The 106615-nt window shown below is 43.7% G+C and overlaps 1 protein-coding gene across 5 annotated transcripts; it reads left to right on the top strand.

Moving 5' to 3' along the window:
- Window positions 1–342: 342 nt before the first annotated feature.
- On the top strand, window positions 343–93872 carry TPPP (tubulin polymerization promoting protein). 5 transcript variants are annotated; one of them, XM_061591105.1, is made up of 6 exons: window positions 343–639; window positions 16719–16797; window positions 17579–17633; window positions 25235–25549; window positions 76869–77019; window positions 83479–93872. In XM_061591105.1, the coding sequence occupies exons 4-6, from the start codon at window positions 25239–25241 to the stop codon at window positions 83671–83673; spliced, it is 657 nt and encodes a 218-aa protein (XP_061447089.1). In that variant the 5' UTR covers window positions 343–639; window positions 16719–16797; window positions 17579–17633; window positions 25235–25238; the 3' UTR covers window positions 83674–93872. The 5 variants fall into 5 exon arrangements, with proteins under 5 accessions (XP_061447089.1, XP_061447088.1, XP_061447091.1 ...); XM_061591104.1 differs by lacking the exons at window positions 16719–16797; window positions 17579–17633 and adding an exon at window positions 3885–4307; XM_061591107.1 differs by lacking the exon at window positions 17579–17633.
- Window positions 93873–106615: the final 12743 nt, after the last annotated feature.

Raw genomic sequence — 106615 nt, forward strand, 5'->3', positions numbered from 1 at the left:
TGGGAGTGTTCTACAGCGCTATTGTGCTACTTATATAACGTGTTTCATGCAGTTTTGCCTTTTTTTAAAATAATTGCTGGAAATGTAAGATAGCAAACGTTTCAAAACGAGTGTTTTAAAGTTCGGAGAGGGCGCTGTCTTACAAAGCGGGCTCTCCCTCTTGAGACAGCTGAGACGCCCCGTGCCTTACCTGCCTGCGCACCTGCTCTCTCCCTCGGGAGGATTCCCCGCCCCGGCAGCAACGCGGGAAATGAAGGGCGCGCTGGCGGCCATGTAAGGCAGCAGCGCCGAGCTCACCCTGACAGCGCGCGGCGGCGGCGGCGGCCTCGCGGGGGAGGAGTCCTTGTGACCGGCCCCGGCGCCTTGGGGGGTGGGCAGTGCAGGATGGGCGGGCCCCACCGGCGGCCCTTCACCAATGCCAAGCGGGCAGGGCGGGGCCGGCTTGCTTCCTTCGAGCTGGGCTAGCTGTCCGCGTTAGCAGTAGCCCGCCGCCGCCGCCGCCGCCGCCGCTGACGTCTCTTCTGCTGGGCTCGATCGCCCCAGCCGGGTGTGAGAGTGGGCAGAGCGGACTGGGAGGAGAGGACAGGACCTGAGCCAATCCAGTCTGCGACCCTTTCCTTCCACCTTGAGAGCTTGGAGGTAAGCGAGGGGGGAGTGTGCTGAATAAGTCTGCGCGTTTAGGTTTCCGTGCGCCAAAGGCGCTTCTAGCAGTCGGGATCTGCGGCAGAACTGGGTTTGGAGTTCCAGATCCTCCCTGATCTTTGCTGGGAGTCGGCTAGTCTAGCAGAGCCGATATTTTATTTTCTCTCCCTGAGCCCGCCAGATGAAGTTAATTAATTGGTGCAAGCCAAAGCTGTGGCGGGAGAGCGAGCCGTGCAGGAGAGCTGTCAGTGGCACGCGTGTTTCTGTTTGCTTCTGCCCTGGCATCCTGACGCCGACGGCAACATGCGAAGAATGGCGATGCTAGCTCCAGGAGCGACTGGATGTATGCTGTCCTTTGCAGAAAGCGCGCACGGTGCAATGGGGAGGAGAGAGAGAGAGAGGCGGTGTTTCTGCTTTGCTGGAGTTGGGTCTCCCATATCGAAATCCAACAATATAAATATTACAGATTTTGCTGTTCACTCGTCTGGAATCTCACTCGTCTAAGAGAGGTCACAGCTGCCTGTTTCATGTTGTTACTGTATTGTTATGCCATTTGGTCCTTTACATAAGGCCCTCAAGCAGCTTACAGTCAGAATAAAAATTTGAAATACATACAAAACTGCAGAAAACTGCAGTGTTGGGAACACATAAGGAGCAAGCCAACTAAAAACAGAGAAATGGTATACTTTGGAACTGCAGGTATTAGATGGCACTAAAATTGCATGTGGTTTGTCTTTCCTAATTAATGACATGAAACCCTTTGACCCCATTTTTCTGAGATATGCTCTCTTCTGCTCTAATATATTACAGTAGGGCCCTGCTTTACGGCGCTTCGCTTTACGGCGTTTCGCTAATGCAGCGGTCTGAATTAGACACAATTAGACTAAAGCCCCACTCATACGGCGCTTGTTCCACTTTTACGGTGGTTTTCAGGCGTCGCGTGCCATTCTATTCAATGAGTTCCACTTTTCAGTGGTTTTTGCTTTTTGGCGGGGGTCCGGAATGTAACCCACCATATGAGTGGGGCTCTACTGTGTTTGTACTGACTTTATCTCTAGATCCCACCCCACCCCCAGGAAACCTGGCATATCTTGTTGCATTTGGGGCCATACCTGATTTTTGTGTACATGTTGTGGCATTAGAAGAGGCTGGATGCATACAGGAGTGGGATTACCTTTGTGGAATTTTGGGGATATGTATGTATGTGGCAGGGGAATCTTTAGGGTCTTTGCAGTTTTGGCTTCAAGATTTTTCCGGTGCGTCTCTAGGTGTTTCAGTATCATGTGATATACCTGGAAACTGGAAGCAGTGCTTCATCTGTGCCAAACTTACGTAGGATTTCCTTCTCTTTCCCATTTGATTGTGAAGTTATGTCTTTATCGCTTTTTCTCATGTCTGGGAAGAAGGTGCTTGGCTTCTCCAGAGCAATGGTTGGGCGGCAGCAGCTGAGAATCCTTATGCTTCTGTTTTTCGCCTGACCTAGCAAGATGGAACCCATGAGGGAGCAACTGGCAGCTGGATCCTTCAGTGGGATTCCTTCCTTCCCCCTGCCATTCCTCTGCTGAGAATAAATGGAACAGCATCTGCCCCCCTGGAGGGAGGGAGTGCATTGGAGGTTATTCACACTGGATCCTTCTGTGGATGACTTCAGTTTCACTTGCTGGTTTCATTTCAGCCAGAATGAGAGCAGTGTTTACTCATTTCCTCAGTGTGTTGCTGTCTGTGCACAGCACGTGATCTGGGTTGCAATCTTCAACCTATTCATTCCAAAGCAAGCCTGTTGCTTCCGTGAAGGAGCTTGTAGAGAGGCTGCTGTGATGGAGCGTGAGGACTGGGGCAAATATGGAACGTCAGTGTTGAACTGAAGCAATGCTTAATTTCTAAGATGAAAAGCAGGGGGCTGAAATGTTCCTGGACTTTGTATGCTCCATGGGGAGGGGGGTGGGCTGGCATACAAGCCCTTCAGGGATCATTGAGGCCCCCCATTCCTAAATGTTCAGCTTTTATTCTTTTCTTTTTTTCCCATTTGCAGCCTTTTTATTTACTCAGGTAGATATAAGGGAAAGCATGCAGACAGCAGCATTCTGCCCAATTGCACAGTAAGACATACATCTGATTTTGCTTACAGTATTCTGACTAGTGAGTACGAAGACACTGGGATGAATGGGACAAATGCTTAGGCATTTGGTACTCAAGTTTTATTCCTTATTTCAGTTACCTAACAAATTAAATAATAAATAGCTACCTGTATTTTGGTTGTTGCTGTATCATACCCTATTTAGGGGTTCAAAACCACATGATAATAATTGGGGGCCTGTGCATGTCTCTTCTGTGGCCACTCCATGCTCTGCCGCAGCTCTTCCCCAATGCAGTCCGTGTCTGCAGTGAGCAGCCTGCTGAATATACAACATTTCTGATGCTTGGTCTGACCTCTGGCCTCATTATTATCATTTATGACTTGCCCTTCACTCAAAGGTCCCAGGATGGGTTACAACAATTTTAAAAAAACAACATTAAAAACAATTTTAAAACAGCCTAAAATCCCAAAGTAGGGTGAGTCCTACAAATACGAGTCTCAGATGTTAAAGGGTACAGAGGTGCATCTACATCTAAAACTGTACAGCGAAGTTGCCAGATGCACCTCAGTGAGGAGGGAGTTCCACAACTTAAGGGCCACCACAGAGAAGGCCCCCTCTTGGGCCACTATCCCCTGAACTTCCAAAAGAGCCCCCTCGGCTGATCTCCTGAGAGGGTCTGTAGGGAAGGAGGCAGTCTTTCGATATTTGGGACCTAAGTCATTTAGGGCTTTAACCACTAGCATGAGCACCTTGAATTAGACCCAGAAATGAATGGGCAACCAATGCAGCTGTTTTAAAACAGGAGTTATATGAGATCTAGAGGGAACCCCAGCCAGTAATCTGGCTGCTGTATTTTGGACCAATTAAAGTTTCCAAGTTGTCTTCAAGGGCAGCCCCACATAGAGTTAATTGCAATAATCCAATCTGGAAGTTACTAGAGCATGGAATACTGTGGCCAAGTCATCTCTCTGTCCAGCTAGAGCTGGAAAAAGGCACTCCTAGCTACTGAGACCACCTGAGCCTCCAGTGACAATACTGGATCCAGGAGTACCCCCAAGCTGCGAAACAGCTCCTCCCAGGGGAGTGCAGTCCAGTCCAAAACAAGCCATCTCCCCACCTCCCAGACACGAGAACTCTGGCTATATAATGCCTCTGTCTTTTCAGGATCCAGCCCATCACCGCCTCTGAGCACTGATCCAGCACCTCAACTGCCTCTCCCAATTCAAATGGAAGAGAGATAGAGTTGGGTGTCATCTGTATATTAATGACATCTCACTTCAAATCTCCTGATGACAGCTCCCAGTGGCTTCATGTAGATGTTCAATAGCATGGGAGACGATGGAACCCTGCAGAACACCACATTATAATTTCCATGGTGCTGAACAGTAGCTTTCCATAAATGCTTTTTGGAAATGGCCCTGGAGGTATGAGCAGAACCACTGAAACACAGTGCCCCCAACCCCCATCTCCCTAAGATGCTCCAGAAGGATGCCGTGGTCAACAATATCAAGAGCCGCCAAGTTATCAAGGAGAATGAGCAGGGTCGCATTCCCTCTCTCTCTCTCCCGATGGATGTCATCAAGCAGGGTGAGTAAGGCAGTTTCACTGCCATAGCCAGGCCTGAAGCCAGACTGGAATGGATCCAAGTAATTAGTTTTCTCCAAGCATTCTTGAAGTCAGATTGCCAACACCTTCATGAGCACCTTGCCCAGAAAGGGGATATTTGCCACTGGGCTATACTTAACACTTCTGGGTCCAGGAAGGTCTTCTTAAGGAAGAGATGCATCACTGCCTCCAAGGCAGATGGTATCTCCCTCTCCTCTAGAGAAGCATTAATCACTCCCTGGACCCACCCAGACAATCCCCTATGGCTAGTTCATTGAAGCCAAGATGGGCAAGGGGGTAGGTGGTTGACTGCGCTTCTTCAAGCAGCTTGTCAACATTATCAGGCTGCAATAATTGAAACTGATCCAGTACAGATGAAATAGATAGTGCTCTGGACACCTCCATTGGACTTGCTGTAAATGTGGCATCAATCTCTGTCCAAATCTACATGATTTTATTCCTAAAGTGCCTCCCAAAGTTGTTACAGCAGGCCTCCAAGGGTAGCACAGCAATGCTGTCTTGGCCAGATTACAAAAGCCCATTCACTACTCAGAAAAGGTCTGCCAGATGGTTACTTGTGGAGGCTATGGTGGCAGAGAAGTAAGATTTCTTTGGTGCCGCCACTGACACATGGTGCAACTTTATCTATGTTTTGTCAGGTTCAGACCGAGATTTATGCCACCTGCACACCAGTTGCTGACCCTCCTGTTTTATTGCATGTAGGTCACTGGAAAACCAAGGTGACCTCTGTGCTCCTCAGTGATGGTGATGGCACTCAGGAGCAATCGTGTTGATGGGGCTGCACATCTCACCATTCCACAGTGAGACAAGAGCCTCAACAGGAGCACCAGCCATGGCAGCCAGAAAAATCCCCCAGAGCATTCAGTACATTTAAAAACAACACCTCCTTAAACTGCTACGCTGCTTGTTACAGGTCTGGCCTGGCTCTCACTGAGATGGGAGAAACCTGTTTCTGGGTGGTATTATTTCAAGCTGCCAGTGCGGGCTCATGAGATGGAATGTTCCTCCATACCTTGACCTTATCTACACTTAGAACAGTAGCATGTCAGGAAGAAGAGAAGACTAGCCTAAAGCCTTTCTCTCTCCATGTTAGTTTTCCATGTGCTGAGAATGTCCGTCCATTCATTCATTCATTCACATAAGCCATCACCTTCAGTCTGAAGTGTTTGAGCCCAAACACAGGTTTATCACTGCAGTGAACCATAAGTCTCTGTTGGCTATCTGCTTGCTTTCATAGGTAAAGAGTAATTTCTTAGTACTTTGTAAAATTAAAACTTTGTAATACATAAATCTATTATGGGGGAAATCTAATAATCAACATTATGTTCTCTAAAGTCATTTTCATATTATCTATGTCTACATAGACAAAGTGATTTCCCCACTCTTCAAAAGGACACTTAAGTGCGGTAATTCTAACTTGTATTGTCTATTGTGGCTGGAGACAATAGTTCTTTCAGAGAGCTGGTGAATGATATAAGATAGGCAGCATTGCCAATGATGCGCATGCTCATCATACTATAATTCACAGGTTTTTAGCTGGGATTTTTTAGCTGAGATTTGCTAGTTTATGACGCATGGGTAAATGACTGAATATGTAATTAAGATTGATGTCTTGAATTGCAAAATTGTTGTTGTATATTCTACATCCCATTAGAGTTGTTGTTGTTATTGTCGTCGTCGTCATCATCATCCACCCTTCACCCAGAGGTCCAAGGGTGGGTTACAACAATTTTAAAACACATAACTAAAACAGTTAAAAACAACCTAAACAACATCACAGAAAATAAGGTGGGTCCTAAAAATATACATCTCAGGTGTTGAAGGCCAGGGTAAAGAGGTGCATCTTCAGCATTCACCAAAAGTTGTACCATGAAGTTGTCAGACGCACCTCGGTGGGGAGGGAGTTCCACAGCTTAGGGGCTGCCACAGAGAAGGCCCTTTCCTGGGCCACCCCCCCCCGAGCTTCTGAGAGTGGTGGAACTACCAAAAGGGACCCCTCTGCTGAACTCAACACCCGAGAGGGTCTGAAAGAAGGAGGCGGTCTTTCAGATATTTGCGACCTAAGTCATTTAGGGCTTTAAACAATAACATGACCACCTTGAACTTGGTCTGGAAATGAACTGGCAACCAATGCAGCTGTTTTAAAAAGGGGGTTATATGAGTTCTAAAAGGAACCTCCGCCAGTAATCTGGCTGCTGCATTTTGGACCAGTGGAAATTTCCAAGTCATCTTCAAGGGCAGCCCCAGTTCTTATTTTCTGCTTAATATCATCCTGTATTAGAACACTAAAAACCACAGTTTGTAGATTGAGACTGAGGCCAAATTTACTCCTGTGATATTGGTATCTATCACAGGGCAGGCATGCCATCTGTACAATACCATTGCTGCTTCTCAATTGCCTTTTCATGTCAGGCCTGTAAGTAACTACTTGCCCAGTTGCCTGCCAAAGAGTACGAATCTTTTCCAGCCGACTAGGTTGGAAAGCTTTTGTAAATGGGAGGATGGTTGGTTTTTCTTTTCTTTCAGGCTATCAAAAAGGCCTAACATAGGTATGTGTGAGCTGGCAAGTAAACATTTTAGAGGTCTAATTGCTCATTTGTAAAGCTGCCTTCTGTTATTGAATTTACCCCTGAGAACAGATGCAGGCCTTTGCTCTGTTTTCCACTACCCTGCTCTGACCACTAATGTTATATAACAGCTGTATCAGTTGCCCCATTTCTGTTCCTCCAAGCAGTTGAGAATATATGGCCAGGATAGCTGATTTACTTTGAGCTTCTCTTCTCCATCGCTTAAGAAGAATTTCTGTGTAATCTTAAAAGAGACCAGAAATGCCCATATTGCAGGTTGCCATGACATTACAATTTTTATTTTTATTTGTAGTGAACTTTTTAATCTACTTGGGGCTTTATATATTTTTAGCTTGTTCAATTATACCTGGATTTCTGAAAGAGAGAGAGTTCCTCCATGTCCCTCCTGATCTCTTGCCTGTGGCTGTGGCCCTGTAATATAAGGCATCCCTTCACCATCCTTTCTTGGCCCCTATGGTGTGTGCATCTCCCTTTCCTTTCAGTGAAGTGTGCACAGGACATCTATGGGTGGATTGTACCCTTAATGTGCAATAAAGGTACATGTGACTTCCAAGAGCCCCACATCACTGGGGCCAACTAAGCTGTCAATTTATAAATGTTACGGCTTCCCCCAAGAATCTAGGGAACTGTAATTTGGTGAATGTGCCGAACGTTCTTGTTAGTTCTTTGAGGAGCAGCTAAGAAAGCTCTGTCACTCCACTGAACATTGTAAGAAACTAAATATTATTGTCATGCTATGCCTAAACTGAAGCATGTAACACATTTAAATTTTCCCCAGTGTATCCTTTCTTAGCACTGATCTCTCTCTCTCTCTCATACATACACACACACACACCCCTTGCTAGCATTCAGCGTTATCCCTTCCTTGCCAACTTCTTCCCCTCTTTTTCTGAATTTGCTTCTAGCACAATTTTTTGGGGTGTGTGTGGAATGAAAATGTGGTTACAAATGTCAAGTCAGGAGCGATTGGGTTATGCAGAATCAGATAGTTCCTAATTTCTGAATTGTGCACATTATAATCCATAGAGTCAAAGTGGTACATTCAAGGTCATGGTTCACACATGCATTTATATCACTTGATTATTGGAAGATGGGTGTGTGAACTAATTCCACTGAAACACGTTACATATGAAGTGATGTGAAGCAATATGGCAGTTCTACCTGTGATGTTTATAAAGAGCCCACAAATGGGCTTGGTAGCCATCCATTAGTTTCTACTAGTCTCATTATGAAGTGCAATGATATTATATGAATTTATCAGCATAGATATTGTCTGAGGAAGTTTATATAGGTTGATGTTTTAAAAACATTTAATCTGAGATTCATTCTACAGCTTTCGTGATTATATATCTAAATAAGTTTCAAATAGTAAACATTTGAATTTCTGGGGAATGTGGGGAAAGTATGGAATTTGACTGGTAAGATATTTATTTTAATTTTCTAAGAATTTTTATTTAAAAAATGAAAGAAGAGTAGCCAGTTTTTCAAGGAGTCCTGTAGCACCTTAAAGCAGGCGTGGGGAACCTTTGACCCTCCAGATGCTGCAGAACTACAATTCCCATCAGCCCTCATGCATGGCCAGTGAACAGGGATGATGGGAATTGTCGTTCAGCAGCATCTGGAGGGCCACATGTTCTCCATACCTGCCTTAAAGTGTAAACCTTTTTTTGTGGCATGAGTTTTTGTAGAGTCGAGTCTATTTCTTAGCTGCAGTTTTTTCCAAGTTAGACCACTGAAACGGTCTGCCCAGGGGAGTTGGAGGTGCAACACTGAGGTTTATTTTTTAATCAGGATTCATGATGAAACCAGATTTTTGGCAGGTAAGCTCCTTTGTTTAGGGTCCTTAGGTGATTTGTTTCCTCATTCTTTCAACAGCCTCCATGACAAATGATCTGACCCAATAATGCTAAAACATGAAATGCCACTTTACTCTTAATACCTAATGAAAAAGACCAGCATCTGGCAAGATATAAAACTTATTTACATGGATTGTCAGAGTTTGTTTACGCTTTTGTAGGCCCCCAAAGTTTTTTTAAGTGAATAAAGGTCTCTGTTCAAAAGGGGAGGTGGGTATTAATCCCAACTACATACTTTGATTCTTTGATTTGGCAATTCTATGAATGCTAGTTGGGAGAGGTAAGTGCTACTGAACTCAGTGGTGCTTACTTCCAAGCAAGCATTCATAGATTCAGCTTGTAAAGCAAACTGAGTATTTGTTTAAGAAAACCTTTTCTAGCCAACTGAAATTCAACATTTGCTTTTAATTAGAAATTCAGACATTTTTACAAATAATTTTTACCATTTAAACTGCTAGCCTAGAGTAGGAACCCTAGCAAAGATAAAGAGTAAAGGGTCTTTTGGATTCTTTTTCTGATTCTCTTTATTCTTTATTTACATTTTGTCCATTACAGTTTAGCTTTCTGTTCTGAGATTTCTCAGCGACTGCAAAGGTTGCAGATTGAAAGAGAGAGTCAAGCTCCCCCCCTCCGTTTCTCTGGCCTTGTTTTAAGTTGAATTTCTACTGGCTCTGATACATGTGATGGCCCATTTTGTTGTCTTAAAGTTGTGAAAATGCTTGTGTAAATAATCGGTGAATCACCTGATAAGTACACAGACAGCTAAGGTAGCAAGCTGAGCTAGGTCAAAATCCTCATTCCACTTTATGGATGGGTGAGAGAATTCTGCTGAATTTGGTTTTAGCACTGGATTTTTCAGTGGTCCACAAATTCTCCATCTTTGCAGAGTGATCCTGTTTACTCTGAACGCTGAGCTGCTTTCTGCAAGACCAGATTTTTCCCTCTCAAATATTCCCTCAATTGTATTGTTCTTTTATTGATTTTGGACCTCTTAATGCCACACACCCTCCGCAGGGGACAAGGACCTATTAGGATGGTCCGTCCCAGATGCCTGATGGATCCTAAAGGATTCCTGAATGCGCTGGGAGATTTGGAGCTGGCTGAAGGACGCCCAGTCGAAACCCTGGTGATGGAGTGGAATAAGGAGATCACTAGGGCAGTAGACCAGGTGGCTCTGAAACGTCCTCTCCCCCTGAATAGAACTCAGATAGCACCCTGGTATACACCACGGCTGCGGGGTCTGAGACAGGAGGTGAGACGACTAGAGCGCTGGTGGCGGAAATCTTGCTCTGAAGACGATCGGACACTGGTTAGAGCAGCAATAGCTGCCTACCAGGTGGCAACAAAGGCAACAAAGAGGGAATTCTTTGCTGCCTCTATTGCATCCGCAGAGTGCTGCCCCAGGAGGTTGTTCCAAGTGGTCCGAAGCCTGGTTGGTCCAGTTGCTCAGGAACCCATGGAGCATTCTAAAGCCTCCTGTGACACATTTGCTAAACACTTTGCCGATAAAATCGAGCGCCTGAAGAGCATGACTCCGTACGCCGTGGATACAGGAAGTGAGCCAGAGTCGGCCAGTTGCATTCCGGTTAAACGGTGGGATCGGTTTCAGCCTCTTCCCTCTGAGGAAGTGGACAAGGTGCTCTCTTCTGTGAAGCCAACCACCTGTCTGTTTGACCCTTGCCCTTCGTGGCTCATTATGAGCTGCAAAGAGAAGCTGAGCGAAGGGATCAAGGCAGTGGTAAATGCATCCTTGGAAGAGGGTGCAATGCCATCAGCCCTCAAGGTGGCAGTAATAAAGCCTATCTTGAAAAAGTCCTCCTTGGATCCCCAAGAGTTGAATAACTTCCGCCCAGTCTCTAACTTACCATTCTTGGGCAAGGTGATTGAGTGAGTGGTGGCCAAACAGTTACAGACACACTTGGATGAAGCAGATTATCTCGATCCATTCCAATTGGGCTTCAGGACTGGACATGGAACTGAAACAGCCTTGGTCGCTCTGGTGGATGATGTGAGGAGGGCGTTGGATAGGGGAGAATATACCTTCCTCGTCCTCCTGGACCTCTTAGCGGCTTTCGATACCGTTGACCACGGTATCCTTTTAGATCGCCTGGAGGGATTAGGAATAGGGGGCACTGTTTTACGGTGGCTCCATTCCTTTCTCTCAGACAGACACCAACGGGTGGCATTGGGGGATGAGGTTTCAGACCCTTGGCCTCTTAATTGTGGAGTCCCACAGGGTTCTATCCTCTCCCCCATGCTATTCAACATCTATGTAAAGCCGCTGGGGGCCATCATCAGGAGATTTGGGCTGCAGTGTCACCAAGATGCGGATGACACCCAGCTCTATCTCTTGTTTAAATCCTCACCAGAGTTGGCTGTGAACACCGTGTCCAAGTCCCTGGAAGCCGTAAGTGGATGGATGGGAGAGAATAGGCTGAAACTAAACCCTGATAAGACCGAGGTGTTACTCGTGGGAGATAAGAGAAGGTTAGGAGATATAGACCTGGTGTTCAATGGTGTAAGACTACCCCTGAAAGACCAGGTCCGCAGCCTTGGGGTCATTCTTGACTCCCAGCTGTCCATGGAGGCTCAGATTTCGGCAGTGAGCTGGGCAGCTTGGTATCAATTACATCTAATACGGAGGCTGCAACCCTACCTTCCTATCCATCTGATCCCACGGGTGATACATGCCCTGGTCTCCTCCCGCCTAGACTACTGTAATGCGCTCTATGTGGGGTTACCCTTGAAAACGGTCCGGAAATTACAGCTGATACAGAATGCGGCGGCATGTTTGATTAAGAACAGCCGTCGCCGTGATCATATTACTCCGGTGTTAGTAGATCTACACTGGCTGCCAGTTGTTTACCGGGCCCAATTCAAGGTGTTGGTGTTGACCTTTAAAGCCCTATACGGTTTCGGCCCAGTTTATCTGAAGGAGCGCCTCCAGCATCACCAATTATGCTGCCCGACAAGATCAGCCATACAAGACCTCCTCTCGGTCCCACCAGTTAAAATAGCGAGGCTGGTGCGGACCAGAGAGAGGGCATTTTCAATTGTGGCCCCCACCCTCTGGAATTCCCTTCCTTTCAATCTTCGCCATGCCCCCTCCCTGATAGGTTTCCGCCGGGCCTTGAAGACCTGGCTGTTCAGGCAGGCCTACGGGATCTCCGGGGTAGATTAGCTTTTAATGCTGTTATTAACTGGAAGGGTGGTGTTTAGATTAATTATTGATTGTGGTCCTCATTGTTTTTATATTGTATTTTACTGTGTTATGTACGTCGCCTAGAGTGGCCATTTATTCGGCCAGATAGGCGACTCATAAATAAAATTATTATTATTATTATTATTATTATTATTATTATTATTATTATTATTATTTTATGCAGAGCACAGCAATGCAGCTTCCCTCTCTCTCTCTGCCACCCCCTCCACTCAAATAATCCAAGCTCCAAGCATGGAGGAAGCAAGCTAAGCCTTTAATAGTCTATAATAATGGAGGAGGAGGATGTGAAGTCGCTTTCCTTTCAAAATATTTCTTTAATATTGGTATTTTTGGCAGGAAAAAAAATTGGACCTAAAGAATGAACTTGAATAAATACTGCCTGTTAGATACCAACCCTATTCCACTTGCAAATAGAAGACATGAGCTGCAGGCTACCTTATCAGGGGTATAGGAGAGCACTAGCATCTACAGAGGGCCACTTCACACATGGTGGTTTTTCAGATGTATACCTAAGATGTTCAAAATGTACATCCAAAGCATAATGTGTGAATATATCTGCAAACACATGAAAGTACAGTTGTGAGATTGCAGCTCTCTTCTGAGTATATACTCAGTGGCAAATCTGGCTTTGTTGCTGTGTAACACGTGAAATAGGCTTGAATATTCTTACTGGACTTTCAGACACACAGGTACCAAATAAATGCACCATCTGCTGAAACTGTGAACATCAGCTGTTCAGCAGGATGAATTCTGATAACCCCTGCAGTATTCCCATCAGGTGGCGACTGGTCACAGTCCTGATGCAGTAGAATCCATTATGAGTCTTTCCTTCGATAAGAGAATGGGTTCCTTCACTCCTGTTTGGCACAGCAGTGTTCAGCAGAGAGTGAGGGAAATGTCCCAGACAGAGGCAGCTGTTTCTTAAGACCATAAGAATTCCTTTGCTGGATCAAATCAAGGTCCAGCTTTGAACGAAGTTCTGCCTTCAACAATGCCCAGATGCCACCCATTGTTGTTTGCCTTCCGTATCGTCCCTGTGTAATACTGTGTTTTTAGTCTGTGTACCACCTTGTGGTATTTTATATGAAAGTCCAGTTTATTTAAAAAAAACAAAATCAAATAAATAAATAAATCCCCAAGGTAAGCCGGGCACGTTCACTCTCAACCTGTGTCAGACCACAAGAGCAAAGCTGGGATAACATAGACTGACAGCACTACTTGTGCTTGGACTGCAGGGATCAGAAGTGAGAGTCATCTATTTCTGCAGCCCTGGGCTCCTACTTGGACGAAGGGTGGGATATAAATTTAATAATAAATAAACAAACAAACAGCCTTAGATCATCTGAACAGGTCAAACACTCCATCAGCTGATAGGCCACTAAACCATGTGAACATTTTTAACAAACTGGCATTGTCCCACAATATCATGGCTTTACAAAAGTGACTTTTCCCTTGGAAAGCAGTAGGATTGATTTGATTTAAATCACAGTTTAAATCGCTAATGAGGAAGATTCTATTTAATCATTATTTTTAGTAGAAGTACATTATTGTTTAATGTAACCTTAATACATATTCAGAGATGTAGGTTTCATTAGAAGGTAGGCACACACTAAGTAATTATTCTGGATTGTTTTCAGATTAATTTTAATGAAAACATGAGATAATAAATTGGTCATTTTAGTACTAAAGCAGAGAGAGAACTGCAATTCATGTACACCACCTGCAGAATAGGATCAGGTTATCTCCCATCTCCATAAACTGCCATTAACATATTGATAGAATATAATTAGAAGTTGTATAATTTGTATTCATGATTATGTCTTTGACCTAGACTCTTTTTTTACTAATTGTTTTAAGAAAAGTTTGAAATCTGATTTAAATAAAAAAATTGATTTAAATTTAAAAAATTGTTTTTAATTTTTTTTTAAAAAAAAACATTTATTTTTTATCAAGCCTGGAAAAAGAGTCCTTTGAATTCACCCCAAAGTACCCTTCATGCAATCTTATCAAAGTTCACCACAATATGGATATCAGCATTTTATGATTTCTAGCCCTCATCCCATAATTAGAATAGGCTTGTTAACAGATACTTGCCTGGTCACCTGTGATGAGTAAGAATCTCCTGTATGTGACCAGGCAGGGAAGCTCTGCAAATATTGATTCTTTTTCTTCTCCTAGGCTAATAAAAGAGTAACATATATGGGCAGGCAAGCTAGATACTGGGTTTTTTGTGGGCCAGTATTCAACATTAATTGGGCAGACTAAAGGGACACCTCAACATTGTTCTCATTTCCTCCTAAGTGTTGAAATGGGAGACAGTGCAACTGTTTAATTAACATGTAACAATATCCCATAGAACTGAATCTCACAAAGTGAGGAGGGGGATGGGGATTAAGTGGTCAGACTGCAGAAATTTAAGAGCTAGGAAAATGAAATTGACACTCTGAAATCTCTTTCTGTCTTCAAGCAGTCACAACCTCTTCAATTTGCTTCTGACACACACAGAGAAGGCAGCAGCTGTGCAGCACTCTAGAGCTGTACCAGGCAGCTGTTCAGCACTCACTAAAACAAACAGTGATCCTTTTCTTTATCAGTGGTAATGTTTTCTGTAAGACCCAGGATGCATTTTAAGTCATCCATGCAAATGCTGATTATTTGTGATACCATTTGGCTGCAACCATGGATGGAATGGCTGCTGTGCACTAGTACAAGACACGTGCTCACACAAGCTAGTTGCATGCAGAAATCAAGCAAATCCTTTTGCGTTGAGCTTTTTCTCATTTGTTGTCTAACTTAAAAACCAAAAACAGATGATGTCCTATCTTCGCAAGTGTGGAATGACTTTGTCTGGAAGGTCTTCAGGAGTCTGGGTTTATACAGTACTAATGGCACTTGGTGCTGAGTTCAATCTTCCTTCTTCGAATTGTGCAGGGTTTACTTTGTGCTCCATTTCTCCCCTGCCATTCCCCCAAGGAGCATGGATCCCCCCTCATTTTATTCTCATGACAACCCTGTGAGGTAGGCTAGACATAGTGACAAATTCAAGGGTACTAGTCAGCTTCATGACTAAGCAAGTATTTAAATTCTGCACCACAGGACACCTCACTGGACTACAGCGGCTCTCAGGATCTTTTGTTTAGACCAGCCAGCTTGTTTTCTGTAGGCTTCCTTGCACAAATAAAGTTCAGGTTCTTTGCTTTATAGACCCTTTCCTTGAAATACCTGGTCTTTGTTACGTTTTATTTGGTGCTGTTTGCTAAAGCCCACAAAGGAATAGAGCAGCTCAGATGGACAGCCATTTTCTTTGCGCAGATCCAAGGACCCCTTTCCATTGCATGTGGCACCTCTGGCATTTCTCCTGTGTAGCTCTCAGGGTGTTTTTGGACATTTCTCCAGAGCAGTGGGGGAGTTGAATCACACTTGCAAGGTTCATGCTTCTCTCCGATGCTGTTTACTATCTATATGAAGCCACTGTGGGGGAGTAATGTGTGAGCTGGAAGAATGGTGTCACCAATATGCAGGTGACACACAGCTCTGTTTCACCATTCCATTGGAATCAGGAGTGGTTGTTGAAGTGCTGGACCAGTGTCTGCTGTTGGTTATGGGCTGGATGAAGGCCAACAAAGGACCCCAATACCTCAAGGATTCCCTCTCCCCACATGAACCAACCTAAACCCTGCATGCGCCATCTGCGGCCCTTCTCTGGATGCCCCCTCTGAGGGAGGTGCAGAGGGTGGCAACATGAGGGCCTTCTCAGTGGTGGCTCTCCATTTGTGGAATGCTCTCCCCAGGGAGGCATGTCTAGCACTATCAGTGTCTGTCTTTAGGCACCAGGTAAAAGCATTTTTGTTCACCCAGGTCTTTGGAGTGTAATTTTCTGTTTGTTTTTGATCAGGTGGGGAGGAGTTGGGTTTTGTTTTTATGTAGTCTGAGTATTGTAAGATTTTTTTATTCTTGCTTTTATACCTGTTTTTAATGTTGTAAGTCTCTTTGAGTTTTCAATTTGGAAAAAAAGTGACTAATAAATATAATTAATAATAGTAAATAAGAAGTAAGAAACTGAATCCTGGCAAGGTTTGGGAATTAGGGAGATGGCCTGTTTTGGATGAGATAGTGTTCCCCCTAAAGGACCAGGTGTGCAGTTTCGGGGTGCACCTTGATTCTAAATTATTGCTGAAGGCTCAAGTGTCTTCAGAGGCAAGGAATGCACAGGATGACAACTTTTTTGTTTATCCAAGGTTTTGGAATGTATCATCCTTCTTGCCAACACGGCTGCTCGGGACCTAGGAAGCCACCTTATCCTGAGTCAGACCAGTGGTCCATCTAGCTCACTATTGTCCACAGTGGCTGGCAGTAAGCTCTCTAGGATTTTGCAGTGTGTTCTCTTCCAGTCCTGTCTGGAGATGCCAAGGACCGAACCTGGGACCTTCTGCATGTAAAGGAGATGCTCTGCCACGGAGCCGTGGCTCTCCTCTTTGTATGCAGTAAGGTTATGATGTTAGTGTTATTTTTCATTGCTCTGCTATATTGTCAGCTGCTCTGTGCTCCCATTGGGAGAAAGGGTGGGCTAGAAGTATGAGGAAATAAAATAAATCTCTTGCATAGCAGTTGTAGCTTCATAACCTTTTTTTTTTTTTGCAATGTAGGAGAAATATATTATGTAGCATTTTCTTATTTTTGATGACTTTCTGTGAATGTCTTACAGCGAAAACACCGAAGAGTGAGCTTACGGCAGCTGCAGAGCTGGACCGGCTTTGCCCTGTCCACAGTGCTAATAGGCACAGGTAATGTTGGAAAGATCTAGTGCTTTTAACTGCAAAATCTCTATTCAGGCTAACATATGTGGTAGCTGCTCCCCTAATGTGGCCTCAGAAAAACCAGTAAATACTCTTTAGGGTGTCCTTTACTAAAGGGAGCTCTAGATCATCTGTGTTTTCAAAAGTGCAGCAGTTGATAATAAAACTGACTGTCTGCGTAATGTAAAAACACATCTCTTAATTCAGCCCTGAGCAGAACTGAGAAACAGGCAGCATTAATGCTGATTCCTACTGATGCGTATAAAAAATGGGCCAGAGATGAATTCACAGTAATGGCCTAAAGCTAATCTTCCTCTGAATTAAGAGAAAATAGCCATTCTCCCACTGCTTCTGCCCATCCCATCCAATCTTTCATCAAAAGGTGGAATAAAGACATCCATATATTATAGGGAATGTTCTATCAGGCTTCAATGTAAGCCCCACACGAAATGAACAGGACCTGCACAAGGGCACACAAACCTTTGCCAACTGAATTTAACATCCACATCTGTCATTGGTGGGAATGTACTGCTGAAACATATACCACAGTGCGACTCTCCAGTTCTTAAGCATATACCTGAAACGATCCATTAATCTCTCTCCTCCCCACCCCCTGTATTTTCTCATCAGTCAAAACAATGATGGGAGCTTTCACTAGAATCCGTACTCTAGACTTCCTGTGTGTTGAATTACAATTTTGAAGCAAAAATGGCCAGCTCTGAGCGAACTGTACATTTGTCAGAATTCCCCTTCTCTCTTGCCTTTGCAGATTGCAGAACTGGCACAAATCAGGATGTAGGTCTTATCTTGATAGCAGATGTTTGGTAAGACATTTTCCATTATGCTGCATTTCCTGGTAATTCCTTGACTTGGCTATTGCCATGTGGGACTGACATCGATGACAATTCAGACACTTCAGCTAGTCCAAAATGCAGGTGCATGGCCTTGTCAGGAACTAGCTATGAGGAGCTTGTTAGTGAGTTGGGATAAGGGAGTAAGGTTATAGTTTGGGTGCCACCATCTGAGGCACAGTTGACCTGTTCCAGAAACAAACAACCAGTTGATTCAATTACTGGTTTTAGAGCAGTGGTTCTTAACCTTTTCCACTGCCAGCACCCCTTGGATTTCCAAAATATGCTCTCACCCCCCCTGAAAAAATACAGTTCATTTTTTTTATGTGTGTTTTAGCCTAACTTAGCTAAGATTAAATGAGTTTTTAAAATCTCTTGAACAACGTCTCACACCCCTAGAAAGAGTGTCTCGCACCCCCGGGGGTGCATGCACCCCAGGTTAAGAACCACTGTTTTAGAGGGATATTAAAGACATTTCTTTTCTATCAGGCCTTTAAGTACAATGGGGCTCGTTCCCATTGAAGGTACCTGCTGGCCAGTCAGCCCTGCTGTGTCCCAGGATATTTGGTTCCTTTGGTTCTCAAACAGCCGCTCACTTTTTTGTGACATGGAGCATGCTCAGTCCTCATTGGGCTGGTTGGGTTTTTTCCCCCTTGCCCTCTTAGGGTCTCCCCACAAAACATTTGCATTTCTTCAAACCTTGGAGTTTCCCTGAGCCGACTGAAATCTCCTTCTTGGCTCCATAAGGATCCACACTTGGAAAATTAGCTAGCTATTAGTATATATAGGATCCTGCCACCTAGTCTGATGACACATATTGTTCTTACATTTGCACTCTTTGCTGCTTTTTGATGGTTTCTATTTGTTTTTATTGTGTTTCTTTTTATGTAATGTTATAAGGTACTTTGAGGGCCTTGAGGCAGAAAGTGGAAATGAAAACCTTTTTATTACTCGTTAAATAACCTTTTTACTTGCAAGGGTTTGGTGCTTCGCCAGCTGGTGAATTGTTTGACAGTAAATTGCTACACTCGCAGCCTGCTACATTGTGCTTGATGATCCCTGGCTGTGACAAGTATCTGTTGTACTGTTAATAGAATAAATAGATTGTACAACCACCATCATCACCCCGCCTTTATCCACTTCCACCCTTATCTGTCCTGATATGATCTCTGCACTTGAGCTATTGATGGAGTGATTGTCCTCTGTGCCAAAACAAGACGTCCATTGTAATCCTGACTGTTATGCCTGCTGTGTGTAAAATGGAAGTCATCTGAATGACTTCTGATGTCATTCAGGTGTCATCTGAATGTCTGAGGCTTTGGCAGAATGCTTCCGAAGGTGAGATCCATATCCTTGAGCATTAGGATGACTTCCAATTTGCCTGAGGTGTGTATTATTTGTTTTCTGTTAAGAACTGACATTCAACACATGCTTTACTTTAGACTTTGGAAACTTGGGCTTGTTCTTTGGGTATTGAAGGACTCTGCTAGTGGCTGGCTTCTAGAGACATTTACAGGACACACCAAACTGAAACCCCTTTTCAGTGCTAGAACTCAGTTCTGAAAATACTGAAGGAGTAATAAAGAAGAGATTTAAACATGTTGGAAGTGGGGCAAGAGCAACTCCTCTTTTGTTCTTTTGTCTATGTTCCAGAAGGGAGACAGAATTAGGGTCCTCCAGATGGATAGGCTTGATTACCTTTATCTGTGATGATCTGACTGACTTCCTTCCAGCTGTTAGACTGATAGGGAAGCTTACCTGCCCCTCCTCCTTTTTCTCTTCTCTGACTGTCCGGGAGAGAGGAGACACCTTTGTCTCTGCTCTCTCTCTCCTAGCCATGAGGTCAGCTCCCAAGCCTGGGCGTTGTGCCTCCAACAGTTAATTAGTTAGAACTTGGTATGCCTTTCTATCTACTATGTATTTCTATAAATAAAGTAGCTTTTCTTATTTTACTAAGTTTTAAGTCTCAGTGATCCTAATGCAGGGTAAAAGCCTGCTTTCTTAGGTAAACGCACACATACACTGGCACACTCGCATTTCAGACCGCTGTTACTCTCTGCTTAACAAATGTACTAATTTACACCACAACAAAACATGCATAGAGAGACTTTCCCTTGCCACTAAGCAGCCATAATCATATTCATCCATCTGGATTTGGGGCGCATGTCTGTGTGTGAAGACTTCCATTTTTTCCCCTATTACCAGATAGGAGCGATTCATACATTGCTTTTTTAGGTGTAAGATGTTATAGGTGTACACATGAAAATGTATAGGCTAACCTGAAAAACATTTAAACATCAGCAATTAAAATGTACATTAAAATAGCACTATCTACCATCTAAAGAGGAGTAATGAAGTAATGTGAAGGGTGATTGCCAGACAGGGGAATAAAGCAGAACAGAGCTGTGAAAGGAAAGGTTTAAGAAACTGTACACTGTTAACTTTGGGGGAAGGAACTGGCTTTTGACAAGAGTGGGCAAAGAACTCTGAGATTTCCACACCCTCCCAGCCAGTCAATGGGAAGGAGCATGCTGATGCAGTGAGGCAAGGGCAGTACTAGGGTGCTGCAAAGGCTTCTGGGATATTGGGTGGGGAGAACTAAGTAGGTGGCTCATGATGAAACAGGTTTGTTTGATCATCTGTGGGTTGATTTAAGTGTGGTTTGTTTATTAAACTAGGGTTTAACTTTGGCTCAATGTGACATGCAAACCAGACCATTAGCAAGTCATGACTAGGTGTGCCTTCCTGACCAGAATACTTTCAGTGACAAACCTGGGTTTCCTTCTATGTAATGTGTGTAAAAGCCCTCAGAGTAGTTGTTTTCTGTACCCAGAGGCAATAATCTTTTAACAGGCATCCAGCTAAAAACATCCAAGAAGCTTTGTTGCCTGGGTCAGTGTTTGCCAACAATCCTGTTCCTGCTCACCTTGATGTCAGGGTCACACCAGGGCTCCAGAGAGGACACCCAAATCCAGACATGGAAGGTATACTTTTCAGTTCATAGGAACACAGGAAGCCGCTTCATACCAAGGCAGACCATTGGACCACCTAGCTCAGTATTTCTGACTGGCAGGGTTTCAGACAGGGAACATTCCCAGCCCTACCTGGAGGTGCTGGGGTTTGAACTTGGGACTTTCTGTAGGCAAAGTAGATGCTCTACCACTGAGCCCTTCCCCTCAGAGTTACTGAGGTGCAGCTAGCAAAGTCTACTGGTCTTTTGACCAGGCAAGAACAGAAGGCCTGCCTCCTTGAATTGATATAGGCGTGATCAGTCCAGAGACTTTATGCTTTTGCTCTTATTTAACAAAATTTACAGATCAGTGAATCAAAAGAGAGAGAAAATATCTAAACAGTTTACATAAGTGTAAAATATTCAACAGAATTTAGAAAAACAAGTGTCACAGGAGTAAATGTTGCATACCTCTGGGGTTTAAGCACCCCAAGGACCAGATAGTTAGCTAGGCTAGGTTCCAGCCTTAGACCCTGAGGTTCCCATCTGGCTCTCTGGATACTGGATAACGTCTATGGAAATACTCCTAACAGAAATAACAGCTATGGTGAATGTGCTGTCTGTTATTAATGCAGAGAGATGGGTCAGACTCACTTCTAGGAGTTTGGGGGGAAGAAAAGAGATAATTAATTAATTGTGGTTGGGAACAAAGTACATTGTTTGGATACAAATACTAGAAACCTACATATAATGTATAATTTTAAGTCTTAATAATTAAACACCCACAAGGTATATTTGCAGTGGGTACTCATATGTTTTGTTGCTTGGCAGATATACAGCAGGGAAGATTAGCACAGATGAGGACCTGTTTTCAAAGAGGCGGGGGATTGTTCACATTGCCCTGCTTAGCAGGGGATGTGTGTGTCAATGGTTTCCCTGAAAACCATGATTGTTCTATAATTCTACCATAGCTCAGTGTGCACATGATGGATATTTGGAACAGTAGGATGGATTTCAGGATACTCACAGAGGAATCCTAAGCATGTTTACTCAGAAGCAAGTCCCATCATGTTTAACAAGGTATACTCCCTAGTATGTGTGCATAGAATTGTAGCTGATGTGGTTTTTGGTGGGTTTTTTGTTTTTGAAAGTTGCTGGGGGCCTTGGTGGACCACTTAACAAGCCTTTTTGTTGTTTAGCAAATAAAAGCACATACATAACTCATTTTTCCCCCTTCAGCACCGGCATAATTGTCAAAACCCATTGTTGTATGAAAACATGGGCTCTAGGCCAGGGTGCTGAGAAGTGTCCCCGAGCTGGGAAATGTAGAGGTTTTAGAAAGCTACTGTCCAGTCTCTAATATTCCCTTCCTGGGCAAGGTGATTGAGAGGGTGGTGGCCAACCAGCTGCAGGCATGTCTGGAGGAAGCAGATTATTGAGATGCAGTCTGCCTTCTGATGACTGACTGATGACTTTATTAGGAGAGAGTCAGGGGCAATGTGACCCTGTTAGTTCTGCTTGATGTCTCAGCAGCTTTTGACACCACTGCCCATGGTTTCCTTCTGGAGTGACTGAAGGAAGTGGGAGTTAGAAGTACTGTGTTGCAGTCGTTCCTACCTGGAAGGCCGCTATCAGAAACTAGTACAAGGTGCTGCTCGGCTCCATGGCTTTTGGGCTGTGGGGTCCCACCAGGGTCCATTCTGTCTCCTACATTGTTTAACATCTCTATGAAACTGTTGGGAACCGTCATCCACAGATTTGAAGCACTGTGCCATCAGGATACTGATGACACACAGCTCTATCTCTCCATTCCATCCAAATCAGGAGAGGCTGTGAAGTGTCAGACAAGTGTCTGGAGGCAGTGATAGGCTAGATCATAGTACTTTATCTTGTACGCCGCCTAGAGTGGCCGCTTGTGCAGCCAGATAGGCAGCCTAGAAATAAAATTTATTTATTATTATTTATTATTTATTATTAGATGGGGACCAATGAGGGTGAATTCTGATAAAGCAGAAGTGCTGTGGGTGGTTCCCATGTCGGGAAATTAAATGTACAGCCTATTCTTGGTGAGGTTGTACTCCCTCTGAAGGAACAGGTGCATAGTCTGGGAGTACTCCTGGATTCCAACTTGTCACTAGGGTCCTAAATGGCTTCTGTGGTTGAGTGCTTATGCCCAGCTGAGTCTGACTTACCAGCTATAGCTGTTCCTGAGCCAGAATAGCTTGGTCTCAGTTGTCCATGCTCTGGTGATGTCCTGTCTGGTCTACTGTAATGCGCTGTATGTGGGGCTGAAGATGGTTTGGAGGCTGCAGCTAGCGTAGAATGTGGCTACTAGGCTGGTAAGTTGGACAGCCTGATGGAACCATATGTCACTGGTTCTGAAAGTGCTGCACTGGCTGTCGGTGAGCTACTGGGCCCATTTCAAGGTATTAGTACTAGCATATGAAGCCCTAAATGGAGTGGAACCAAGTATCTAAAAGAGCACCTTCCCCATTATCAACCATCCCAGACCCTACGATCGACAGGCAAGGCCTTGTTCATTATGCAGCCACCAGGGGGCTACCTGGTTGGCACTGACCTGTGACAGGGCCTTTTCAGTGGTGGCTCCCCTTTTGTGGAATGTCCTCCTCAGTGTGATGCTTCTGTTTCCATGAGTATTGATTTTTAGGAGAAATTTGAAAACTTTCCAGTTTACCCAGGCATTTGATGGCTAAAGGGGGCTGTTCCTGGCAATCGGGAGATCATTGGATGAAATAATGTTTTTAACTGTAACCATGTTTTAGAATGTTATTAACTGTTTTTAGAATGCTTTTCTTTTTGCTGTTAAATAGGTTTGTTGATATATTTGTTAGGAAGGGTGGGATATAAATTCGCCCTGAAATATAAATTCAATAAATAAATTTTAGGGGAAAATTAGTAGACTGAACTTATGATAGGGCCGTGTTAGCCTGTTATCCAGCCTTAGTCAGAACAGCTGATCTCCATTGTCAGAGAAATGAATTAATACAGCGATTCCTGACTGTTCTGCAGCCTTTCCAGGTTCCCGAATGGAATTTTTGGAGTAGAGCTTGTTTGAGAACCTCTGCTTGTGTAAATGTACTACTTATAACATAACTAGTCTGAGACTGCAGCCAGATTGCTGAATCATCTTTGTCTCCCTTGTGATTAGGTGAGCTATTAAACATTTTTATGGGCTAATAATGTTTGTTGATTTATTTGCCGGCTATCTTAAAAATGAATCACATCAAACTCACACATGGAGATCTTACCATTGCTCAGATACTCATCTGAATAATATGATCTAAAAAAATCTTTGTTTTTATTATGTACATTATTTGTAAACAGATATTGTGGTTTGGAAAGCCACCATGGCTGCCTTGACAGAAGCAACCAGTGTACGAGTAGCTCTCATTGCCTCTCTTTCACTCTGTTGCTGCTGATGCTTTGCTTTGCGGTTTGTTAATGTAGTTTATTGGATGTTGTAACTGCTGCTTTTTGTAAATTGTATTATTTTTATTGCTGTATTTTTATATTTGTGTTTATTTTTTTTGTAAGCCGCCTTGAGGGCCTTTTGGCCAAAAGACGGAGTAGAAACAAACAACAACAATAATAATAATGCTGTTGCCTGCTAGTCTGGGTAGCTGCATCGCTCATAGGTTTCCTTGCATTTGGAGAGTGCAGAATGAGACCCCTTGGAGCAAATGGGGAGATGAAGCAGGTGTTCCACGCTTTGTATGCGCTTCAGCTGGCTCTGCACAGGCATCGATCCTGTGCTTTCCCATATGCTGCGCTGCCTTTCCTGGGCACGTACCTACTTAAGACAGTTTGCTTGCATTTACAGAAATAGAATAACAGTTCCCTTTAAGGAAACTATTGTTTGAAATCAAAGAAAAATGTTATCTGCTTTTCTGAACTACTATTGAGGTTCAAAATTAACCCCGAATGCCATTCTTAAGCATGTCTCTCACATACACATACATTGCCCAATCTCTTGCTGGAATGCTCAGCCCTTCATGACTGGCACTTGAATGAACAAATGGACTCCTCCAAAGGCAGATGAGGCGATATGAAAATGCTGCCCTTGGTATTACATCTGGGAAGGCTGAGACCTAGCATACTCATGCCGCTCAGTCAGGATCGTAGGTGGGCTGGGTCTGCCTGTTTTGATTGCTACTCTGTATTGGAGGAGGGGGACTCTGGAAGTAGAAAACTATCATAGCAGGGAGCAGTTTAGTTTAGAACATTTTATCCTTGAAATGCTAGTTTTGGGGTGTTTTTTTAAGTTTTCTTCAGGAGGTTTTTTTTTTACACACAGGGAAGTGTTCAGTAGTGCCATTCACCTATAGGCTGAAATGGTACAGTCCACTCTGCTAGCTTATTCTACAGCATGTGTAAAGTAGGCTTCATTTACTCATTCCAAGTAATCACATGTTTAACATTTATGTGGGAATGAACACTTTTCAGTTCTAAGATCGGCTTCACCAAAACAAAAAATGTTGTACATTGGTTTATTTCCCGAAAAGGCCAAAACATGGCAATTATACTTAGATAGAGCTTGATTTTTGTGTTAATGCACGCAGTAGCCTACAGAGAATCAGCTACTTCTTCTCAATCTTCTTTTTAGCACAATGGCTGACAACACAAGTAAGCTCACCAAGCATGTGAACAAAACTCCTCCAAAGTCTCCTGCAGATCCTGCAAAAGAAAAAGCAGCCAAAAGGTTATCCTGTGAATCAAACAGCTCCCATGATGGGGCTTCTGGGCCAGAGTTAAGTGCTCTCGAAGAGGCTTTCAGAAAATTTGCCATCCATGGAGATACAAGAGCTACAGGGAAAGAGATGCATGGGAAAAACTGGTCCAAGTTGTGCAAGGACTGCCATGTGATTGACAGCAAGAATGTGACCCTCACCGATGTTGACATCGTCTTCAGCAAAATCAAGTAATTTCTTCCTCTGCTCCTTCAGCCTTATTCTACATTCCTTTCTCTCTGATGTTTACATTGTTGAGTCTTTGTGAGTAATAGTAAGTGGAATATGTGATCTACATCCACACCAATTACATCTTTTCATGTTTCCATCATAACAATTGTCTTTAAAGATACATTGGATAATCAATGTGGTGCCTTCCAGATGTTGGATTCCAGCTTCAACTAGCCTGGGCAATGGTCAGGGATGATCAGAATTATAGTCCTGCACTGTCTGGAAGGCACCGGATTACCTCCCCCTGCTTCAAAGATTTAGATTGCACATCTGTTTCATTTCTATACTAAGTTAACATTCACAGGTGACATGTTCCAGGCTAAAATGCATTGATAGCCAGTGTTGGTCATACTCAGAGTACATGCATTGAAATCAATGGACTTATAAAAATAAAGTATTTATTTATTTGAAAGTACTTGCTTAATCAACGAAAAGCTCTAATCCAGTTACATAAAACAATATTAAATTATTCATTAAAATACTGATAAAATTGAATATTTAAAACAAGTTAACATAAAAAATCAAAATATAAATAAAATCAGCAGTTTAAAAACAATTATGTGTGTTAAGATTACATATCTGGAAGGCTTAACTAAACAAAAAAGTTTTTAGGAAGGACTGAAAATGATGCAGTGAAGGTGCCTGCCTAATGTTAATGAGCAAGGAATTCCAGAGTATGGGTGCTCTCTCAGGTCTTTGCAAGTGAGGAACAAACATGATATGGCACTTGTAAAAGCTGTTAAAGGCTTTAAATTCAAATAGTAATACCTTAATTTGGTTTAGAATATTAATTTCTAAATTAATAGTGTGACATGGTCTGACATGGTGTAAAGCACTTTCCTGTGAAGAATGTGAAGAATGAGGGAACAGAATAGACTGTACCACTTCAGAATCCATATATGGGGAACACATTTCTTAATGCTCCCCTTTAAAAAAAAAAAGAACTCCCTGCTAGCTCTGTCACCCAATGTAAAAACTCTTAGTTGATTAAAGGGAAATAAGACAAAACAGAATGAGTTTTTGTTAATACATAAAATGCTCAGTATTTTTTCACCACAGCAACATGCAATGAATATCCAGGCAGAAATTATACAGATATAGCTTCCCCAAGCACTTGGTTGAAATGTATCTGATGAATTTTTTACTGGAAACATATCTGCCCTCACCTATGTACACGCTAAGCCCAATGCTTAACTGAAAGACCAAGACACAGTGCAAGTGACATTTTGCCAAATTATACCCAGTTTCAGTTATATTCTGCATACCAAATTTCATACTGACATGACAAATTATTATAATTTTATGAAGAGAGCCAGTGTGATGTAGTGGTTGGAGTGTTGGACCAACGATGTCAGAGACTAGAGTTCAAATCCCCACTCAGCCAAGAAACTCACTGGGTGACCTTGGGCTACTCACTGCTTCTTAGCTTAACCTAGTCACAGGGTTGTTGTGATAATAAAATGGCAAAAGGAAGACGTTGAACTCTTCTGAAGAAAGGTGGAATATTAATGTAAGAGTAAATCATTTTCAAAGTGATATTGGCAGAATGTGAGGGGAGAGAGTTTTAATACCCAACTATAGGTTATGGAAGGGAGACAATCCCAACTCCAGAAAATGCCTGAGGAGAGGGGGCGGGAACTATTCCTTTACTTCCTCACTCCTTTCAACACATGTTCATTATTCTTGGTCCCTCTTTATCTTGTTAAGGAAATGCATGGCCCAGGAGAAGTTTTTTCATATGGAAACATCTTGGGGAAAGGGTAATGAATTAAAATAACTAAATTTTGTATTAATCAAGATTATTTCTCCTGTTCTTTTCTGATTAATTTTCAATTTTCAATTTCAAGTTTGCTTGATCAGAAAGTTGTAGGTATAACTTTGTCACAATTTAATTAAATTCAATTAACACACAGGACAGGGAGGTCATTGAGGACCTGTGTGTGATGCTGGCTGCCCACCTGGAAGCCCACCACCACGCTAGCAGCAACATCCCTGTGCTGCAGAAGGTGCTCTTTGGCCTCCATTACCTGGCCACTGGAGACTTCCTTTGGAATATAGGGTGGGGAGGGGGACTGGGAGGGATTGTAGGTGGAGGCCCCTTCCCACTATGGTGTGGATCCCCTGGGAGCATCTGCATGTGACCACATTGCCAGGGAGGTCTTCAGCCTTTGAAACCACAGCCCCGCTGGTCCTCATCAGCACACACCTGCCCAGCCCAGGTCTGCTGCAGGGTCAATTCTGGGGTGTGGCAACTCATACCCCCATCTGCTAGCCTCCCTTGAGAGCGTCCCTTCCTGCTTCCCCATTGGGGGATTGACACTCCCCCACCACCACTCTCCCCAACTCCACTTCCACCCGCCTGTGCCTAGGAAGGGTCCACCCAAGTTGTTAGTGGGGGAGCATGCATGGGGGTCGGCTGTGTTCCTGGCCTGCCACCTCCACATCTCCTCTCTCAAAGGGCCCCTCCGCGAAACTGCCAGCAGCAGCTGCAGCAGCATACAGGCCTCTTGGGGGATGAGGCTGCAATCTGATACATGTCTACCCAGGCATAAGCTGCATTCAGTTCAATGGGGCTTACTCCCAGAGCTTGGAAAAGTTACCATTTTGAACTACAACTCCCATCAGCCCCAGCCAGAATGGCCACTGGATTGGGCTGATGGGAGTTGTAGTTCAAAAAAAGTAACTTTCCCAAGCTCTGCTTGCTCCCATAGTTAGTGTGTATTGGATTGCAGCCGGAATTGCAGAGGTACATAACCCAGCCTTGCCCACCCCTGCCCTCCCCTTCCCTGCTCAGGCCACCTGATTCCCCCAGTGAAGAACAATACAATTTTGAGCAGCAACTTGAGTGATCTTTATTGCACGTGATGGCCTGCCAGCTACTTGCCCAGTGAAGCAGAAATTGGGGGTGGTTGTTGATGCCTGTGGGCCTCCACTGTGCTGACACGGACAGTCGCCATGGTGGTCTCTGTTCCAGGTGGGTCCCAGCCTGTGAAGAGAGGAGGAGGCGGCAACATCAGGGGGAAACGTGGGGGGGGGGCTTTGGGGGTGACATGCTGCCAGTTCCCACCAGATGTCAGCAGTGCCAGATGGTGTCTCCTTCCCTGCAGATGGGCTTCCTGGGGATGTTCACAGCTTACTTCCACTACTGCTGCTCGTGTTGCTGTGCTGATACACGTGGGCTGCTGGACTGTGATGTCAGTGGCAAAACTTGCAAGGCAAGGAGGACACACAGTGAGAGGTTCTGGGAGCAGCTGTCTAGTGGCGTCACCTACTAGAGTGTGGACATGCCTCTCACACCAGCTGCGCCTCTCCGATGCAACTGCGTGGGCTGCCGTCGCCGCTGGCTCCAAGGGAATAGCATGCCTGCAAGGGAAAGACACAGCATTAGGGGTGTGTGGCCCGAGGGTTAGAGCCCACTGCACCTGGCAGGCTCCCCTAGCTGCCTTGCTCCTGTGCCCAGGGAGCTGCCTCCCCTGTGCAGAGGTTAGCTAAGTCAGTATTTGGGGGAGCTCCATGGGGGCTGCAGTGGTGATCACTCCCCCCTTTACGGATGGAAAGGGGGTCTGCATGGGCAGTACACACTGCTGGGAGGGCTAGGGCAGCCTGAGGGGGTGTCTGGGGCTGTCCAGAACCCTCTATGACAGGTGGCTGGCTGGTTGGCCGGTGGGGGCAGCTTCCTGGACCTTGGTTGCTGCCTCCCTGGAAGTTTCCCCTTATTTATTTATTTAATTAATTTAATTTATATACCGCCCTAAGCCCGAAGGCTCTCTGGGTGGTGTACATAAAAGGTAAAAGCAGGCACAATATATAAATACAATAAATACAATAACTCAAAAAAACAAAAACACACAAACAACACGAGAACCAAACAACATCCAGAATACAACATATACTGTAAAAATACACTTTAAAATGCCTGGGAGTATAAAAAGGTTTTCACCTGGCGCCGAAAAGATAGCAGCGTCGGCGCCAGGCGCACCTCATCAGGGAGACCATTCCACAGTTTGGGAGCCACAACCGAAAAGGCCCTATTTCTAGTCACCATCCTCCGAGCTTCTTGATGGGATGGTACTCGGAGGAGGGCCTTAGATGTTGAGCGCAGTGTACAGGTAGTTTCATATTGGGAGAGGCGCTCCACCAGGTATTGCGGTCCCATGCCGTGTAAGGCTTTATAGGTCAAAACCAGCACTTTGAATTTAGCCCGGAAACAAATAGGAAGCCAGTGCAGACGGGCCAAAACAGGTGTTATATGAGCGGACATTCTGGTCCGCGTCAACAATCTGGCCACTGCATTCTGGACTAACTGTAGTTTCCGAACTATCTTCAAAGGCAGCCCAACGTAGAGCGCATTGCAGTAGTCCAATCTAGAAGTTACCAGAGCATGAACGACTGAGGCGAGGTCATCACTGTCCAGATGGGGACGTAGCTGGGCTACCAATCGAAGATGGTAGAAAGCATTCCGTGCCACTGAGGCTACCTGAGCCTCAAGAGACAGGGAAGGGTCGAAAAGAACTCCCAAGCTACGAACCTGTTCTTTCAAGGGGAGTGTAACCCCATCCAGAACAGGGTGAGCATCCACCATCTGGGCAGAGAAGGCACTCACTAACAGTGTCTCGGTCTTGTCTGGATTAAGTTTCAGTCTGTTAGCTCCCATCCAATCCATTATCGCGGCCAGGCAACGGTTTAGTACGTTAACAGCCTCACCTGAGGAAGATGCAAAGGAGAAATAGAGTTGCGTGTCATCAGCGTACTGGTGACAACGCACTCCAAAACTCCTGATGACCGCACCCAGCAGCTTCATATAGATGTTGAAAAGCATGGGGGACAGTACCGATCCCTGTGGGACTCCACAATGGAGAGTCCAGGGTGTTGAGCAGTGTTCCCCAAGCACTACCTTCTGTTGACGATGCACCAAGTAGGAGCGGAGCCACTGCCAAGCAATACCCCCAACTCCCAACTCCGTGAGCCTTACCAGAAGGATACCATGGTCGATGGTATCAAAAGCAGCTGAGAGATCAAGGAGAATCAACAGGGTCACACTCCCCCTGTCCCTCTCCCGACAAAGGTCATCATACAGGGCGACCAAGGCTGTTTCGGTACCAATCCCAGGCCTAAAACCGGATTGAAACGGATCAAGATAATCAGTGTCATCCAAGAGTCCCTGGAGCTGGCCGGCCACCACCCGTTCCAGAACCTTGCCCAGGAACGGAACATTCGCCACAGGTCTATAGTTGTTCAAGTTATCTGGGTCCAAGGAGGGTTTCTTCAGGAGCAGTCTCACTACCGCCACTTTTAGGCAGTCAGGGACCACACCCTCTCGCAAAGAGGCATTGATTACCTCCTTGGCCCAGCCAGCGGTTCCGGTCCTGCCAGCTTTCACCAGCCAAGAGGGGCAAGGATCCAGCACAGACGTGGTCGCCCGCACCAGTCCAAGGATCTTGTCAACATCCTCAAGCTGCACCAACTGAAACTCATCCAATAAATGAGGACAAGACCGTGGTCTGGATGCTTCATTGAATCCAACTGCTATAATATTGGAGTCTAAGTCCCGACGAATGCAAGCGATCTTAGTTTGGAAGTGTCCAGCGAACTCATCACAGCGGGCTACAGATGAATCTATAGTATCCCGAGGGCCAAGATGTAAAAGCCCTCGTACAGTTTTAAAAAGCTCCACTGGGCGGGAGAGTGATGCCTTAATACTGACAGCAAAATAACTCTTTTTTGCTGCCCTCACAGCTGCTGTATATCGCTTAGAGCATTCTCAGTTTTCATTAAAAATAAAATAACTTTCTAGTCCCTAAGGTTATGAATATAGAATTCTAGGACCAATATTTGCTAGTTTCAGAAGCAATGGCATGACTCAGCATTTCTAGGATTCTTGGGGTTGTACATAGTGCTTGGCACCCCATGGGTAGTAAAAGTGGGATAAATAATACAAAACAAGCATATGCATGCTCAAATGTCTTCATAACTTCATACAGATATCAGGATTCTGCTTTACTTGGCTCAGAATTTGGATTACCTCACTGCAATACTTCGATTACTTGAATTTAGACATATCGGATATAGAATATCAAGGCATATTATTTAGCATATCGGATATAGAATATATCAAGGCATATTATTTAGCCCTCAGATATATTTCATTTCTAGCATGGTTGGAAGAAATACAATGTAAGTGTGGGTGTAGTGTATTGGCCCTCCAGGCTTGCCATACCAGGAACTGCTGAGTCAGCCCCAGGCTGTGGGAGTTTCAGTTCCAGGCCTGCCTTACAAGCAGCACCATGCTGTGGGCCTTGTTCTCTGTATACAGTTAGTTATAGTGAAGTTCTTGTTATTGTCAGATCCTCTGTGCGGCCTCTTCCTTCATGATACTTTTCACTGGCGCCGAAGGTGGGATGCTGAGGCACAGAGAGTGTTTTCTTCATGCATAGAGGCTTAAAAGGAGATATCATTTCTTCTTAGACTGGATTAGGACATCAGCTTGGGTCTTGTGGAAACCACTGCAAAGCACTCCAGGTCAGTGTGTATATTGTGGCTAGTGTAAAAAAATCCCATGACTATGTCTATGGTCAACCACTCACTATCGCTACTGACACAAGTTGTTATTGGGATTGTTTGCCCCTAACCAGCAGACGCCTCAAATATTATCTCCACGCATGTTGCGGTGGGCGATTTTCCTGAACACGTATGATTACACATTGCAACATCGGCCTGGCAGGAGCATTGCCCATGCTGATGCTTTGAGCCGCCTTCCTTTCTCTTCTGCTGGGGTTGATGAAACCCCTCCATTGGATGTGATGCTGTTAGAGATCGAGTCATTACTGGAACCACCCCTCCATGCTGGGAATATTGCCACTGCGTCATCCAAGGATCCAGTTCTTGCCCATGTTCTCAACTGAGTGTGGAGGGGATGGCTATTAGGGAAGCTTGAGGAGAAATTCTGACCATTTGTATCCAAACAACATGAACTATCAGTGCACAAGGGATGCCTCCTGTGGGAAAATAGAGTTGTCATTCCTACTGTGTTGAGACATCGGGTGTTGGAGGCCCTACATGTCGGACACCCTGGTATAGTGCAAATGAAGGCTCTGGGTGCAGCTATGTATGGTGGCCCAAGATGGACAGTGAGATTGAAGAATGCGTCAAGAGAAGTGAGAAGTGTCAGGTTTCAAGACCAGCTCCACCACATTACCCAGTGCACCCATGGGAATAAACAAAAACACCATGGTCACTGCTTCATATCAACTTTGCAGGCCCCTTCCAGGGACAAACTTTCTTGATTGTTGTTGATTCGTACTCCAAATGGTTAGAAGTGGTTCCGGTATCGTCAATGACATCTCGTATCGTTATCGAGACCTTATGCAGGCTGTTCACAACACATGGGTTGCCAAACACCATTGTCTCAGACAATGGGGCCCAGTTCACATCTGCGGAATTCCTCACATTCCTGGATAATGTATTGATTCGGCATGTCACTTCAGCCCCTTTTCATCCAGCAACCAATGGCCAGGCTGAGAGGATGGTCAGGTTGAGTGGATGGTCAGGACAGCAAAGGATGCATTGAAACGGATTGTAGAAGGTGACTGGAACCGACGCCTTCAAGTTTTCTCCTGACACAACACATCACACCTTGTGTCACAACTGGAAGGAGCACAGCTGAGCTATTAATGAACAGATGACTAATGACTCTGCTTGATCGGTTGCATCCTGACTTGACCAAGGACCAACCAAGGGAGTCCGTTGCAGTTCAAGAACCTGCATGGGTGTTCACCCCAGGTGACCCTGTGTATGTCAGGAACTACGGTGCTGGTGAAATGTGGATTCCTGCCACTGTGACCTAAGCCACGTGCCCATTGTCCTACAGCGCTCAAACACCAGATGGCCATGTGGACCAGATGAGAGGACAAAGCCCAGCTCCATCAGTCTCTCTGAGGGTGCTGGAAATACTCAAGTGGAAAGAGAAAATGGGCCAGTGGCTGCTCCTGATGCTAGACAAGAGCAGTTGTGCCTGGACCCTGAAGTGGACCAGCATGAACCAGAGCCAAATGGGGAACTAGGGGATGCACCATCAGCTTCAATGCAAAATTGTTGTCGATTGACCCACACCAGGGCTCATCCCAAGTATCTTCAGGACTATGAGAGCTAGGGGGGAAGGGTGTAGTGTATTGGCCCTCCAGGCTTGCCATACCAGGAACTGCTGAGTCAGCCCCAGGCTGTGGCAGTTTCAGTTCCAGGCCTGCCTTACAAGCAGCACCATGTTGTGGGTCGTGTTCTCTGCATATAATTAGTTATAGTAAAGTTGTCGTTTAGATCCTCTGTGTGGCCTCTTCCTTCATGAAAGTTTTCAGTGGGGCTGAAAAATCACATGTGGTGGTGGTGGTGGTAATGGGTGCAAGGGATGATTTCAACACCTGGAGGAGTCAGCTGCCTTTATGTGTGTTTTCACTGAATATCTTTGTCTTATTTGTGGTGGTGGTTTGTTTCCTGCTTTCAGCCCAGTACTTCACCGTGCTTGATTACTTTGTAAGGGCACTTGACTCAAACTCTTAGGGAAAATGAAATGTATTGATTAAATCTTGTGCCCTCTGGGGAAAGGAGACTAGCTGCAATTAGAAAAGGTGTATGTGTGTGTGGGGATCCTGCTACAAGAAGCAAAATGTAGCCATATACTCCTGAAAATCCATTGAATCTGACTGTGTGTGTTTTATATCCTAATATGGGAGGGCCAAAATCTAATTTGAGGGGCCAAAATCTCCTAAGAATAGATGTGAGGGACCTATGACATACTGCTTTGGACATATAAATTTTCCTTTTTTATCGGGTCAGCAACTGCTCGGAGGAATTTGATACTGCAGATATGCCATAAGCCATGTTGCCTGGCAAGCTGTAGTAATAAAATAGCTCATATATAAATACTTTTTGTTTTCAAAGCCACTGCCATGGTGGAAGCCATTGAAAAATATGGCAATAAAGATGCTAATTCAATGCCATTGCTTGATCAAAAAAAGTCCAAATATTGCTTCTCATATTGGCATGTTGCTATGGCCACAGGCAGGCCTGAATGACATCATGCCTTGGATCTCTTGTGAGCATTTATTTAGATAGACGTCTCCATAGAAACATTTGTTTGTGCGTGTGTGTGTGTTTCTGATGTTACCAAGTGTTACATTTTAAATGTGGTTTTCTGTACCAGATTGCTACCATTAATGCTAGCATTAAGAGACACTATAAATATACTGAAGCCTCTTCCCACCCAAAATTAGATAATTGAGGGGAAGAATCCAGCAAAATAATAAAAAACTTTTTTCAAAGCAGTGGGAGGGGGAGGAGGAAGAAGCAGTTGTTTTTCCATAGCATGCTCCTGCTCTATACTGGGCCTTGACTTCTGAAAATTTCCACCCATGTTGTAAACAACACAAGTGCAAATTGCCAGTCAGCTGCTGTAGCCTCATTTCCACTGTGCAGGTCACACAGGTCTCTTGAAAAAACCCCACCTGAGGCAACCAGGTTGGAATCATTCAGTAGCTATAGTAAATCAATAAATCAAGAAAAACAGATGTGGCCATTGTCCTTGACAGCTTTGTAGCTGCAATTTTAGCAAGGAAGACTATCCACCGCTCCCTTTATGTATGTCGAATATTATTGTTTCCGGCTTCAAATGCTTGCAATGAGGGAGCTTTTCACAACTGCCATTCATTTAAAACAAATCCTTTATTAATTTGAAGAATGCTGTGCTTTTTGAGTGGTTCATATTATCTTTGGTACTTTGGCCTCTCTAAACTGATATCATGTGCCTCTGCACTCATAATACCTAATTCTAGTCCTGCCCCATTTAGGTTTTCATCATTTTTAATGTCTTTATCCCAGGGGTGGATCTGTTCCAAACCAGACCCTCCTCAGCTTCTGTTGGCTCTTCCCCATCAATCAGTTTAAAAGCTACTCTGTCCACCTTTTTGATTTTAAGCACCAGCAGTCTGGTTCCATCTTCGTTCAAGTGGAGCCCATCCTTTTTGTACATGTGCGGCTAGTCCCAAAATGTTCCTCAGTGCCTAACAAATCTAAACCCTCCTGCATGTGGAACTGGAAGCATTTTAGAGAAAACTAGGTTGGAGGTCCTGGCTTTCAGCCTCCTACTTAGCAACCTAAATTCTGCTTCCAGGACCTCACAACTGCATTTCCATATGTCATTGGTGCCAACATGCACAGCAACCACTGACTCCTCCCCAGTACTATCTACCAAGCTATCTAGATGACCAGCAACATCCTCAATCCTCTCACCAGGCAGGCAAATCACCTTGCAGTCTATACGCCTATCACCCCCCCCCACACACACACTGTCTATGTTCCTAATGATCAAATCACCCACTTAAAAAAAAACTTGTAGGTTTACTAAATTTGGGGACTAATTTGTGAGGTTTCCATACAATTTTGCTCAGAATATCAGGTGGAGGTTGCATATCATACTGTGCTTTGTATCAGTGATTGCCAGTTTTATTTATTTACACCACTTTTACTGTCATCTGATAAAATAAGGTGAATTGGGACTGTGATCTGCTTTTTATTTTTGAATAGATTTCAGACCCCAAGCAAGGGTAAGGAGTATAGGTTACTGAAACTGGTACATCAAAATTGCTTCCACTTGTGTAACATTTGTCCAGCAAATATGATGCTGCGTTGTGGATACAGGTTGACCTGAAGACCACTTTCAACTGCAGAGAGAATATTCATTAATCAAGATACTAGGTTGCAACAGCTACATGCCAAGCAAGCAGAAATCCTGAGAGTAGAGTAGAAGAATGGAAACATTTGCTTCTCAAATGCTAACTAAGCAACAGATGAAGCTAGCCCTTGGAGCTGTTTGAGACATTATTAAAAAGAGGCAGCAAGAGATTTGGGCCAAAAGAGCACAGTGTAACTTATTAATTGCATCTTGTTACAGAATGGGCTGCCATCAAAAAAACAGTTTTTGCATGTTTTTGCTCAGATGCTAATTGCTGAGAAGTTGAAGTACTATATATAGATGCTTGTATTACTGAAAGACTGCAAGTTAATATTATATGAAACCATTCCTCATTGAGTTTTCATTGTGGCTTCAATAAAGTTGTTAATATCTAGGATTTTTATTTTTAACTCCAGAAAGGTGTTAACCAGATGCCAGGTTAAAGTAATGGGTGTATACCCTTTTTGGCTTTGTTCACCACTTGGTATTTTTATTATCCAGTTTGAAAGTTGTGATGATGAGGGAAAGGGCTTTTAATTTATAAGCGCATGTATGTAGCACAGAAACATGATTTTATGAATGAGGGCTTTTGGATAGAAAGCAGATTCCTCATAAACAGGACACCTTGATATCATGTCCTACTACCTCTGTTTGTTGTACAATCTTCCTGTGGCACTCAGCCCTTCATATGTAAGATAGAACATGCTGTAGACAGCAGTCTGGGGCCACAGGCTCTCAGACCAAGATTACAATCCTGACTGGTCCACAAATTGGTACTTGCTTAAAAGGTTACTATTTGGGTTCCATTGAGCTGGATTTTTGTAAATTGAGCATAGGTCTTGACTCTTGATGCTACTTTGTTGTTTCATATTCTGTAATATAATGTAAGAACCAATGTGGTAGAGAGATGAGAGTGTTAGACCAGGTTTGGGGAGACCTGGGTTCAAATCCTCATTCAGCCATGGTGTGCACTGTATTGCTTTAGTCCAGTTGCTATTTCTACTTCTCAGTTTAGCTTATCTCTCAGTATTGTTGTGAGGATAAAATGGAGAAAGGGACAGAGAAGAATGTATGACAAAGTGTGCTCCTTGGACGGAGAGTGCGATAAGAGTGTAATAGCAGTGTCTGGGATTCTCCAGGTCAGAGGTGGCTAATGTATGGACCTCCAGATGTTTTTGGACTGCAGCTCCCATCATCCCCGACTATTGGCCATCCTGGTTGGGGCTGCTGGGAGTTGAAGTCCAGCAACAACTGGAGGGCCACAGATTAGCCACCCCTGCCTTAGGGCACCACTTCGTCCCACCAGAAGCCTGTGTGAACTTCACTCATTTCTTAACATCCTGCATTTCTGACCTCTTGCTATGGACACTGGTGAATGCTGGAAGCTCTCTTTGTTTTTGTCTCTGTTTGGGCTTTCCTTAGGTCAGCTATGTGGGACTGGGTGAGGTGAGGCTCACAAGGACACAATTTTTTTAAAGAACTGTTTAATTATCATCATGTTTCCTGCAACACTCCCCAAAACATCACAACTGTAGAAAAGTATCCATAGCAACCACTGCTGAGGTGAATTATAGCATCTGTTTACATTTTTAGGTTGCTAAACAGGAGATTAAGATAGGAAGTGAAGGAAGCATGGTTGAACTTTTCCTCAGTGGGAAAATGAAGAGGCTGGATACAACAATGGCAGAAACTGAGTTTAGCCAGGACACCTGAGTTAACTTAACTTCCCTGTTTCCATCACAGTATTTTCCTGGAAACAAAAGATTGAGGATTTTAATAACTCCATTGCCTAACTTTAGGGGCAAAGTGCTTCTTCCCATACCATGTTACACTGGTAACAGCTAAGGGTTTATTTGTATTATTGGTGGGGTTTTTTTTTAACTTACACAATTTTCAGTGCTGCAGTTTAATATAAGTTTTCTTCAGAAAAACTATGGGGAGCTTAAAAAAAATTGTTTTGCATTCTCAGTTTCCTTGACAGATAGGAAGTTCCAGCAAACTTTTTTTAGAGGCTCAGGTTCTGACTGAGGACTGGAAATATGCTGCCTTTTGTAATAAACTGCTTATTTACAAAATGTGGGACACCAATGTCTCAAAGCAACATTCGTTTAGTAGTCTAGTGTCCCTAGGAACAGCTTTTGCCCACCCAAAATCTCTTAGCAACTTTCACTAGCAGGCTTCACTCTCACACTGTTTTTGCTCATTCCTGCCTGGGGATGGGAGTAAATTAAGAGAAAAAATACCAAGTTGATCAGAAGTATTCTAATTAGAATTGCCACCATTGACTGCTTTCAAGTGTTATTTTATAATGTCTGCCAGTTCCCTAGATTCTGAAGTGGTGGAAATATGAACGGTGCCACTTCAGGTTGTAGATGGTGTTTCTGTCTGATATCTTTTTAAATGTTCCCCCACATTAACACACACACGTGTGTGCATCACACATCCTGGGGAGAGACATTTTTGGTAGTCCTTTCCTTAATATGCAAGTTTTTATGTGTGAGAGATTTTTTCTGTGAGCTATTCCAAAATATGTTATATTCTTTCTCTATCTCACCTGCCCCACCAGTCCGAACTGTACTGACAGAATTTTGCTACACCCTTCTGCATAATTTATAGAATGGCTCTTAAAATCTCCAGATCTCTGCAGTTTGATATTGATAACTGACTTTTTCATGTATGTCTGCCAGAATACTGTGGATCTGGTTCACTGTGGTGCTTTGTTTGAAATAATGTGGCTGCTAAGATTGCACTGGCCTAATACATGTTCCTGTCTTGGGGGTTCATCTCACTACTATGAGATGAACAGCTGCAGCACTGGGGGACTGGAGAAGGCCTGCTCGGGAGTGATCATCTGAGCATCTGGGTGCTTGCTGCTCGCCCCTCTGGATTACTGTCTCTTGAGACAGCTGAAGTCCCTGGTAAGTGCTGCAAGGACTGGGACCTCCTGCCTGTCCTGTCTCCAGAGAGAGGCTGCAGTTAATCTTGCAGCCTCTTGCCTAAACTCCTGGCTGGGTCAGGGGGCATAAAAGCCCAGCTGCCCTTAAGCAGCTGGTCTGCCACCACTGGGGTTGCCACAGAAGGGGCGACACCAAAAAGAGTCCCGAGGGTGAGGGCACTACCCCCTTCTATTTCTTTTTTTTAAATCCAATCTAGAGGAGATTGGTAGTGGGGAGGGCATATGGCACATGTGTAGTTCCTGCGCAGGGTGAGAGCCTGTGCAGTGAACCAAATGATAGGAGAAGGTCGCCAGATGCCTTCAGAGTGAGAGTCTGCAATTGGCAGAAGGCTGGCCCTCCATGGGTGTGAGACTGGGAAGGAGTACATGTGCCCTGTCTGAAAGATATTGAGTGGGTCTGACTGTTCCCAATTCTCTCAGAAGTCTACTGGGATAACTGGTTCAGGCAGGTTTTGTTGGTGGGCTCTTGTTGGGTCCATATCAGTTGTTTAGGAGGAGTCTTAGTCTGGAGGAAGGATGGATGATGCCACCCCAATTTCAGTGATCACGGGTAGAGGAAGGTATAGCCATGGGGAGGTGGTGAACTACCATAGAAGATGAGGGCAAGGCTATCTACACTTTGTTCCTCCCTGCCACTCCTCTCATGGATGGGTTTCTCGTTGCTCATCTGCTGTGCCTACTGGCCTGTGTGTGTTGTTGTTTAACACCAGATTGGTACACAAAAGGACCACACTCAACCATGATTTGGTGTGCATTACCAAGACCTGGGTGGGTGAGCTGGGAGGGGTTGATCTGACCCAGCTTTGCCCACCTGGATATTCAGTGCAACCCCAGCACAGGCTGCAGGGACGGGAGGGGGAGGAGTTGCTGTGGTCTACAGAACTTCCATCTCTGTCACTCTGTCTTGGAGCTGGCCGTGTGAGCATGTACCTGGTGTTGGGCCAAGGAGACAGTAAACTAGGGTTGCTGCTGGTGTACTGTCCACCCTGCTGCCTGGCAGTGTCTCTGACTGAACTGGCGGAGGCCATCTCGGCTGAAGTATTGGAGGAGCCCAGAATGATAATCCTGTGTGATTTCTGGCTGAATTCTGGGTGGCAGTCCATGCTGAGGCTGCCTCTAGTGTTCTGGCATGGAACTTCATGGCCACCATGACAACCGTGGGGCTATCTTAAGTTGTCACCAGCCCGACGCATAAGGCAGGGCATATCCTCGACTTAGTTTTTGCTCCAGATGGAGGAAGGGGTGATCTTGCAGATAGGGGGGGTGGATGTCATGGTCAGACCACTTCCTGGTGAGGTTTAGAATCCTTCCCTGCAGGAGTGGTGGACAGATTAAGATGGTCTGCCCCCAGAGGCTAATTGAATCCATAGGATTTCTGAATGCCCTGGGGGAGTTCGCAGTAGATAGAACAGATGACCCTGTTGAAGCCCTTGTCACACTGTGGAACAGCAAGGTGCATCAGGCTCTTGACACGGTTGCCCCCAAGCACCCTATTTGGCTTAGTAGAGCCCAGTTTGCACCTTAGTACACCCATTAAGGGCAGTGAAACAGGCTGGACAATGACTAGAGTGCAAGTGGCAAAAGAAGTGCTGTGAGGATGATTGGGCACGAGTAAAACATCATAACCATGCCTACCATGTGGCAGTGAGGGCAGTGAAGAAGGTCCACTTCTCTGCCACAATCGCATCCTCAAGTAGCCGTCCAGCGGAGCTTTCCGTATTGTCAGGGGTCTGTTGACATCAACTCCAGGAAATGGAGTTTTAGACCCATTGGAGGCCCATGTGAATTGTTTGCAAGGCACTTTGAGGGTAAAGCTGCTTTCCACCATAGCAATCTTGATGCCCCATCCACATTTACTGTAGTCCTCAGTGAGGTGTCCAGTGCAATGTCTGCTGTAACTTCTTTGGAACAGTTTCAGTTGATACGGCCTGATGACGTGGACAAGGTGCTTGCAATGATGCGGCCAGCAACGTGTCCCTTCGACCCTTGCCCTTCTTGGCTTATTAAAGCTTGCTGAGGGGGTTTGACCAAGTGGATCCAGGGTTTGGTCAAGGCATCATTGTGGGAGGGTGTGGTTCCAGCTGCCCTGAAAAAGGCAGTGATCCGACCACTCCTGAAAAAACCCACCCTGGACCCATTGGTTTGCAACAATTACCGACCAGTCGCAAATACCCCCTTCTTGGGAAAGGTGATTGAGAGGGTTGTGGCACAGCAATTGCAAGTACTCTTGGATGAAACAGATTATCTTGACCCATCCCAGTCTGGTTATGGGACTGAATCGGCCTTGGTCGCCCTGATGGATGACTTTTATTGAGAGGAGGACAGGGGGAGTGCGATCCTGTTACTCTTACTTGATCTCCCAGCGGCTTTTGATACCATTGACCATGGTATCCTTCTGGGCTGACTTGGTGAGGTGGGTATTTGAGGCACTGTTTTACAGTGGTTCCGATCCTATCTCCAGGGTCATTTTCAGAAAATAGCATTGGGTGGTTGTCTTTCGCCCCCCTGGCAGTTGTGCTGTGGGGTGCCGCAGGGTACCATCTTGTCCCCCATGCTGTTTAACATCTATATGAAGTCCTTGGGAGCAGTCATCAGGAGATTTGGGGTGAAGTGTCAGCAGTGTGCTGACGATACCCGGCTCTATTTCTCTGTAACATCTGAATCGGGAGAGGCCATGCAAGCCCTGGACCACTGCCTGGACTCGGCGGTGGGCTGGATGAGGGCCAATAAACTGAGTCTGAATCCTAGCAAGACGGAGATGCTGTAAGTTGGTAGTTCTCAAGTTCAGATAATTAGTCAGTTATCTGCTTTGGATGGGGTCATATTCCCTCTGAAAGAGGAGGTCCGTAGTCTGAGGGTGCTCCTGGATCCATCTTTGTCGCTAGAGGCCCAGGCGACCTCAATGGCTAGGAGTGCCTTTTACCAGCTTCAGCTGGTAAGACAGCTGCGGCCATTTCTAGACTGGGATAGCCTGACCACTGTTGTCCATGCACTGGTAACCTCCAGGCTGGATTACTGTAATGCGCTGTATGTGGGGCTACTTTTGAAGTTCATCCAGAAGCTGCAGCCGGTGCAAAATGTGGCGGCAAGACTGCTTCACTGGGGCAGGTATTGCCAACATGTCACCCCACTGCTGAAAGAATTGCACTGGCTACCTATTAGCTACCGGGCTAAGTTCGAGGTGCTGGTTTTGGTGTACAAAGCCCTATACAGCTTGGGACCAGGATACCTGATAGACCATCTTATCCCTTATATATCCAGTCAATCACTCTGCTCTGTAGGTGAGGGCCTCCTGCAGATACCATCTTATCAGGAGGTCCGTTCAGCACAACATAGGAAGCAGACCTTTAGCGTGGTGGCACCTGCCCTTTGGAATTCGCTCCCTTTAAATATTAGACAAGTGCCATATCTATTATCTTTTTGGCGCCTATTGAAGATCTTCCTCTTCCAACAAGCCTTTTGAGACCTTATCCCAGTCTGTGTCTGTGTTGGAATTGCTTTTGAAGATTTTTTTAAACCTTTTTTTAAAAATAGATGTTTTTAAACCTTTTTTTAAAAAGATGTTTTGTTTTTAAAGATGTTTTGTTTTAATATATTCCAAAGTCTGTTTTTATGATGTTTTAAAGTATTTTAGTGCTTTTGTTTGCCGCCTTGGGCTCCTACTGGGAGGAAGTGTGGGATATAAATCAAATAGTAAATAAATAAATAAATAAAATATTATAGCTCCACTATTCTTGGAATACATCGGAGGCTTCTCTTGTGTTTCTTGTCACTGAGAGATGCTGGATTAACTGGGCCAGCAGAGGTCTTTTTATGTTCTTTCCTTCTTGAAGTCAAACCTAGCCTCCCCTACTGTCTTTGCAGGACATTTGACAGACATACTTACTTTAATGCTGATTTCAGTCATCTCTCTCTTGTGCCTCTTCCCAAGCTTCAGGAAGGCATTTTTTTTTCTAAAGTACTGCATATATATTTATCTACTAAAATGTACATTTGACCCCTTTTTGTTTAAAAGCATAGTATTTTTAAAAAAACTTTTAAAGCTTATTGAAAGATGAGGGACGGAGGTTCATGATAGCACAGGTTTCAGCCAATCAGCCCTGTGCACAACTGGTTTCTGCTGTGAACATTCAGATCTGATTTGCAGTGTGCTCAGTCCTAGAAAAAAAGTTGTATTTGTGCACAAAATGCAGTGAGCAAACTTCCACTGCAGCCTCAGAACTCAAATTATGCTTATTTCAAAGATTTATATTCCACCCTTCAAGGCTTTCCTCAGGCAGCTTCTACAATATAATTAAAACAATAATATAATAAAACATTGATAAAACAATTTACCAAAACTAAAATAGCGATGACAAAACAGCACAAAACCCATATATGTTTGTACACACCCTTGGTTTGAGATTTCCACGGCTCCACAGCTTTTTGCTCAACAGAGGGTACCATTTATGGAGGTTATCAGCTTGTGCTGGGTAGACATTTAGCACAGAAGTAAAGGGCTACATGTTGCCATGATTTGTGGTACCATTCAGATGTTAATTTTTTATTAATACACTCAGCTGTAAGGGTTATTAAATTATGGAAATCAGTTAATGAATTGTTTCAGCAGTCAATGGCAGCCTTTTTCTGATTCATTCATGTTTAATATTAATAAAATTCTTAAGTGTCCCACCAGATAATGGCTCCCTTACAGATTAAATTATTATGATATATAATAATATTAATAAATGAAAGCATGAAAATGATGAATGAGCGTTCTTGTAACATGGCATTGTACTCTTGTTAATCTTGTTCATTTGTTGGCTTGCTCTGTGCTTAATAATAATGGGGAACAATATTGTTAAAGAAATGCTATGTTTGTACATACTTCTCAATAAGCACATGAGGCATGACTTAGTTGCTATCAGCAGTGGGAATTCTAGCTGACATTGGCCTGAGAAAATGCTTCAGAGCAGGAAATAGGGCTGATGCCACTTTGATGGTAACCGCCATCATCAATCCATGTGCTGTTGCATATTTTACAAAGGGATGTGGGTCAGAAATGTGAGGGGAAAGAGTGTGGTATGTGTGAGTTAAGAGGGTCAGCAATGGACTATCATAGCAGCTTCCACACTTCCTCCCCCCACCATGGAGTACAAATAAGCCAATTGCCTGTAACAAGCAAATAGTGAGTTGTTAAATGTGTAAGTGTGAGCCACAAAGTCTTCAGTTAAGAATAACCTATTTAAATATGATATATTATATGAATGAGTACTCTGAAATAAAATCTAAGAAGACAGTAAAAAGCCACTTGGGGCAGGAAGGGACAGAATAAAAACCCTGAAAAGGAGCGTAGTGGTGATCAGGAAGAAAAAGCAAGGGGAAAAAGGTAAGTATTGAGAAGCCTCTTAAAAAGAGGAAATTCCAAACATAAGGAGCAGCTAGATCCTGAGGTATTTTGACAACTACCACCCAATCTCTATGCCCTCTTTGTCATGAATCCCACAGTTCCAACAGGGTCTAGATTGGGGTGGAAGCGTTTGACAGACGAGGAGGAGGAAGCAGAGGGTGCAAGTGAATTGGGACATATTGGGAGTCCTTCTGACTGTAGATGTTAGGGAAGGCCTGGCAGACTTGCTGCATCTCTTCCCTGACCCCAGAGTAGGAAGCTTCATTGGGAACTGGGGAAGCTGACCAGTGGGGAGAGCCAAAGGCTCGGCTCCTCCTTGTCAGCACAAGCAGATGCTGACTCCCTATAGAAGTGCACACCTGTAAGCACAGATCCTCATATGGGATGCAAGTGAATTTGCCATGCCTTGCTCTTTAAAAGCTTGATAGGACATCTTCATTGCTACTACCCAGTCTTGAACTCCAGGCCCTGCTCTCAGACTCTTGGATTGCAACCCCTGTAACTCGAGTCTACTACTTAACCTGTATCATAGCCTGCTTGAGTAAAGTAAGAGCCTTTATTGTGCTGCTTTGGGACAACAACCAAGGATACCCTTTTGGGGTAAGGTGCTGGAGAGAGTGAAGGTAGTTCAGCTGCAGGCACTTTTGGAGGTAACAGATTATCTGGACCCATTCCAATCTGGGTTCAGGCGTGGGCTTGGCATGAATCAGCCCTGGTCGCCCTGACAGATATGAGAGAGATGAGGGAGTGCAACCCTACTGTTGCTGTTGGGTCTCTCCGCGATTTTTGATACCATTGACCATGATATCCTCCCGGCCTGTGGATTAGGAATTGGAGACACTATTTTACATTGTATTTACTCCTACATGCATGAGCAATAACAGAGAACAGCATTAAGACCTACATGTCTACATCTTGACAGATGTCCTGAATCTGCATCTTTTGTCTGTCCTGAATCTTACAACATTCAGTTCCGTTAGATGTCTATGAGCTCTAATGTTATAAGAGGGAGAATAACTTTTCTTTGTCCACTTTCTCTACACCATGTGTAGTTTTATACACCTCTGTCATGTCTCCTCTTACTTGCCTTTTCTCTAAACTGAAAAGCCCCCCAAATTGTAACATTTCCTCATAGGGGAGTTGCTCCACCCCCTTGATCATGTTGGTTTCCCTTTTCTGAAATCAGGAACGGGGAACCTTTGACCCTCCAGATGAGTGTTGGACTTCAACACTCATCAGCCTCAGTCATCATGGCCAATGGTCAGGGATGATTGGAGTTATAGTCCTGCAATATCTGAAGGGGAACAAGCTCCCTACCCCTACTGATGAAGACACCTGCTATCGGACACAGTCTCTCCAGGGAGTGCTGAACTTGCAGCTCACAGTATAGTACTGTGAAGAGCTGCAGAAAAGTTGGTTTAGCTCCTTAAGGAAGGCATTCTACTTACTAGCTCTGATTAACAATATAAGTCTCACATAATGGCTTCTAATAAAGATGGGCTCAAGCCCCCAAATTCACAATGCTAGGCATGCTGTAGGGAACATTGCATACATCATTTATATGGCAATACAACTAGTCAGAGATTAGAAATTAACCAATTATATGCTTTCTGGCCCAGAAAGGATCTCTAGGCATGAAAGGAGCAAGTGCAATGTGCCAATATCTAAATCTCCTTGAAATACAATGATCTTCCAGATTTATGGCACTTCACTATGTACACTACAGTTAGCCAGTTGGCTGGCTGGCCACCTAGGCTGTAACTCAGGGCTAATTTCTGGTTTTCCCAATATGTGCAGTTCAGCATGAGGCTTTTTCAGGGTTTCTGGACAGAAAAATCAACCCAGTAACCTCTAAAAAAAAAATTCTAATTGCTTTCCGTAATTAGTTTCCAGGTGTTTAGTTAGTCTTTTATATAGCAACCAGTTTAAATCTTTTCCCTTGATTGTCCATCAGGAAGGAAAAATTAAAGGTCAGAACAAGACTAGAAGAAGGGACTCTCAAGGAGGAGTTAACCCACGCTAAAGTATTTTTTCTGCCCTTTCTTAAACTTGTAGTGTGGACAAGGTTGTTTTTCGAGTGGAATCTAAAACCGAGATACCCAATACAGCATCAAAGTCAAACTCAAGAGTTCACTGTCATTACCGAAGTAGTTCAGTTCATGAAGAATCAGAACACAGGGGCAGGCCACTGTAGCTATAGACAAAGTCAAGCTTTTGGTATTCCTGGGGATCTCTCAAAAAAGGCTGAGAAAATTCAACAGTTAACTTCCATTCATGTAAGTTAACACACTCTCTGGCTGGAGAAGTGAGGGGGAAGGTCACTGCCTTTCCCTTACCCTAGCCCTCATGTCCTCTCCACCAGTGAGGAAGGGAGGTTGACTGGCACTCTGAGCCCCCCCCCCCCCGTGCCCAACATAGAAATATGGCTGCTCCATCTAACAAGGAAGGCTGGCTACAGAGCTGTCTGGAGATGAAACATGATGAGCCTGGATGGGAGACCGCCTGGGAACCATATGTAAGCTGCCTTGGGTTTCAATCATGAAAAAAAAGGCGAGGTAGAAATATAATAGATAGATAATTAAATAAATAAATAAATATTAAAAAGAGTTTGTTTATTAATTAATTAATTTGTATCCTGCCCTTCCTCCCAGCAGGAGCCCAGGGTGGCAAACAAAGTGCTAAAAACACTTTAAAACATCATAAAAACATCTTAAAATACATTAAAACAAAACAGTGTTAAAAACATTTTTTTAAAAAACAACTTTTAAAAAAGGTTAAAAACATTATTAAGAAACATATTAAGCAATTCTAACACAAACGCAGACTGGGATAGGTCTCAACCTAAAAGGCTTGTTGAAAGAGGAAAGTCTTCAAAAGGCGCCGAAAAGATTGCCTAATATTCACAGGGAGGGAATTCCACAGGGTAGGTGCTGCCACACTAAAGGTCTGTTTCCTGTATTGTGCAGAACGAACCTCCTGATAACATGGTATCTGCAGGAGGCCCTTCCAATTATGGCAGCAGCACCTGGGTCCAGTTTCCATGCTGGAAAATATGGCAACTGAACTAATCTAATTGTTCAACACCAACAGTAATTATGAATGAAAAACACTCATTTTTGGCCACATTTTTTAAAACAATGGCATTTGAACAGTTTGCATTTCAATGAGTTTCTTAGCCCCCTTTCTTTAGGTCTCATAGAATCATAGAGTTGGAAGGGGCCTTGTAGGCCATTGAGTCCAACCCCCTGCTCACAGCAGGAAATCCACAGCTAGAGCATCTTCCGCAGATAGCTGTCCAGCCTCTGCTTGAAGACATCCACCGAAGGGGATCCCACCTCCTCCCTAGGCAGTCGGTTCCATTGCCGAACTGTCCTTACTGTCAAGAACTTCCTTCTAATGTCCAATCTGAATCTACGCTCCTGCAACTTAAAACCATTAGACCTAGTCCTACCCTCTGGGGCAGCAGTGAACAAATCTGTACCCTCCTCTATGTGACAGCCCTTTAGGTACTTAAAGAGTGCAATCATGTCACCCCTCAGCCTTCTCTTCACCGGACTGAACATGCCAAGTTCCTTCAACCTTTCCTCATAAGGCTTGTTCTCCATACTGGCTATCATCCTCGTCGCCCTCTTCTGAACCCGCTCCAACTTGTCTATATCTTTCTTAAAATGAGGCGCCCAGAACTGAACGCAGTATTCCAGATGAGGCCTGACTAATGCAGAATATAGTGGGACTATTACTTCCCTCGACCTGGAAACTATAGCTCTGTTTATTCAGCCCAAAACCGCGTTTGCCTTTTTTGCCGCAGCATCACACTGCTGGGTCATGTTCAACTTGCGATCCACTACAATTCCAAGGTCCTTCTCACACGCACTACTGCTCAGCCGGGTATTTCCCATCCTGTACCTGTGCATTTTGTTTTTGTGGCCTAAATGCAGAATCCTGCATTTGTCTTTATTGAATGTCATTTTATTAATTTCAGCCCAATTTTCTAGTCTATCCAGGTCCCTTTGGATTTTATTCCTGTCTTCCATTGTGTTAGCTATCCCTCCCAGTTTCGTATCATCCGCAAACTTCATAAGGCTTCCCTCCACCCCATCATCTAAGTCATTGATAAAAATGTTGAAGAGTATTGGCCCCAGGACAGAACCCTGTGGCACTCCACTCGAGACCTCCTTCCAGTCCGAAGCAGAGCCACTGACGACCACTCTTTGAGTACGGTTTTCCAACCAGTTGTGAATCCACCTGACAGTATTTCCATGTAGTCTGCATTTGACTAGTTTGCTAATCAAAAGGTCGTGGGGGACTTTGTCAAACGCCTTGCTGAAATCTAGATAGATGACATCTACAGCATTTCCACCATCTACTAAGCTAGTGACCCGATCAAAAAAAGAGATGAGATTAGTTTGACAGGATTTTTTCTTGACAAACCATGCTGGCTCCTTCTAATCACAGCATTGTCATCTAGATAGTTGCCAATGTCTCAGTTATTTCTTAAGAATACTTGCATTCTCAAGAGGGAAAAGAATACCCTTTAAAACAATTGTACTAGTTTAATTTAAAATGCTTAAACATTAAATACTAATAAGTGCCTCTTGGCAGATGCTTACTGATAAACAGCTGTAATGCCTTAATAGCAGCAAATGCATTGCAACTGAATGTCAATGTCCTTCCCCCATCTGCTCCCCCTCCTTCTTCATTCCTTTCATGTCACTTCAGCAAATGATTTCTATCCCCCCCACACACAACAAACAATGGGGCTTCCGAGGGGCCAAAAGGAGTGGGGACTGAAATGGTCAGTGCCCTTACTGAAGCTCTAAACATTCTTCCCTATGGGAACAAAATGGACTTCTAACTCTTTTGATCTGAGATAATTATGTATGAAATTGCAATTGAGTTGCATATGACCTGTGTTTGTATAACCTGGGCCTTTAAAGTTATAACCATTAGCAGAATGCAGTGGTGAAGTTTTTCTTGGACTGACCTATTTCAGGCTGCCAGTCCAGGATGGTTGTAGGATGCTCCCCCTCCCCCCATACCCCTCCAGACACACAGAAAAATAATTTGTCAGGGAGATGGCTAGGCTGCACCTTTTTCTCTGGTATGTTAGTTTTCTAAGTGCAGGGAATTTGAGGACATTTGAAGGGATGCAGTCGTACCACTTGATTGGCTTTTTTGGTATAAACTGGTCCTTAACCAGTCTTATTTGTAGTGCTGATACAGAACACACTTCTCAAAAGAAAAGCAATTTTAAACAGTTGCAGTCTTTGAATTAAATAGCCATTTGAATTTTCCAGGGCAGCAGGGTAGGGGGTAAATCCTATAGTTCTTCAAGCAGCTGTATATATTATTAATAATATAAGCTATACAGCCCTGTTTGGATAGTCTATTAATAGGGTTTTTATGGTAAAAGGTATTCAGAGGTGGTTTATCATTGCCTTCCTCTGAACCAAGATGAAGGAGGTATGAAAACTGGAGGGAGAAATATCAATAATTTAAGATATGCCGATACCATACTACTAGCAGAAACTAGTAATGCTCTAAAAAGAATGCTGATGAAAGTTAAAGAGGAAAGCACAAAAGCAGGACTACAGCTGAACGTCAAAAAGACTAAAGTAATGACAATAGTTTGTGTGCTGTACCCCAGGGGAGGGGCACATCAAAAGGGAGTGTTCCATCTCTTCAATGGGCCCACACTTGACCGAAGGGTAAAAGGTGGCACTGACTCATGTCTTGTCTGCTGGAAGTATAGCTTTATTTTAGATCTTTTGTTTGACAGGCCTGCTTCCCTCTGGCATGTTACAGGTTACTTTCACAAATAAGTAGGTTTGCACAGAGCATCAGCACCTCTTTTTTTGCTGCCCGTGGCAACCATTGCGTGCTGGCATCCACAGCACTTTTATCAAGGTATAAGTACCGGCACCTCATTTTTTAAAACAAACAAAAAAATGAAATGGACTGCCTTCAAGTCGATTCCGAATTATGGTGAACCTATGAATAGGGTCTTCATGGTAAGTGGTATTTTCAGAGGTGGTTTATCATTGCCTCCCTCTGAGGCGGAGAGGCAGTGACTGGCCCAAGGTCACCCAGTGAGCTTCATGGATGTGTGGGGATTTGAACCCGGGTCTCCCAGGTCATAGTCCAACACTCTAACCACTACAAAGCACTGCAGATATGTAACATCATTCAGTAGGCTTCCTCTCCTGCGGTGCCTGGCTTCTGTGCTGTTGGCCTTGGTGGGCTAAAGTGTAAGGCTCCTATGCCTTCCTGTGGAAGAAAAGGGCTGGGTAAACCTAGAATGCAGATGTCCTCTCCCGGTCCAATGAGGCTTGCAGGGAGAGAGCCTGAAGATAGCCTGGCAGGGGAGTAAGGTCCATGCCTCCCTCCTGTGTGTCGAGGCACCTCACTTAGAGGCCTTGCTATTCTAGTCGAGTGTTTCAATATAACACTGAGAGACTGTCATTCTGCTCATGCACTAAAGGCAGTTTGCAATTTAAAATAATCCAATAAGCATGATATTAAAAAAAAGGTATTTGATGGGAAGAGGAAAATAAGGAAATTCTGGTTTCAGTCCTTCATAATATTATGCAGTGATTACATAGTGACCCAGCAGAATGGTTACTTCATGAGACAATTCTGGAGGGTGAGAGGAGACAGATGCTTGCTGGCCCCAGCCTAGCTCATGGAACCAGCCTCACTGCCTCATCACTCCCTTTGATGCAGCCAGATGGAAAGGCTGCTGATAGTTACGGGACTCCCCCACCCCACTTTAGAGAGAGTCTAAACTTAAGGAAATAGTCCTGTTCCTACAATGGACTTCTGTAGAAAAGTCATTACTGATGGCAGTTTCTGTTTGGGAGACAATTTAGTATGTTTGTGAAAGCCTGCAGCACCTATTTAGTGAAACATAGCCCCTAGATCCATAAAGCTCATGTCAAACAGTAAGTTTTGGGGTATTTAAAAAACAACCAATATAGTATAGTAGAATTATTGTATTCCTATAATATAATAATGCCAGCAATAACCAAAAGATGAAGAAGAAATAAGGAATTGGGGGTTTGCACCTCAAAATAAGCTTTGGACCACCACAAATCAATGTTGTGCTGGCCATTGGCACAGCCATGTAAAAGCAGAGTGCTTATGTGCAGCAGGTGAGGTTGTAACCTTCCCTCCTGCTGCAGTCACAGATGCTGAGACCTTCATGAAATTTAAGTTCCCATCACTACCCGTGCTAATGTCCCAGTGAATTACTCTATGGCCCAGTTCACATGTAATGCTAAGCCAACCATGGCTTGCCTACAAGCAACATGGCAGCAGGACAACCAGGGGAGGAGTGGAGCAGCTGCAGTTTTTAATATGAGTACCTACATACTCGTGCATTCGTGCTTAGCCATAGTTTGGCTTAGCTTGGTGTGCAGATCAAGCCAATATAACTCCTGTTGGAATGCTCCATAAGAGAAGAGTGTGAATAAGGTACACTCTGAGGTAAGATCATGAAAACTGAGCTATATTTAAAGTGCACAATAGTAGATATATCATGTTCTCTGTCTAGCTTGTTCATAGAAAGCATACATATTGTATCCTGTTGTAACACCAGTCTAATCTTTACTGGGAGATCAGCAGTCTGCGCCCTGGTACCAGTACATAAATGGCATAGAAACTGGAAAACCACTTCATTGGGGTCGATGATTTGGAGTCAGTGGCCGAAGTCTTCCTCCTGCTTATTTTTCATTCTCATGGGTAAAATAAGTTGATAAAGCTTCAGAAAATATTGGAAACAGCAACTGTTAATGCTTTCTAGTTCTGAGAATTTTCTCCGCTTTTTGTTTACTTTCTGGAATGTTTCTGTAGTCTGTTTACACCACAGTTCTTTGTTGCTTGGGGTGACAATACATTCCATACTAGTTGGAGTGCTCTTCCTGGTTATTCTAAATTGTCCTTTCTTGGTTGAGATTAATGTTCCAGCCAGATTCTTTCCAGCACTATTTCTGTTGGACATACTGATGTGTCAACAGTGTCCCCTTTAATCTGAGGGGGGAAAAAAACGCCAGCAACAACAACAACAACACTTTGTCCCACCTTCTGTAAAAGTGTGTAAACTTATTAGTTGCTTTTTTTTTTTTTAACTTTTCTGCCATAACAAGGTGATTTATCAACCAGTCTGTTTGGAGTGGACCTATGGCTTCTTTGATGATAACTATGCTTTCTTCTGTTGTGTGTTCAGAACTGGAATACTTGTTCAGTTTGATTGGCAGACAATATACGGATGTTGCTTCTTGGCTCTTTTGAGACGGATTTTATCCAATATAGGAGGGGTTCTTGCAGGGTCATTTGTCATGAGCTTTGCAGGCAAAGAAAAAGCAGTAGGGATTATGGCAATGAAGCAAATCTCATAGGCTACTAAGAAGTGCAGTCCATCGAATGTAGTATTCCACATTTGTAACAACTTTCTTTAAAAACATTTATATCCTGCCTTTTTTCATTAAAGAACCCAAGGCAGCATATATGTGGTTCCCAGGTGGTCTCCCATCCAGGCACTGACCAGACCCAGACCTCCTTAGGTTCAGCAAGGTGGTGGCTGCATCTGCCTTCAGACCATACCGTGAGGCCAGTATTATATGAAGGGATGTACTAGAATTCTGCCCAATTTGAATTTGGTACCAAATTGTCCATTAATTTGCTTATTCCCAGTAGCTGAAGATTGGATTTTAATGTAGCAAATTTCTGTTGCTGTTTTTGAAAACTGACTTTAAAAAAAAAATTCCGCCTGTAAAACATTGATTGTAAGAATGATAATTTATTGATATTTCCTTTAAAAATTATTATTATTATTATTATTATTATTATTAAAGATATTTATACCCCGCCCTTTCTCCAAAGACTCAGGGCGGCTTACAATTAAAACATAGTTAGGCTAAAAACCAAAACAATTAAAATCAAACAAGAATACAATTAAACAGTTAAAAGTACATTAAATCCAAAATAGATTAAAAACAGATAAACGTTATTAATTAAAAGCCCATCTAAATAAAACAGTCTTCAACTGGGTACGAAAAGACGGTAACGAGGGAGCCGTACGGACCTCATTGGGGAGAGAGTTCCATAATCTAGGGGCAGCCACTGAGAAGGCCCTATGCTGCGTCTGCGCAAGAAAAACTTGCGAAGAAGTTTTTATATTTCCTTTACAAATATCAGTATTTTTTCTGAGCAAAAAAAGCACTTTCGGTAAAAGCAGTAAGCAGCTGATACAGAACAAACTCCAGTTAGGTCAACAGAATGCTTTCAAACTGGCACCAGCCAACGGATCCCATCCCTAATTGTATGCAGTCTTGTAGACAGTTCAGCTATTCAGCCACAAGACAATGAAGAACTACACCATCAGCTAATAGATCATAAGTGAACACACATGTGTAAATCAGCTCTTAATAGCACAAGGCTTTCATGCTACTAAGGATTTGTGCACACTGCCCCACCATTAGGCAGGGGGAAAGAACCTGGCTGACTTGACAGATTCCGGGAAATCATGAAAGGGCAGCAAGTTATCAATTGTTTATTTTTTTAATCACTCTGGAAACTGCCATTTGGATTTTCTGCCACCCAGGCTTCAAAGTTTCTAGGACCATCTTTGGATTCACACATGCATACCTTGAGATCTGCTCTCAATTGCATGTGTGAACTATCCCTGTTGAAAATCTTTGTGCTGGACAGCTAGTTAATATAGCTACAATTATTAAAATAATTCATGAGTCTTTTTTCCCCTTTTCTCTTTTGATGTTATCCAATGCTTTGTTTTCCTATTTTTAAGTTAAAAAGAATGTAAACAAATAAGATTCTGCTTCTTCTCCCCCACCCCACCCCACCCCGAGCTTGGAAAAGTTACTTTTTTGAACTACAACTCCCATCAGCCCCAGCCAGCATGGCTACTGGATTGGGCTGATGGGAGTTGTAGTTCAAAAAAGTAACTTTTCCAAGCTCTGACCCCACCCTACCCCACCCTTACTGAGGAAGGACAATCTAAGCACAACACACATTTTCCATATTTCAGACCTACTAGATGTTGACACATGGGCAAGCTGTTTCAGATTTTCCAAAGCATTGGGGCATGATGTTACAAATTGGATTGCATTTAAAAATCGGTGGCAAAAGTCCTGTTGACGATTGCAATGGTAGATTGCAGCCTTAGTCCAAAAACAATATTTTTGAAATTATCACTTGATTGAATTAAAAAATAGAAATTGATTTTTAATATCAACTATCTGCTCTACATGTACCTCTACTCTTGCATGAAATATAAGATAGTACTTGTAAAAAAAAAAAGGGAACAGGAAAAAATACTATCTCTTGAAACCCCAACTTTGAACAGACTAAACAAAACTGGGGAAATGATTTGGACTGAACTCCTAAGATGTTTCCCATCATTTGGTATCAAGAAAATGGAGGAAAACATTAAGAAACAAAAATCTAAAACAGAGTTAGTTGCTAGAGATTTGAAGTTAAGCCAAGAAGATACAAAGATAAGCAAGGAACAAAAGCAAGGAGTAGAAGGAGAAAAATAAGACTTGAGGAATTGCAGATCTCCTCAGAATTGAATAAACCTAATGAACAAGGAGCTACCAAGGAAGCAAGGAAATATGTCAGATACATCTTTAGGAGAGGAAGGAGAACAAATTGAAACTGAAAAAAACTGATTTAATGATGTCCTTAGAGAGACTTATTTGAAAAATAAGGCTCCAGGTCCAGATATTAAGGTATTTGTGGACAAATTGGTACCATATTACATGAGAATGATAAAACGAGTCACTAAAATGACAAGCATTACCAGCATCATGGTCAGAAGCAATAATTAAGGCAATATTAAAACTGGACAAAGATTCAGTTTCCTGTTATTTGCTGGTGGCCCTGTAGGAAGAAGTGGGGCCACTATAATACAGCGACCCCGATACCACCCCCATAGAGTTGCTTCAGAAGGATATTGTGGCCAAAGATGTTGAAATGTGCTGAGTGGTCAAGGATAAATGTCATCAATCATGGTAACCAAGCCTGTTTCAGTACTGAAGCGACATCCAGAATAACAATTCAACCAAATAAGTGTGCAGTTCACTGAGCACTGCCACACTGCCCAAGAGGGGGATATTAGTGATTGGGAAATTGTTATCTAATCTTTTGAGGTCCTGAGAAGGGCCTCTTCAACAGTGGGCACCCCACCTCATCCTTCAGTCCTTCACTCCCTTCTAAGATGAGGCATTAATCATCCACTGGACCCACCCAGTCAATCCTTCCCTCTTTGATTAAAAAAAAAGCATTATGGGCAGAAAACAGAATTCTTTGTTATTGGAATGAGATGCTGGTTGGTTGGTTAGCTAGCTGTCCCACTGTTGGCATTGCCCCTATATAGTGCAGTGAACACAGAGAGTAAAAGGAACATAATTCTTATTTTGTTAATTTTTTATTTCCCTTTTAGGGCATGTAATCTGTTCCTCTCCAGCACTAGATACCTTTTTTATATAGGACATTTTTTCTGGTCCTCTTAGCCATGGGGGAGGTCATTGCCTGCAAAGGCATCAAGCTGCTCACTCATCCTGACTTTCATTTAGTGCTGAAATTGGTTGTGGCTACTGTACTTCTGGTATTGACTCTGGATTGTTTGGGATGAGCTTTGGCAGATATTTATGCAGCAGTTTCTGTATCTACAAAGCTGGGACATTTAGCTAGTAGAGTTAGCGTCTCTTCCTGACTCATATGGACTAAGGCTGCAATCCAATACACGCTTAAGAGGGAGTAAGTCTTATTGAACCCAACAGAGCTTACTTCTGAGTAGACATGTATTGATTGCAGCCTTAGCCACTTCCCCAGAGGCTGGGCATTTCCTATGACTACAGCTGACAGCTGAACACAATTGTGAAAGACACTGAGGTTTGACTGCAGATGGTTGTGCCTGAATTTTTAGACTGTTTTATTAAATTTTTATCCCTACCTTTAGCGGTGGTGAGGGCAATCATCAATGCAACACAGAGACAGTAAAATATTTAGTTAAACAAATTTAAAGATCAACTCATGAAAACAGTTTCTAAAAGCAATGCCTAGATTGATTACAGCACAAAAAGGACAAAAATAATCTGTGAAAAGTGTGGCAGGATCAAAGTTTACCTCACTACCTAGAAACCATAAAGAAAGGTATGTATTTTGTAGATATCCCAAGGAAGGAAGTTCCATAGGGATGAAGGGTGCCATAGTTGAAAAGATGCTGTTCCCAGTGGTTTCCAAGCTAACATCTGCCCAAGAAGGAAAATGGAACAGGGTCTTACTGGAGACCTATTGGAGGCTTGTATGTGAGCTGACATCCTCCCTTAGCAAGATAATACAAGAATCATAGAGTTGGAAGGGGCCTGTAAAGCCATTGAGTTCAACCAATGCAAGGATCCAAATTACAGTATATCCGACAGGTAGCTGTCCAGCTGCCTCCAGAGTGCCTCCAGTGTTGGAGAGCCCACCACCTCCCTAGGTCATGGGTTCCATTGTTGCAGTGCTCTAACAGGAATTTTTTCCTGATGTATTTCCTAATTTTCCTAATACTCCATTTTAGACCCTAACAGATATCTACACTAGAAACCTATATCAGTTTTGTATCTATTTAACAGTCATACCTTTCTCCAAGGAAGCTTGGGAATCATAACTTGATGAGAATTCATTGTTGGAGATTACACATGCCAACAGTTCTTTGTGATGAGAGAATGACTGTTAAGCTTATGTTTTATATCGTCATTGTCAGGACCACTTCAAACTAGACATTTCATCCACACATCACTTCAGTTTAGGAAAATGCATGAATGTTGTTTCCTTTTGACACACTTGATTATTTCACCTAATGAGAGTGCCAGTCATTATTTCCTCTCACAAGTATACAGGAATACCCCGCTATACGGACCTTCACTTTACGGACACTTGCCAGTACGGACATATTTACAAGAGCACCAGTCCCGTTTACGTACGCTCGCTTCGCAAGAACGGACACTTAACGGCATGACGCCACCGCCCGATCAGTTTCCAACTACAAACATTTTCTTAAAATAAGGCCTACTGTGTTTATTTTAGTTATAAATGTGTTATTTACATCAGTTATGCCCATATAATAATAATAATAATAATAATAATAATAATAAATTTAATTTTTGTGTCGCCTATCTGGCCAGAGCCACTCTAGGCGACGTACACATTAAAATTCAATGAAATACAATATAATACAAAATAGAATACAATGCAGTCAACACTAATGCAGCAGTATAAAATCATTTAGGGCAATCAATGAATAATATGATGATTGCAGTGCAGTATATGCATCGATAAGTGAAAAAAGGTAGTGCTTCACTTTAAGTACATTGTCGGTTTACGTACTCGCTCTGGACCCATTGCATACGTTAATGCGGGGTATTCCTGTATACAACAAAAAAGACATATGTGCATTTATCACACATATCAAATCATACAGGATTCTTGTACACATGCTCTGCATACCAAAGCTTCAATACCAGCCATCTCTAAGTAGGGCTAGGAAAGACCGCTATCTGGAACTCTGGAGAACCACTACTAGTCAGTGTACACCACACTGAGCTAAACAGGCCAATGGTCCAAATCAGTATAAGGCAGCTTCTTACATTCCTAGAAATGCTTTAAGAGACATCAATTATTCTTAAATATTGTATTGGAGATACTTGCATGCCATTTAGAGAACTACATTGCCTGAATAATTAAAAGACCATGTAAGGCTAAAGCACTTACCCACAGATGAAACTATCCTCCACCCAATTCACTGTTCTGACCTTGCCTGCTACATTGAGTTCATGACCTTATAGGCCCCTTCCAATTTTACTATTTTATTATTCCTTTCAATTAATCTCTGCTGGGGACAAGTAATGCTCCCACATCTTTCCATAGCAATGAGTGAATTGTTCTAATCAATGCAGAAGCACACGCAGTCAGAGAATGCCTACTGTATCACCAAATGAATTACTACATAGACGTGACTCCTGTCATCATTTAGGGAGTTTTTTAAAAGATGTATTTTAAATTGTATTTGTTTTTAGTTATTGTAAACTGCCCAAAGAGCTTCAGCTATGGGGCAGTATACAAGTTTAATTAATAAATAAATAAGGTCCCAGCCCCCAAAATACCAGCTTCTCACCAAGTACTTACCAGCACAGACAGAGTTTCTAGTACAGTATACTCTAAACAAACCAAGGTCAAACATAAGAAACTCATAGAGATCAAACCATGATCTAGAATTAAGATCAAGACAAGATTATAGGGTATCCCACAAGGTACAGCAAGCAGCCAAAGCCCTGTGCTGTTCCCAGTAAATGTAAGGTTTAAGAAGGAGGCCTTATCTACTTGGGCTTCCTAAATCACACCCTAACCACAGCTGCTGGGAGTGAAGGAGTATCAGGGATTGCTTACTCATGAGCACACCCCTTACATACAAGTGAACCATTAACTCTGGATCCATAGATGTATACTGTGCCATCAGCCTGCCATCAGCTTCTAGCACTGGTACTCTTGAGGACCGGGGGGGGGCTCTACCTCCTGCTCTGTCTGCTTCTCAAGGTCCCTGACCTGTGGGATGTTTTGTTTGTCCTCTGAGGATTCAGGGTCTGGCACCAGGTCAGGGCTAAGCATGATACCTTCTTTGACTCAGGTGACAAATAGTGATTAAGCTGCATGTGGTAGGAATATGGGAGAGACTCTTTTCTGTGACTGTACCTAAGCTGTGGAACTCTCCTATGTTCTTGGTCTCTCTCCAATGGCCTTCCCACTGCCTTGTGGCTATCAACTCTGAAGGGATAGTTTTACTGGTCTCCTGTTTTTATTAATGTTTCTCTGCTGTTGCGTCTTGTAACCTATGTTTTAGTAGTTCTTTTTTAATGGAAAAGCAGGATAAGCATACTTTTAAAAAAATGAATGAATAAATAATGCAATAATATTGGGGGATTCATTTTCTAATAGCAAACCATTTTGGAGTGTAGAGTGAAGTGTGCCACCAACTATAATTCAGGAAACTAAGACACACTTATTAGAAGTTTGGAGATTAACTGGGAATATTCATACTGCTAAACCAAGTGGGCATTTTCCCACTTTCGTTTGTACCGGCTGAGAGTCTGGCTCTAGCTGAAAAAAAGTGGAGGTGATTTTGAACCCCTGTGAGATATTAAGGGAGCATGCCATGCTGTAACAGAGCTTGTATCCTAGAATGAACTGAAAGCGTAAAGGAAAACAAAAGCAGGTAAGCAAATTATGTATAACGTCTGTGTTGCCTGGTGCTATTAAAGTAAACATGCTTGACACACAGAATATGAAGGGGAGCCTCGCCACCAGCCTCTGGTTGAAATGGACGAGGAAGAGTGCTGCCTTTGAGAGTGGAGGGAAGAGAGTGACCCACTTTTGCTGCTAGACTGTCCTTCATGTTCTTGCACGGACAGATGGGCTTGTGTTCAAGGTGCAGAGCTGGCCAGGCAGGAATCTCTCCCAAATTGTTTTTTTTTAAGTGTTTTTAAATTTGTATATTTGTTTTTAATGTTTTTAATTGTAAACCGCCCAGAGAGCTTCGGCTATGGGGCGGTATACAAATGTAAATAATAATAATAATAATAATAAATTTTCAGAACATGAGTTGCATTGTTTGGTGGCTTGTATGAAAACGTTATCCTAACAAGAAGCTTTCTGTGTTACTCTTTGTACTAACCAGACCAGAGTAGTTGGCATAGTGTACAAGTATTAATGCATCTTGTGTTTACAAAAGGCATCTGTCCCTGAACCTGGTACTACTAGACCAGAAAATATCTGAAACAGGCAGTTTTGATGAATGAACAGGAGTTCCTTTCCAGGCTGTGAAATATAGTTGGCCTTAGAAGTTTCAATTGATTTTTTCCCCCTTTCCGGGGCTTTGGTCATGGGGAAATTTGTAGTTTCTGCTTCTATTATAGGGCCACATTTGTGGCCTTATGTTAAGGGTGAGTCAGCTGAATTGCATTCTGCTAATATAGTGAGAAATCTGGAGGGGGTGTATGGCAGGGTGGGGAATTGGATCCATCTGGTGAGTCAGATCCTGACTTTTCCCAACTGGTATGGGCCATTGGTGCATCACTCACTTGAGGTCACCATGATGTCAGGTGAAGCAGTTTCCTTTGCCCACACAGTTTGAAATCAAACCATGTAGGCAAAGGAACAGCACTTTGTGGTTGTTGTCAATCAGTTGATTGACAGTACTTAACACACACACACACTCTTGGCAGGGAGATTCATCTTTACCTGCCCCACAACTGATGTTATATGTGATGTCAGACAGAGAACAGGTAGGTGTGGCTTGGGGAAAATGGCCTCAAATTAGGCTCACTACTGTATTTTATTAGGCCTGTGAGGTGGAGGCTCCCCACTACTGTTCTATGACTTACAGTCAGGAAAATTGTTCAGTGAACTGATTCAAAACCTGGTAGTATAGGAGAGGTACATTTGATGCTTGTCCATACTTAATTTGGCCTAGAAAGGGTAAGTAATGGCTTGTTTTGACAAATTAAACTTTGATGAGAGACTTTATTGTATTAACAGGTAGCGTGTGCTTTTCTTCCACTGAGTTTGTTGGTGTTGTTTTGGGGGGAAGGATTTTTCTGTTTGTACTGCATCCTCTGGGGAATGGTTTATCTTAGGTCAAGGGGAACATCTAGTAAGTGCCATTACCCATAAAATGTTGGTGGTTTGGATTAAAAACAAATCTTGTGGCCAATGTTAGTCAGGGGGATTTCATAAGGGTATCCCATACATATGGTCAGGTTAAGTGGAAGAGGGGGTGAATGATATGCTGGGTGGAGTTACAATGAGTGGCAGGCAGAGAGAGTTGGTTGGAAAAGGACAGCTAGAATATGGCTGTGTGAGGAACAGAGAAGGACTGGGAGGGAGGGAGATGAGAGAGATATAAAACTGTTCTCAGACTAGCTCTCAGCCTTGAAGAGTTAATCACAGGAGATGAGTAAAAATAGTTTGAGAGGCATGGGGAGGGGAAAACATCTCTGAAGTGCACTGTAGCTGGATTTCCAACAGGCAGCTTTTGAAGACACAGGAGCGCAAGACGTAAGGCTCAACTGTGTGGCTGTTGTTTTATCTGCTGAATTTTCTCTTTTTCTATTGCAACCTTTAAAAGTTAGGCTTGATACAAACCATCGGCTGACCTGCGCCTGTGTTGTTAACATCCATACCATGTTTAAAAAGCAGCTGGGGTTATTATAGAGCATAGGAAAAAAACATGACCCCTGCTAATATCACCTAATGAAACAGATGCTTACAGGTAGAAAGGCAGCAGCAACCTGTAAAAGTAGGCAACCCCACTGAAGATACAGAGCCTGATTAGGAAACTAAAGTGGGCAATCCTCACTTCTAACTTGGTTTCACTTAAGGAATTAGCCATCTAGTAGGCATAAATTGCACGTGAATGCTTGCCTTTATTAATGGTCTTGTGCGGTGAGCATTGGTTTCAGCACAGGCAAGGCCTGGTGCAGGGCCAGGGTCAGCTTGAAGCAAGGCAACCCAGGACAAGTGCAGGCAGGGGTCTGGATGTGAGCTAGGGCGAAGGAGCAGAGCTCTGCCTTTGCTTCAGAAAGCATCACACTGAGATTGAATCTTGTATAGCAGCAGCTTCATCCCTACCTGCTAGCTCTGCCCTCACTGGAAGCTTCTTTTCAGTTAAAGGGCACCAGCCTACGCCATCAGTCTTCTGTTCTGCTGCAGCAAGGAAGACTCTGGTCTCACTGTGGCCTCTGCAAAGGAGTTCTCCAAGTCTGATGATGGCAAAGTTGGATTCGCAGGCCAGAGGGGTATTAGTTTGGTCCCTCATAGGCCTACAAATACAGCAACTGTGGCATGAAGTGGACAGAGCAGCAGTCATGATGGAATAAGATGAATGAAATGTGCAGTGTTTGTTTTTAAGTTATTTTTAAGTTATCTTAAGTGACTTTACTTTCAAATATTGTTTTTGTTTTATCTCTCAGTTTCATAATAACTTTAAGTTTTGTGTATTAATAAACAGGTGTATTTATTTCAGTGACAACATGGAGTTCATGCTTTTCTCCTGTTCCACTGGGGTGCTGCTGAGCAAATTGAACCAGGATTGAAAGATCCAATGAAGGTTAATGCATCCACCAGGATTTGGCATAATATGCACCGGCACCAGAGGCTCATCTGGTGGAAGCACTTCTGGGCTAGTCCTGCATGTCTTTCCCCTTCAGAGTTCTTGCCCTCATTTCCTATAAATGAGGAATCTAACTCCAGGGTCATGACAGGTGTGTGATTTCTTATTAACGAGAGTATTTCTTCCTTTCTTTTTCCATTGAGTTTCTCATTTGGAATTTCAAGTTTGCCAGATCAGCAAGTTGTAGGGATAACCTTTTCAAAATATAATCAAATTCAGTTAACAAAAAGCCTTTTAGATTAACGTTGTGTTAAGGACTTCACATGTTCACTCAAGCTCTAAAGTGATGGGAATTTATAGCTGTTCAGGGCCCGGCAATAGTTAGGCATATTGATATGGTATGGCATCCTATCATGTGACTAGTTCAGCTTCTACTGCCTTGGAGCTAGATGGATGTGAGTAGCAGAGTTGCGGATCTAAGTCCTAGATTTGTCTGGTCACTGGAATATACATGTGGAGTCTATGCAACTGAAGCTGTTATGTAACTCAAAGTAAGATTGCACTTTGCAAGCACCCAATTGGAAGTGGCAACTAGTAACATTCACAGAGAATAAGAGAGTAATCTAGTCCAACTCCCTGGCACAGGTAAGCATCTTTTGTCTTAGCCAATTAAGTATAGACAGGATGGAGACCAACGTACTATTATCAGCAGGATGCCATGTATGGAGGTATCATAATGTTGAGGACCATTATACACTCTGGATATGGAGCAGCACATTTTCTGTGCTAGGGCCCAGCACTGTAACATGCAAATCATGAAAATAAATTACCTTTGAACATGTGCAGAGTGGAATTTCCATCTAAATGAGTCACCAGAACACAAATGTGGATTTTCAGATTAGAAAGTACATTTTTGTTCTGTGGTTCTGAACTTCAGCATTATTTTTTATTTAAGGAGCAGACCCAGAGCTTGAGTGAACATGGAAAACCATTAACAAAACATGCTAAACCAAATGGTTTTTTCTTAGTAGAATAAACTTTTTAATGCGTTTCAGATCTGAGTTTTTCTCACTTAGAACCCATTGAAATCAACCTGAAAAATTAGTAATGATTAAGTTGTCTTATTGATTTCAGTGCAATCTAAGTGTAGCTAACTTAATCTGGATCCAGCCCCATATTCTTTCAAGGGAGAACCTTGAAAGCTGTCAAAATATGTAAAACTTTTTGAACAATCCACAATGAATTATTTATTTACTGTATATTGGATATGATGTCACCTAAACACTGAGCTTTTTCTGTCACATATTGACATCATTTCCTCTACGGCTGTTTAAACATGCAATAAAAACTGTGAACCAGGGTCGGCCAAATCCTAAACTGAATCGGGGCAGTCCAGGGGGATCTGGGCTTGGCCTGAGACAGCCCCAGATCATCTTAGGTCAGGCCACCAGGAGGAATCCAAGACTGCCAGCGGGCAGGGGGTTGGGCAGAAGGGCTGCAGGAGTCAGCTTTGCCAGCGTGTTCCCTGCAGGGAACGGGGGGGGGGGGGGGAGGAGATTCCAGCAGAATTGAATCCTCCCCTCCCCAGCCGTTGGGTGAACAATTCTAGCCTGTGGGCTGCAGGGTGCTCCTTTGCAAGAGCCTCCCCTGCAATTAAGAGCTCTTGTGAAGCAACCCCCTGCTCTTGGTCACTGGGGGAGGGGGAAGAAAGGAGACAGCTGCTGAACAGAGAATTCAGTATGGCTGGCTGCAGGTGCTCCTTGTTGAGTGCTTTCCTGCACTTCACAGGATTAAACATCCCTGTTCTTGGTCTGGGGGTGGGGAGGAGATTCAGCATCTCCTTCCCTTGCCCCCTCCCACCCATATATTTAATTAGCTTAATTAATTAGAAACCCTAAATAAACATTAGGTCCACCCCTGAATTGATTCAGGGACTGTGTTCGATGAAGCTTACTAAAGTGTACAGGATTGCAGTCTCCATCTAGGGGTCACTCCTAAGTTTCTGCTTGTTATGTCTAGAAAAGGCAGGGAGAGGCACAGGAAGAGGGGAGGCGTTGAAGAGGCCTTTTACAATTGGTGCCTCATTTTTTACCAAAAAAGCACTGTTTATATCAAACCACAGGAAGGAAAAGGAAGCAGTGTGCTGTTTGGAGGTGACTATTTCCTTTCTTGCTGGTAAGCACAGTTTTATACACACAATCCTATTGATTTCAGTAGGAATGTTAAAATACATTCTTGGCTCTTTCCACTGAAGACAATGATTTAGTTTAGGAGGGGGGCACCTGTGGGTCTTCCAATGTTGTTGGACTCCAACTCCCATCAGTCCTAGCCATTATGGCCAATGGTTGGGGGTGATGGGAGTTGTGGTCCAGCAAAACCTGAAGGCCCACAGGTTCCCCATCCCTGATCTAGTCAGAAGTGCTTAAATCTGACTGAATTCTACCCAGAATAAATAAGGTGATGTGAGGGCATAGAGAATATCTGGCTCTGTCTGTGGGTCAATATTTTTCCACTGTGGTGCCAACTCTCCCCCATTTCTATATGCTCTCTTTGTGTTACTTAGAGTGAGCCTTAGCCATCGAGAGAGGACTTACTTCAACTGTTGAAACTTCCAGGTTTCTCTTTTGGGTGTGTCGGGCTCGAACAAGATTCCTAGGAAAAAGAAGGGGCCTGGTGGCAATGCTGCCATGATGATTTGTGTGTTGTTCATCCCAACATTTTGTCTCCGGTTGGCTGAGGTTGATGCGACATCATGTGCTATCATGATGTCATAATGTACAGTAAAGGGAGCAGCTGATAAGGGAACAGACACTTTGAGCAAGTAGACAACACAGATGTTCAGCCTATAGATCCTTACTGGACATGTTCAAGATGGTGATTTTTCAAATGCAGCCATTTGATGTGTCCTCTGAAGCTCAGAGGGGAGGTAGGTACAGACACAAAGAAATAAGATAGAATGAAGATACAAAATTATTGATGGCAGTTAAGACCAAATGACTTGATACCTTCATTACCTAGAATATTAAAAAGGACAAAGGGACTTTCTGCTTGACAGGCATGTTGACGATTAGAATTGTGTTGTGCATTACCCTTCTCTCACTGGACATTTTTAAGGCTTTTGACAGCCAAATGGGCATTTCTGTTTCAGCTGCTTAGAAATTAGTTTGGACATAGGTTTCTGAACCTTGTGCAAAAGGTGTACTCCAACTCAGAGGTATAAATCAGGGTCAATGTTTTTGATTCACTGATTATTACATTGGGAAGGGGAACAAGACAGGGCTGTCTCCTATGGCCCCTCCTCTTTGCAATAGCAACTGAGGTCCTCACAACCAGAATATGAGTTAATGAAAGTATAGGAATTGGCTGCCAGGAACAGATTTTAAGTCTCTTTGCTGATGACGTACTGGCAATTTTCTCCAGTCCATGTAGAGGGACCCCAGGACTGAAGAGAGAACTGGCACACTTCTGAGAGATGGCAGGAGTGGAAGTTAATTATTGAAAATTTCAAACATGCCTTGGCAGGATCAAATGACCCTGGCAAACCTATTCAACCTGTCATTGTAAAAAGCATTGTGTTTTCAGTACTTGGGGGTACTCGTGATGAAAGATTTGCATCAGCTCAGAAGCGATTATGGACCTCTCAGTCTATGATTGAAAGGGGACAAAGTCATGGCTATCGTATGTGGCAGTCAAAGTGATGTTTTTATCAAAGGTGGTGTTTTGTTTCAAACACTTCCCGCTGCTGTCTGCTACAGAGGGGAAAAGGAAAGGCTTGGAAGGTGTGTGGCATATAAGATGTCTCAGGATGGAGATCTCAGGATCCCTACCCTGAAATTATATTTGGAAGCGTTAGCTTCACCAATGCATGCCTGTAAATCAAAACTGGAAGAGGTGGTGAAAGCACTTAGCTCTCTTGCCTTCTCCCTTGCAGCCGTTCCTGAATTACTCAGATTCCTCTAAACCTGAAGGTTACAACCAGTTTAGGGAGTGGGAGGAGGTATGGGTCCTGTTTGAAGAAGAAAAACCTCTTTTGCAGGAGAAATTGAGAGCCTTGCTATGGAACACCAGAGGGAACTGGTTCAGAGTGATGAGAGTACATAACTCTGCTAGAAAGTTAGGATGGTAGCCTGGTATACACAGGGCTCTAACAGCTTTTGAAGCCAAATTCAACATGCTGACTGTAAGAAAGGGATAATCTTGGTATTTTACAACATATTAGTCTGGAAAACTTGTGGAAGGCTGCAGGCTCTAAAGATGGTTTAGGAGGTAAAATGGGAGTGACCATTAGTGTGTCAGCTTGGGCTGCTCAATGGAAAAAAGCACCCTTCAAAACAATTTTGGCAGCAGTAAGGGAAACCTCCTTAAAATTGTACACCACTGGCAGCTTAAGCCAGTAAAGTGAAACAATATGAGTAACACCTTGTCTTCTAATTGGTGGAGGGGGTGTAATGAATGAGGCTCTCTGAGGCACATGTGGTGCCATTGTTCTTCTGTGGCATCCTTTGGGGATTCTGTCTTTGACCATCTCTGCAATATTGTTAAGCAGCACATTCCAAAATCCCCTTTGTTAGCTCATGCTTCTATGTTCTTGGGTCCAAAAGGAACTTAGAATGTTCTTGTAGTGGCTGCATGTATGATGGTTGGTAGATGGAAGACAACCTCTGACTGATCTATAAGCAATGGGTACAGTCACATACAGTGTATTGCTCTTTTTTCTTCACATTTTAAATATGCAAATATAACAAAAGGAATAATAATAATAAGATACAATCATCACCAGCTGACATGAATGAGAATAGGATCGGGTCCCAGGAGCCTTAGCCAGCCGCGGTTTAGTTTTCCATCTACCCTTTGGAGGGATGTGTTGACTGCGGACTGCGGGACGTGTGGAGACCTTTTTGCCTACAGGAAGAGGAACATGGTTGTTGCTTAGAGAAAGAGAGCAGCTGTGGCTGCTACTTTGGTTCTTACACACAGCATTTGTTCCAGCTGCCCAGGGAGTGAGAGCTATTATTGCTGTTTGCTCCTGTCTTCTTTTGATTGTCATCATTGCTGCGCTTCTCATTGAACTGCTTGTACTGGGAAGATCTGCTGCTGGGCATAATGAAGATGGCGGCGTAAGAGCTCGCTACGGCTGGAGCTCCGCCACCATATGTTTCTTTTAACACCTTTTAATCACCTTTTAGCGTTATTTTTGGGATCAGGAACGCCTCCCCTCCGTTTTATAACTTGCAATAAGTTTGGCTGTATTTTAATTTGTTTGTTTGTTTGTCTGTCTGTTGTTGTGTGAATGAGATTGAGTGAATGTGCGTTTGTGTTTATGTTGTTTAAGTGTTTTGCTGTATTAGATTTATTTTAAGATGTGCCTGGGAGAACATGCCTTGGGCCTCGCAGGGAGATTTTCGGGGCCCCCAATTAACGTTGTGATGGGTAATGGGAGGTATGGCGTTGGGAGGAGAACGTGCCAGGTAAGGGGAACTCGTCCCAGACAAGTTGTGTCTGTGCCTTGTTCCGGTTCTCCTCCTATCCACAGGACTGTTGGTTGTACTGTCAGCCAGCTCTCGGATCTCCAGGTGCTGCTTTTAAATGCTAGGTCGGTCGTTAATAAAAAACCCCTTATCCACGATTTGATTGTGGAGAAGGGTGCCGACCTTGTGTGTATTACCGAAACCTGGGTGGGTGAGCAGGGAGGAGTTGCTCTTTCCCAGCTTTGCCCACCTGGGTATTCGGTGCAGCACTGTGGTAGATCTGAGGGCCGGGGAGGCGGGGTTGCTGTGGTCTATCGGAGTTCTTTCTCTCTCACTAAGCACCCTGTCCAGACGGCGACTGGTTTGGAGTGTCTTCATCTTGTGCTGGGCCAAGGAGACAGATTGGGAATACTATTGGTGTACCGCCCACCTTGCTGCCCAATGGCTTCCCTAGCTGAGCTGACGGAGATAGTCTCGGAGGTATTGTTGAGATCCCCCAGACTTGTGGTACTGGGGGATGTCAACATTCATGCCGAGGCTGTCTTGTTCGGGGCAGCTCAGGACTTCATGGCCTCCATGACAACCATGGGGCTGTCTCAAGTTGCTACTGGCCCGACGCATGTATCAGGACATACTCTTGATTTGATCTTCGCCACTGGTCATGGAGATGGTGATCTGAGGGTGGGGTATTTTTCATCTACTCCATTGTCATGGACAGATCACCGCTTGCTGAGCTTTAGACTCACGGCAACCCTTTCCCTCTGCAGAGGTGGGGGACCTATTAAGTTGGTCCGCTCCCGGAGGCTTATGGATTCTGTTGCTTTCCAGAGCGCTCTGGGAGTTTTTCCGGCTGATAGCACTGGCGCTCCTGTCGAGGCCATGGTCGATCTGTGGAATGCGGAGATGACCCGTGCCATTGACATGATCGCTCCCGCGCGCCCCCTTCGGTGCAGAACTCAAACAGCACCGTGGTATACCCCGGAGCTGAGAGTGATGAAGCAAGAGAGAAGGAGGCTAGAGTGCAGGTGGAGGCGAACTCCTGACGGATGTAGTCATTCTTTGGTGAGTGCTTCCAATAAGTTGTATGTAAAAGCGGTTAGGGCGGCAAAAAAGTCATATTTTGCTGCCACCATTAGATCATCTCTTTGCCGCCCAGCGGAGCTTTTTAGGGTGGTACGAGGGCTTTTACATTCTGGCCCTCCTGATACTAAGGAAACATCGGAAGCTCGCTGCAACGAATTTGCGGAGCACTTCCAGGATAAGATTGCTTGCATCCGTCGGGACTTAGACTCTGATGTTATGACAGATGACTCCATTGAAGTGTCCAGAGCGCGGTCTTGTCCTTCATTGTTGGATGAGTTTCAGTTGGTGCAGATCGAGGAAGTGGACAAGGTGCTTGGAATGGTGCGGGCGACCACATCTGCCCTTGATCCTTGCCCATCTTGGCTGGTGAAGGCCAGCAGGGCTGTAACCACCGGCTGGGCCAAAGAGGTGATAAACGCCTCCTTGAGAGAGGGAGTAGTCCCTGGTAGTCTCAAGGAGGCAGTAGTGAGACCTCTTCTAAAGAAACCTTCTTTGGACCCAGATATTTTGAACAACTATAGACTGGTGGCGAATGTCCCTTTTTGGGGCAAGGTCCTGGAGCGGGTGGTCACCGGCCAGCTCCAGACGCTCTTGGATGAAACCGATTATCTGGATCCGTTTCAATCCGGTTTTAGGCCTGGTTTTGGCACTGAAACAGCCTTAGTCGCCCTGTATGATGACCTTTGTCGGGAGAGGGACAGGGGGAGTGTGACCCTGTTGATTCTCCTTGATCTCTCAGCGGCGTTTGATACCATCGACCATGGTATCCTTCTGGGGAGGCTCGCGGAGTTGGGAGTTGGGGGCACTGCTTGGCAGTGGCTCTGCTCCTACTTAGCGGATCGTCGCCAGAAGGTAGTGCTTGGGGAACATTGCTCGACACCCTGGACTCTCCATTGTGGAGTCCCTCAGGGGTCGGTCTTGTCCCCCATGCTCTTTAACATCTACATGCAGCCTCTGGGTGCGGTCATCAGGAGTTTTGGAGTGCGTTGCCATCAGTACGCTGATGACATGCAACTCTACTTCTCCTTTTCACCTTCTTCAGGTGAGGCTGTTGATGTGCTGAACCGTTGCCTAACCGCGATAATGGACTGGATGAGAGCTAATAAACTGAAACTTAATCCAGACAAGACTGAGACTGTTGGTGAGCTCTTTACCTGCCCAGATGGTGGATGTTCATCCTGTTCTAGATGGGGTTACACTCCCCTTGAAGGAACAGGTTCGTAGCTTGGGGGTCCTTTTTGACCCTTCCTTGTCGCTTGAGGCTCAAGTGGCCTCGGTGGCACGGAATGCGTTTTACCATCTTCGCTTAGTAGCCCAACTACGCCCCTATCTGGACAGTGACGATCTCGCCTCAGTTGTTCACGCTCTGGTAACCTCTAGACTGGACTACTGTAATGCGCTCTACGTAGGGCTGCCCTTGAAGACCGTTCGGAAACTTCAGCTAGTGCAAAATGCGGCAGCCAGGTTGTTAACGAGGACCCGCTGGTCTGCGCATATAACACCTGTCCTGGCCTGCCTGCACTGGCTGCCTATTTGTTTCCGAGCCAGATTCAAGGTGCTGGTTTTGACCTATAAAGCCTTACACAGTGTGGGACCACAATACCTTGTGGAACGCCTCTCCCGCTATGAACCTACCCGTTCACTTTGTTCAATATCCAAGGCCCTCCTCCGGGTACCAACTCATCAGGATGCCCGGAGGATTGTTATTAGATCTAGGGCCTTTTCTGTGGTGGCCCCCGAACTGTGGAACAGCCTACCTGTGGAGATATGCCTGGCGCCTTCGGTACTTTCTTTTAGGCGCCAGGTTAAGACCTGGCTATACTCCCAGGCATTTTAATGTTCAATGTGTTTCATTTAATTTTTTTTTTCCGTTTAACTTGTTGCTGATTTTATTGTAATTTTATTGTAATATTGTATTTTAATCTTGTTTTGTTCACCGCCCAGAGAGCTATTCGCTATGGGCGGTTTAAAAATGAAATAAATAAATATAAATAAATAATTCTAACAATCGTCATTTAAAGATTATAGATTAACATATGCAGCCCTTATGTCGAAATAAGAGGTTGACGATTAAACCACGGAGTGTAGACAATGGGTGTTTGTCTTTCCAGCCTTGCAGTATAAGCCTCTTAGCCACCATAAGGGCTTGCAGAATCCTCTTTTGTTCTCCATGTTGTTCTGTCTGAGAACCTCAGGTTGATTAAGGGACAGTCCAAACCAGGTGCACATGAAGTAGCATGGCTTCCATTTATTTCCTTCCATGACAATGTCAGTGGAAAGGATTAGACCTCTGAATTCTCAAAATTGTTTTTGGAAGGTCTCTATACCGTGAGAGAGGCTTTATGTTGACCTTTGTAATTCTGGGTTTTTTATCCTTCCGTACCTTGGGATTGTGTGTCAATAATGTGCAAGACCTGAAGTTGGGCTATTCTTTTTCTTTTATTACTGTTTTGTTTTTTGTTGGACATATTTTGTTGGACACTGGAAAATAATAAAAGGCTTTTTAAAAAAAATAGTAAAAAAAATAACAAGCTAAAAGAGAGAGAGAAGTTATGGAGTACAAAAATATTTAGATAAACTTAAGAGCTTATACTTGTACCATTTATAGTACAGTGGCATTTCCTGATGATTCATTACAACACTACTCAAATACTATCTCTGCAGCTCTGAATGGGAGACCACCATTGATTAAATTGGATCCTATAAACTTGACTTTAAAAGGAGTTCTATAATTCTTATGTGGCTCTTTGTGCTGAGAGCCTGTAATACCCTTTTTTTGATAACTGGTAAGAGGGCCACTCACTCATTGCCAAAAATAAAATAAAAATAAAAATACCATCATCTTAAAAGAGGACAAGATTTGCATAAAATTCGTAAATGTGGAAGTAATTACTATAATTTAAATAGAAATATTTTGCACCATAGAGGGGAAGACTTTGATGAGTAGCTCTTTGTGCCTGCTCACTCAACTGTTGAGATGCTGTTAATGGAGAACTTCAAGGCCCCTGGTCTTATGGTTCTTTATCTTTAAACCAGATTTAGACCAGACAGACCTTCAAATACAGCAGGGTTGGGCAAACCTTTTGGGGTCAAGGGTTGCATTCATTGGGGGAAAGCAATCGGGGGTTGCATACTGGTGTTGGATGGAGTCAAAGTCGTAAGACCTTAAGAAGAGCTTGTTGGATCAGGTCAGTGGCCTATCTAGCGCAGCATCTTGTTCTCACAGTAGACAATGAGATCCCAATGGGGAGTGGAAAAGCAGGACCTGAGTGCAACACAATTTCCCCGCTTGTGATTCACAATGACTGGCATTCAAAGACATATTGCCTTCAACAGTGGAGGTAGAACATAGCCATCAGGGTTAGTAGCCATTTATAGCCTTATCTTCCATGAATTTGTCTAATCCTCTTTTGAAGCCATCCAGGTTTTCCTTGGCCATCACTGTTTCTTACGGGACCAAACTCCATAGTTTCACTGTGCACTGTGTGAAGAAGTACTTTTGTCTGTCCTGAACCTTCCAACGTTCAGCTTCATTGGATGTCCATGAGTTCTAGTGTTATGAGACAGGGAGAAACTTCTCTCTATATCCACTCTTTCCATTCTGTGCATAATTTTATACACTTCTGTCCTCTTGCCTTTTCTCTAAACTAAAAAGCCTCAAATGCTGCAACCTTTCCTCGTAGGGGAATTGCTCCATCCCATTGATCATTCTGGTTGCCCTTTTCTGAGCCTTTTCCAGCTCCACCACATCTTTTTTGAGGTGAGATGACCAGAACTGTATACAGTATTCCAAATGTGGTTGCACCATAGGTGTATATAATGGCATTATGATATCGGCAGTTGTATTTTCAGTTTCTTTCCTAATGATGACTAACATGCATTTTTCACAGTTGCTGCACACTGTGTAAACATCTTTATTGAGCTATCGCTACAACCCCAAGGTTTCATTCCTGGTCAGTCACTGCTAGTTCAGACCATATGTGCTCTGACATGGCCATTTTACTGCCCATTCACTCAGTTTGGAAAGGTCCCTCACAATCCCTTTTTGTTTTAATGACCAGTATCAATTTAGTACCCACAAACTTAGCAATCTGACTGCTACCATTGGCCATTTCACTATGAGGAAGGCTGTAGCTCAGTGGTAGAGCATCTACTTTGATTCAGAAGGTCCCAGGTTCAATCCCTGGCATCTCCAGGTAGGTCTGGGAGAGAACCCTGCCTGAAATAATGGAGAACTGCTGCCAGTCAGTGTAGAGAATACTGAGCTAGATGGATCAATGGTCTGACTCGGTATAAGGCACCTTCCTGTGCTCACCCCTCATTCTACATCATTTATGAACAAGTTAAAAAGCACACATCCCAATAGCGACCCTTGGGAGACTCCACTTTCTACAGCCCTCCATTGGGACAACTGTCCATTTATTCCTACTCTCTGCTTTCGTACTTAACCAATTCCTGATCTACAAGAGCAGTAGTGTAGTGGCAAATTCAGAAGTGCAGGGTCACTCCATGACAGTCACAGCCACACCCTCCCCCCCTTGTGTTGCTGGATTGAGAATGAGATCTTACTGGGAGGAAGGGCGGGGTATAAACCTAATAAATAAATAAAATCATTGTTAAGGCCTTCTCCCACAACAACAGATGTCCCTAGGGGTCAATAAGCATGAAAGTAGAGAGTGTTAGTTACTGAGGAGAGTCTTCTCGGTGGCTGACTCGCCTCCTTTCACTCTGATTGGCTCCGACCAGCAGGAAAGGACAAGGAAGCATGCTAGAAGACTCTTTTCAGTGGCGAACACACTCCCCTATCATGCTGATTGTGCAGGAGACATAGGGACCCCGCCCCCAGAAAAGTAAGGGGTCTAAGACCCCCTGAGTCTCTGGACTACTACACCCCTGCACAAGAGGACTTCACCTCTTATTCCATGTCTACTAAGCTTACTCAGGAGTCTTTGGTGAGGTACGTTGCTGAAAGCTTTTTGAACAATCAAGTACTCTATGTTAAAAAACGGTGGGGTCGCTCATTCATTCTCTCTCTCTCTCTCTCTCTCTCTCTCTCTCTCTCTCTCTCTCTCTCTCTCTCTCTCACACACACACACACACACACACACACACACACACACACACACACACACACACACACACACACACACACACACACACACACACACACACACACACACACACACACACACACGACTCCCACGCATATATAATCTCTCATCCATGCATATGGTCCTCCCACCCCCATCACTATGTTGCTGCCAGAGAGGGCCTCTGCTGCAGAGAGTACATCCCTTAACGTCCCATTCCTGCTACCAGTGGTGGAGAATGCCGTTATTCCTGAAGAGAAAGTGGGGACCTGGCAGGCAGCATTCCTGCATACATGCAACCAGAGCAGACACCACAGGCTAGAGCGAAGGTCTGAAGGCCAGCTCTTTCTACCATGCTCTGTGCTTGGCCCATGAATGCACAGAAATAACTGACTACTGACTATCTTTTTCTCTGATGGCAGCAGCAAAACACGCTTGTCTTTCTGGGCAGATAGGGAGGTCTGCCCCCTCCTGGCCTGGGCAGGGAAAGCTTTTGCAAGTATGGATCAGCACAATCTGCATTTCCAGAGCTCTTCTCTCCCTGGCAAAGCTTTTCCTTGTCAACACTTTTCAAATGCAAATGTGTGGTGGGGCAACAGGGCACCTACACAGACCATACTCAAGATCTCCAATGGCTGTATGTGCCCACAAGCCATGAGTTGACCACCTGTGAAATAGAAGGCTGTCCCCTGTAAAGGAGAACGGCCGAGCCTCTGGTAAATCATTCTCCCAATTTTATCTTACAAGAAGATTTTCCCAATATCTTAAAAATGTTAGTTTGCAATGTATACATAGGGACTACAGTTGCTTTTCTTCAGGGTTTCAGGTCCCTCCACTGGAGTCTCTACAGTAAGTGGCTAGGAGTGCCTTTTACCAGCTTCGGATGGTGAGACAGCTGCAGCTGTTTTGGACCGGGATAGCCTGACCGCTGTTGTCCACGCACTGGTAACCTCCAGGCTGGACTACTGTAATGTGCTCTATGTGGGGCTGCCCTTGAGGTTGGTCCGGAAGCTGCAGCTGGTGCAAAATACAGTGGCGAGACTGCTCACTGGGGCAGGGTATCGCTAACATGTCACCCCACTGCTGAAAGAACTGCACTGGCTGCCCATTTGCTACCAGGCCAAGTTCAAGGTTCTAGTTTTGGTGTACAAAGCCCTATACAGCTCGGGACCAGGATACCTGAAAGACCGTCTTACCCCTTATATACCCAGTCAATCACTGCCCTCTGCAGGTGAGGGCCGCCTGCAGATACCATCTTATCAGGAGGTCCGTTCCACACAACACAGGAAAGGGACCATTAGTGTGGCGGCACCTTCCCTGTGGAATCCCCACCCTTTGAATATTAGGCAGGCGCCATCTCTGCTATCTTTTCGGCGCCTTTTCAAGACTTTCCTCTTTCAACAAGCCTTTTAGGTTGAGACCTATCCCAGTCTGCATCTGTGTTAGAATTGCTTAATATGCTTTTTAATAATGTTTTTAACCCTTTAAAAAAAATTTAAATGTTTTTAACTCTGTTTTGTTTTAATGTATTTTAAGATCTGTTTGTATGAAGTTTTAATGTGTTGTTAATGCTTTGTTTGCCGCCCTGGGCTCCTGCTGGGAGGAAGGGCGGGATACAAATTAAATAAAAAATAAATAAATGGTGGCTGAAACAAAAGCCCCTAAACAACACCCCACAGTCAAGATGGTCTCTAGCATTTCCAGGTAGTAGCAGTTTTATAGCTGCAGTCAGGGCCTCCCCGTCCCAAGCGAGGTGGGAAAAGGCCAGTGAGCAGAAAGAGGGTCTTGCAGCACTCACAGTCAAGGTGATCTTCTTAATCCAGAACCACCAAGATTGCTATTAGAGGGAATGATACAAACAGAAACATTTTGTTATTTTTGCAAAATTTAGAGTACTGAACTTTCAGTGTATCTTAAGCTGTGTTGTTGCCCACCTGAACATGCAGGGTGTTAAAGAGGTGTGGGGGGCACACATGTAAGTTCCACCTCAATGTCCCAAGGCATGCAGATCTTCAGACTTTCCTGCATTCCTGATTGCAGGGAGTTTTTAATAGAACATGCTTAAAAACCCTCTAAGACTTTGCTGCTAAACATGTGAAGGTCTAGTGGCCGACCCACATGCCCAGCCCAGGGATGTTGAGGCAGAGCGTATGTGTGTTTGCCCTTACCCTCACTTTCATTTTAAGACCTCGCATGTTCAGGTCTATTCTCATTCAGTTTTGAGAAAATTCAAAGCAGTACCGTGTGACATTTTTCCAAAATGTTCTTAGAGCGGCCTTACATTGTAATAACAAGGATGAGCAGGGAACAGGAAGTGCCTACCTGTTCTTCTGCTTCTCCTTCTTACAGACACATTGAGATGTTTTTGTAACTTCTGCCATTTTTATTTTTTATTTTCTAGGGGGAAATCCAGGACAGTTACCTTTGACCAGTTTAAGGAAGCACTTCAGGAACTCTCCAAGAAACGGTTCAAAGATAAGAGCAACGAGGAAGCAGTGCAAGAAATGTATAAGCTAATTGAAGGGAAAACACCAGTCATATCTGGAGTCACGGTATGGTAGCCTAATACACAGTAATCTTGTCCTCCTTTCCGACGCCTCACTTAGACTCACAGATTTCCCATTTTCTCTCATGGCAAGAGTCCTAAAGTTTTGATCAACCCAACAGGTTGCTTATCTAGTCCCACACTAATACTCTCCGTGGAAGGACAGCTTTTGCTAAAGATGTTTCATAAGAGAGGTAGCCTAATGGCAAATATTTAAGCATTCAGTGATGCTTTCTGTTGCCCTAATGCTTAAACATTCTGATTTCTGCAGGCAGCATTCAGTCTGCAACATGACATTGCTGTACAGTGAAGCCACACAGAGATTTCCACATACCCCCTCCCCTAGCAATGAATGGAGTGAATGATTCAGTGGTGGAAGTTGGTGAAGTCAGATTCTGACCATCTTCAGCAAGAATAAAATTGGCTTGTATTCCTCTTGCATCTTTTCCAATCTACTCCAAACCTACACACACACATTCCCTTCTATTCTAAGGCTAAGCCTGTCAATGATGTCAAAATAGGGGATGATGCTGTCTCCAAATAGTTGGACTAGGAAAGATCGAGCCTCCCAAGCTTAGCAAGTTGATCATTCCTTTTCTAGCACATTTCAGCCATTTAGTTTGCCATGTGTAAAATGAACTTTGCTATCATCAACTCAATGTTGATGAATATGCAGCTAAATAGAAATGTTCTGGTGTGTTATAAGCCACACTGGTTATTCATTTAGCAGGCAACAACTTAGCCCTAATGGTAGAAACGAGTTGCTTGCTTCCAGGCTGAGGGCCTAGAGCAATTCTGAAGATTAATAGGGCAGGTTGAGCCACCACTGGTCACTTGACATTGCTAAGTCAGCAATGGCAGTACCTCTTTCTGACCAGCTGCATCAACAGCACCCAAAAGCCATGGGTAGGTGGCGGCTCCCCCACACCATCCACTATTGGGAGTAAGTTATGGCACTATCCCTGGTTCAAGACCCATGGCATTTTAGAGAAAATAAACTGAAGCCGAGAGGTTCACTCTGGGTGAGCTGGGGGGCACACTCTGTTCCCTACCTTACTGGAACTTACTACAGGAGGCTGTATGTTGCAGACAATGGAAGTTCCAGTGCTTTCTGTGGCAAAAGAGAGAGGAACATAGCATAGTGCCTAAAATTGATAACTGAAGGAGGACAACCTGTTTTATTGCCTGGGCATGGAATCCCTATATCTCATGTAATGTGTTTTGTGTCTCTTACAACCTGTAAGCTTCAAAGCATGGTATATACACAAAGGTACCGCTCCCAAGTGCAAACCTAAACCATGTTTTGTGTGATATAAACTACATGCCTACTGGGGAAGCTGAGATTTGGCTTCAGAATAATATGCATGCTCATGGTTGATTGCTATAGGTTAGGAAACACATGAAACTGCAAAAAACTGAATCTGTGGTTTCTAAAGACTGGCCCTGCTGTGTGTCAGTGACCTTTGCTGTTCCTTTGATGCCGTGGTTGATATATATGCAGCGCATGGAGAACATTAATCACGTTTAGAACAGCTGGCACTTGAAGTCTTCCATCCAAACTATACATTTCATAGCATCCACAGTGAGCATCCACAGTGAGCGGAGAAAAAGAAAGGAATGGAAACTCTTACACTATTTGAATTGTTATCTCCAAGGTTCTTTTGAGCACATCCAGTAGAGCCATGGATTTCCGTAGTTCAAATTCCATTTTTCTCTTTACGTTCATGCCTCTAGATGCAGAATGTTCATTCATCCTGTCTCTCAGGATGATTTGTGCTAAAAGATGGCCCAAAAGACTGCAGTCACTAGTTTGAAGAAGCATGTGGTGATATTTCTTCATGTCTTTAGGAGAACTTGGGAATGCCTAGTGATTACTTAGCTAGGAACAACTTGGGAAGAAACCCCAATATTGCTAAATATCTCTGTTACTGGCAAAATCTGTAATGTATAACCAACCCCAAGTTGTGCACTGTGCATAGAGGGGAGAACTAACCACTTACATTCTGGAATCCTGCTACCATTTTAGAGTGTTTATGACCTTATGCCCAAGTAGACTCCAACATTTTAGAAGTTACTTTTGAAAGTACTCATCTTCATCAGGTTTAGATGTCTGAGGCAGAGATGAAAAATATAAAATGTTAAAGCCATAGACACACGGCAATTTAATGTGAGATCAAGGCTGGCTGCATTCCCTTTTAATTTGCAGCGATCGCATGACGTTTTTTGGAAAGGGAAGGCGAGCCGCTGCATTTCCCTTTAAATGCGAATCAAACCAGTCCACTGAAAATCTGAACAGTGAGGGGAAAAAATGCCTCTGCTTTGCTGTATCCCGCTCATGTAGTCGCCTTATTCCAATGTTTCCTGCTGGGGGGATGGATCGTAATTTGCACATACTCCCCTTTCTCCACTCATTAAACTCCCCATCAATTCCATTTCCGTCTGCTAAGCCGGCCACTTCCGCTGCTTTAGCCTTCCTTTCCGCCCCTTCACTCCCCCCTGTAATGTTAACACAGGTTTGTGGGTGTGCAAAAGGGCAACATTAATGCCCCCCCCCCAAGTGCAAGCAAAATAGACGTCTGGGTTGCTTCAGGCTGGGAGAAAAAGAACACAACTTATAGTGCATGCACTCTCTCTCTCTTCTCCCCCCCCTCTCACACACACACAAACACCCTGTCTGCCTGGAGGGAGAGAACCTGATTTCTCCTTCCTTACGTTCCCTGATTTTTAGCTCTCCTTACCATCCCCATCAGCTGTCGGGCAGGAAAAGAGAGGCTTTTCAGCCCAAGGAAGCTCAGTTAAAAACCTCCTCTAAACTTTGTGTAATATCGCAAAATTGCCGTTGTGGAAATATTATTCATTTTAACATTTGATTTTATGTTTGATTGCAAAATAGTAGATTAAGAAAAAAATCAGGTGTGAGAGGAATACTCCAGTTCACTATCAGAAGCAGGAATGAAAGAAGGCTTCCTGTGCCTGCAAAGCTGCCCTACTTTGCTTTTACTCACTCCCACACCTTTCATGTCAATTTCCCCCCCTTGGGAGAGGCATGTAATTGACAAGAAACAATGACACTGACAAAAAAAACCCTCTTCAATAGCAAAATTGATACTGGGGAGGGAGTAAACATGTAAGTGATCACTCTCTGTAGAAGTAGCAATGTGGGGGAGAGAGTGAGAAGGGTAGCAATGACTTCGGGGGAGCCCTGAGTGCATAACAACTAACAACTTCAATGGTCTATCTGTTGGGAGGAACCTCTCTATGGTTATCAGTGATGAGCCCTGAGCAGAGGGTAAGCACTGTTGAGGCTTACTTCTGAGTAAATAAGGACTGGGTAGTCGCTTGAGGCTGCAGAAGGCACACACACACGTGTGCGCACACACACGCTTCCACTAAAAATTGCATTTCATAAACACTTTGAAAAGGGGTGGTCCCCCCCCACTCTCTTCCCACTTCAGTGTGCAATTGACAATGAAAAAAAAAACCCTCCCCTTCTCCATTGGCAATACTCCAGAGGGAGTAAACATGCAGATTTGGGGGCAGGGCCACAAGGAAACAGCAATAGTACCCTTTCCAGAGGAATGCCATGTGAATTGAAAGTAAAAATAAACTTATTGGAAGCTGGGGAGTGTAAACCTTCCAAAGCTATCGCGATGGCAAAAAGTGTGTATTTACTATGAAGTTAAGCTCTTGTGTGAACTTGCCCAGAATTGTCTTAGATCAAAGGAGCAGGACTGCTGGAGCAGAGCCTGTGGTAATTGGACTACAAAAACAATGTGGCCTTCCTCAAAAGACTTGATTTAACATAATACTCAAATAGCTAAAGTAAAAAGTAAAGGGAAAAGGAGAAAAACTGGAATAGGACCAAAATGGACTGCATAATTTCTCTAAAACTGTGTAGGTTAGAGATTGGGTGGGTGGGCACTGGGCAGAGGGAAAACACTTTTTCTTTCCAAAAGGAAAACATTGTTAACAGTATCATTATTTGGGGGGATGTTCCCCACCTTTTAGTCCACATCAGACACATGCAGTCTCCCACCAAAATTTAAACCAAAGCTGTCCCTGGCTACATCCACATCAGACATTTATTTATTCCTCTTTAAACAGTCATGGCTTCCCCCAAGGGAAAGGTGCTGAGAGCTGTTAGGAGATGCCCTATTCCCTTTACAGAGCTACAATCTCCAGAATTCTCTGGAAAGAGGGGCTGACCACTCTGGCCCATGGAGCTCTGTCAGGGGAATAGAAGTCTCCTAACAACTCTCAGCATCCTTCACAAACTACACTTCCCAGGATTCTTTGGGGGAAGCCATGACTGTTTAAAATAGAATAAATGGCTGGCATGGGTGTGGCCCCCTGATTAGCCAACCCAAACAGCTGTTTGTCTGGCTTTTAGAACACTGACAGTTATTTAAACTTTTAAACTGCAAAATGTGAAGGTCAGAGAATGGGGCAAGATCAATAATAGGAGTACATGTACTCTGTGAACATAGCTAATTTTTAATTAATTTCAACAAATTATGAGACCACTGAGAGGAAAAAAGTCCAACAGGGAACTGGATTTTTTTACTCTTGTTTTAGACTTTGAATTCTGGATTCTCTCCAAGAGTTTGGTGTATTGCCATGAAAACTTAGAGGGTTGTTAAGCAAGTGTTTCTGAGTTCAGGACTATAAGTTTTGTAAGATTTTGTTTTGAAATGAGCTTATGGGAAGCAGCAGAATGGAAATATGCAGAGATACTCAGCCATCTGAGCTGCATGTTTGCCAGTGTATGTATAACCAGCTTTTACCCTGCGTTGAGATCACTGAGACTTAAGACTTAGTAAAATAAGAAAAGCTACTTTATTTATAGAAAGATGTACTAGATAGGAAAGGTATAACTCTTTCTAATTAAGTTGGAGGTGCAATGCCCAGACGTTATTGCCCTCATGGCTCAGGAGAGAGAGCAAAGACAGAGATGTCTCCTCTGTCCTCGGACAGTCAAAGAAGAAGACAAAGGAAGGAGGGGCAGATAAGCTCCCCTGAGCATATCAGTTTACAATGAAAGGAAGTCAGGTCAAGAAGAGCACAGGTAAAGGTAGGCAAGTCTAGCCAGCTGGAGGACCCTCACTCTATCTTTCTTCTGGAATACAAACAAAAGGACCCAAACAGGAGTTGCTCTTGCACCAATTCCAACAATGGCATGAGGGCTATTTTCAATTTAACATAGTGGAATGAGAAAAATATTGTGGCTGTATAATAAAACATAAATATGTTACAAATAATTAAAACACTAACGTACATTTTAAAGCCTATTTAAATGAAAACGTCTTTGTCTGGTGCATTTTCAGCACCAAGCAAATACATTATTTTCCCAGGCCCCTCCAGGGAGACAATTTTCCCCCAAAGTAGTGGCCCCACTGACACCACTCTCTGGCCCACCACCCATCTTACCTCACATGGTGGAGGAAGCTGGAGGAGACCTTCAAAAATGACCTCAATGCAGGGGCAGTTTAGTGTGAGAGCAGGCACTATTTCAGGTTCCTGGGCATAAGCTGCACAGGGCTTTAAAAGCAAGCACTGTAAGACAGTAATTTCAATATGGGCAAGGTATGCTTCCAAAGCGGTCCCAGTCAACAGCCTGGTGGCCATTTTAAACAAAAAACAATATATTATGCCACTAACATGCACATACTATATCTTTAGCAATTACACAGGCAATAATCATTGAGTTGTGAATTATCTGTAAAAGCCACCATTTTTGTTGTTGCTGCTCTGTCTGACACCTGCCCCTTTTCTTGGTGTCAGCAGTGATAGGCCCTATGAGATCTGGGGCTGCATCTCTTGACGAGCAAGGCAAGTGGCCTACATTTCTGGACTCAAGCCAGAGTTTTATCGATTCTGTGTCCAGATCTACTTTTCCCCATCTTTTGGGATGTTTACTCCATCTTAGTTATTCAGCTGCCAAACAATATAGGCATTTCAAAAGTTAATGTCTACTGTATTTGAAACTGCCACCAGAACTATTAGCCATCATTTGATGACACATTTAGAAGTGTATGTGTAGACCAAGGATAGAACTGATTCCCCCCCCCCCCAAAAATGTTTTTTTTACAAATATACATCATTTTTTAAAACCAGATTTAGGAGGGAGGCTGAAACACCACATGGCAATTCAGATCTCATTATGGTTGAAGAACTGCTCAGCATGGAGCTGTAGACCATTTACAAAGTGTGTCTTTTTTTTCAGCACTGTCAGGTTATATTTGCTATCAATTACTGACTGAAGCTTAAGGACATGTAGATGCCCCCCATTCTGCCTTGTTTAGGGCAGCCAATACCCATGGGTCAGTCCGGTTTGGTGATCTGCAAGGAACAAGCAAAGCAAAACAGAGATCCTCAGTACCATGAAGTTTTAGTGCCTTGACTTATGTGTTCTTTACATTGACATTCTCTTCTTTCTTCTTCCTCTCCCACCCTCTTTTATTAATAGAAAGCCATTTCATCTCCGACAGTCTCACGGCTTACAGATACAACACGTTTCACTGGTTCCCACAAAGAGAGATTTGATCCAACTGGGAAAGGGAAAGGGAAAGCAGGACGCGAAGATCTGGTTGACACATCTGGCTACGTATCTGGATATAAGCACGCTGGCACATATGATCAGAAAGTGCAAGGGAGCAAATAATCCTGAAGATTCAGAGAGAGGATGTACCTGTGAGGGGTGAGCAAGATGAGCCTCACCTGCTTTCAAGTTCTGCAAATGCCAAAAAGACTATGTTGGCAAGCTGTGTTTGTAGGATTGGAACCAGTTTCGACATCTACTGAGACTCTTGCAGTGAAGCACCACTTCATTACATTCCTCATACTTTATGGCAGTGAAAAGGAAGCAGCCGTGTTCTGAGTTTTTAAGCAAGAAACCACATCCAAGGGCTCTCTCACCACACCTCATCCATATTGGTAGCAGATTGCAAACATTCCTATATGGCTAGTTCTCTATCTTGCTCTGCTGGCTTTTTCTTCTAGAATGGAAGCTTTTCAGTAAGAGCTACATGTGCTGGTAGCTTTGCTAAGAAGAATCCGGTTGCTCAATTTGACTTATTTATTATTGAACAATGTCTTAATAGGGAACAGACGCCCCTCAGACATGAAAATTCAGCCTTTAACTAGATGGAATTAAATAGCTGTGGACTTTTCTTCTTTTTGCAAAGGTGCTATCCTGTAAAAGCCAATACATTTATTCCACCCCATTTGTGAACAACAGCAGCGACATTTTTTTTTAAAAAAAGTTTTTCTCCATTAGTAGGAAACTGAGGTCCCAATTGTCTGTGTTCTCAAAGAGAAGGGACATTACAGACCTTACACTTACCCCTCAAATCTGTTTTTTTGCAAATGATTTGTCATTGAAGTTATGACTTAGTATTTGTAGACGATTGCATCAACTATGATGGATAGCAGTTCCCTGGCCCCTGATTTATTTGAAATATTACCAGTTGAAATCATCTGCTCCATTTGGATCATTCTCTTGAACAACGTTTGAATAATATTGGTTAAATGGTTCCTTTAAAAAGGAACTCTGTTGTTTTCTTGTTCACTCAGTGTAAAGCAGACATAATTTCCTGGTGGACAACAAAGTTAGAAAAGATTAAATATAGGTTCATTGTTTTTGAAATTATGTAATAATCTATCATGTTCCAGTGAGCCAAAGTCAAAATAGTGCTTAAATGTTGCTTCTTTTAAGGGAGAAAAAGAATATAGTTAACTTATATTGCCTAAAAAAGGGCAACATACCTAATGTATTTATTTATTCAAAAGATTTCTATGGATGTATGCTGAGGACTAACTGCCTCGTTCATAAGGTGATCTTTATACTTCCTGTGTTTCTTATTGAGTAAATACCACACTGTATTGAACTTATAATCCAGTAAAATAATGGCTGTGATCTTTACATGGAAATTTGCCAGTAGCTGAGTGCTCAGCCTTGTTTTCCATGGAATACAGTTCAGCAGTAACTCCTCTTTAGAAAAATAGAGATTCGTTAACTTCACTGCCATTTTTAATAACTATCTCTTTGACAGGCCTAATATACACTAAAGAGTTGGCTGTACTGATTTGCTTACAGTAACTCCAACTGTTTCTTCACATAGGGCCAAAGCCTTGCTGTTGGCCCTTGTCCAAACACAGGCCATCTGCCATTTCTGTTTTTTTTAAATCCTAATTGTTAAGGAAGGTGTTTCTTATAACTTTCAGCCATGGATTCTTCAGTCTGCACTATGAATATAAATCCAAAATAATAATGTTGTTACTGCATTTATATGTCTAAAAACATTGGTTTTTGAAATGTCAGGATTGAGAAGGATGTGTATAGAATGTAGGGCATGATTTTGCAGAATTGGGGTTTTAGTGGTCACCAGAAAGGTTCTTTGAGCTGTGCCAAGACTATTGGTGTTGAAATATTGATGCTGTCAATATCTGCCCATCTGCTTTTTTGGAAAAAAACCAGTTCCTGGAGAGGCAAGTATTTCCCGCAACCAGTTTGCCAACTACATGTCAACAGTATTGGTAATAGCACTGTTGTTTGCTTCGACTGAATAATGAGCACTGAGTTCTTTAATACATCCACTCTGGAAATTGTGTGAAGCTTAAAGTGTAGCTAGGCTTATAGGTAACCTCATATTATTACACAGAACCTCATTGTACTGAACAGTAAGAAATCAATTATGTCCTCCATCCACAGCTAATTCACACAGTGACTGTGAAAGATCCCACTGTTGCTATATGAGCAGATAAGCACATCAGAAAGACAGCTGAAGCAGGGTTTGTTGCTCAAATCTTGCATGTGTACTTTGCTGCTTGGGGAACCTCGTTGGTCTGAAAACCTAGCAGCTATTTGCTCACATGAATTGTCTGTGAACATTGATTTCTCATTGTAGGGAGGAGTTTAATGTCACAAGAGTGTTATTATTGTCACCATGTTGTCTAAGCCTTATTTTGATAGAAACTTTTTGAAACACCAAAGTCTACTGCAGAATTCTCAACAATGGATTTAAGAGCAGGCTCTATGAATCAGGTGACCTTTTAGAGTCTGTGAAAGCTACTTTAATCCCCTTTTAAAATGAATGATCTGTGGTCATCTGTATTATTTTAAAATAAAAAGAAAGGCTACCTCTTCTCACCTCCTAATCTCTCTTTCCTGCCCCATCCCCAGTTCTGCCCTCTGAAACTGTTGGCCTTCGCTAACCCTAACATTCGGTTGTCTGTGTCATTGGAGACAGCTGTGCTGCTGGAGGAGGAGGCTGCCTTAGAAGAAACTGGGGGCTGGCTATAGATGCATCAGACCATGAAAATGAAATGGACTGCCTTCAAGTCGATCCCGACTTATGGCGACCCTATGAATAGGGTGTTCATGGTAAGCGGTATTCAGAGGGGGTTTACCATTGCCTCCCTCTGAGGCTAGTCCTCCCCAGCTGGCTAGGGCCTGCTCAGCTTGCCACAGCTGCACAAGCCAGCCCCTTTCTTGTCCGCAACTGCCAGCTGGGGGGCAAGTGGGCTCCTTGGGACTATGCAGCTTGCCCACGGCTGCACAGGTGGCAGGGCACGTAACCCCTGAGCCACTCCCTGTGGGTGTGATCTTTAGCTGGCCCTTGACAGCCAGGATTTGAACTCACAGACTCTGGACTCCCAGCCAGGCTGTCCTCCCCACTGTGCTATACCAGCTGTAGGCGTCAGATCATAGCTTATGAAATATAGTAGGACAGCACAATCGTATACATATCTACTCAGACGTAAGTCCCATTGAGTTCACTGGATTTTACTCCCAGGTAAATGTGTTTAGGATTGCAGTTTGCATGCCAGCCCTGTACTTGGAATATTCTGCTATTCCCCTCCCTGTATATTCCTTGTCAATAACTTCTGTCCTTTAAATATTTCTTTAAGTGCAAAACATATTGTAAATATGCAGTGATGCCTGTCTTTGTTATCTCTGTTTTCCATTACGGTATATTTTTACTGGGCCCTTTGAACTCTTATTAAGAGAAGAAATGTGAAACAGTTCTTCAAATGTGAAACTGATAGAGATCTGTAGATTTTTAAAAACCTATTTTACAACAGTAGTATGTTTACAACTTTTTTGCTGATTGAATAAATCACATCAAGCACACAGTGTTCTCTGCTGTGTGTAACTCGCTCCAGGTATTTCTTTGCCCCTCCTTTTTTTTTTACACAAGCAGCTTTATATAGTATCACCAGCATGTACTGGGATTTGTGGGCTGAATCTGGCTCCCCCCCCAACACACCCACCCTTTGTGTTTAGTTGACTTCTGAAACAAGTCTAGAATAGGGTAATTTATAACCATTTGCTCTATTTGGTCTGCCAAACCACTGCATAACAAATCACCCAGAAGAGTGCACTCAGGGAAGAGCAGGGGGGGCAGTTTAAGAGGGAAAGCCTTTGCAGGCTGGAGTTGCCTTACCCTGGCTTAAACATATATGAAGTCAGTCTAGTTCATAACTATCTACTTCGACCAATGGCAGCTTTCTAAGGTCTCAGGTAGAAAGTGGTCTTTTCAACCCTTCCCCCAAGATCCTTTTAAATGGAGAAGCCAAAAAATGAACCTATGTCCTTACATGTGCAAAAGAGGTGATCTACTGCCCATGAGATCATGTCACAAATGGCATTGACGTCTCCCAAACATAAAATTATTCTTCCTGTACTCCTCTCTTTCCCTAGGCAGCAGCATTTTATACTCTCTAGCTTCATCCCTCAACATATTTTTAAATGGTAATTCTGAAATTTATTTTGTGGGATATTGTTATGGAATAAACTTTCAACTCTTTGTGCCTGAGTGTACACTACATTGTGTCTTGTTTCAAATCTACCTATGCCTTATGGTGATGTATGTGCAGCTGCAAAGGACATTTGTGGGTCTCGTGTTTATAACCATGTACAGATACGTTCTGACTCTGTTGGGATAGAAGCAACTGTCTTGAACTTCATAAAAAGGAGAAACATGTATAAGCAGTAATTGTTTCTCTCAAATTATACATGTTCTCTAGAACAAGTTAACCAAATAGCCACTCCTTTTTTGTGTTTGGTTTTTATTTTATTTGGTTTTTTGTACTTTGTATGCTCATTGTTAGTTACCAAGTCACAACAGCCAAGATTTCCCTGTGTATGCAATTAGTGCTGTTTGTGTGTGGCTGCTAATGGAAAACCATACCTAGACTACCTAAAAAATCATAGTCGCATCCAGTTGACCTGCCATGGCTCTGGCCTTCCTTAGTTCACCATTTGTTTAAAGGATGGCAGTCCATCCAAGTGTAGTGCTCTCTGTGCTGCTTTATACTGGCATTGCTAATGCACTGGAAGTCTGAAAGAACTGTACAGGAACCTCTCCTGCCTTTGTTTTCCGACTACTGTACTGTGGGCTGCTTAGGCAGTGGGAGGAAAAGAATGTGAACCCAGATGACTGAGGACTTGGCAACTCTCGCCTCAAGATGAATAGCTGTTTGAGAGAGGATGAGCAAGAGTTCTGTGGTTTGCATCTATGAACTAAGTTCCACATATAGGGTTTTTCTCTCCTTCTCCCAATGCAGCCCCACTGAAAAACTGCTTTGGAGGGCTAGGTAACCCTCCTGAACAGAATGCAAATGGGAGACTGGGGATGGGGGGTTGGCATATAAACTTGTGGCTTCAACCATTTCTGTGCCCTTTTTTGTTAGTCAGGTAGACAACTATAGTATCTAGTTGTTTTTTAACTGATGCCAGCATTTGTGGGAAAAGCTGTTACATTTGTGCTTTCTGTCTAGAGCAGCCTTTCCCAACTAGTGGGCCACCAGGTGTTGTTGGACCACAGCTCCCATCAGCCTCAGCCAGCATTGCCAATGGTCAGGAAAGATGGGAATTGTGCTCCAACACCTGGTGGCCCACTAGTTGGGAAAGGCTGGTCTAGACCCTCATAACAGTAGTGCTCAGAAGAAAGTTCAACAGAGTTTAGAGTTTGGTCAAGCTCTCTCACAAATAAACCTTTAAATCATGTTATGTAGATGAAACTTACGATGGTGGTGGGATCTATGAAACCCATCATGTTTGCATTAGCTGCCCTGAGTGTCCTATTATAGGGTAGAAGGGCGGGATAGAAATATTAGCTTAACTGCTCATTCAAGTCACCGTTTTTGTGTATGTGTGAGACTAAGAGGCTCCAATGAATCCTACTGTATATTCAAGACATTTATTCAAAACGGCCAACATGCAGGTTTCACTTAAGAAGCAGGAATGGATATTCACAATCTCCCTACTGTAGATGGAAGGCTATGCTAACACCAATTAGTGGTCGTGAGATTCAGGCTTTTCTCACAACCCATCTAGATGTCTGATACCCTTGCATTAGTTAGTAAGTCCCAGTCTTCTTACAGTGAAGACAGAGCTGTTCATGAAAGACGGCAAAGTGTATTTTGATTGTCTCCTGTGATATATACAGTTAGAGCTAGGGAAGCAGTAATCCAAGAAGTAGGACATATTTTGCCTGAACAGAAATTGCTTGCTCTGGCTATTGCCTTCCTAGTGAACAAGGGACAGGGGATAAGAGAAATTGATAGAACTAGGGAAAATTAAGTAGTGATTGTTTTTAAGAGGGCAAATCGACGAGACCTGCTTGATGTGTTGAGAATATGGGTTGATTGGCATATAATCTAGATATGCAGTTGTTTCACTACACATCTAGTGATACAGATATGGAGTTGTATGGTAGATGTGTGGTGAAACAATCTGCCACTCTGCAGGGATTACATCTATTTGGACATGGGAATATGCTCAGAATTAACTCCTTTATCCTGACCTCCACTCCCTGACAGTAACACTCCTTGCATGTATTTTTCTGAGAGCAGTCACACAATTGCTTAAAAATTCTGTATGTACCATTTCCCTATCCATGGCTAGTCAGTCAGTTGTGGAAAATTGTTCTGGTGAAGGGTTAGACTCGAAACTGGAGTGCAAGTTCTCTACTCCTTTGCTCCCAACCAGTGACATACTCAAGTCTATCCTGGAATCCTGTCAGATGGAAGCATATGCATAGACAGGTTGTGTATAATAAACAGAACACACAAGTCAAGGCATATGACAAAATGTCCATTTATTTGGCCTCAAGCTTGCATTCTGTGAGCATGATCAGTGTGCAGAACAGACTTTGATATAGAGAAAGGGCAGAAAGGCTACTCTAGCAATTGTTGCTACCTGCAGAAGGATTCGTGGATTATGGCCAGTATCTCAAAAATTGTTGTGAAATGTTGGGCACTTGAAAGAACTGGTTCTTGCTGCATTCTTTTAAGGAAGCCCTGGTTACAATGAAGTCTTTTAGTGCAAGTCAGAACTTATTTGGATAAAACTGAATTTAAAATGCACAATAGTTAGAGTGGTGGTGACAGAAACTTCCCAGAGTCATAATACTCCTAAACTGGCAGTTATTCTTTTTCATTGTGGTCAGATGCGTTTCTATGCTTTCTTAAAGTGAAAATTGAACTTGGGCGTAGTTGGTAAGTGGGGTAAATGCAAACCATAAAATGTGGCTGTTGTTTTTTTCCTTTATATTGAAAATATTCCTGCTAAACATCCACTGTTAAGAATGCTATTAAACTTTAGGTCATTGGTGTGTGCAGGCCATTTCACAACCAAAGGATGTGATTTATATCACTTGTGTCTAAGAGGTTTGGGCTGTCTGAGGCTGTATACACAGCATGCAGGCTTAAAACATATGACTTCCTCCGAAGAATCCTAGGAACTGTAGTTTGTTAAGGGTACTTGGAATTGTAGCTCTGTGAGGTGTGAACTAGAGTTCCCAGGGGGGAAGTCACTTTGTTGTGTATGATAGTGCAATAGAAGCACTTTCCCAACATGTATGCCAGCTGCTGGCTACCTCCCCTGAGCCCCCCCCCTTTTGTTTTGGGGAGTTCCTCAACAACTTATAAGGCAGCCTTCCCAACCTAGTACTCTCTAGATTTTTTGGACTTCAACCCCCATCAGCTCCAGACCGTATAGAGCTTTAAAAGTTGTAGTCCACATCTGGAGGATCTATTATGACAGCTGAGCAACTCTGAAAGACACTCGAGTACATCTATACCCATGTATTCCTATACATGTCTACTCAAAAATGTCCTACTGAGTTCAGTGGGTCTTACTCCTGAGTAATGTCTGGTTGGGAGTAAGCACCATGTAATTCAGTTGGACTTACACCCAGGTAAGTGCCCATAAATTTGCAGCCCTAGTTAGTTGAACTTGAGTCTGATTGAAGTAAATTGGTCAAACTAGTCATCATTTAAATGCAACAAACTTAGGCTGGATCCAAATCATTCTCTTCCAATAACCATCTTTCTCCTGTAGTGTGCCTCCATTCATAATGGCACTTGGTGTGTTTTGGGTCACATTTGGTACAGTGGGGCCAACAAGAATGGTGCCTCTCTCTTAGAATATGCCTGGGTATCTTATGCACTGAGCATGGGTTCTGTGTCAGCTGAATCACTGTAGAAAGGTGTTCCCTGAAGGTAGAAAGTGACAAAACGCCTGCTCTTCTGTGTGAAATGGGGAGGGAGATGTACATCAGTTTGTGTTGAAATATAAATGTTTCCACAGACTTTAAGCACAAGAGGAAAATTAAATTTATACTGAATACTATTTTTTACTAATACTCATTGTGATCATGTTCGTTGCCTCGATTTCTATTTTGCACATTTTGAGATTGCTTCCGAATTGTTTGCCTTTGGCTACCTAGCAATACAACTGCATTATATGGTGACATTTGGTGGAGAGGGTGAACTGGTTCTTGTCTCCCTTGGAACACTTGCCAGCATAATAAAAGCTGATGTGAATTCCATCCATTTCTTTGTTCTCATTGACATGCCATTCATTAAAACCAGCAAGAGAAAGCTGTACAAGTTTGCGCACAAATCTTATTAATAAAATCTGGCTGCTCTGACACAAGTTAGTCAAACCTAGAATAAAGGCACATTTTTCTAGGAGTCACGTAACAAGAGGGGTGGTGTCTGAGTAAACCTGCATAAATTGATACACTGGTGGCAGCCTCCCTTCCTTCAGGAACTTTCTTGGAGGTGCAATTTTTGTCAGGACCAGTGTATGGGATGGCTTTGTCCCCCATTCTAGCAGTCCCAATCCTGATTGGAGTTCCCCTATATTAAAGGACATATATGTTAAATACAATCAAGCATTTTAACATATTGTCTAGTTTGCCCTAATGTTTGCCATATTATGCCTGTTGCATCCATTGAGATTCTAACATTATGATAGCCCCATGAAACAGCAGAAGCTGACCCAAATTAATCACAAAAAAGGAAGTATTAGATGTAACTTCAGGAATAATCCCTAATTCCTGGGGAGGGCAGTTGAGGGGCCATTGGATGCTATGGAACTCACCAGCAGGAGAAAAGATTTGTAGGCAGAGATTTCCCTGGTGTGGTGGCAAGCTCCACCACTGTTGCTGTACAGTGTACACCCAAAACAGGGTGTTCTAGGGAGTGTGAGAGGCAGCCTTAGATCCACTGGTTGCAAAGCCTCTTCTGACATGCCCTCAAAAAGGCCAAAAAACCTATACCAGCCCTGGAGCTTGCATAGTCATGTCCTCTCACATTAGTGTCGATGGGAGGGAAAAAATGCCCAGTGGGGAAGAAAAGGAAAATATTCGTCCCCTTTTGCCATTGCTGGCTTCTCTGCCACAAAATTCTCTCTCCCGTCCTGGCTTTTTAGGATTGCCCTGTACGTGGCAAAAACACACACAGAGGGCTACCATTGGCTTAGGGCACAATCCAACTCATACTTATGCTGGGCTGAGGCGAGTTGGCTATGGTGGACCCTTGGCTGAAATGGCAGGGTCTGGGCTCTGCTGGCAGAAGCCCCTCTGCCGTGGTGGAGCTGGGAACCTGCCAGCTCAGCCAGGGGTCAACGCCATGTGAGGCCTGAAAAAGGGGTGTTCTAGGAGCATGTCAGAGGAGGACCTGGGGGGGGGACTTATGCCACATCCAACTCCTGTTCAGAGCTCTTCTGCAGGTTCCAATCCAGGCCAAAGTAACACCAAGAAAAAGGTTGGTCTAAGAAAATAATTCTAATGGAAGTCAATGGGAAGCACTTACTCACTGGTAGGGGTATTCATGGGAGGCAGTTTTTTCTTTTATGTTTGTGCGTGCAACTCCTGCCTGAGCTGGCATTTAGCCGGCTCAGCAGCTCCCGAATGGGAAATGGATGCTGCGGAGCTTCCTGCCGGTTCCTCCTCCTCCAGCACACGTTCCACCAGCTTCCTATGAGTTGGTTTACTCTCCCCAGCGCTTCTTTGAATGTGGCCATTGCAAAAGATGCTGGCCAATGTAATGGTGAAAAGTAAGGCCCAAGCAAAATCTATTCTGATTGCAGATCTTTATTTTGTATTAATTTATACTACCAGTATTAAATATTTACACAAATAAATTAAAACTTGAAAGTGTTATATACTACTAGTTTGTACTAGGTTTTTCAGGAAAATGAAACAAATTTATATATGTGTGTGTTTGTGTGTGTATATATCTGCAATATATTTTTACACAATTTATTAATGCTAGAAACTTAAATGCATTATCTATCACTTTATCTGTGTGAACGTTGAAGCTATGACAAACGGTCAGATTTTGAAAACTTCTGCAAGTTGTGTTTCTATTTTCTAAAACCCACATTAACTATGGAAAATGGCTTCTATCAAGTAAACATTCTTCATTAATCAGAAACATTCAAATTCAGCAGTTGTCCAAATAGTGCTGTAAACTGCTAAGCTTGAAAATAGACCAGTTAGCTTTCATATTGCTTTTTATCTTTGTTGTTTAAATACTATCATTCAGTAATATATATTATTGCTGTTGGTGGCATAAATTGTATTTTAAGTTGGTAAAGTGATCAATAAATGTATTAATATAAATGTGCTATTTTGCTTTTCCAAGTGTCTTGTGTGTGTACATTTCTAACATAAAAACAGTCTTATGTTGTCAGACCACTGGGTAGCATTCTTCAACTTATTTTAATGGTCAGGCCAATTTTTGATTCTCTGTGTCACATGCAAGGCTAAATAGAATGTCCTGCATAATTGCCTGGAAGCCTATCTTCATTGGCAAGCAGACTCCAAGTCCCATCATTCCTGATTGGCCATGCTGACTTGGGCTGATGGGAGTTGGAATCCAACATCACACAGAGCAGGGTGGAGAACCTTTGGTTCTCAACTACAACCCCCGTCATCATTGGCCCCAATTGCTGGGGCTGATGGGAGATGTAGTGTAGGAACATCTGGAAGGCTAGAGGTTCCTCATCCCTGATCTAGAGGACCACAGGTTGTGTGACACTGACAACTTCACAGCTAATGGACAGGTATTACAGCCACAAGTGGGTAGAGTTACTCCAGACATCACCTGGGATCATAAACAAAACAATTCTGGCCTTTGTACTGCATTCTCAAACTCTGATCAGGAATTTCAAAGCTTGTAGACCATGTGTTTCCTCCTTCCCAATAACAGAATACATGAGTTTAAGAATGCTAAGGTTCAAGAATGCTTGTGAAGTGTGGAGGTTTTTAGCAATTTAAACTTGTGATTCCATTGGAAGCTGTTCCTGGTATTAACCAAAATGCTCCTGACTTCTTGTTTTTTAAACTATGAACTTGTCATATCTGTCATTGTACTTGGCTTACTTCTAAGTAGACCCTACAGTTGCAGTCTATGGCCCTAATCCAGTTCTAGCTCTAAACCCAACCAATAGCTTCGATGGAGAAGCAGTTACAGATGTAAATCCACACCAGTTACATGCACTGTCAGACTTGTATTTAATCTGAGCAACAAGATATATTTGCAGTACAGTAGGTCCCCACTCATACGGTGGGTTATGTTCCAGACCCCTGCTGTAAAGCGAAAACTGCTGTAAAGCAGAACCCATTGAATAGAATGGCGCGCGATGCCTGACACTACCGTGAAAGCGGAACAAGCGCCGTATGAGTGGGGCTTTAGTCTAATTGCATCTAATTGAGACTGCTGTATTAGCACATCGCTGTAAAGCAAAACGCTGTAAAGCAGGGCCCTACTGTAACTGGAAAATAACCCTAGGGTTAAGAGAATGCCTCTGTGGTTAACAAGCAGAGTCAAAGAAACTATTAGAGGAAATTTTCCATTTGAAAATGGAAGTCTTCTCCAAAAGAGGAGAATAAAAAGGAGCACAAACTTTGTCAAAAGAAATGCAAGCAAATAAGGGATGCTAAAAAAGAATTCGAGGAGTGGATTGCTAAAAACAAAGACAAATGACAAAAAAATCTTTAAACAGGAGAACAGCTGGGGACATGGTTAGACCCATGGATGACAGAGAGTAAAAGATGTGCTAAAGGAAAAGGAGATTGCAGAGAAGTTGAATGAATTCTTCACATCTGTCTTCACAGCATTAGAAATAAAGTTCCCTGTGCCTGAACTAACATTCACAGGAAGAGGAACTGAGGCAAATATGGTGACAACAGACTAAGTTCTAGGTCCAGAAGGTATCCACCCAAGAGTTTTGAAAGAACTGAAATATGAAATTGCTGATCTAACAAAAATATATAACTTGTCCCTAAGATCAGCTTCCATACCCGAGGACTGGAAAGTGGCCAATGTAACACTAGTTTTTAAAAAGGGGTCCAGGGGGGATCATGGAAATTGCAAACTGGTTAGCTTAATGTCTGTTCCAGGAAAACTGGTGAAAAGTATTGTTAAAGATAAAATACCACACATATACAAGAGCAAGCCTTGCTGAAGCAAAACCAGCATGGCTTCTGCAAGGGTGGGTCCTGCTGTCTCACTAACCTACTAGAGTTTTTGAGAGTGTCAACAAGCATACAGACAGAGGCAATCCAACTGACATTGTGTACTCAGACTTACAAAAGGCTTTCAACAAAGTGCCTCACCAAAGACTTCCGAGTGAGCTTAGTCATGGGATGAGAGGAGAGGTCCTCTCATGGATCAGGAACTGGTTAAGAAACAGGAAGCAAAGAGTAGGAACAAAGGGACAGTTCTCCTAATGGAGGGATGTACAAAGTGGAGTCCCCCAGAGACTGGTGTTAGGACCTGTGCTTTTTAACTTGTTCATAAATTTTCTAGAGTTAGAGGTGAGAAGTGAGGTAGCTAAGTTTGCTGATGATACCAAAATATTCCAGGTGGTTAAAACAAAAAGGGATTGCAAAGTGCTCCAAAAGAACATCTCCAAACTGAGTGAATGTGCAGTAAAATGGCAAATGCAATTCAATGTAAACAAGTGATACAGATTGTGACAAAAACTTCTAAATGTTATGTACAGTGACTGACCAGCAACAACACCTTAGGGTCATAGTGATGGCTCAATGAAGATGTCAACCCTGTATGTGGCAGCTGTGAAAAAGGTAAATTCCATTTTAGGAATCAGTAGGAAAGAGACTGAAAAAAACATGCTGATATCATAATGCCATTAAACAACTTACACATTATACAATGTGACTGCATTTGGAATACTGTGTACAGTTTTGGTCGCCTCACCTCAAAAAAGATAAAGTGGAGCTGAAAAAGGTTCAGAAAAGGGCAACCATCTTCTTCAGGTGAGGCTGTCAATGTACTAAACCGCTGCCTGGCCACGATAATGGACTGGATGAGAGCTAATAAACTGAGACTCAATCCCGACAAGACTGAGATGCTGTTGGTGGGGGGGCTCTCTGCCCAGATGGTTGATGTCCGACCCACCCTAGATGGGGTTACACTCCCCCTAAAGGAGCAGGTCCGTAGTTTGGGGGTCTTATTAGATCCGCTCCTGTCACTGGAGGCCCAGGTAGCCTCGGCGGCATGGAATGCGTTCTACCAGCTTCGGCTGGTAGCCCAACTACGACCCTACCTGGACAGGGAGAACCTCGCCACAGTTATCCATGCTCTGGTAACCTCTAGATTGGACTACTGTAATGCACTCTACGTAGGGTTACCTTTGAAGACGGTTCGGAAACTTCAGCTGGTGCAGAATGCTGCGGCCAGAGTTCTTACTTGGACTAAAAAATCTGACCATATAACACCTGTCCTGGCCCAGCTGCACTGGCTACCAATATGTTTCCGGGCCAGATTCAAAGTGTTGGTTCTTACCTATAAAGCCCTTAATGGCATCGGACCGCAATACCTGGCGGAACGCCTCTCCCGCTATGTACCTACCCATTCGCTGCGCTCGACGTCGAAGGCCCTTCTCTGGGTTCCAACGCATAGGGAGGCCCGGAGAGCAATAACTAGAGCTAGGGCCTTCTCAGTGGTGGCCCCCGAATTATGGAACGCCCTCCCTGACGAGATACGCCTGGCGCCTTCTTTGTTATCTTTTCAGCGCCAGGTAAAGACCTACCTCTTTGCTCAGGCATTTTAATTTTAATCTATTTTAATTGTAATCTTTTGTCTTAGTCTTGCTTTTAAATATGTTTTTATAGTTGTATTGTACCCACACCCACCTGTATTTTAATCTGTTTTTATTCTGTTGTACACCGCCCTGCGAGCTTGTCGCTAAAGGACGGTCTAAAAGTGCAATAAATAATAATAAATAATAATAACCAACATTATAAAGGGGATGGAACAACTCCCCTTATGAAAGGTTGCAGCATTTGGAGATTTTTAGTTTAGAGAAAAGGCTAGTAAGAGAAGACATGATAGAAGTGTATAAAATTATGCATGGTATGGAGATGGAACAGTTGTTCTTACTGTAAATGATATTTCTTTGTGTTTGTCCAGAGGGCTCCCTGCCCTGCAGCTCACAGACAGGAAACGCCTAAGCTTCAACAGAAGACTTTCCTCCTCTCTTCCTCATAGAATCATCGAATAGTAGAGTTGGAAGGGGCCTATAAGGCCATCAAGTCCAACCCCTTGCTCAATGCAGGAATCAAAATCAAAGCATTTCCGACAGATGGCTGTCCAGCTGCCTCTTGAATGCCTCCAGTGTCGGAGAGCCCACTACCTCTCTAGGTAATTGGTTCCTTTGTCGTATGGCTCTAACAGTTAGGAAGCTTTTTCTGATGTCCAGTCAAAATCTGGCTTCCTGCAACTTGAGCCCATTATTCCGTGTCCTGCACTCTGGGAGGATTAAGAGGAGATCCTGGCCCTCCTCTGTGTGACAGCCTTTCATGTACTTGAAGAGTGCTATCATATCTCTGCTCAGTCTTCTCTTCTCCAGACTAAACATGCCCAGTTCTTTCAGTCTCTCCTCATAGGGCTTGGTTTCCAGTCCCCTGATCATCCTTGTTGCCCTGCTCTGAACCTGTTCCAGTTTGTCTGCATCCTTCTTGAAGTGCGGAGACCAGAACTGGACACAGTACTCAAGATGAGGCCTAACCACTGCTGAATAGAGGGGAACTAGTACTTCACGCCATTTGGAAACTCTATGTCTGTTAATGCAGCCTAATATAGCATTTGCCTTTTTTGCAGCCACATCACACTTTGGCTCATATGCAGCTTGTGGTCAACAATTCCAAGTTCCTTCTCACATGTGGTATTGCTGAGCCAACTATCCCCCATCTTATAACTGTGCATTTGGTTTCTTTTTCCTAAGTGTAGAACTTTGCATTTATCCCTGTTGAATTTCATTCTGTTGTTTTCAGCCCAATGCTCCAACCTATCAAGGTCCCTTTGAATTTTCTTTCTGTCTTCCACGGTATTAGCTGTGCCCCCCAATTTTGTATCATCTGCAAATTTGATAAGCATGCTCTGTACCTCCTCATCCAAGTTGTTAATAAAAATGTTGACGAGCACGGGCCCAGGACCGAGCCCTGTGGTACACCACTCATTACTTCTGCCCAGTTTGAGAAGGAACCATTGATAAGCACAGAAGGAACCATTGATAAGCACTGTTTATCCTGTTGAGGCTCAGTCCCGTTTCATGGAACAGCGTAGAGAAAACCAATCTCAACAGGAAAATTAGTAATAGCGGAAAAAACAGTCATGCAGGAGAGTAAAAAAACCATTAATGTGAAATACTGTGGTTAACAGCATGTTGCAAAGGATTAAGTAACAGCCAACACATGTGATCAAGAGTTAGAAAGGGAAAAGCGGCACCCCTAGGTGTATTCCCAATGCACTGAACCAAAAGGACGTTTACAGATAGCCAAGCAGGGTGGGTCTTGGAACCTTCTGGATATCTACAAAGAAATACTGTTTACAGTAAGAACAACTGTTCCTTCTCTCGTGGATATCAGAGGTCTCCAAGGTGGGACGTACAAGAGCTAAGGCCCTAGGATGGGATAGCCTCAGATGCAGATGGATATAAAACTTATTGTAAAACCCTGCGTCCAAAGGCTGCTTCAGCAGAAGCACGCAAGTCTCAGTTATAATGCTTTGTGAAGGTAGAAGGCGTGGACCACATTGCCATCCTACAGATCTCAGATGTGGGAGCATTAGTGGAGAATGCTGCAGCCATGGCTACTGATCTGGTGGACTGTGCTGTGAGGTTCAGAGGAGAAGGTAAGCAAAGAACTTTGTATGCCAAAAACATACAGGCTTTAATCTACCTCAGTAGTGTGCAACACGTAACCTTTTTGCTCAAAGTGTTAGGGTGAAAGGCACAAATAAGAGTGTCAGTTTTACAGAATGGCTTTGTACAATTACTATATACTTTCAGGGCCCGCCTAACATCTAGTGAGTGCCATGCTTTTTCCTTGGAATGGAAGGGTTTAGGACAGAAAGATGGAAGAGTGATTTCTTGCTGCCAATGAAAGGCAGAATTAACCTTTGGAACAAATGTTGGGTTAGTACATAAGAAAACACTATCTGAGTGAAAGACACACAAGTGTTTGGCCACTGACAAAGCTTGTAGTTCTGACACCCTGCAGGCTGTCATTATGGCTACCAAAAAAGATTACCTTCAAAGAAAGAATTCAAAGACACACAGCATTGAGAAGTTCCAAGGGAGGGTTTTGGAGTGCTGACAAGACACTGGGGAAGCTTCAAGCAGGTACGCAATGCTGTGCTGAAGGATTCTTAGCAATCGCCCTCCTTGAGAAGACATTTTAACATGGGATGTGAGCCCAGGGAACCTAATGCTGTAGTTTCCAGAACAGATGAAAGGGCCAAGGCTTGCCTCCTCAGAGTATTAGGACGCAAATCCAAGTCCGGGCTTTCTTGTAGGAAGATAAGACATCAGCAGTGGAGGCAACTACAGGGTTAATGTTATGATCCTTGCACCAATGTAAGAAGACAGACTAGTGGCCTGATAGGATCGCAGAGTGGAAGGTGTTCTAGATGATAAAATTGTTTCAATCACCTTGGAAGATAGGCCAGACTTCAGCAATTGGCGCAGCTCAGCCTCTATGCGGCTAACTGTAGCCATTCCTGACCTGGATGCCTGATGGAGAAGATCCTGTCACCACAGAAGATGGAACGGAGATGGGGAGACATTCTAGTTCCAAAAATCAGGGGCACCTTAGCCAATGCAAAGCCATCACCACTACCTGGGCCGTTTCCCATTTGATCTTCTTCACCACTCTGGATATCAGTGGTGATGGGGGAAATGCCTTGAGCCATCAACTTCTGAGAGCATCTACTTGTTCTGCCCCTTGGTCTGGGTATCTTGCAAAGAAGCGGTCGACTTGGTGGCTGAGGTGTGACACGAATAGGTTGACTGAGAAGCGGCCGAACTGACATTGCAGCGTCAAGAGCACGTCCCGATTCAGGGTCTACTCCCCTAGGAAGAGACTCTGCTAACTCAGCCAGTCTTCTGATGTGTTCAGTTTCCCCTGGATGTACTCTGCCTTGATGGATGACAAATGGCTCTGCCCAATGTAGCATGGAGGACACCTTGGCCTGAAGGGTGTGAGATCAAGTGCCTCTTTGTGATTCAAATGAGCTTTGGTATACGTGCTATCCATGCAGATCAGGACATCTGGGAGATCCATGATGTTGTAAAAGTTGCGAAGGGCCAGATGGGCTGCCCTGAGCTCCAGCCAGTTAATACTTTTCTGGGCCTCCCGCTACAACCACTGGCCTTGAGCAAACTGTCCCTGGCAGTGGGCTCCACATCTTTTCAGCTGGCATCCATTGTCATGACTGTTTGTGGAGGATTGTGAAGAGGGATTCCTTTCCTTAGGTGATGTTTCATGGACCACCACCAGAGGTACTCTGTTACTGCACTGGGTAGAATGATGCGTTGTTGATGACTGGAGGCTATGTCTTCCTGAAACTTCAGCAGAAACCATTTCAGGGGTCTTGCATGAAGACCCGCCCATGTGTGAGACCTATTGCCAAGCTCATTAGCTGAAGCAGTTGGGTTAGGACCAACACATCCACCGAGTGGGACCTCACAAGACAGCGGGGTTAAGATCTAAACTCTTTCCAAGGAGGGACAAGAGTCACCATCACCTTTGTGATTACTTGAAGCGCTGAGGACAGGCCAAAAGGGAGTGCCCAGTATTGATAGTAGTAGTTGTCGTAGGCAAAGCGGAGAAGCGACTGGTGCACCGGTAGGACTGTAATATGTAAGTATGTCTCCTTGAAGTCTATGGAGGCCATGAAGTCCCATAGTTGAAGTGCTTCCTGAATAGACTAAAGGGATTCCATCAGGAATTTTTTGTAGACTTACAAATTTATTGAGGAATTTGAGATCAAGTACTCCATGCCAGGATCCATCCCTCTTCCCAACCAAAAAGAATACTGAGTATAGCCCTAAGTAAGTATCGTCTGGAAGCACAGCTTCTATGGCTCTGATGTCTAATAGGTGTTGAATCTCCTACTTAACAGTCTGATGGAGACTGGAGAGGGAAGGAACCTGGCAAGTGGATACTCTTGCAACTGAATCTTGTAACCTTGTGAGATGATATGAAGCACCCATTTGCCCTTGATCAAAGCTTGCCACTAGGGGAGGAATTGTGTCAGCCTCCCTTCCACCGGAGACAGGAGAGCAGTCAGAACTGTTGCTGTTGCCCCTGGCAAAGTTGGATGGTGGGATCTCAGACGGGATTTGCAGCTTGAGATTTCTGCTGGAAACATGGATGGTTCCAGGAAGGTCGACCACTTCAGAAGTCTCAGATGCGATTGGAGGGCCGTTAGCTCTGAAAGGAATTAGAGGATGGGAAGGAACACCTGGGACAACAGCGGTGGTCTTTCCTCTGTGATAGCATTGACTTCCTTTTATCTCTGGTCTTGACCAGAACATCATTCAGCACTGTTTCACCAAAGAGTTTAGCCCCAGGAAAGGTGACAGAAGCTACGCTGGCTCTTGACATCTTGGCTCTACACATCTACATCCCAGTGAGAAAGCCACAGATGTCTATGGGCTACTACCTCAGTGACCACAGCACGGCAAGAAAATTGCATGCAATCCATGGCAGAATCAGCTATTAAAGCGGTGGCACGGGATATTTTCAAAAGAGTTTTCCTTACTCTAACAGGATCTGTTTCAGGGTTATCAAGCATGTCATCAATCCATAACAAGATCGCCCTAGCAAACACTGAAGCAGAGATAGAACCACAAATAGACAATGAAATGGCCTCATGACAGTGATTTAATGCCCGATCTGACCTGCATTCGTTTGGGTCCTTGAGCTGGGCATCCCTGTCTCAGGGAAGGAGTGCCCAAGATACCAAATGCACAATGGGATCGTCCACAGCAGGAATCCTAAGCCGATTCATATATTCACGCTCTAGAAGATAAAACTTGTTAGCATAATTAATTCTTTTTATGTTGTAATGGAGAAGACCATTCGGATTGTACCATTGCTTTCAATGGGAGAGGAAGGGGAATACACTTTAGAGTCAGGAAAAACCATGGCACTCTTAGACACAGATTCCTGTTGCTTTTGAGGATCAGCATTTAAATCTAACGCAGCCAGCACTTGAACAAAATAGAGGTAAGTAATGAAAATGGTGGAAGTGTCTTGTGGTAAGTAGCTCATCAAGGTGTGAGCCACCACTCCACTCACATTCTTCAAGGTCTGGATTGCTGACAGCATCTAACTGCTGACCAGTAGCTTAATACCCTGACAAGTCAGAAGTATCTGTTAATTCTGCCTGACCCCTTGCCACTTGAAGTGGAGTGGGAGAACACCACCTTAAGCGATGCCCTGCTCCTAACAGATATTTGGCAGGTGGGGGGGGTGGACTATTGCCTGTAGCAGCCACAGCAGAATCAGCATTAGGTCTTTTAGGAGGAGCCCTGGCCAATTCAGAGGACATATTAGCTAATAAAGTCTCCTGTGCTTTTTGCAACCAATTAGCCTGTAGGAAATGTGGAAAATAATATTGGTATGGTAGCAGGGCCTGCTGAGGGAAAAAGAATTGCTGAGGCAAAATAGGTTGCTGAGAGAAAACAGTGCTGAGGCAAAATAAGCTACTGAGACAAATTGAACTGCTGAGGTAAATTAGGCTACTGAGCATGGGAGGAAGGAAAGGGGAAGGAAAGGCTTGAAAGACGCTTGTTCAATGGAGCCAACTGAGAGGAAGGAATCCTGTCAGGGAATGCTCTTAGGACTGTGGAAGAGGACTGCACTAGGCAGGAGAGGGGTTTCTCTCACCCATAATGGTGGTCATTGTCAGATGAGAGCAGCTCTGAGTCTTTTGGGAGAATGGAGATGTGTGCACTTGCTGTACTAGAGGCAGGGATGGTGCCCCTTCCATGGCTGCCACTGCTTCCTCACTCTGGTCTGCCTCCGCAGCTATTTGAGCACTGGGTGCCTGGTCAGGATCGAGGCTGCGTGGCAAGGCAGTTACTCTGCCTTCCAAAGTGCTGGAAACAAGGGCCTGTGAGGCAGGACCTTCGCCTGGGTCATCCAAGGAACAAAATGGTCGGCGCAAGAGAAGTTTTGCAATGGCAGCTGACTGAGTGCTCTCTGCTTGGGTGGCTACTGCTGAAGACCGATCCAACACTGAAATACGGTGTTTCCTCTTTTTTGATAAAGATGCCTTCAAGTGCAGCTAAGAACCAGGCTTCCCCGTGCCTAAGACCCGAGTCTCTCTTGCCCTGCTTCCTGAGGCAGATGGGGCAGGGGAGGGGGAAGAGAGAGTCTGAGGGGAAAGTTTGTTTTTTAAATAAACAGGAGAGACAATGAGAACAGATAAGCAGAAAGGGGGGATATGGAAGGAGGAAAAGGAGTTAAGATAGAGTAATGTACAAATAACTCAGCAAGGAGAGATGGGGAGATGCTACAGGAGGATGTGCTCTGAGCTGAGACAAGAAGCGGACTGGGTCTCAGTAGGAAAGGAGCAGCAACGTCTTCTGCTGAAGCTTAGGCATTTCCTGTCTCCAAGCTGAACAGCAGGAGCACAACCTGTCTTGCAGCCCTCCGACACCCACAACAAAACGTTTTTCTCTCTCACACACATTAGACATCCAATGAAGCTGAATGTTGGAAGATTCAGGGCAGACCAAAAAAGTACTTATTTATTAGATTGATATCCCGCCCTTCCTCCCAGTAGTAGCCCAGGGTGGCACTTCTTTACACAGTGAATAGTTAAACTATGGAATTCATTCCCACAAGAAGCAGTGATGGCCATCAACTTGGGTGACTTTAAAAGCAGACTGGGAAGTGGGAAGCTGTTGTCCTCAAGTCCTGCTTTTCTGCTTCCCATAGGTATCTTATTGGTCACTGTGAGAACAGGATGCTGGACTAGACAGGCCTCTGGCCTGATCCAGCACTCACTCTCTCTCTCTCTCACACTGTCAGAAAAATAATGGAATTGTTTACTTATTAATCAAGTATTATTAATTATTACTTTGAAGACTGTTCGGAAACTTAAATTGGTACAAAGAGCTGCAGCCAGAGTGCTAACCGGGGCTGGTTACAGGGACCATACAACTCCCCTGTTACAACAGCTCCACTGGCTGCCAATTTGTTTCCGGTCACAATTCAAAGTGCTGGTTTTTACCTACAAAGCCCTATACGGCCCAGGTCCAGGCTATTTGTCAGACTGTATCTCCCTACATGAACCAGTCCGGGATTTGAGATCTTCAGGTGAGGCCCTTCTTGTGCTCCCCACACCTTTGCAAGTACATATGACACGGACACGAGATAGGGCCTTTTTGGTGGCCGCCCCTAGGCTATGGAACTCCCTTCCGAGTGAGGTTTGATTAGCTCCCTCCTTGCCGTCTTTCCGGTGACAAGTAAAGACTGTTTTATTTCAACGGGCATTTGGGATAGAGAACGACCAAGATTAAATGTCTTAGGATTGGTGACTACAGTATATGATTTTATTATTTTAAATTGTCCGCTGTTTTTAACATATGTTTTATGGTTTTTAATTTTTCTCATAGTTTAATTCTATTTTAATTGGATATTTCTGTATGTTTTAATGGTGTTGTTTTTAGTTGTAAGCCACTCTGAGTCCTATTGGAAAAAGGGCGGGGTAGAAATAAAGTTTATTATTATTTATTATTATTATTAAGTATTATGAATCCATGGCGCAGAGTGGTAAGCGGCAGTAACGCAGCTGAAAGCTGTGCTCACGGCTGGAGTTCGATTCCAACGGAAGAGGAAGTCGAATCTCTGGTAGAAGGGGTCGAGGTCCACTCAGCCTTCCATCCATCTGTGGTTGGTAAAATGAGTACCCGGCATATGCTGGGGGGTAAAGAAAGGCCAGGGAAGGAACTGGCAATCCCATCCCATATATACGGTTTGCCTAGTAAACGTCGCAAGACGTCCTAAGAGTCGGAAACAACTCGTGCTGTAAGTGCAGGGCCACCTTTACCTTTACCTTTATGTTAAAGGCACAATCTTAAACTGACCTACTAGGGAGTAAGTTCCATTGAATTTAGTGAGATTTGTTTTATGTAAACCTGCATAGCATTTCAATATTAATCGTCTGGGTTCCTAAGCTGTTAATATTTTCCTAAGGCAGGCATGGCACACCCCCAGATGTTGTTTGACTCCCATCAGCCCTAGCCAGTATGGCTCATGTTCAGGGATGATGGGAGTTATAGGACATGTGGAGGGCCACAGGCTCCCTATCCCTCTATTAGCGGGAAGTGTTTTGGGTTTTGTGAAGCAGCAATTGCACGGTCTGGAAAAATATTTACAGTTTTGTTTGTCTCTTCCTTTAAATAACTGGCATTATATAAGATCTCCCCACATTACATCCCTTCAACCAGGCTATTTCAAGTACTAAAGAAGAACCACATTCATTGGCTTCAAAAAGATAACAATTCTGAGGCCTCTGGGCAGTTCACTGTAAGGTCTTAATGGTGGTAGCGGTGGGGGTTCCAGAGATAGCTGTGGCCTCCAGTCATGTCTCATGGTTTCATAGAGAGGTGGGGACTTTAGCGGCGCAAACCATTCCATCTGACATCCTGTTGGTGTATTAAGACCAGATATGTTTGAATATGGGAGCATGAATAGAGATTACGCAATGCATAGTTCCAGATCCCACACTGGAACTGTGGAGAAGAGGGAGCACTCTTTATGTATAAACCAGGCCACTGACTCCAGAGAAGAGTCATTAGGGCTGATGTAATTTACTTTCACCTATTTCTAGAGGAAGAAAAGATCAAGTGCATTATTTGAAAGCTGATTTAGGAGACTACCTCCTTAGTGGGATCCCATTCACCTTCTGGTCTTATCTACTAGAGTATTTTTAGGCGGCTTAACATATCTTGGAACTTTGCATTACAGGTGGCAGGTTGT

This window comes from Rhineura floridana, chromosome 11 (genome assembly GCF_030035675.1).
Source record: "Rhineura floridana isolate rRhiFlo1 chromosome 11, rRhiFlo1.hap2, whole genome shotgun sequence".
In the NCBI taxonomy this organism is placed as follows: domain Eukaryota; kingdom Metazoa; phylum Chordata; class Lepidosauria; order Squamata; family Rhineuridae; genus Rhineura; species Rhineura floridana.

Excerpts from the sequence above, each read along its gene's own strand:
- TPPP (XM_061591104.1), top strand. The coding sequence starts at position 25,239 with ATGGCTGACAACACAAGTAAGCTCACCAAGCATGTGAACAAAACTCCT. Across the intron at positions 25,550-76,868 it reads ATCGTCTTCAGCAAAATCAA|GGGGAAATCCAGGACAGTTA; the intron begins GTAATTTCTTCC and ends TTTATTTTCTAG. Across the intron at positions 77,020-83,478 it reads CAGTCATATCTGGAGTCACG|AAAGCCATTTCATCTCCGAC; the intron begins GTATGGTAGCCT and ends TTTTATTAATAG.